Genomic DNA, 137,656 nt, shown 5'->3' with positions numbered 1-137,656 from the left:
GAGCCCACAGCTGGGGCAAGCCACCGTTCCTCGGAGGAAGGTAAGGCACGAAACCAGGGTCTTGGGCTATGGGCAGGACAGTTTCCACCTGGACAGCCCTGTCTCTACGGCACAGAGCACTTCCACGGTGCTATTTCACACCATCACCTTTGATTTATGGATGATAAAGGAAAATAAGGCACATAAGCCGGTCCTCTTGTTTCAAACCCAGGACTCCCCACCAGGCCTCAGGGCCTGTGGAAAGAAGGCGAGGGAGGCTCAGAGTCGGCAGCGGTCCTAAGACCAGGCAGGCTCCCGGGGCCTGGGGCCTGAAGAGTCCAAAGGGAGGCCCCTACTGTGTGTCTAAATATTTAAAAGTTATTAATCAGGAAAAAGAAAGGGTTTTTTCCCTCTAACCTTGACAGATAATACCTTAATAATGACAAAAATTGAAAATCATGTTTTTCATATGACTGAAAACTGGTTTTTATATGGCTGAAAGTTAGTAAAACATCAAAGATGACAGCATTTAATGATTACTAGGTCTGTCTGAGCCTTCTGTTGATGAACTGGAAAGAATAATAGAATAAAAACATAAGTTATACATTATTTATTTCATAAAATTTGTCTTTCTTTATTCCAACAAAATTACAAATTATGCTGTTATAGTAAGGATTTTTACAAAAATTTTGTTCTATGGGCAGAAATGCCAAATTAAACCATCTTTCTTGAGTTCTTAGATTTGCTTTAAATTCTATGTAGAGAAACTTCAGTTTTCTGAAACAATAGGAACTGGAATTATTAATATATTCCCTAAAGCAGTACTTAGATTCCAAAGTGAACCATAAAATTTACATATCATGTTCAAACACTGCAATGGGCTTTTATATAACTTATTATTACAGGAAACATTACATAATATTCTAATTTTCTCATACAAATTTCTATCACCTGCAGATGTCAACCGCCCTTGAAGCAGTACCTAGCCTGGTGCTCCTCAGAATGCCCCCCAGGAAATATTGTGGCTGGTCTGTGATGAGGTAGGAGGTTGGGAGGAACGTGTCCCTAGGCACACTCTTCCATTCAGTTGTACTTTTTCAAAACAAGACTTTCTTGATGAGGAAAGCAGTATGTTGATTTACATTCCTTAATTAGCATGAAAAATCCATGTGGCATTTCTTAAGTTCTTTCACATTTTTCAACACTGAGATACTATAAAGAAAACCAAAAATACCAGTATTTTGCTCATTCGTGCAAATCTCTCTTCCATTGAGATTCTGCCTTCATCTATAATGGCCAGAAAATAGTCTCCATAAACTGGACTATTTGAAAATGAATCTTCTTTATAGTCATATGAGCATTTTATTTATGTTTCCTAGTTTCCTTATAGTTCATCTGCATATCACTTTTATTGCATATTTCATATGAAGATCTGTTCTATTTATCTAAAAATTTCTCTAAAAATTAAAAGGTATTTTCAGTTCTTTAAAAAAAGACAGCCAGTTTAGATTTTTTTTAAAAATAATATTTTGCTAATATTATTGACAAGCAACAGTTTACACCAAATAATTATGAGTAGCACACATTTTAAAAATAATTTCATTTTCTGTCAAGCACCATGACTTGCTCTTTGAGGGCCTGCTGTTTCACTGAACTCTTCTAGTCATATTGTATCTTGTCCAAATTACTTCTGATTCCTTTAAGAGTATTTGCTGGCCTTCCCATCAAGTGTCTGTGAGTGGTTGTAAGGTCAGATTTGATACGTGTTTCATCAAGATGTTCTATCTTGGGACAGGTCCAGAAAATATATCTAATTGCTGAACCGTCCAAAGAATGCATTTCATTGGCGCAGTTGAAGCCACATCTCCTAGTAGAGATTGAAACCATGAGCTGTACGCAGCACAGAGAATGCTTCTTCATTTTTGATTAAAATTCTGGCGCATACACTTTTTCCTTTATGATCATATTAGTGGCATCATCAGAGGTTTACCCTGGACAATTTTTTAAATGTAATGCCTATAACTGAAAGCTGTTATTCAGTTTGTCACTTTAATCAAAACCTATACTTTTCATAAAAGGCATAAAACCAATGAAAATACTACTTAATTTTGACATTTCTTTTTCTGTGATTCAAAACTCCTACAATAAATATTAGTCATTCAATGTAGTTTTTGTCTCTAATACAATCTAATTGATCAGAGTAATATATATTTTTTAATTTTATGTTCAATTTCTTCTCTTACTTTTCACCCTCCAAATTAATCATCTCATTTTGAATTTTACATCCTAGATAATTATTTGTTTCACTTTTTAAATTTTCAGCTTGCATGTTTGCCTATGTTAGCATAAAATTTAAAGTCATTTCTACTAAACCTAGGCTTCATTATTTGTTTTTTGTATATATAATGTCATTAGTGCCTCTCCCTACTCCGAATACAACATTCTATTTGGTTAGATACTGGGCACATAATTTTATTTAAGAACATCCCATCTATCTTCCCTATTGGCGTTTACGTATTTTTATTGAAAATTGTCCCCAGTTGACTATTTAGTTAGCTCCTTTTTCCATTTCTAGTAATTGTATGAGTGTTTTTAGAGGTACAGGTAAAATCTGCTCACTTTTGTTGTTGGCAGTTCTCAAAATTTTAAGCAGGCTGTCACTTTGAAGATTTTCTGTTTCTTTTCACCTCTTTTGTCTGAGCTCCACGTTAATAATTGCTCTTTCTTTCATGATCTCTAGTTGTGTTCATTCTCAATGATCCATGGAATTAAAAATAAAATTAATCACATCAAGAGTATAAAATCTGAATGTATTTTCATCATAGCAATGTAAATTAAATCAATTGTAAAAATGAACTTTTTTAAAAAGGTATGTTAAAAGTAATTTTATTATTTCTAAAATATTAAAAAGTATCTATTAAATTGTAAAGGCCAAATACAAAATATAAGTCACGAATATCAAGACTTAAAATCAAAATTACTTAAACCTGGAATTTTCTATTTAATTTTTTTAAATTATCATTATATCTTAACTAGTTTATAAAATTAAAACCACTTGTGATTGTAGCATTCAATGTCCATCTAGTTGGAATACAATCTTTCCTGACTGACACATCCTGTGTGCTGAATAACAAGAATTGCTAACATTTATTATAAGTGCTAGCATTTATTGTGTCCTCACAGCCCTATGAAGTGGGAAAGATTATTCACATTTTTAGGGTGGGAAAACAGAGAAACTTGTCTGGTGTCCTCAGGCAGTGAGGGGCAGCGTCAGGAGCTGGCTCACCACACACTGAGTACCACCCTAGGAAAGGCCCACAGGACAGGGCCCTGGAACAGTTTGGGGCAGGTGGGTGCCCCTCAGACCCAGGGTTTTCTCTGCCTTTACACCAATGCCACAGCAGCTACTTTTGGCCCCTTCAGGCCTGAGGCCTGGGGTCCTGCAGCCCCTAGCTTGGGGCTCTGTGTGGCACAGGTTTGGGACCAGCCATCTGGCCAAGGGTCCCAGGCGCTGCAGAGCAGGGCCAAAGCTGAGTGCCTCTTGAGCCGGCGTGAGGGCGCCACCTGCAGGGCAGCAGGGGCCCTTCCCGAGCAAGCCAGCTCACATCCGAGCAGGGACTGAGCAAGAGGAGGCTTAGCCGGTTCAGGCCCACGGCGGACCTCAGGGAAGCAAGGAAGTTTGGACGAGTGCAGCCAGGAAAGACCCATGCTACTCTCCCCACCGCTTGCTCAGTTAACCCTTTTCACTGCTTCCTCTGGCAGAAGGAAAGCTCTTCCTAATGTCTAGCTTTAATCCCTCAGACTGCAAGGCAAGCCCTTTCACTGCAAAGAAACAGAATAGGGCAAGACCAAGCAGTCTTTGTAGCTGCTTCCTACAGTTTCGGAGATACAGCTCTGTGGAAATGCATCAGGAGTTCCCCTCGCATTCAAGCCAACCCCCGTCCCACCACCTACAACCTCAGTCAGGCCCATCTCCTTGCCTTAGGAAAGCTCCTCAGATTGTAAGTGTGTGTGTTTAGAATCCTGCCACCAGATTGCACATCCATACCCCTCACAACAACCCAGTGAGATCAAAATTGCTATTGCCCGTGTTCAGATGGTGAAACCGAGGCCTGGGGAGATGGCACAACTTGTCAAGAGAATCAGGGACAGGCCAGAAACAAGTAGAGATCTGATCCCAAGCCCGAAGCACTTCTCACCAAGCACTGTCTCCCCCTGGTGGCAAAGAAGTGTGGGGTAAAGGTGAACTCCTGTGTCCATTCTGTGTGTAAGTGGGGTGCGGGTGCTCATGTGAGCATCTAATCCCAGGGTCCATATGCACGTGCTTTGCACAAGTGTATGAATGACTGAAACCACTGGACCTCTATTTTACATACACGCACAGAGACGCAAAAAAAGACCTCTCACCTACCCCACATCTTAGACAAAACAACCCCCACATGGATCACAGTCTTAAATGTAAAATGCAAACCTGTAAAAACTTCTAGAAGATACAGGAGAAAAATATTTGTGACTTCGGGTTCTGCAAAGAGTTTTTAGATACCAAAAGCATAATCCGTAAAAGAAAAAATTGACATTAAGTTGGACTTCATCAAAGTTAAACACTTTTACTCTGCAAAAGACACCGAAAAGGAAAACATACTGGGAAAATGTTTATAAATCATATCTCTGACAAAAGTCTTACATTCAGAATATATAAAGGAGTCAGCGATAAGAAATAACCCAATTAAAAATAGGCAAAGGATTTCAAACAATATTCCACCAAAGAAGAAGTAAGGATGGCACATCCTTCATCTGAGGGAAATGTGAATCAGAGCCACAATGAAGGAACTCAGATACTCAGCAGTACAGTAGTCGCCCCTTACACGTGGGGGATAGGCCCCAGTACCCCCAGATGCCTGAAACTGCAGCTATAACTGGACTGTATAGAGACTGCACTATGTTTTCTCCTAAACATACAGACCTATGATAAAGTTTTATTTATAAAGTAGTCACAATAAGAGATTAACAACCATAACTAATAATAAAATAAAACATTTATAACAATATACTGTAATAAAAGTTATGTGAGCCCAGCCAGCATGGCTCGGCAGTTGAGCACCGACCTAGGATCCAGGAGATGGCTGTTCCATTCCCCTTCAGGGCGCAGGCCCGGGGCTACTGGCTCGATCCCCAGCGCAGGGCGTGCAGGAGGCAGCCGATCAGTGACTCTCTCATCATTGATGTTTCTATCTCTCTCTCCTTCTCCCTTCCTCTCTCTGAAATCAGTAAAGACATATATATTTTTTCAAAGTTATGTGAATGTGGTGTCTCCCCCTCCTCCCTCCTCTCTCTGTTTCTCTCTGATAGCCGAGTAGGCTACTAAGTGGCTGGCGGGTGGGGAGCACGTACAGTGTAGCAGGAAGGGGCAGGATTTCATCGTGTTACTTAAAACAGTGTGTAATTTAAAGCTATGGATAAGAGGAGACTGCTGTAAGAGTATAGTTAAATTATGGTGCATTTCTACCAAAGTATATTCTCCACCTTTCAAAGATTATATTTTGCTCTCCAAAATATAATTGCTCTTAGTATATGGGACAATATACTAAGTAAAAGAATTAAGATTTAAAGGTATAAACAGAATTACCTCAACTTAAAGAAGGAAAATTGTGTGTGTTAAATGGTTATATTAAAGACTGAAATACATAAAAACATAAATAAGGCTTATTTCCGGGGATGGCAGTTACAGGAGATTTCAGTTTTCTTCCTTATATTTCTCAGAATTCTCCAAAATGTTTCCCAATATATGCATATTGCTTTTATAAATTGTCTAATTAAGACAAGAGAGAAAAAAAATGGATATAGGTCTGAGCCCCTAAGCCCTCCCCCTAAACCCTCCCTGATCTTTCAGTTCTTCACACAGGAGATGCCTCCGGGCTTAAGGTCTTCCTTCCTCAGCCTTGTCCAGAGGCCCCTCTTGGGGCTCTGCTCCTGGAGCTGCTGACTTCCCTTCCTCCTGGGAACACCCCTTCCCCTGCATTGTCCTCACTCTCCCCCTCCTCCAGCTGCTCCTCTTCTGTAGATACTCCTGCTGCCCTTCCCCACCCCCCTTTCCTTCCCGATCTCCATTCTGTCCCCATGGGATTTCGCTCACTCTGTGTCACTGGCAAGGGGACCGGGACACCCACATCTCCATGCCCGGCCTAAACAGTTCCCACACGCTCCGGGCCCTTGCTCACTCACCCACCCATTCCGCAGATGTTCGTTGCGAACCTATTGCCAGGCGCTGCTCTAACAGCAACAGCAAAGGTGCCGCTTTCACAGCCCTGACATTCTAGCAGAGGGTCAGGCAATAAACACGGCAACAGATAAATGAACAAGTTAACTGCAGGACCTGTATGCTAACAAGATCCCTGGGACATTGAATGCACATTAAAACTTGAGAACCACTGCTCCACACCAGCCATTCTCAAAGCGTGGTCCCCAGCCAGGGGCCTCAGCTTCTCCGGGGAGCCTGTAAGAATGCAAGTTCTCAGCCCAGACCTACTGAAGGCGAAAGTCTGTGGGTGAGGCTCTGGGTCGGTGTTTAACAAGCCCTTCAGGGGATCCTACATGGCCCCATACAGGGCTCCTCAAGGTAGAGACTACATCTCATTTATCTTGGTAACTATTAGTTTCCTATTGCAACCCTGACAGATTACTACAATCAACGTGGCTTAAAATAACACAGATTTATTCGGTTTTTGTTCTGGAGATCAGAAGTCCAAAACCAGTGACACTGGGCCAAAATCAAGGTGTTGGTACTGATGTGTTCCTCCTGGAGGCTCTAGGGGGAAACCCACTTCCTTCCTTTTTCTGGCTTCTAGAGGCTGCTCACAACCCTTCCTCATGGCTGCATCACTCTGGCCTCTGCTCCCATCATCACACTTCTTTCTCTGACCCCTAACTCTCCTTCCTGCCTTTCTCTTACCAGAACCCTATATACGTCAGAAACCATCCCAAAAACAGTTGCTCACTCATCAGTGTGTGCCCTTGGTGATGAGGTCATGCCAGGGATGTGAAGGATAACATGGGTATGAGCTCACTCTGATACAAAGGGTTCACTCTGATAATCCAGGATAATTGTCGCATTTCCAGATCCTTAACTTAATCACACCTGCAAAATCCTGTTCACCATGTGAGGTAACATATTCACAGGATCTGAGATCAGGATGGGACATTTTCGAGCTTATATAGCATCTGTCAGAGTGGGCGCTCAGTAAGATCTCTAGAAAGAATGAATGAGTGAGAGAAGGAGGAAAAATCAGGGGCCAGATGAAGCCTGCCTTTCCCCACCCTGTGAGCCCAGGCTCACTAGTGCACTTCCGACCTGGTCCAGAGGTAATGAGACCCCACAACGCTCCTTGGCAGAGTGGTTTTTCTGTTTAAGTGGCCAGGTGCTACGTGCACGGGGAAGGTGAGGCCCCAAATTCAGGACCTACCAGCCAGGACCAAGCCCAGCATGTGGCACTCATCAAGCACTGGGGCAGGCTGACTGGTGATCCGAAGGTCAGCTATGAGGGGAATAGTGGGGTGCCAGCTGGGCAAACTTAGTGTCTGGGGTCACCAAGAGAACATGCATGCACTTTGGGTTCAAGTCCTGACTCAGCCGTTTGCCAGTTGGCTTGAATAGGCATTTAACCATCTGCGCCTCTTCCTCTTCAGTGACTTCATCGGCAGGGTGGGCCCAGTGGTGGTGGATGGGGGCGGGGATGCTACTGCTGGTGAAGGCGTGAACTGGGGAGCCGGAGCCAGTAGGCGGGTGCTGACGCTGACTCTGACTCTGGGTAGCTTGGGATTAGCCGTGGCCCCCACACTCCCAAGGCCCCTGGCCCCCAACCCTCACAGTCCTGGGCATGAATTAGGCTTTAGATCTTACATGGCCCTTTGTGTGATTTGCTCACTCCCTTTAGTCATTCATTACAGGGACCTGAGCTTGGAGAAAGGGGAGTCATAGGCGCCCATGGTCCTGGGGGCCTCCCTGGGGACCCCAAGTTGGGGCAGGAAATGCTTAGAATCTGGGTAAAAAAGCCTGGGCTCAGCATTTACCAGCTTCCCTGACCCTATAAGCTTCGGTTTCCTTCTCCATAAACAGGGATGACGCAGTCCATCCCACCTCTCCTTGGCCCTTGGTGATAAGGTCATGCCAGGGATGTGAAGGGTAACATGGGTGTGGCCTGGGAGGGTGGAGAGAACAGAGTGTTCAAGTAATAGAAAGAGGCTCTGCCTGAGGTCTAACCTGGGGTTTGATGTGAGCCTGAAAAGGGGCTCTTTTAGACTCAGGAATATCATGACAAAGGCATTAATGTTCTGTAATTAAGGACAGCAGCTTGGGGCTGAATGAAATATTTACACAGATTTCAACTATCTTCTCCTTCTCTTCAGCAGCTCCCTCACCATCTAAAATATTTAGCAGGGATTTCAGAAATATTCTCAAACCCAGCTATGGGTCAGAAAGGGACTCGATGGTGAGGAAGACCATGACCACTGCTTTTAGCAGATTCCCAGCCACGACGGCTTTCGCTGGAGGCCAGGACAGTCCACGGGACTCGCTCAGACCTATGTGTTGGAAGAAAGATATTGCACTTGGATCTTTCAAAAGCAAACTAAATAAACCATGTAGGCTGATGTGACTCAGATTGAACCCGAAGGAACTTTCTAGTATACACGTTTCAGAAACCACCCCGAAAACAATTGCACAAGAACTTTTGAGGAAGAAGAAAGCCCAGCAAGGCAGATGGAAATCTAATGCCACTTCAGCCTTTAATTCACGGAGTGACCACAGACAAGCCATTTGACCTTTTAGGACCTTACTTCTCCTAGAATAGCTAATAGATCTCTACCTCCCTGTATTCTAATGTATGAAATTGACTATAAGTTCTCCATATTTCCCGTAAGTGGATGATTTCTCAAAGGCTTGATTCTGTGAAAGCTTCAGATTAGCTGGCTAATGTGAACAGGAGTCACATTTTGAACCTTAGCTATAGAATATAATGTTATGGTGAAGACATGTTCCAGGAAAAAAATATATATATAGTTAACTTTCGGACTTTGAAATGTACCTCTGATCATTAAGAAAGGCAGTATAGCACAGCGGTTGAGAGCACAAACTTTGGAACAGTCCTGAGCAACTGTGTGACCTTGTACAAGTAAGTCACTGCCTCAACTTTCCAGTCTATGAAATGGGGATAATGATAGGTGTGGGGTTTGGTGAGCAGTGAGATATCGTGTCCTGCCTGTAGTAAGAACTTGGTAAACACTGGTTATGATTATCACTTTAAATCCTCTCGTCAAAATGAAGACTTCCTTACCGGCTGGATCTGGACTTCTACGCCGCAAGCAGATTCAGCATGTCCTAGGCTTCATCAGAGTCCGGAGCTACCGTCCAGGCCAGGCTCCCTGAGAGCAGCAGGCAGCACTTTTGCCTCCCACCTTTAACAGCTCCGGAGCTGGGTGTGGACAAAGAGCACAGCAAGGCTTCCTCCTGCCTTTCCTGAGAACACAACTTCAAAACGTCCACACCCATACTTTAAGAAAGCCTCAGGCCCAGCGCCAGCCCTCCTCTCCCTGGGATCAGCACTCTGCCCCAGCCCTATTTCTAGAAGTGTCCTTGGCCATCCAGGTTGCGGCTAAGGAGGCTCTGGATAGGATGGGTCACCCTCCACCTCAGGGGGGAGCCCCAAAGACAGAGGGGAGCAGGCCCTTGCTCTTGGCTGAGTCCCACCTGGGTTCAGATCTCAGCTGCCTGGACTAGCTGTGGACCCTCAGCACCTTTCCTACCTAGTCAGCGTCCCCATCTGACCCCACAGATATTCTTATTAATGAATAAAATAATAGCCAGGGCCAGTGAGGCTCACAGGGTGTTGTTACCTGGGAGCCGTCCCTCTGCTGCCCCCACAACGTGGGCACACTGCGCTCAGAGGGCTGAGGGGCCGGAGCATGGAGAAGAGGGCCTCGCCCACCCGGCCCTGTACAATAGCTCTGCTGCCCTGGCCTGAATGCCAGTTTGTCTGAAACACTAGCTTCTTTCAAATGCAAATACTGCTCAGAGGCATCCCGAAGGAGGGCCTGAGCTTGTTTACACCTGAGCTTAAATAGGTGCATTCAAAGAGCCTCGCCTGAATGCAAGACTAATAATAATTACTACTATATACTCACACAGACATGTATTTATTGCATACTTATTACCACAACACCAGAAATCAGAAAAAGAATCACTCACAATCCCAGACCTAGTAAATGGGAACTTTGGTTTTCTTTTTTCTCCCAGTTCCCCTTCAGCCCTGGTACATGCACATATACAACTTTCTCACAGCCGGACTCCTGCCCACCGCAATTTTGCGCTCAATACCACATCACCGGCGCTTTCCCATGTTGCAAGTCTTCACAATTAGCTTTTAAAATGGGTGGGCTGCCCCACGCCAGCGCTCCAGGGCCGGACCTTTCAGTTGCTCAGGTTCCCTCCTGTTAGGTACAATGCCGGAACTTCGTTCAAAGGGCTTTTTCATTGAGGATTATTCCCTTAGGATACATTCCTAGGTGTGGGGTTGCTGGGGTAAAGGTGGTGAATGTTTGTGTGGCTCTTGAAAGAGAGCTGAGTCCAGGCTTAGCCTAGAGCTCGCGGACAGCTGGCACCTGGGGACTGGGAGAGCTGGGGGGTCAAAGAGGGGAAGAGAGGAGTCCCTGGGCTCACTAAGGCAGTTGAGGTTTTGCAGGAGCAATCCTTACAGGCAATTAGCCCTGGAGGAGAGGCAGCAACTCCAGGCTGAGAGCAGATGCCGGAGGCTGCCCAGAGGAGCTCCCTCCTTCCCACTCCTCCAGCCAGGGCAGTGACCACAGTGGGAGAGGAAGAGCCCCAGGGAAGTGGTGAGCCATGTGCACTGCATGGCCCAGAATTCAGGCAGGAAGTGCAACTGCAGTTGCTGCTGGGGAAATCCTCCCCCATCGCTCTGCCCCGTGGTCAAGGCTGGCTCCGGGGCTCCGCACACATTCTGTGTATACAGTATATTTGCTGTGTGCGGAGTCCCCCCCAGGGCACCCCGGGGCAGGATGATGAGGACACAGAGGTGACCAAGGCTCTCTAGGCGCCCCAAGACTCAGGCAGCTGAGGGAGTGGGACTACCCTGGGGTCTCCCTGCAGGCTGCACAGCAGAATTGCCTGGGGAACTTTAAAGAGACCTGTTCCCACCTCCAGAGATTTGGATTGAACTGGTAGCTGATGCCAACATCGGCCAGGACCGAGACCCACTGGATGGGGTATATTTTCTTGTTAGAGCATTTTAGGATGCAGGGACAGCAGCCCTCTGAGGCTAGTAGGAGAAAATGGAGGTGACTGTGGGATAGCAATGATGTTGCAGGGGGAGGGGAGCTAAACCCGCTTCATAATCTCTATGCATGTCCTTTCCCTAGCCACCCACATAAACCCTCCACCCAAAAAAAAACTGTGCTTCTCTGCTAACGTAGCTTTAAGACCAGTCCCCTAGCCCTCCCCTTGCAAGCAGGGGGCTGTCCAAGCCTCTTGTATAGAGGACCACGGGCCCTCAGCTGCTGTAAAAATATTGCCTTGAGCCTGGAAAGCTGGAGTCTGAGACAGAGGCACCACAGGTCTGCTGGTCCTTCTCATTGCATCTCTGCTTCTTGCTGAGCATCTTTACTACTTAAGTCAAATGACCCTGAAGGCCCTTTGGATTCTCTGGTTCTTGACAGATACTGGCACAGGGCAGGCCTGGGGCTTCCTTCAGGGACCTAAGATGTCAGGCCCTCATGGTCTCTCTCTGGGGAGGCAGGAGCCTGAGCCTAAGGGTGACCATTTGGCCTGGCCCTGGCCAGTGTGAGTCCCAGACAAGGTAGGTCACCCTCCTCCTCTCCTAGCATCTTCCTTCTCCACACACACCCTTCAAGAGCCAGCCTTTCACATTCCACCTCCCTCAATCCTGCTCTGAGGACAGGATCCACACCCAGGGAGTGGCTGTGCCCCCCACATCAGGGGGCTTCTCCTGGAAGGCTATGCTTTCTGCCCAGCATGTAAAGCTTTGTTGCTCCCTGGCAAAGGGTTGTTGACACCTGGGCATCAGAAGAGGGGCTGGGGCCTGGGGTGGAATGAGCACATTCTCCAAAAGGGGCAAGATGCCTTTGTAGGTACCCTTGACGGAAAGATGTTAGCGGAAGGGGAGCGAAACGTGCCATTGTAATAGCCGTGGTCGGACTGTGAGACGGTGGGAGAGAAAGTCAAAGAAAGGTGAGTCCCCCAACTCAGTGACCCCACCAAGGCCCCCATATGGCTCTTGTCTACTTTCTCCTTCACAGCAGGGCCAGATGGGAGAAGATGCTGTAGGAGGCTCCCTCCAGGCAGCTGAGATGAGGTGAGAAATTGAGGGAAGAAGAAAAGGAAGAGACTGACCTCAAGGGACCACAAGTACTGCCATTAGGAGGAAAGACACTGCAGTGGGTTAAACAGTGCCCCTCTAAAAGATAAGTCCACGTTCTAACCTCCAGCCCCTGTAACTTTATTTGGAAAAAGGATCTTTGCATATGTAATTAAGTTAAAGGTATTGAGATGAGATTATCCTGAACCCTTTCCTTATACAAATAAGAAAGGACACAAAGATGCAGGGAAGGCCACATGGAGACAGAGACAGAGATTAGAGTCATGCCACCAAAGCCAGAGAACTCCCAGAGGCACCAGAAGGTGGGAGAAACAAGGACACGTTCTCATGTGGAAACTTCGAAGGGAGAGTGGCCCTGCTGATGCGAAGATTCAGGGCCTTTAGCATCCAGGACTGTGAGAGAGTAAGTTTTGTTTAAGCCAGTGCATTTGTGCTCATTTGTACGGTGGCCCTAGGAAACTACAGCAGTGACCGCTTGTCTGAGCACAGCGGCTGAAAGGAAGGCTCTAGGAGAAGTTCCAGTCAACCATGCATGCTCCCTGAGCAGCCATGTCTTCCTCTGTACAATGAGGCTAATACTTGGGCCCTGATGAGACAATGTCCAGGAAAGGGCCTTGCCAGCAGGGCAGTTCCAACAGGGTAGGTGAGGTGATGACTCTAGATCAGCCCTGGCACCTCTCCCAGCCTCAGTTTTCTCATCTACAAAGTGGAGTAGTAAACCCTGCTGATGCCATCACAGAGGAGACAAGAGGGAGAGAGCTTATATGTTAAGTTAGGGTTGGATACTAGAGGGCCAAGAATGCCTGAGGGGACTGAGTCCTGCTATTAAGTGGGGATGACAGTCCCTTTTGTACTGTTCCTGCTGTCAGACAAGGCATTTTGAACAAAGAGGACAGATAGTCTGGGCCCATCCAGGAGGAGCTGGTGAGCCCTGTAAGGAGGAGATGCCTGGTTAGGAAAGTAAATTCTGATACTGTGCACCCTGAACACATAGGTGCCAGGAGGGGCAGAGGCAGAGATGCCAGATTCCAAGTCATATGGATGAGGTGAGACTATTCTCCCAAAAAGGGTGTTTGAGTTACACTGTAAAGATGTCTGAAGAAGATGTGACATTAATGACTGTCACTCTCCTTTCTTCCTGTCTTCCATGGTTCCTCTGACCATTTGCAGACCCCCCTTTTCATGGTCCATCCACGCACTGCCATGAAGAGGGACGCAGGGCCTAACCCAACATGGGTCAGTTCCACAAATGTTTGCTGAGGCCCTGAAGGAAACGACAAAGCCCAAATGTTAAATTCACTCAGCACTCTGCAGTTTATAGAGCACTTCCAAATGCATCCTGTGGTCTCAAGATAACATTAAAAGAGAAGACCTTAGGTTACGCACTCTATAGATAAAGAAACCCAGGGTCAGAGAAGAGAAACAACTGCTCAAAGCCGTTTGAATACCAGTTGCCAGACTCCTGGTGCTCTTTCCATGTCACCTCACTGCCTTCCTGACATGTCATATGCTGTCTCATTGGGTAATTTGGGGCCTGTTGACTCTGGGGGAACACCCCATGCCCATATTTCCCCAACTGGTATAGCCTCAAAAATCCTCAAGCAACCTCCCTTCTGCTCATTCCCACCTCTGCACCTTGGCTCAGCTCCTTCTCCCAACTAGAAGGCTTCTCCCAGTCACTGGTACATATCCTATCCCTGTCCTTCCTGTGCTTCAGATTTTCTTGAGCTGCACAGAAGGCCCCAACCCACCCCCTCAGGCTCCCTCCCTTCCCAGTCTCCTGCTCTGCCCTCCCTGTGTGCTTACCCTCCACATCAGCCTCTCCTCATTCCACACCTTTCTACAAAGTGTTCCTGTCTAATGAGTCAGCTAGATGTTAAACTCCCTAAGAGCAGAGGTGGGTGTCTGTGGCACCTGCCAACCAGGTGTTCAGCCAGGACATGCTGATAGGCTCATTGGTAATCCATTGACCACCTCCCTTTAGGTTGGGAACCTCCTGATCTTCTCTCTTTAGTTTCCCAAGGGCCTGCAGTGGGCCGGAGTCTGGTGAGGCGCTGTGCGTCGGTTCACTTTGCTGGGGGTGGGAGTGGGGAGGTGTGTGCCTCCCCTGTGCATGCTGCAGCTTCTGCAGGGCGGGAACCAGGCCAACACTAGGCTTTGAACATCTCAAGTCCTCTTCTGCCTCTGAAGTTCATCACTGTCACAGGCATCAAAAGATGACATCAGAAAGCACACAACCTCTTGCCTTCCCCATTCAAAGGGCTTCGTATCTAATATCTTAGCCCCCAATACCCTTGAGAAGGCAAAGGGAGGATTATTAATGAGGAACTTGTCTGAGGCCACTCTGAATTCAGTATAAGCTGGGACCAAGATCCACTCCCCCAATGCCAGCCAGCCTTGTCAAGCTCTGCTTTGCACAGGATGACCGCCTGCCTGTTTGCATGCCCTCGGTCACTTTCCCTCCAAGAATTTATTAAGTCTGAGAGGACAAGCTAATCTAGACTGAGGTTCACACACACACACCCCTTTACAAGATATGCAGCCACAGAAAACCTTATAAAGCAAGATGACCAATAGCACAATTCAGGATCCATAAAAAAGGGCCTTAGAGATAACCAACTGCACTCACTGCAAATTGGGAAACTAAAGCCCAGAAAGGGACAGAGACTTTTCCAAGGTCAGAGCTAAACGGGGGCCTCTGGACTCCAGGTACAGTGCTCCTTCCACTGTCTGTGCTCTTAGCAAACAAGGCAAAGCAGGGAGCAGAAGGAGCTCAGAGAGCCTGAGGCAGTAAGGGGAGTTTTATCCAAGGGGTGCATTTGCCAGCCTTCCCCTGGGAGGGTGAAGGTTAGGGGTAGCAAGTAGCTGCAACCTGTTCCTTGGGCACCTGGGAGCAGCCACAAAGTCTGGGTCCCAGGGACCAAACGTTCTTTGTCCTCTGTGTCCCTTCAACTCTTATCTCTGTGTCCACTGAGTGGCAGAGGCCCAGGCCCAGCACCTTCCAGACCTGGGAAATGGAAACCTGGGAGAAAGGGTGAGGGGTGGGTGCCAAAGCAACACCACCCCACCTCCGACCGACTTCTTGGCCGCTCCGGAGAGAACCAGGTGTAACTGACACGGGGGCGGAACTGCCAGGAGCCTGTCCCACTCCAGAAGAGGGCACGTGGGGTGTGGCTGCGGATACCCAGTTTGTTTGTTTTTTCCTTCCCTGCGCCCCACCCCATGCATTCTTCTGAAGGGCATGCTCAGGGGCCTGGCCCTCAAGGAGGCCTCAGGCTCCCAACCCTCGGCCCCTGGGAGTGGGGGTGGGCTTGAAGGGCGCAGAGGGGTAAGGGGGTGGGGGGGGCCATGCGCACCCCCGGGCGCAGGGCTTTGGTCGCGCCTCAGCCCGCGGAGTGATGGGGCGACCCTTTGGAGGTCACCGAGTCCTGCGTCGGCGGCTGGCGTGTGGTTAAGCGCGAGCCCCGCGCGGGGAGGGTGCCCCCGGCCCGCGGCTCCTCCCTCGGCCTCCCGGCCCGGCGCGCCCCGCCCCGCCCCGCGCGGCAGGAGCTCGCGGGCGGGACGGGCGGGGAAGGCGCGCCGACCGGCCGAGCCAGGTGCAGCGCCCGCGTGTCTAGGGGCCGCTGCGCCAGGAGGAGCGCCCAGGTCCACGCTCCCGCTCAGCTGGACGCCGGTGACCCTCGGAACCCAGGTAACCGAGGGCGGGACTCCTTGCGGGTGCCGCCGCGGGGCCCCGCGCACGCGCCCTCCCGCTTCCCGTCCACCCGCACCCACCTCCGCGGCTGCCCGCGTCCTCCCCGGGGCCCGCCCGGCGCTCCGAGGGCGGGTCTTGGAAAGTTCGCCGGGACGGCCGTGCGCGGGGCGCGGGGAAATGCAGCCCGGCTCCCCGCCCGCCCCCCGCCCCCTGCTGCGGGGAGCCCGGCTCGGGGCGGCGGCCGCCGCGGGTGCGCGGGGTGTCCGTGAAATCTCTTGCGGTTTGCCTTCTCACTGGTCCCGTCGCTCACTCCCCCGCGCCTCTGCCGTCCTCCCCGCGCACCCAGCCCCGTGGAAACGCCTTCGGATGGGACTGCGGAGCTGGCGGTGGCTAAGGGGTGTTTACAGTCGGGCTTCCCGCCTCCTCCGCCCGTACGCGCCCGGACTGCGGGCTCCGCGGGCGGCGGGCGCGAGGTGGCTGCCCTGGCTCAGGGCGCTGCTGAAGCGGGTGCCCCGCCGAGGGGAGTCCTGGCTTCTGTCCTTTCCTGTGGCAGGCCGCAGCCCGGCTGGGCGTCCTCGGCGCCCCCAGTACTTTCGGGGCCCAGGAGAAAGGGTGGCCCGCAGCCCAGCAGGGGCGTAGACCCGGGCTCAGTAACCCGTGCTAATTTGAGCAGAACGGGCTTCCTCCAGCCTAGACTGAGGAGGGCTCAGCTCCCAGTAAGGATGGGGTGAGAGGTGCCCCGTTTCACTGGGGGAGGGCAGTGGGTCAGAGAGGGGCTAACTTGGACACATCTCTGATTTCATTTTACCCCCACAAGAAACCAGTGCCCTAAGTAGGCCTTATTCCATTGGCACATGAGAACAAAAAGTGGCTAAAAGAAGTTAAGCAATTTGCTCATGATAAGTGGTGGACCTGGACCTCAAACCACAGTCTTCTAGAGCCAGATGGTTGCTTCTCAACCTTTTTGCTGGGCCCCTGATTCAGCAGTGGTTAGTTTCTTCTCCCTCTCCCTTGAGGTTCCTCCCCTGAAAGGGGTAGACCAGGAAAGGGCACCTCCAAGAAGAAGTAAAATCTGGTCACGAAGCTCCTCCAAGAGAGCCAGCTTCTTGCTAAGCTAAGAACTGTAGCCAGAGTACCTAGAACAAAGGTGCTCAACTAGAACTGAGTGAATTAACCTGAAACAGCAGAGATCCTTTCCCTGCTGACAGTGCTCTGCCCTTGGTGAGCTGATGAAAGGGCACTCAGAAAAGTTGGACCAGAAAGGGGCCCACCACCATCACCAAAGACCTTTGGCATCCTTACCCGCTTGAGGCAGCCTGGCATTTTTTAAACGAGTGAGCACATCCACAACCCCATGTAGTTTTCCAGTTGGACAGGCTTTCGCTTTACCCTCAGTCCACTCCTTGTCAGGCCAGGGAGAAGCAGAGGGAGGTGGGTTACATGCCCAGCTTGGCCTGCCCTGGGTTGGAGGCAGAGGACCCTTGTCCCACCTGCACCCAAGTCTTATCCATCCCTCCAGAAGTCTTGTTTGGAAATGCTAATCTTCATTACCTCCTCCCTCTCTTTACCACTCCATGGGGCAACCATGGACTGAGGGAAGAGAACTTGCTTTTCTGGGTCTTCATTTCCTCATGTTTAAGATGAGGACAACAGAATCTGCATGCTTTTAGGGGACAGTGAGTGACCCAAAGGGCTCTGTAAGCTTCAGAGCAAACCATAGTCATCTCCTCATGGGTCTGCATGTCAGCCTGACCTGCCCCAGTGGCTGTAAATTCCTCTGGGAAGCCACCATGCATCTTGGAATCCTCAGAGAGCTGACCTCATCCTGAGCACACAGTAGGTTCACAGGAAGTATTTATTGATCAAAAACAGTCTCTACGGGGTGAGAAATTGCTAAAATTGGTAGGAAAGTGAGAGTTTTTAATCCCTTTTCCCCTTCCCCATGTAAGAATAGGGGATAGGCTACCATATAGGGAGAGTCCAGGAGGAGAGACAGGAGTGGTATGAGAGCCCCTGGAGGTGGAAATGGTCATTGTCTTGTTTATCCAAGGCCATGGTCGAGTGGGGTGTTGATGGAGGGCCCTAGAAGATTTTCCATGGTGGTGCCCTGAAGACTGGGCCCTGCCAGGAACCCATAACCCCCTGGACTCCTCAGCAGATCCCAATATCTGCTTTGGCCCGAGGACAGATCAGTACACCCAAAGTTGGTCAGTTCTGTTCCCTAGAGGAGGCCACTGAGAGCATAGCTGGGATTTAAGCCCCTGCACCAACATGCCCCCCACCCCTCAGCTGTCCCTGCCAACTGCTGCTGGTTCCTGGGTCCTAACAAGAGCTCTAGACCCAGAATTTTTCAGCTGGAATCAGCCTTAGAGGTTATATCCCTACACCTCTTCCCTGCTTTATTCTCCATAGTACTTATTACCACCTAACATCCTTAGGTATATATTTCACTTTTTATGTTGTTTATTGTCTGTCGTTCCTGTTAGAATATCAGCTCTATGAGGGTAGGGCTTTCTGTCTGTCTTTTTTACTGCTATCCCCGGGGATCAGAACAGTGCCTGGTGTACAGCAGGTACTCAGTTAATTTGAGTTAAATAAATGGTACGTCCAGCCTGCCCTTCCTAGTTGTGCAGATGGGAGACTGAGGCCTACAGATGAGGAGTGACCTGTTGGAGGCAGTACTGGAGCTTTTCTTGATTGGACTCCAGCTAATTCAAAGCTGGGTCTCTGTCCCCTGCACCAGGTTGCCAGGGTGCTTCAAGCCAGCTGCCTCCGGTCACCCAGAGGGGCAGCTCCTAGGCTGAACAGAGGGCCACCCACAAAGGGCTGTTTGAGAGAGCCTCGGAGGAGTGCTCTGGGTCAGACCCCCATCTGAAAAGAAACCTCCCAATACTGCCCTCCAAAGGTGGCCCGTTCCTCTGTTAGTGGTGACAATTGCGCCCTCTAAGGCACTGGAGAACCCAGGAAGACCAAAGCCTAGTCCCTGCAGCCCTGAAGAGGAGGGTGGAGCGTCAGATCACCTGGGCCAGGGATAGCATACCTGTCTGAGGTGGTGCAGCAGACCTGTGGGCCGGGAAGAGTTGAGAACATTATTCTGCTCAAGGCCCTGGGAAGGTTGGGCTTCTGAGGCCTCCCTTAGGAGCCTGATTAGGGTAGTTCCCTTGAAGGCCCCAGGAGCTTGAATTTCAGAGACACTGTGTAGAGACAAGCAGGATGGAGAAGCTCGAGTGTGGGGTGTGGAGGTGGAAATCTAAGAACTATGTCTGGTAGAAGCTGGAACTTTCTATGGGGTAGAAAATATGGGAGACAAATCCACACACACCAAGTAGCTTTAGCCTCTCTGCCCCCTCATTCTTCCAGCCGCCATTGTTTTGGCAAAGGAATGTGATCTGTCCTAAGGCAAAACTCTGGGCCATGTGGAGTTGATTGGAGGGGAAGACACTGGTGCCAAAGAGACTTCCCAGGGACGCTATTGCAGGAGCATAGATGGGAGATGGGGTCCCTGGAGGCATCTCTCCTCCTCCACTCCTGGGAAGTATAGACCCTGCCCTTCTTTGCTCGGAGGGAGGAGGGCTGCATTTTTAATAATAGTAAGAAACATTCAATAACTGTTGGCTGGGTGCCAGATCCTGTTCTAAGCACTTTATATGTATTAGTTGATCCTTAAAATTACCCCACGAGGTTGAAACTATATCATCTCCATTTTATAGATGGGGGAACTGAGCCTAACTTTGCCCAAAGTGACACTTATAGGGACAGGGGGCACCAGAATTAGCCCGGACAGTCTGGCTCTAGACCCTGCAGCCTTAGCTTCTGCACCATGCTGCCTCAATCAACCAGGTAGGCCACACAGATGGGACAGAGAGCCTGGAGGCCAGGGTTGTTGGCACATCTCTTGCAAAGGAAGCAGCTGCCATGCAAGCCCACACATGAGCTCCACGGGTACTTTGGCTTTTCCCCAAACCCTGCTATTGACCCCCAAATCCTTTTCCATTGGTATTGTGGCTTGTAAAATTAAGAGTTGCAATGCACCTGAGACTTGATTTTGGGAAGAGACTCCAGAAGTTGGGCCTTGAAGGATTTGTAGGCTTTTACCAGCTTGTTGGAAAAACTGGAGAGGAAAGGGATAGGGCAGGTGGAGGAAACAATAATAATTCCTAGCCTGAAGAAATGAATTCATAATAGTAACTCCTCCTGCATCTGGCGCCACTTTAGGGTCTCCCTCCCAGCCTTTGTCCCCCAACCACTCACTGTGGGCTCCCTTCCCCTGAGGAGGGTGAGGCCTTGACCGGAGACATAGCTCGTGCATTTCTGTCCCCTGACCTTCTCTTTATCACCACCATCACTACAAGCCTGGTGGCTGGAAAAGTACTCCTGTTGTGACATGATGTGAGTCAGTCCTTCATAAATACTGGGGTTGCACCATTATTTCTGGGGTTAGCTCTGATGCCTGGACCTGTGCCCTAGCGTCTGGCCCATGGTTGGAGACATGGTGTTGGCTCCTGGGGAAAAGAACAAGGGTGACTCGAGATGTTATGTTGAAATTACACAGATGGCAATGAGGAGCCAACAGGTATGAGAGAGACGGTCACTGTTGGCATCTAGGAAAAAAGACAGTGTCCCCCAAAGCAGTAATCTAGGGTGTACTTCCCATCCATGCCCTGTCCTCTAAGGCAGGGCTTATCCTATAGAGTTGTGCTCACTTCTGGCCTTGCCACCAGGCTGACTCACCCCAAGCATGTTCTGTGGGGACTTGAGTGGCAGATTTTGCCTAAGCCTCAAACAGGCATTTTGCCTGGACACACCATAGCTCCTTAAGACATTCTTTCTCTTTGGTTGTTTGGGAGCCCCCTGGCCAGGTTGACCTTGGTGGGGTTCATTTGGAGCCTGCCAGAAGCACAGAGCCTGGCCATCGTGGGCTTCTAGGTTCCATGGTCCCAAATTCAGCCACTCTACCAGCTTGCCACTGGTCTCTGAGTTGGTCACTGCTCTTGGGAGCTGAACGCTGGGTATGGCTGGTGTGGCCAGTATGGCTAGTAGGGAGCCCTGGATTCTAATTCTGACACTAACTCAGTTGACATTGGCCCTGTCCCTTCCTGAACCTCAGTTTTCTCATCTGTAAAAGAGACAGCTTGGCTTAGATCAGGGACTGTTGACATCGTGGACTGGATACTTCTTTACTATAGGGCTGTCCTGAGCACTGTAGGGTGTTTAGCAGCGTCCCTGCCTTTACCCACCAGATGTCAGTAGCACCACCTCTCACTGTCTTTGATACAGGCAAAATCGTCTCTATTTGAGAACCACTGGATTAGACATCTCTGAATACCCTTCCTCCCAAGGATCATTCTCAGGACCCAGGATACAGTTTTCTCTTTCCAGCCCCTGTTCTGTAAATGTGGACTGTGTATGAATCTGTGGTTAGGGCTCCAAGGGCTTATAGGGTAGGATGGAAGAAAAGGGAAGTCCCCAGCCTGCTTGGCCTCTTGCTGAGAGCCAAGGCCAAGTTCTCTTTGCTTTCCAGACCTTGGGTTACATAAGAAGGTGGGGGGCAGGGGGGACAGGCCTGTGGTCAGCCCACACACTAAGGCCAGCAGCCTTCTAGCCAGTGACTAATCATCTCCCTGTGCTCAAAGGACTTGGCTTCTCCATGGTCCCCTCTTGGGGACACAGGAAGTGAATCAGCCCATCCTCTACACAGAGGAGGGAGAGGACAGAGCATGGTGATGTTAGACGCCAGGGCCATGCATGCTTGCCCCGACCCAGGCCTGGTTTTATTTTCTTTATTCCTCCCAAATTAGCTGTTTATTATCTTTCTCCACCAAAGCCCTTTCTGACCAAGTCGCTTAATGGAAGAGCAAAGATTTATCTTCTCCAGGGGTGGCAGGGGATTGTCAATGAATCTTGGAAGTAAATCACTATTGTAGGGTCAGCAGGCTGTGAGATTTGGGGTAATATTAACCCAAAATGATTGATTTGGGTCATTCATTCTTGTAGTCCTCATTGAAGGGCTGTAGACTGCTCCAGACTGTGGGCTAGATGCTGGGGAGGGAGCGGTGAGTCAGGCATGGTCCCTGCCTGCAGAGGCCTTAGTCTGGGCGGGCGAGGTGTCAGTCCCTAACTGCCGTGTGCTCTGGGTGCGTGCAGGCCCTCGCACAGAAGGATCTCGGCCCCACCCAGGGCGTGTTGTAGGGAATTGGGAACGCACGGACTGGGTTTGGTGAGGCGGTGGTAGCACATAGAGGTTTTCAAGACAAAGAAGTGGGTTTGGATTTTGTTTCTGTCTCTTTTTTTTAATTGTGGTAAAATATACATAACATAAGATTTACTACTTTTGTCCTTTTAAAGTATACACTTCAGTATCTTTAAGTACATTCACATCGTGTGCAACCATCACCACCACCCAACTGTGCAACTCTTCTCACTTTATAAAACTAAAACTCTAAACACTAACACCCCATCCTCTCCTCCCCCAGCACCTGGCAACCACCATTCTTTCTGTCTCCGTGAATTTGACCTCTCTGGGTACCTCATGTAAATGGAATCATACAACATGTGGCCTTTTGTGTGTGGCTTCTTTCGCCTGTCATCATGCTTTAAGGTTCATCTGTGTTGCAGTGCACATCAGAATGTCCTTCCTTTTTAAGGCTGAATAATATTCCATTCTATGGACGGACCACATTTTGTTTATCCATTCACCTGTCGGTGGACACGGGTGGCTGCCACCTTCTGGCTATTGTGACTAGTGCTGCTATGAACACTGGTGTGCAGCTATCTACTTGAGTCCCTGCTTTCAGTTCTTTTGAACATATACCCAGAAGTAGAAACACTAGATCCTACAGTAATTTATGTTTAATTTTTTGAGGAACTGCCATACTTTTGAGGAAGAAGTGTTTGAACTAGATTTTAAGGATTAACAGGAGATCTCCAGGTATCTGAGCAGAGGAAGGGGAAGAGAAGAGAAAGGAGAAGGGGAGTTGAGAGGAAGGAAGGGGAGAGGAGGAGAGAAGGACCTAAAAGGTGGCACGAAGCTAGTGGCACAGTGGCGTTTGTGCTTGGGGCTGAAGCTGGGGTGTGACGGGCGACAAGGCCATGGTGAGGTAGAGTATGAAGGGCCTTGGACCAGGCTAGGGAGCTCGGCCTCCACACTGTAGACAGTGAGAAGAACTGAAGGGGTTTTTAATCAGGAAGTGATACATCCCATTTGTCACCTTAGAAGGAGGTAGCTGGCTGTGATGTCACAGGTAGACTGAGAGGGAAAGAGGCTTAAGGCAGGAACCAAGTGGGAGGCCCTGGCTGGTGTGGCTCAGTGGTTAGAGCCTGCCCACGCACTGAAGGGGCGCAGGCTCCATTCCTGGTCGAGGGCATGTACGTTGCAGGTTCAGTACCTGGCCCCTGTTGGGGTGCGTGCAAGAGGCAACCAGTCAATGTGTCTCTCTCACACTGATGTTTCTCTCCCCCTCCCCCCTCTCCCTCTCACTCCCCTTCCCTCTTCCCCTCCCTCTCCCTCCCCCTCCCTCCCTTCCTCTCTCTCTAAAAACCAATGAAAAAATATCCTCAGGTGAGGATTAACAAACAAAAGAAAAAAGAAGGGAGAAAACTGGGTAACACTGAAGCCACGTCATTGGGATGGGTGGAGGGAGCAGGTCTGAAGGGTGATTATGCCACACAAGGGTGCCCAGGTGTCTGGTTTGGGAGGCTGGGTGAATGGTGGGTGAGCTAACAGGAGGAGCAGCCGGTTTGACAAGATGACGAGGCAATAAGCTTGGGCCCAGTTGGCTTGGAGGGGCCCCTGCAGACACCTGGGTGGAGGTGAGGGTTTGAGGGGTGTCCAAAGCTGTGCAGAGCTAGGTGCTGCAGCAGAGGGGGGAAGCTGGTCAAGGGCAAAGGAAAACTGCTGTTGGACGGCATAGAGGACCCAGTGGAATTGGAGACCAGGGCCTGGGGTGGCATCTGCTCAGTCCCTGCCCTGAGCATCTCATGTACCTTTTCACTGCCAAGTTCAAGGTTCTGTGCTTGAGGCTGGTCACTGGAGGTAGAGATAGGTAAACATGAGCCAGTGACTTTAATTCATTTATTCACCCTTTAAAGCTTAGAAAATGGAACTTGGCCAATACCTTTGCACAGTTAAATATTTAATCAGGATTGCAATAGGTGATATGCAAGAGAAATAGAGCGTGCTATGAAAGTGTGTCATGGGGACGTGATTTAGTCTGGGTGGGACTTCTCACCTCTGCACTGTGAACATTTTGGGCCAGGCAGTTCTTTGCTGTGCAGCTGTCCTGTGCATTGTAGGATATTTAGTTCATCCCTGGCTTCTACCCACTAGATTCTAGTAGCCACACACATCCCAGCTATGAAACAAAAATTGTCACTAGACATTGTCAAATGTCCCCTGGGGGCAAAGTCACCCTCAATTGAGATCCATTGGTCTAGAAGGTCAGGAAAGGTTTCTTGAGGAAATGATGTTAATCTGAGTTTTAGAAGAGAGATAAGCATTTAGATAAAGCAGGTATGGCCCTGGCCAGTGTGGCTGAGTTGATTGGGCATTGTCCAGTGCACCAAAAGGTTGCAGGTTTGATTCCCGGCAGGGCACATGCCCTGGTTGTGGGCTCAGTCCATGTTTTGCTCTTGTATCAATGTTTCTCTTTCTCTCCTCTCCCTTCTTCTCTCTCTCAAAAAAAAAAAAAAAAAAAGATAAAGCAGGTATGGAGCGTGGAGGAGAGTGTTCAGGGCACACAGATATGTGCAAAGGCCCTGAGGTAGAGAAAAGCATGAGGAAGACCAGCAAGGAGGGTGGTGGAGCCAATGAAAAGGCACCCAGTAGGTGAGCAGTGGTGGAGAGGGGAGAGGGGATGATCTAGGGATGCTCAAGAAGGAGCACAGGCGAGGAGGCCTCTCAGGGGTAGAGAATGAAGCTGGCTGGAAGCTGGTGAGTTACATTTGGATTATGTTGGGTTGGAGATCTCCGGGAGACACCCAGGTGCGGCCCTGAGCTGAGAAGCAAGGTCTGGCTAGAGATTTGGATTTGGGAGTTACACGCACATAGAAGGTGAGTGAAACCCTGGGGTGGATGAGGCAGGGAGTGTGTATGGACCAAGAAGAGAAGATCAGAGAGGAGGCCTAGAAGTGAACTCTAGGAGTGCCCACACTGGGAGAGTGAGGAGAAGCCTGCAGAGACTGGAGGAGTTCCCAGAGGAGGAGCAGAGGAACCCAGATTGTGTGGTGTCCTGGAAGAGTGTCCAAGGAGGAGGGCCTTGCCCACTGTGCTGTCTCTGTTGCCAGAGCAAGTAAGATAGGACTGGGAAGCAGCCACTAGTCTTAGAGACCAGTAAACGCCATGGGGGAGGTCAGATGGAGGGAAGCTGGATGCCAGAAAGGGAAGTGGGTTAGGGAAGGTTTTGTTTTGTTATTTTAATCTTGCATGTTCTCCCGACACACCTTTTTTTTTCCTCTCTGAGAAATAAATGTAAAAGGTTCAGAATTCAAAACCTGGGACGATTTCAGTGTGAAAAGTCTTCACCCCATTTCCCTTGGCCTCCCAATCTCCCCCACCTTCGGAGGCAACTTCACCAGTTTCTTACAGATTCTTGCAGAGATACCTCATGCATGAATCAGTAAACGCATATGTAGAGTCTTTCCCCACTAGTGATAGCACACTATATGTAGTCTTCTGCCCCTGATTTGGGTCTTTTCCCAGATAGCTATCTTGAGATGCTTCCAGATCAGTCCATAGTGCCTTCATTCTTGTTTATAGATATATAATATTCCACTGTTATATGGATGTCACATAATCTAATTCATCTCCTGTTGTTCGGACATCACAAACAACCTCCCACTGCATTACCTGTGCTTTAGTTATTTTGCAGCGTAGGTAGGTGCATGTGGGATAAGGTCCTAGAACTGGAATTGATGGGTCAGGGTTATGTGAGTTTGTATTTTGAAAGATATCAGCAAATTGCTCTCCACAGAATTGCTAAAAATGTGTACTCCTACCAGCCACGTATGAGGATGCTCATTTTCCCACACCGCCCGACGTACAGTGTTATGAAACTTCCTGATATTTGCCAATCTGGAAGACAAAAATAATTTCTCAATATAGTTTTAATTTGCATTTTTCCTGCTATGAATCAGGTTGAACATGTTTTCACAGACATAAGAGCCATTCCTGTTTTGTTTTCTATGAACTATCTATGCATATGTTTTGACCATTTTCTATCAGGTTGTTGGCCTTTTTCTTATTGAATGAGAAGTGTTTATGTATTTGGGAAATTAGACTTTTGTTTAGAATATAAATTATAAGTGCCCCTTCCCACCTGCCCAGTTTATCAAGGAGTTTTTTGCTGTTGCTACTTTTTTTTTTTTTAAGAATTATTAATGCTGCCCTGATGGGTGGCTCAGTTGGTTTGAGTTTCATCCTGTACACCAAAAGGTTGTGGGTTTGATTCCCAGTCAGGGCACATACGTAGGTTGCAGGTTTGATCCCCCAGTCGGGGCAAGTATAGGAGGCAACTGATTGATGTTTGTCTCTTACATCGATTTTTTTTTTCTCTCTCCCTTCCTTTCTCTCTAAAAATCAATAAAAATATATATCCTCAGGTGAGGATTAAAAAATAAAAGGAATTATGAATGCTGATGGGGGAGGTTCACTAGAGAGGGTGCCCCTGGCACAAAGGTCCCTAAGGGAGCACTGGGGTTCATTCCGGATTGGGAAGGCCGGGGACACCTCTGCTGCTTAACAGGCAGAAGCAAGGGAGGAGGGTACTGGTGTCAGGGCCTTGATGGCCACAGGTTGAGGGAGTGAAGGCTGATAGTTGAGTTTGTCCAGGGATGGGGTTGCGTTGAGGTATCAGAGCTCAAGGGGCAGGAGAATTACTGTATTAGCAGGAGAGTGATTGGATTAATGAACCCTGGAAGCTGAGCTAGTTAAGGGGAAGTGAGGGGATGGGTGCTGTATGTTTGCTTTGAGTCTGTCTGTCTGCTTGGCACCCATTAATCACAGGGCCAAACTAACAGCCAAAATTACTTACACCTTCCCTGCGATCCAGAGTCCATACTTTGAACTACCTCCTATCTCACTCTCACACACCAAGCCATTATCTCCCCTGCCCCCAGCAGGTACCAGACAACCAGGGACAGCTCCTACACCCCCAAACCCTCTGGAATTAAACAAACCAGTCCTGAGCTGTTCAACCTGCCTGCCTTGCCTTTCCCCTAGAAACCCAAGAAAGGCTCTGGCCTAGGCCTTCCCCTAGCCCCTGCTCCTGCCTCTTAACCAAAACCTAGTGCCCCCCTTGTGGTCCTGCGTAGTATGATGTATCTCCTTCTCTTGGGAAGTATGGTCAGCTCCATAAATGAAAATCCTACGGGTACAACTGAGCCATTAGAGACTCTTGGACAGGCACAGAGTATGAGGGTCAATAAACCTTAGGTCCCAGCAAGGCTCCAGAACGATCTCAGTGTCAGTGGTTGAATAAGCAAGCTGTCGGCGCCTGCTTCCTGGAGGAGGCGGCTGGCGGTGAGGCGAGGCCTTGTGTGGGAATACAGGACCACAGAAGGGAAGGCACAGGGGAGTGGGTGAGGGGCAATGATCAGAACAGAGCCTTTGGGGCAGTAGGTAAGGGAAATCTGCCTATTCTAATAATGTTGGCCTAGATTCCAATCCTATGTGCTGCAAGTCAATAAATCCACCATAAGTCCACAAACCTGTGTATGCAGTTGGCAATGACTCATGCTACCTTGCGATTTCTCTTCTGTTGTTGCCTAGAGAGTCATTTACCTCCTTGAGAGTGGAATTTGGGGGGAAATAATCTTACATTCAGCAGGTGCTTACCTGCTTCTATGAACTCTGACCTGGGCCCCACCATGGGTCTTACAGGTTTGTGGCAGGAAAGACGCCATGTAGTGAGCCTCCAGTACAGCCCTAGGTGCAAGGGCAGCCAGCTGGGCACGATTGGCAGAGAGACTTCTTGCAAAAGGAAGAGCTCAGGCAGACAGTGGGTCTAGAAAAGGTGGCAGAGAGGAAGGGAGGGGAGAGGAGATCCAGTGAGGAGGCCCCTTGTTTCTGGTCAGGCGTCCCTGGAGGAGATTGGGCTTCAGGCCTCTGGATGACAAGAGGTTGGTGGGGGTCACCCTGGGGCAACATGTGAGCCTCTAGATGGAAAAGGAGAGGAGGGGTGGAGTCCCTGTGGGCTCTCACATATGAGGGATCTTGGCTAGCAGGGGTGCCCAGGGGGTGGAGACCCTCAAACTAGATGGGAGAGGTTGGACTTGTGACCTTGGATTTCTCTGAGGGACTGTGCTGCTTTGAAAACTCCCAGTGGGGGACTGTTGCCTCCTGAAGGATCCCTCTGTTGCCTGCGGGGCAGGAAACAAGTGTTTCCCCAGATCAGGGTCAGTAATGCTTCTTTTAGGGAGTCCTCCTTGTGAAAGTGGAGGGGGAAGCAGCCGCTGGGAAAAGGGCACCAAGAGGGGAGGGCATCCATTTCTGAAATAATTTATTTCTTGAATGTTTTTGGTACACATCCTCTCTAGAACCGGACCAATGGTTTTTTTTAATGTAAGTGATAAAAAAGGAAATTGTGTGAAGGATGAAATATTTGGCTTAATCGTGAGGCTTGGGGGAGGAGACAGGAGGAAGGGAAAGCGGCTGACTCTTCTGCCTCCTCCTTCCCCCCTCCTCCTCTGGTCGGCACAGTTCCTCCAAGTCCCACAGATGCCCAGCTAATGGAATGCTGCTTTTCAAGACTGGGGTCTTCAGGACTTAGCCTAGGCCTAGCTCGCTGTGTGATCCTGGGCAAGCCACCCAACATCTCTGGGCCTGGGTTTCACACCTGTCTTCTCTTCTGGAAGCATCAATTTTGCCTTTTAGGTGTCTTTTAGGCTCCTCCTAATGATCAAGTCTGCATGTGATCCTCAAGATTTCCTTAAGGCCTGAAAAGAGCAGAAGTGGAGTCTGAGGAAGTCAGTTCCAGTGGTCAGGCTCCGGCAGGCCGGGAGGGGAAGGGATGCAGCCTGGAGCTGGCCTCCTCCCAGCCTGCCTGGGTGTGCTGTAAACACCCCTCATTGTCTGAAAGCCTCAGATTTGACTTTCAAAGGGAAAGCATCTCTCCTGATAAAGTGGGCCTTGTTCATTAAAGACGGCTTTGTTTGGGCTCCCAGTTTTAGTTCCAGCGACCTACTGGTGGTGTGAGGACAGGCTGACTCCGGTCTCTGGGGGGCGGTAAATGATTCCTGCTCTGGGTGAGCCAAAGGGTCCCGCACACCGGGCGGCGCCCAGCCGTGCCTTCAGCATTGTTTATCGAGTGCCTGTGGGTGCTGGGCGGGTATTGCCATCTCCATTTTCTCATACTGGGATGGGGAAACTGAGGCACAGGACGCCCTTGGGCCTCTCAGGGACTGCTCAGTCAGATTTGAACCAGGTCTTTGGATTCCCTGCCCAGTGTTCTCCTCCCACAAACTGTTTACTGTGTACCCTAATACAGCTGGGTTTTCTGCCCCTCCTCTCCACGCCTCCTACTCTCATTTACCTCCCAAAGTGCCAGCTGCTACCAATTATTGTGGAAATGAATTCACTTTGCTCAGGTAGAAAGATCTGGGCCTCTGTATGAAAAATGAGAGGAAAAAAATTTCCTCTAATACTTTCAGCAAATCACCGTAACACCTCCCTTCTCCCCAAAGTACCAGTGTGTTCCTGAGGTCCTTCCTTGAAGGCCCAAAGAAATGAATCTGTAATGGTGAAACTTCTAGCCTCAGGGTGTGGAGTGGCCCTTGATTCATACTGCTGAGGTGACCACTTTTCCACCTCATCCAGGTACCAAGCCCAGTGTTACATTCCCGGGCCAAGAAAGACAGAGACCTATCTTCAAGCCATTTCCACCTCCATGGTGCGTCCTGTTTCCCAGCACTCTGTGGGACACTGCAGGGACACTTGTTTGGGAGAGGTGTGTTGAGCATGAAAATGAATTTTTCTTTCATTCTCACTTTTCATATAGAGGCCTGGTTTTCCCTTCCTGGGCAAAGTGAATCATTTTTCACAATAACCAGTGGCTGTTGGGATTTGGGGGGGCAGGACGGGATGACTGGGACAGCTTGGGCCAGAATCCCCACCCCCACCCACGCTGCCGCCCCTAGGGCCAGCCCGCCTGGGTTCCTGGTGGAGCTCTGGGCAGTGGCGCTAGGCCAGCCTTGAGCCTGAGAGGCAGCTGGCAGTGGACGTGGAGGCCCACGGGAGGTAGGCAGGGGTTACCCGTTCCACCTTCCTGAGCTCCGGCTGCATGTTCTTGGGGGCTGATTCCAAAAGATCCATTATCCCCATTCTTCATGGGTTTTGAATAATGCATTTGCCTCAGCCCTTTAAAAAAAGCCTGTGCTTAATAATGCTAGAATAATGACCTTGTGTCACATTTCAGCCACTGGGGCTCTTAATCCACTGCTGCATTCAAATGTGAAATGTGTTTCTTGTGACATTAGGTCAGCAGGAAAAATACCAATCTAGTGAGAAGGAAGGAGAATCAGTTTGCTGTCTACCTTGTAGCCTGTGGCAGGTTTGGGAAGGGGGGTGTCTTTCATCTTAACAACATCATAAGGGCAGGTGCTCTGTTGAACACCTACTGTGCCCCCAGCCCTCACACATGGACACTTCTTAATGCTTGAAACAGACCAAAGAGGTAGTCACTCTGGAGATTATAAACATGCTCACCCAAAGGCATCTTGTGAAAATTCAATGGAGTGTAAAATGCCCATTCAGGGCTTGGAATAGACAAAGTGCTCAACAAATGAGATTTCAAATCAATACCATCATCCCCATTTTACAGCAGAGGAAAGTGAGGCCTGGAGAGATTTCAAGACTCAAAGCCTGGTTGCCCCGACTCCAGGGCTCAGACTCACATGTCACCCATGGGAATAATGTATGGTAGGGAGGCTCCCTCCTGTCTGAGCTCCTTATTGGCTGTGGGGCCATTTGCCACTCACATTTGTTTCCCACCTGGGCCCTAATTCCTTCTCTGACCCCCAGTGTCCTCTAATTTGAAGGTTTGGGCACATGCTGGTCCCCTGCCTGGTCCACATGACCTACTTCCTTCTGCTGGTTTGAACCACCCTGGCTGCCCTGACCATTTCCGCATTACCTTCAGGGTGTGTTTTTTGGGTAATAATTATGTGAAATGGCTCACCCAGCAGTCTGATCAGTTAACAGTGCCCCCGCCCTGCTGGGTGAAGCTCACGGTTAATGATTGCCAAGGAAAGCTCAGGAATGTGGATCCTCTGAGGAGGGAGGTTGCTTTGAGCACCCTGGCCTGGAGGAGAGACACACCAGGGGGCACCGTGACCTGGTGGGCTCCCTGTGCCCTCCGCTTGCTGTCCTCCCATCTTATCTCTCTGAGTTCAGCACCAGAAGGCCTCTCTGCTCACTCTCTGCCAGCCAGCTTCCCTGCTCTGGGCCTTTGCTCTAAAATTTCTCTCCCTGGGGGCACTGTTCCCTCTTCTCTACCAAAGCAAGTCATCCCTGCCTTTTGGGATCCACCTCAAGCGCTGCCTCCTCCAGAAGCCTTCCCTGATTGCCCCAACATCCTTTCTCTGGGTCCCTTCTCTGAATTCCTTCAGGCTGTTCGGCAGAGTTTTGAGCACCCTCCAGCATGTCGGATGCTGTGCCTGGTCCCTGGGACCCCGTAGTGAGCAAGGTGCCAGCCTGTAGCCCAGGAGGGGGATAGATGTGCTCCAGGGGCACCTGTGCAGCCTGAGGTGAGCAGGGATGCCACAGGAGTTCCCAGTGACCTGGGGGCAGATGGGAGGTGAGGTGCACTGGGGTCTGATGAGGGGGGCCCTGGGTGGCCACTGAAGGGTGAGTGGGTATTTCCAGGCAGACAAGGAATGAGGGTCAGGGTGTCTCGAAGCAGAGGGAGTCAGAGAAGGATCCAGCTGTGAGTGTTTCGGGTTCGAGGCACCTATGAAACCCCAGGTGGAGCTGTCCAAAAGGCAGGTGGTCTCTCAAAGTCTGTCTCCTTCCTTTCAGTTTTATTACTTCCCTCGCAGTTTTATTACTAAGTGTGTCTGTCTCCTCAGAGAGAAGGGATTCTCCTTGAGGGCAGCCATAGTTTCCTGTACAGCTCAGCAAGGACCTGAGCATCGAGCACTGAGGCGACATGGAACTGAACCCAAAACTCATCTCCTTCGGTACCATCACTAGCCTCCCATCCTGCCCCTCACCCTGTACCTGCTTTCCACCTCCCTGCTGGTTCAGGTCCCTAGCTCTGTACTTCTGTGTCCTTTGGGCCCTGAGTGCCTCGTCTCCTGAGTGAAGTCCAGGCCATGTGAAGGTGAACAATCATAGACCCTCAGGGCAGCCATTCCAGAACCCGCAGTGTGTGGGAATCTCCAGCAGAGCTTGAAAACCAGGCTGCCCCCTGGGGATTCTGATGCAAAGAGCCTGAGTTGGGCTCACCTGGTTGGTTTTGAGTTTGCACAGTTGGGTTTGGGACTTATTGCTAGAGAGCTTCTCCAGGCCTCTGTCTCTACCCCTAACATGACTCACCTCCCAAGGTTCAGCACCCCAGACTCCACCTGGACGTCTCCCGGGGGGGTAGCTCAGTGCCCATGGAGTGGCCCTTCCTCAATGGGAGACAGGGCCTCTGTGGTTTGAACTGAAGCCTACCTCCCCAAGGCTCCCGGGGTTGGGTCTTGGTTCTGCCCTCAGGGACCGCATGGCCTCCTCCAGACCTGCTTCCTCAGGATATGGGAAGGTGTCTGGTGCCCCATCTTCACTGGGTCTCCCCCGTTTTCCTCCTCCTGTGGGGTCTGGGTGCTTACAGGCAGACAGCCTTATCTCAGACTTTAAGTTCCTGATCAGTTTAGAAGCTTGGGAGGGGGGTGGAGATAAGATCATGCCTACCACAGCAGCCTGACATTTCCCTGTTGGGGGAGGGGAGCCCCAACAGTCAGGGCCTGCATTCACCTTCCATCAACCTGGCAGGGACTTCACCTTTTCCCAGCCTGGGGGGAGGGACCTGCCTACTGTACCCACCCTGGAGGCCAGGGAGCCATAGCATAGGCTCCCGGGTCCTCATTCCACAGGGCTCAGCGGCAGCCCAGCCCTGGGTAGGGTCTGCGCTCACCTTGGCCTAGACTCCCAGCCGGCTCAGCACTGGCTGTGATTTACAGTCCCCTGGGCTCCTCCTCCCTCCCTGACCTGTGATGAGCCTAACTTACCAGAGCTGTAGTGGGCCTGGGGAAACAGTAAGTTTTAGAGTTCCCTGGGTGGTTCTAAGGCACATCAGAGTTAAGGACCCTGGGCTAGATGCCTAGCACCCACCTGTCCAGCTCTGGCAGTGGGCAGAAATAGTTATACTGGAGTAGAATAACCTGGGTCCTCTTTCTCTATATATCACATAGTACTACAGTAAATCTTTGTATTTTACTCTTGTATAAAAAGGTATTTAAAATTTTAAATCAGTAAAACCAAATATTTAATAATTTTTAAATACAAAAATGTATAACAGTTTAGAATATCAAGTAAATGTAAATCTGTAAAAATAGATATTATAATTCTGGTCTGTATTAGCAGATAAACAGAAACGAAGTAATCCAAACATTAAAATCTACACACTTCAAAAACACAAATTTAGCTATAAAAAATTGAAGATGAAATATTATTTGATCCCTTTTAAAGCAAAATCTTACATTCAAAGGACATTGGCAGTATCATTATGTTACAAAATTTCCTAGAAAAAGCTTTTCTTGACTCTACCCTAACTGTGGAACAGTGAGAAGATATATTTGTCAGATATCTTTGAATATTTTCCGCTGACAAGGCCTTCCCCCCCCCCCCCCCCCCGCCTGCACTGTAGCCTTTTATTTATCAGGAGCCATAGTTTTTGTTTCTAAAGCATTTCCTGTTTGTCCTTAAGTTCTTTAGTTTTTTCTTCTTCAGATGGAGATTCTTGTATCAATTTCAAAACTGCCACGTTGATATTCCGTATGTTAAAGTCTGTGAATCCAGTGATAATTATTCCTCCAACAAACTTCTGCTTTGTCTTCTGCCGTGCAATGTCTGAGAAGAACGCAATACATTTCACATTTCAGGGGTGCTTTTGACATTGTGATTGTCTCCTTTTAAAAACATATACTGTACAGAAATTGAGAGATTAGTATAATCAACTTCCATGCCTGGCCTCAACAATCATCGATTCATGGCCAATCTTTTTTTTGTTTACAATTTTTTTTAATCTTTATTGATTTCAGAGAGAGGAAGGGAGAGGGAGAGATATAGAAACATCAATGATGAGAGTCATCATTGATCGGCTGCCTCCTGCACGCCCCCAACTGGGGATTGAACCCACAACCCAGGCATGTGCCCTGACTGGGAATCACACCTCGATCTCCTGGGTCCTAGGTCGATGCTCAATCACTGAGCCACAGCCAGCCGGGCGACTCATGGCCAGTCTTTTTCACATCTACTCTTACCCACCACCCCTGCTCCCAAGCAGATTCTATTGAAGCAGGTCCCAAACCTCATATCATTTCATTTGTAATTACTTCAGTACACATCTCTAAATGAAAGGGCCCTTTAAAAAACAACCGGCCCTGGCCAGCGCTGCTCAGTGGTTAGAGCATCAGCCTGCACAGTGGAGAGGTGTGGTTCCATTCCTGGTCAAGGGCACATACCTGGGTTGCAGATCTGATCCTCCCCCACCCCCCCCACCCCCAGTCAGAGTGCATATGGGAGGCAGCCAATTGCTGTGTCTCTGTCTCTTTTCTCTCTCTCTCCCTCCCCCCTTCCACTCTCTAAAGAACAAACAAAAAACATAACCATAATACTATTCTTGCACTGTAAGAGCTGACCATTTCTCATTCTTATAAAGTAATGTGTTCAGATTTCCTCAATTGTCTCATACATTTTTTATTTATTCATTTATTTTAAATATTTTTATTGACTTTAGAGAGATAGGAAGGGAGAGGGAGAGGGAGAGAGAAGGAGAGAAACATTTATTGGTTGCCTCCTGTACGCACCCCAACCAGGAGTTGAACCCATAGGGAACAACCCAGGCATGTGCCCTGACTGGGAATCAGCCAGCGACCTGTCAGTGCACGGAACAACGCTCAGCCAACTGAGCCACACCAGCCAGGGCTCTCCTACATTTTCTATAGTTGATTTGAGATTTCAGATCTTAAAAATTCTGAACTAAAAATTTTGAACCGAGCGTGGCTCAGCGGTTGAGCGTCAACCTAGGATCCAGGAGACCACAGTTTGATTCCCAGTCAGAGCACATGCCGGGGTTTCGGGCTCGAGCCCCAGTAGGGTGTGTACAGGAGGCAGCCAATCAATGACTCTCTCTCATCACTGATGTTTCTATCTCTCTCGCTCTCCTTTCCTCTCTGAGATCAATAAAGATATATATTTTTTAAGATTTAGAAAAAAAGTTTGAACCAAGCAAAATACACCATTTTGGCGCTGAAGTGCAAGATTCATGAATAGAGCATGGCAACCAGTGGATGGAAGGTTCTAGAGAAATGAACCACAACCTGCCTCTAGGGTTCAGAGTGTGCGAGGTGGCAGAAGTCATCCAGTTATTCAGCAAACATGCGTTCATTCAGCAGTAATATGGTGCCCAGTCCTGGGCTGAGCACTTCCGACACAGCAGTGAACCAGACAGACTCTGCCAGGCTTGACCTGCAGGGAGCCAGGGCACTGGTATTTCACTGTGAAGTTTGCAGATGGGCTGATATAGACCCTTTCAAATGATACTTGAATTTAGACTTCAATGGGTAGAATTTCATCAAGAAGAGATGGTGGAGAAAGAGGTGTCTCACCCGAGTAAACAGCAAGTACAAAAGCATGGAGGCAAGGACAGACCGGTGGTGGTGTGTGCGGCATATGGCAAGGGTGGTGGGAGGCGAGGCTGGGCCTGAGCTGTGGAAAGCTTGAGGATATGCTAAGGAACAGGGTCTTCTGGCACCCAATGCTTTTGTTGTAGGAGCATAAAGTGTGGGCCATGAGTCAGGAGAACAGGGACTTGCAGGAACTCTGAGGAGCTGTTTGGATTTCCAAGCCCTTCCTGGAGCCCCATATCTACCAGGCCAGTAGTCCCATGGAAGCAGCCCTCTGTCTGCCCCCATTTCCATGTATCTCCAAGGCTATCAGATGTCTGACACTCAGAAAGTGCTCAGTATGTGTCTACTGACTGATGTCCTTCCAGGCTCCCAGTGCAGGGCACTCCTGCCCACCTCTGCCTTCGCCATCGTCAGGACAGAGGGCGTCCACTTAAGCCATTGGCTTGGGAAAGGTGGTTGTTTTTCCAAAATGAGCTATTTGGCTTTAGGACCTGGGTCCCAGTTACCCTGAATGGAGGACTACCAGGCCATTGTTGCCCCTGACAGGACAGAGAAGGGCAAATTTCTCAGGTAGGTGTGTGAAGAGATGCCACTATTTACAATGGATTTGCAAATGTTTGTGGTACAAACTTGCTGTGCTTTAGCTCACATAGCTAATTTCTTTAAGACTGCCAAGGGTTAGAGGACTGATTCATTCATTTCCTTTTAATAGTATTGTTTTGCTAAAATAATAATAGGAAGAACACACATGCTCATTTAGGCAAACAAGTGTTATAGAAAAGTTAGAAAGAAGAAAGTAAAGCAGATCCCCAGAGCTGACCACTACTGTCTAGAACCACTGTGCATACTTTGGGGAACATCCTTCCATGCACTTTTCTGGCCATAAATACAAGCTGTTAAATGTAACACAGTTATATATAGATAGTGTTACAAGGTTTACGCTGTTCCATAACCTGCTTGTTTCATTTAACACCTGTCAGGACAACATTTCCTGTCAGTAACCACAGATCTGTAACATTTTTAATAGCCTCACAGTACAATTTTGTATGGGTGTACCATCACTTAACCAGCCAGCTCTGTCTTGCCAGAAATTTGGATCGTTTCCAATTTTTCTCTACAACGTGCTAAAGAATATCATGCAGGCTTTTTCAAATGTGCACAAATCGCCTAGTGGTAAATATCTAGAATAGCTGGGAATAGCCAGAACAAAGAAAAGGTTCAGGTCACTCACTGAGTCCAAAAGCCAAGCTGGAAGGTCGCCATGGCAACCCCTCCCCGAAGCCCAGACGAGCACCCATTAGTCACAGCTCCAGCCAGGGAGGTGGGTCAGAGCCAGAGGGAAACAGTCTGTTTTCATGCAGAATTACAAACCAAGGGCAGAGGGAGCATGAGGGAGCATTAATGCAGAATTCAGATGGTTTGGGGTGCAATGGTGATAATAGCCACCATTTATTGAGTGCTTGTTTTCTGATAGATCCCATGGTTTTTAATCCTCACAAGAGCCATTGATACTTTCATTATCCTCATTTAACTGATAAGAACACTCAAGTTTAAGAGATTAGATAATCTGCCAGAGGCACACAGTAAATGTGGAGCCAGGATTTGAAATTGACTGACATCCACTCCTTAGAATTCTCCTTATCTGACCTAGGCTCACTATCCTTTCTCCCATCACCATCCCTGAACCCCCAATCCTAACTCCCCAGCCCCCTAGGGCATTCATTCCCACTGCATTCAGAGGGAATGAGTCTTCATCTGGGCTCTTCTCCAGGACCACCCTGGCCACCTGCCACTCCACACCCCTGGCCACCCCTGTGCTGAACTTCGGACAGCTCCCCAAATTGTGTACTCTTTCTACCTCCATGCCTTGGCTCCTGCTGCACCTTCAGCTTAAAATGCCCTCTCTCCTCTGTGGCTGCTGTGCTCCTGTTTATTTTTCAAGACTCAGCTCAAGTTTCATTTTGAGAAGTCTTTCCCGACTCCCTAGTGTAATGTCCCTCCTCTGTGTTCCCCCAGAAGCATCTGGTTCTAACAGCTCATCAGATGTGCTTTGTGTCAATTATTAGTGCCAACCTCCTACCTTAGAACGTGAGCTCTTAAGGGATGGAACTGTCTTACCTGTTTCTCCATCCCCGTATCCTGCCATGGCCTTGGACACATGGCGGGTGTTCAGTAGATGTGTGCTGTGAATGACTAAGTGATAGAGCTTATTGGTGTCCACTGCCATTCTGCTCCCGGCCCCAGGGCCAGCGGAGAGCACAGGGACTGCTTCAGCCCAAGCAGATGGCATGAGCACCCTGCCCCTCAGCAGCCACTCCTGTCTTCCCTGCCACTCACCTGCCTGGTTCCCCAGTATTGCCCCACACCTGCCCCAGCCTCATCCTCCTTAAGCCCGGCTCACCCCTTTCTCTCTTAATTCCTATTCTTTATCTTCCAGGGAAACCAAGGTGCTGGGTGAATCCTCTGTATCACCCCTCTGCCCCGCCCCACCTTTGTCAGCGGTGCCCCATCAGTTCCAGACCCTGACTTTTTGCCCTCTCTTGGGTCCTCCGTCTGTGCTTTGAAACTCACGTCTCTCTGCCTCCTAAATTGATCCGTAGCCTCCACTTCACGTCCAAGACGTGGTCACATATCTTTAAACTGCAAATCTGTGCAAATCAAACTCAGCTGTGTGAAAACTGCCCTGGTCTTCCTCCCTTTCTTCATGGGTGTCAGCAGCCCCTGGGAGATGGCGCACCAAGGCCCCAGCTCTCTCCCTGTGATCGGACACCTGACCCTTACCCCAGGGCCCCACCTGCGGAGCTCCCAGCTGAGTCTGGCAGGAGCGTGGGGGCTGCCCACGCCAGAACCAGAACCAGAACCAGAACCGAGAGCACTTGCCCGAGGGAAGGAGCACCATGACACCGTGTGTGAATTCGGCCCAGAGCTGTAGGTCTTCAGATTTGTCAGGTTTTTATGTGAGGTCCCTTGATTTTTTTAAATGTTTGCCTAGTTGTTGTTTTTTTCTTAATTGACTTTGTTTTTCAGAGCAGTTTTAAGTTCATAGAAAAATTGTGCAGAAGGTACAGAGAGCTCTTCCCTGCCCCTCACCCCCCTAAGTCTCTTCTATTAGTAATATCTTGCATTAATGTGGTCATTTGTTACAAATGATGAACCAATATTAATATGTTATTATTAACTAATGACCATACTTTATACTAGGGTTCACTCTCTATTGTACATCCGATGGGCTTTGATCAATGATAATGTCATGTATCCCCCATGACAGTAAATCCTGTTATTTTTAAAACACTTTAGAAGCCCAGAGTCCCTGCTTCCTACACTCTTTCATCCCACTCTGCCCCTGCTTTTCCTTGTCTCTACCATGCTCTGTGTTCTGCTCTTCTCACCTCTCTTTGCTCCTTGGTTTCCTGCCTCTGCACATGGACAGTTTCTGGTCTGTCTCATTTCTCTACCAGACGTGAGCTCTTGGAGGTGCTCAGAGAAGCCTAAGAAGTCTGGGAACCTGCATCTCCCCAGTGCCTAGGACTGGGCTGAGTGCTTTGGGGACTCACTACCTGCCGAGTAAACGTGTGGCAAGGGACAAATCTCAAGTTTCAATAGCTGCAGGGGGGAGTGGGCAGGTGTCCCAGCAAGTACAGTTTTAGAGAGGGGAGAGCTGAGGACAAGCACAGCTGTGGGTGGCAGGAGCTTCGGGTGAGTCCTTAGCAGAGGCGAGTGGAGGTCTCCAGGGCAGAGAGAAGGAGCGCCCCCGTGGAATGCCTCCACGCACCAGCTTTCCCTTCCCTCCTGCCCACATGTCAGCCTCCGCAAGAAAGTAGGTGAGCGAGCAAGCATGGGAAAACATTTGAGAAGGAAAATAAATAAAAAACTTCTCCCTGGTGGGGCTGCCCCCACCCTCATGGGAACCCTGGGCTCCCTCCTGCCACCTCCTACGCACACTCTCCCCAAATCTGCCCCCAGTTAGCCCAAAGACACATCCCTCTCACTCTGCTAAAGGAGTTCAAGGGGGTGACTTGCTGTCCTATAACAGTATTGTGTGCCTTAGAGCAAGCTGGTTCTTCTGCCAGCTGTGTCCTCTCCAAACTGACAGATCCAAACTGACAGATTTTTCTGATCTCTAAGCTCACAACAAATGTCACCTTCTCTGTAAAGCTGCAGCCCTCCCCTGCTTCCCTGCAGATCTGACCCCATCCCCACCCACATGTTTCCATACAAATTTGTTTTCATCACCCGCATAGCATCTAACCCCCGAGTCACTGGTCTGTTCAACTCCTTGTTCTGCAGGAGCTCCCCCAAGGCTCAGCTTGTGGTCACACCACTGCATCCCCAGGTCTCCACGCAATGCCTGGCACGTAGACTCAGTGTGGGTGGGTGGGTGGGTGGGTGGATGGATGGATGGATGGATGGATGGATGGATGGATGGATGGACAAATGAACCAGTGGGCTGCCTCTGAGTAGAACAGTCAGCAAGTTTTTATTGTGTCTTCTATTATATAAAAGCAGATGTAGGCCCTTCTTCAAAAAATCTAAATTGTGGTCACCAAAACAACCACACCTAAAAGAATCAGAGCATATGTAACCAAAGTAATAACAACTGCTGTTTACTGAGGTGAGGCAAGCCGGTGTACATCATTTTAATTCACCCATGCAGCTTATGAGTTAGGGATGAGACCAAGGCTGAGAAAGTTCAGCAGCATGCTCAAGGCTTCCAGCTGGTGCGTGGAGAAGCCTGGACTGGAACCCAGATCTGCCTAACCCAGAGTCGGGGATAGCCACCTTCTCACTGTGTCTGGAGGTGCTCAGGGAAAGGAGAGAGGAGGAAGGTGGAACGGGGAAGGCTCCTTCTGGGAGGGCTCGGCCTGGAAGGCAGCCAGAGAGTGGACAGTGAGAAGATATTCAAGAGTGGAGGACAGTCCTGAGGCCTGGCCAGAGTGGGGAGATTCCCAGGAGTTTCAGAGATGGGGTTGGGAGCAGCTGTTCCTCCAGCCTGGCTCACTCTGGGTGGCCCACAGTGGTAGTGGTGCTGGCAGTGTCCCCACTCAGTAGCTGGCTGACAGTGCCTGCCGGGTCCCCCTGGCCTGCCTTCCCAGGCCAGTACTGGGGACAGCTGGGTCTGCAGTGAGAGCTACTCTCACTGTCCCCATGGGTGGGGCTGGGCTGGTTACTCTGGGTGTGGACATTCCTCTTAGAGGGCCAGGCCAGTGTGGCCTGCACATTCGACTCTCTCCGGAGCACACCTGCTGAGGGCATGCCTTCCCCAGACCCGGGGCCAGTTTCCAGGGTGGGGCAATGGGTGCAGGAACGGGTTTCTGCAAAGGAACACTGTTCTCATTTACCGACTGGTAGACACGACCCAGAGAGTCCACCTGTTTCCCGCCACTCAGAGCGGGCCCAGTGACTCCTGGACTAAAAGGGGGCTAATGGTCCTGAACCTTTCTAGCTCATTGGGACAACACTGAAGGCCATGACCCTGACCCCAGTGACACAAACATGCATGTTCATGTCCACACAAGCACACATGTGCACATGCACAATTTTATCTATAATTTTATTGGCCTCAGGTTACAAACCCCCATCCTGGGAGTTGTTGCAGCTGATGGGCCACTCTCCTGAGTGTGTTGCTATTTATAGTAGTAGTAGCAGCACTACTATTAGAAGCAGTAGTAACACAACTGCTATTTATTTAGAATTTGTAGTAATAAGTATGTTTTCATCCATTTTTTTTTTTTTAACTCCTTACAGCTCTCACCAGGTAGATATTAATATCCTTATTTTACAGATGACAATGATGAGTCAGGGAGAATTACTCAGCCCAGCCAAGGTCATATCTAGGAGACTGTACAGGGGAGACCTGACCTTGGCTACCCTAGGTCCCAAGTCCCATGTGCCTCCCCCCGTCACACCTCATCAGGAGGCTTCTGAGGAGCTGGGCTTCCACTGTTAGAACATTTTCCAAGCTCAGGTGGTCAGGGTGCTTTTTACAACATGCCAAGGGCTGTTAGGAGGAGCTTCTTGGCCAGCCATTCTTCTGTCTAGATATCTGGAAGCGTTGGTCTCCCAAACTCCATAGACACATCATGGTGTGTGTGACTCTAGATGAAATTTTTAAAAGCCATAGCTCCTTGTAATCAGTACAAGTGTTCTGTAACAGTAGCACATTTTTCAAACTTTTTTGACTGTGACCTTCCGTAAGAAATACCTTTTGTTATAACCCAGTACACAAATATTGGCATGCATAACATAACAAACATATATAATTTAACATATATAATATAGCAGAGCAATACTTATCTTTATTCTAGGCAACACACTGATATTGTGTTCTATTATCTCCCATACTATTCTATTTTTAAATGCTAGTCATGACCCACTAAATCGATTTTATGATCCACGGACAGGTTGTGACCCGCAGTTTGGAAAACACTGCATTAATGGACATGATAATCACGGTTTTAATTCACAGTGAGCTATTTGAAAGTTGTTTGTAATTTTGCTGAGGTGGGCATTTGACCCTGGCTGCACCCAGGCTGGAGTTCAGGTGCAAGTCATGTATAATGGGGGCAAGCCTCCTAACTTTTGGATACCTCAGTTTTCCTGCCTGTAAAATATAAAATTAAACAAAATAACAAATAAACAAAATGTTTATCCTTTTGCTGATGGACATGTGTATTGTTTCCACCTTTTGACTATTGTGAGTAATGCTTATATCAGTGTTTTTAAAAAAGCAAATTTATGACAATGAAACATAAATACAATAAATCTTGCTATGTAGTTCCAGATGACACATAGAACGTAAAGAGCTGTAATATGAAGCAAAAGTATAAACAAACCACAAAAGCCAAAACACACTGTAAGTTCAGGGGAGGAACAGCATTGCTTTAACAGAATTAATTAAGTATTTAATGAAGGCCCTGGATGAGCTAGGCACACCTGAGTTTCCAAGCATCCTAAGGGTCGTCTCCAACAGTGGGGAACTAGGCCTCGGCAGGTAGCTTTCCCTGCAGACAGAAGTGGCTCGTTCCACAGGAGAGGCACAGGCACTGCCTTCGGGCCTTCAGACACAGCAACAGAACCCCTATGGGGGACGCTAAGGAGGCGGCAGGTTTTGGCCCAGTAATAACGGGTAGAGGAGGCGTTGACTATGTATGGTACAGTCTGAGCTCTGCTCTTTCTTTACTAAACCCAGCTTGTATTTTTCTGTTTCTTAGGCCTACCCTGAGGACTTGGTTTTCTTTAGTTCACATTAATCACAGCTGTTAAGCAGTCTTAATCCTGCATTTAAACAACCTTGTTAGTCCGAGTTGTTCTGTCTCCAACAAGTGTGATGGATTTGCCTTGCCTGGTTCTTTCGTGTCTCAGGGCACACGCGCCCTGGTCAGCCTTCTGGAAGAGCTGCTTCTCTTTGGGTGATTGGGAGCATGGCTCTTGGTCCTCTTTTGCCCAAGGGTGGCTGCAGACTTGGAATCACACCATCTGCCTGAGGGTGGCACGTGGTACAGTGGAAAGCGAGCAGTCCCGGCCCTCCCCTAGCTGTGCAACATTGCAGAAGTTACTCCACCCCTTTGACCCTCATGGGCAACGTGAGGGAACTGGGTGACCTCTGCGGCCCTTTCCAGCTCTACAATTTAATGATCGCCCATGGTATGATTTAATCGCTTCTCTCCAGCGCTCTTGGAATGACTCAGCAGTCTGAGAGTTTGGCTGTTGGTTCTGAGAAAGCCTGATTATTTTGCAAGTAAAGTATGTCCCATAAACAATCTGAAAGTCTTGATGCAGCTGGAGTTCTAATGAGACTGACTGGGTTTCTTTACGCTCCTTTTTCAGGGAAGCAGCCCCAACACCTGCTGGCCAGAGACTTCCCAGGCCATGTGCGATCTTTGAGTGAGGCCTGGTGACAGCGGCTGCCACTCACTGGCCTTCCCATCCCGGCTTCAAGATGCTGAGCTTGAAGCTCCCCAGGCTGTTCAGCATAGACCAGATGCCCCAGGTAGGTGCTCTCCTCCAATGGTTGAGTTCCAGGTGGTGACCAGGATGTGGCCTCTGCAACAGGTGACGGCTCTGTCTTCAACCAGTCTGCTCTGTACAGGCCCACTGTCTTCAAAGACTCCTCCCAGACTCCCCAGGGGATGAGAGGTACCTGTTCCTTCACTTACACCAAACCTGGCCATGGAAATGCTCTCAAAACTGTGATATAGCCCTTCCCTGTGACATCTGTATTTTATCCTGAAGTAAAGTCATTGACACTAAAGATTCCAGCTGAAGAGTTGAAGCCAGCATCATCTAGCTGGGTAGAGGTGCTTTTCTTTAGGACCCTCCCATGGGTGCTTGAATTCAGGCCAAAGGTGAAGACGTCCCAAGATGTGCTTTGCTGTCGACCCCATCACTTGTAGGAGGCCCAGGCCAGGCAGGGGTCGAAGTGGTGAGAAGTTGTTGAGTGGGCCTTAGCCCTGCCCCTGGTCTCCTGGGCCTGGGAACTCAAGGGCAGTCACCCCAGAACACCTGGGACTCATGGCAGTCTGCATTTTAAATAAGCCTTAGGTGAGGCCGGTCTTCTTGTGAGCTGTGCTCTGGCCAACTGGTGTAAGCCCTCCTTCCCTTGCAAAGAGAGCATCATTTCATGATATCCTGGTTTCGGTATCCAATTTTCTTGCTTTTTGACTGGAGGAGTGTTAGTTCAGGGTGGGGCTTTTCATCTGGAGGGTGGAACAGAGGGAGGGGAGCGCCTCTTTGCACTCGGTTGACCACCAAGCACTTAGAACACTCCGCAGCACAGTAGCATGAATGGAAGCTTAAGAGGAGATACACTGCCAGGTGCTCTCCCTAAAAGCTGGCGAGGCTAGGTGATTCCAGCAAGACGACCTCGAGGGAATCGAAGACGGTGCAGAGCTGTTTGGTGGGAAAAGATGAGGAATGCAGCGGGTAGCAGACAAATTCAAAATGAGGCTGGGCTCCCTGCTGAGCAGAGCTCCTGGCTCTAGTCTCACAGGGCTGTAAACTTACCTTCCTGGAGCCGCCTTTCAGTGGTTGATTCTGCCCACGGAGCCCTAGCGGCTGTGATTAGTGGGAATACAAGGTGACTCTTTGTTCTATTCACTCGTTAAATTTTTATTGACTGCCTGCTATGTGCAAGACGTTAGGCTGTGCAGGGCTCAGAGAGTAATCACATATAAATCCTGCCGTTGCATAAGCACTTCTGTTGGAAAGTGGACTAGAGTGTGTCCCAAGAGAGGGACAGATAGGTTCAGAGGAGGCATAGGAGGCTTCCATCAGGTTAGAGGAAGGGATGAGGGACGGCCCAATGAAGGGGGCTGCCATTAAGATGGATTTTGGAGGTGGAGAGAGCATTCCAGGTGGGAAGAATGGTGTGAGCAAAGACCTGGAGATGGGAACCTCAGGGAAGGTGTGGGGACTTGGGATGGGGATCATGGGTGCCTGGTCGAACATCTCCCTGGGTGTTTTGGTCAAGGTGGGGTTCAGAGTGAGTATGGGAAAGAAGTGGAGAGTGGTCTCAGTGGATACTTTGGGTAACCTGCTGGATTCCAAAGATGAGGACCGGAAAACCTCAGAAAGCTAAAAAGATGACTGTGTCTTCTCTGTTCAGTTTTTGTAAATGATGGAGATGACGGTGTCCTTTTTATTAAAATTGCACTAGTCAGAGGCGGAGAACCAACATCAGAACCTCCCTTGGGCTCCCACATCCACTACTGGGCTTCCCAGCATCATGCCCAAGGTTCCTGCCTCGGATGAGAAAACCAAGTGGCTTCCCCCACCTGGAGGGTAGTTTTACTGGAGAATTTGTAGGGGGGGCATTTTTTTGTATTAAAACAGGTGCAAGTATATTAAGGAGAAAAATATATAATTTGCATAAATATTTAAAATAGGAGACTTCATACAAATGTTAAGCTTACTTTTGGTGGACTCTGTGGGTCCCAAGACAGTCTGCCCAGTGACCTTGAGCAAGATACTTCATCTGCCTACCTCAGTTTCCCCATCTGTAAAATGGGATGATAATAGTAGGCGCTTCCAGGGATCCTGGTAAGGGTTAAATGAGATAACTCACGTGAAGTGCCTGGCATATGGTGAACTAATATTCTGTCATCATTATTATCGACTCTAAGCCCTCCAGGCCACTTGGATCTGCAGAGTGTGTGGGCAGGAGACTTATGAACCAGGAGGTCACGGTTCTATTCCCGACAGGGCACATGCCTAGGTTGCAGGCTCGATCCCCAGAAGGGGGCATGCAGGAGGCAGCCAATCAATGACTCTCTCATCACTGTTGAGTTGTAAAAATTCTTTATATGTTCTGGATACAAGTCCCTTATGAGATATATGACTTGCAAATATTTTCTCCCATTGTATGTTTCTCTTCATTTTATTGATGGTAGCCTTTGAAGCACAAAAATTTTAAATTTAGATATTATCTATTTTGTTGTCGTTGTTCCTTGTGCTTTTGGTGTTATATCTGAGAAACCTTTGGCTAATCCAACGTCATGAAGATTTACTCCTATATTTTCTTCTAAGAGTTTTATCTCTTTAATGATCCATTTTTAAGTTAATTATTGCATGTGGTGTGAGAAAAGAGTCCAACTTTAATTCTTTTCTTTTTTGTATGAGTATCAAGTAGTTCTGGCACCATATGTTGGAAGGACTGTTCTTCATTAAATTGCCTTGGTACCTTTGTTGAAAATCAATTGACTGTAAATGCAATGGCTTATTTCTGGACTCTGAGTTCTATTCCATTGATCTATTTGTCCATTCTTATGCCGTTAACACATTGTCTTGATTATGTAGCTTTGTAATAAGTTTTGGGAAATGTGAGACTTTCAACTTTGTTCTTTTTCAAGATTGTTTTGGCTGTTCAGGCTCCCTTGCATTTCCATTTGAATTTAAGGATCAGCTTGTCAGTTTCTGCACACACACAGGAAAAAGGCAGCTAGAATTTTGATAGGGATTGCATTGACTCTCTTGATCAATTTGGGGAGCATTATCATCCTAACAGTATTAACTCTTTAAATCCATGAACATGGGTTGTCTTTGCATTTATTTAGGTCTTCTTTAATTTCTTTCAGTGATGGTTTGTAGTTTTAAGTGTACAAGTCTTGTACCATTAAAATAATTTTTAAAATTTATTTCTAAGTGTTTTATAATTGTTGATGCTGTTGTAAATAAAATTGTTTCCTTAACTTCATTTTTAGATTGTTCACTGCTTGTATACAGAAGCAAGACTGAGTTTTGTATATTGATCTTGTATCCTGCAATCTTGCTGACCTTGCTAAACTCATTTATTAGTTCCAATAGTTTTTAGTGAATCCTTTAAGATTTCCTGTATGTAAGATCATGTCATCTACAAATAGTTTTGCTTCTTCCTTCCCATTCTAGATGCCTTTTATTTCTTTTCCTTGTCAAGTTGACTTAGCTAGAGCCTCCACTATGATATTGAATAGACGTGAGAGCAGACATCCTTTTCTTGTTCCTAATCTTAAGGGGAAAGCTTTTCATTTTCCATCAATAAGTATGTTAGCAGGTGGTTGGGCGGCTGGGTGAAAAAGGTAACGAGGGTTAAGAGGGGAAAAAACCAAAACTCAGACACACACAAAATGAAGTATATTAGCCGTGGGTTTTCATAGATGGGCTTTATTGGGTTGAACAAGTTCTATTCCTATTTTCTTGAGTGTTTTCTTATCATGAAAGGATACTTGATCTGTTAAATGCTTTTTCTGTATCTACTGACATGATTATGTGATTTTTGTTTTTCTCTCTTCTTGATTAATCTTGTCAGTTTATATTTTTTAGTATTTGAAAAGAGGCAAGTTTGGGCTTAGTGGAGCTTCTATTATGTATTTTATATCTCCAGTGTCTGTTGTTATTTTCTTTTCTTTCTGCTTTGGGTTTATTTTGTTGCTGTTCCTCCTCTAACTTCTTAAGTTAATCACTGCCTTTTTAAAAAATATATATGTTTTTATTGATTTCAGAGAGAGAAAGAGAGAGGGAGAGAGAAACATCAATGATGAGAGAGAATCATTGATCAGCTGCATCCTGCACATCCCCTACTGGGGATCGATCCTGCAAAGCGGGCATGTGCTGACTGGGAATTGAACCATGATCACCTGGTTCATGGTCCGATGCTCAACCACTGAGCCATGCTGGCTGGGTAATCACTGCCTTCTAATGTAAGCAATTAAGTATATCTATTTCCCTTTAAGTATTTTTTTAAAATATATCTTTATTGATTTCAGAGAGAGGAAAGGAGAGGGAGAGAGAGATAGAAACATCGATGCGAGAGTCATTGATCGAGCCCACAACCCGGTCATGTGCCCTGACCGGGAATCGAACCCTGATCGCCTGGATCCTAGGTCAATGCTCAACTGCTGAGCCACGCCCGGCCGGGCCCTCTAAGTATTGTTTTAACTACACCCCACATTGCTATTCTAATTAATTTCCATTTTGATTTCTTATGTGACTTAGGATTGCTTAGAAGTGTTTATTTTTTAAATTTTTAAAATATGTTTTTATTGATTTCTGAGAGAGGAAGGGATAGGGAAAGAGAGAAACATCAATGAGAGAGAAACATTGGTGGGCTGCCTCCTGCATGCCCCCTACTAGGGATCAAGCCTCAACCCAGGCATGTGCCCTAACCGGTGACCTCCTGGCACATGGATCACATTCAACCACTGAGACACACAGGCTGGGCAGAAGTGTTTCTTTTTTTAATTCCCAAATGTAAAATGGAGTTTTTATGTTATCAATTTAACTTAATTGATTGTCGTCTGAGAATGCCCTCTGTATTATTCCAATCCTTAAAATTTCTTCAGACTGGCTTTATGGCCTAACACATAATCAATTTTCATAAGTCTTCTAAGTGTACCTGAAAATACTGTATAATCTCTAATTGTTGGGGGCAGTATTCCATGTATGTCCCATAAGGTCAAATATTTTTATATTATTACTAATTTTGTTCAGCTTGATATACCATAATTGAGATGTGTTAAAATTTTCCACCATTATAGTAGATTTGTGAATTATTCCTTGTGGTTAGATAAATTTTTACTTTATATATTTTGAGCCTGTGTTTTTTAAGTATATCCAAGTTTATAATTGTTATATCTTTCTGGTGAAGTAAGTTTCTTATTATTTCATAGTGATTCTCTTTGTCCCATAATGCATTGTCTTAGAATCTGGTCGTCATATAGCCACTCCAGCTTTGTTGTTTTTGTTATTTGTCTGGCTTCTCTCTTTCCTTTCTTTGACCCTCAATCCCTCATAGTCCTTATATTTAATTGTGTTTCGTGTAAATGACACAGTTTGATTTTATCTAGTTTGACAATATTTGTTATTAACTGGACAGTTTAGTTTATTTATATTTATAACAAGTATTGACATATTTGCATTTATTTCAGTCATCTTATGTCCTTTCCATTTGTCTTATTTTCTCTGTTTAGTTATTTCATTTTTTGCTCTCTTTGGATTGAGTTTTACATTCTTGTTTTCTATTTTCCTTTTAACATTCTATTTTCTCCACTTCTTTTATAATTCTACCTAGAAATATGCTCTATATGTATTAGTTTAGTGGCTACTCCAGCTATTTTAACATGAGTAACTGTACTAGGCAGAAAGGACTAGACTATGCTGACTTTAAAAATTCCTCCAGATAAATTAAAAAATGGGCAAAGTACCTGAATAGACACTCCTCCAAAGAGGACATACAGGTGGTTAAGAAACATGAAAAAATGCTCAACATCACAGTGAAACTACAATGCAAGTTAAAATTACAATGAGATATCACCTCAACCTGCCAGAATGGCTGCCATCAATAAGTCAATAAACAGCAAATGCTGGTGAGAATGTGGGGAAAACAGAGCCCTAGTACACTGCTGGTGGGAATGCAGACTGGCGCAGCCACTATGGAAAACAGTATGGAGGTTCCTCAAAAAATTAAAAATGGAACTGCCGTTTGACCCAGTGATCCCACTTCTGGGAATATATCCTAAGAATTCCAAATCATCAATCAGAAAGAATATATGCATCACTATGTTTGTAGCAGCCTTATTTACAATAGCTAAGATCTGGAAACAGCCCAAGTGCCCATCAGTAGATGAGTGGATAAAAAAGCTGAGGGACATTTACACAACGGAATACTATGCAGCTATAAAAAAGGATAGCTTCCCCTTTTTGACAGTATGGATGGACCTGGAGATTATTACACTAAGCAAAATAAGCCAATCAGAGAAAGACAAATATCACATGATTTCATGTGGAATCTAATGAACAAAAAACCTGACCAACAAAATAGGTTCAGAGACATGGATGCATGGGACAGACTGACAGATCTCAGAGGGAAGGGGAGTGGGGGGGCATCGGGAAGAGATTAACCAAAGAACTTATGTGCATATGTGCATAGCCCTTGGACACAGACAATAGTGTGGTGAAGGCCTGGGGTGGGGCAGGAGCTGGGTGGAGGGGGACAGAGAGGGAGAAATGGGGGACTGCTGTAATACTGTCAACAATAAAAAGTAAATTTTAAAAACTCCTCTGGATAGCTGAATGACTTAACATGGCAAAGGTTTATTTCACATTCATTTTACATAACTAAGCGCTCAGTGGGGAACAGTGAGGACCCAGGCAGATGGAAGATCTGCCATCTTGTAGCTGCACACTCTGGAATATGTGGCCTCCTGGTTTGCCACAGAAGGGGAAGAAATGACAGTGTCTTAGGCTGGGCTCCCCAGAAACAGACTCTAAACCAAAGATTTGTGTGCAGGAAGTTTATCAGGGTGCGTTCTCAGGAACACCACCTGTGAGGAATTGAGGGAAGTGGGATTGGGTAGAAGGAGAAGTGGCATCAGAGCCTCAGCTGATCACACAACATGCTCTGGAATGGAGTTTGCCCTTCAGACCTGTCCCAAATGGGAAAAGGAGGCCAGGACTTTGTATCACACATCAGTGGGTGTGTGCTGCCCTTGGGCAGAGAGTATGACACGGTCAAGCCAGCAGCCTTTGGCCAAAAACAATTGCCATGGAGGGATGAGTGGCTCAGTTCTGAAGGAGGGAAGAGTTCCCTCCTGAGTGTGTTGTGATATCTGCTACAAGAAGGCCTACTGCTTTTAATGGCCCTGGCCTAAAAGTAACAATAACCAGAAATAGCCATATGGCCCCAACCAAACTACAAGAAAGTCTGAAAAATATAGGAAAATGCATGGAATATTTGTGAGCACCAACTGTCTCTACCATCCCTAACTTAACTTCTTGGATCTGAGGACTGGTGACTTTCAACAATTCTAGAACTTTATCAGTTGTGTCTTCAAATACCACAAAGAAGACCATCGTATTTTCTTCTGGAGAAATATTCTCCATGTTTCTTCCTTGCTCTTTCATATTTTCTATCCCTTAATCTCTTTGGACTGCATTCTGGATACTTAATGGGATCTTCTTTGAGTTGACTAATTTTCTCTTCAGCTAGGCCTAGTCTGCTGTTTATTCTTCAGTGACTTTTTATTTCAATTATTTTAATTTCTAAAAGCTTATTAGGTTCTTTTAAAATCAGTTTGTTTCATATTCATATATTTAAGCTTTTTCTTTAAACATATTGAGCACAATTATTTTATATTTCATCATCTGTTCTTTGAGCTTTCTTTCACCTACTGTTTTTACTGTTTCTCATTCATGGTGTTTTGTTTCCAGATGTGTGCATGCTTGTATTAAAGTAGAAATCTTTCAGAGAGAATTTTCATTTGCTTTTGTTACTTACCTGAGGGAGCTACAAAACTTTGACTTCCATTTGTAACCACTGTAATTTTTCCACTTGAGATTTCTTTCACCATGGAGGTAGTGTATGAATTTGGATTGGAAACCTATATGAAAATGAGCTGATGGTTCTGAATTCTTGGGAGAGATTTTTTTCAGAGAGACAACTTTCCTTATTGTCTCCTCTGGCTGGTGGGATTTATTTTGCATTCACTTATCTCTGGAATCCTAGCCTTCCTTATTGGTGAGGTCTTCTATGAGATTCTCTGCCTCTGAAATGGACCTTGGGTTTCATTTCTTTTTTTTATTTCTTTTTTTAATCCTCACCTGAGGATGTTTTTCTCCATTGCTTTTCAGAGGGAGTAGAAGGGAGAGAGAGACATCGATGTGAGATAGACACATCGACTCCCTGCCCCCTCCACCCATTCCGACCAGGGCCAGGGATCAAGCCTGCAACCAAGATACGTGCCCTTTGCCGGAATCAAACCTGGGACCCCTCAGTCCATGGGCCAACGCTCTAACCACTGAACCAAACTGTCCAGGGCTTGGGTTTCATCTCTTATTTACAAAGTCTGACAGCAGAATCTCTGATGTGAAAGCAGCTTACCTCACAGGGTTCCTGTTTTCCTTTTGTTTGGGAGCTTTGTGACCTTGCTTTTGTGCTGTCTTGCTGATACATTTATCCAGCATATAGTGCATACTTCATCCAGCGTCTGAATTGTTTTAGTCAGAGGGATCCTCTATGACATCTAATCAGTTATCATTTTGCCAGAACCAGAAGTTCCCCTGCCATCCTTCCAGGTCCTTTTTTCATCACTCTGGGTCCACAGGTCTCTTCCTTCTGGAAAACTCTGAAAACACTTAAACATTTTCGTAAAATGTTTGTAGCAATCCCAAGTTCCACTAGGCTGGATGCAGCGAAGCAAGCATAGATTTTGCAATGCAACAGACTGCGGGTTGCATCTTGGTTCTGCTAGTAACGGTGCCTTGGGTTTTTCCCCCTCTTCTGGGGGGCTGCAGCAAACAAGTCATAAGTTCAGCTCTGACTGGAACTGAACTGGGGCTGCAGTGCTGAGAGCACCAAATCCTAACCACTGCACCACGAGGTAATTAGGGCCTTGGAAACAGCATCTCACTTAGTTTTAGTTTCCTCATCTGTAAAGTGAGGTTGACAGACCCTGCCTTGCAGTACTCTCAGGATGATCAAATGAAACAGGGTCTGCCCCTAACATGTGCTGAATCTGAATCAGGAGAACAGATAGAGGCCACAGACCATGTGTCTAAACATATAAAAGTTACAAATGATGCCAGCAAACACATGAAGCTAGCAAATGGTTATATAAAGCGGTTCTATTTCTACCTTGACAATATCCCTTCATAATGACAAAAACAATGCGTAAAGTTCAGATTTTTATAAAGCTAAAGTCAGCAAAATATTGAAGACAGCTAAATTCAATTATTATTGCACATCTGGATGTTATAATGATGGATTAGTGATGTTTGGATGAGTAATAAAGTAAAAACACACATAATTTATAAATTATTACATGTTTATTTCATAGTTTATTTTTCTTGCTTTTGTTTCAGCAAAATTATGAGTTATATTGTTGTAATAAACATTATCACATAATTTGTGTTCTATTAGCAGTGATGCCAAATTACACCACTATTCTTGAGTCATTGAGTCTTTGTTTGTTTTTAATTAATTCCATTTGGAAGAAATTTCTGCCGAGTCTCTGCTCAGTTCTGCTACATATTCTTAAAGCCGTATTTAGAATCAGAAATGAACTATAAATTTTACATATCAAGTTTAAACATTGTAATGAAGTTGCATAATTATAATTTAAAAGAAATTTTTTAATTTCATATGGATCACCATTTTTATATAGCTGATTTTTTTCTCTCTTAATGGCATTTATTTGGCATTCCCATTGTGTGGCTAAGAATAGTTTATGGTCAAGTTTGTCATGCATTTCAACAAGATGTGCTGTGTTGGAGAAGATTCAGAGACTGTCCTACATGATCTTTGAATTGTTCCAAAGGAAGTCATCAGTTCTCCAAAGGAAGTAAGAAATTGAAACCATGTGCTGCCATTTCCAGCTCTAAGATTGCTTTTGGATTTTTGGTCACATTCTGACCTTGTGTTAGTCTTCTATTGTTACAATAAAAAATTACCACAAACTTGGTGGCTTAAAAAAGAAGATAAGTCTGTCCTACAGAACTATAAGATAAAAGTCTGGCATGGGTCTCATTAGGCTAAAATCAGGGTGATGGAGGCGTTAGGGGAGAATCTGTCTCCTCGCCTTTTCCAGCTCCGACACCACCGGCATTCCTTGGCTCCTGGCCCCTTCCTCCGTCTGCATCTCTCGACTCTTCTCCCATAGTCACATTTCCCTCTGCCTCTCTTCTTCTGCCTTCCTCTTCCACTTGTAAGAACCCTTGTGACTAACTGGGCCCACCCGAAAGACCCAGGTGATATTCCTATTTTAAGGCTAGCTGATTAGCAATTTTAATTCCATCTGAGACCCTAATTCCCCTGTGCCATGTGACCTGACATAGTCACAGGTTCTAGCGATTAGGACGTGGACGTCTCGGGGGGCCACTTTTCTGCCTACCATAGACTTTCTAATCATGTTGTACTGTTACCACAGGCTTGCCCACGGCAGATTTTTAAATCAATGTCTATAATTGAAAATCGTTTTCCTAGTTCTTATATCAAAGATTGCATTTTTACAACAAACGTAAAACCGATGGGACGCTCCATTGTTTCAACTTCCTCGCATTCATCTTCTGTGGGTCAGCACCCAGTGTGGTGCTAGTCATTCAGGGGGCTTTCGCCCAGGTACCCCCTTCCTGAGCTGAATCATATTTACTTTTTAAAGACATTTTATGTCTTTTTTCACTTCATTCATTGCATTACAAATCTCCTTCAGATCCTCCATCCTAGGTATTAATAATTTGTTTCATTGCTTTTTACCCTTCTTATATGTTTGGCCAGAAGAAATGTACCGCATTTCTCTTTTATAGGTACTGTGTTGCATGTACAACAGGCATCCTTATTGCATATTGGACAGTTACGTTTTGAAGAATGTTACACCAGTGTTCTAAATTAGCATTTACCTATAATTGCTTAATACCAACAATGGTTGCCTATTAACTCACCGTCTTTACATGTCAAGTAATTGCATATGGGTTGTGTACAGTGATGTTTCATTGAGAACCCAGGTGTTCTTTCCTGCCGGGACCAAGCATTGTCCTGCGGAGGCAGAGCTTAGTGCCCAGCCAGTGCCCGGCACACCGCAGGCGCTCACTAAACGACAGGCTAAAATCGATGCAGCAGTTCTCACCCTGCCTTCTCCCTCCCCATTCTCTCCAGCCTTCTTTCCACAGCTCTTCACTAGACTCCTTGCTGGTCTCTGTCCCCTGCCCTGGCTTTTCATGCCCATGTTGTTGGGTTCATCTTCTCCCTCTTACCTAAAAGAACCTCTTCTGCGATGAACTGGATTCTAGGCAGGGAGGTGACAGCAGGAAGCTGAGGCAGGAGCCTGGGTTGTGAAGCTTGTTAGAAATGCAGACCCTTTGCCCTGGCCAGGTAGCTCAGTTGGTTAGAGCGCTGTCCCCATACACCAAGGTTGGCTGTTCAATCTCTAGTCAGGGCACATAACATACAAGAAGCAACCAGTGAATGCATAAATAAGTGGAACAACAAATTGATGTTTCTCTCTCTCTTTCTCTCTCAAATCAATTTAAAAATATTAAAAAAAAAGCAGACTCTCACCCAATTGCAGTAAGACTCCCAGGTGATCTGCAGGCACCTGCAGAAGAAAGTTTGAGAGGCACTGGCTTAGGGACTTTGTCACCCAACCATACCACTTGTATGTTAATCCGCTCGGACTGCCATAACAAAGTATAACAAAGTACCACAGACTGGCTGGCTGGCTGGCTTAAACAGAAATTTATTTTCTCACATTCTAGAGGCCAGAAGTCTGGGGTCAAGATGCCAACATCGTTGGTTCTCCCGAAGCCACCCCTTTGGCTTGCAGATTGTCGCCTTCTTACTGTTTCTACATGTGGTCATCCCTCTAAGCACGCACACCCTTTGTGTCGCCCTGTGTGTCCAAATTCCCTCTTCCTACAAGGGACACTGGTCAGATTGGATTAGGGCACCCACCTAGCAGCCTCATTTTAACTTAATCACCACTTTAAAGACCCTATCTCCAAATACAGCTACATTCTGAAGTACTGGGGATTAGGGATTCAACATATGGGTTTTGTGGGGGACACAACTCAGCCCATAACACCACTTTAAAGAAGAAGAAATTGAGGCCCAGAGAAGTATGTGACAATCCAAAATCACCCTGTGGGCCAAGAGATGAGAGCTTCATCTCCAACAGAGCCCCTCTGAGCAGCAGCAATGATAGTGTAAGAGGCTGAAGAGATGGAGCCTGATGTTTGCATTTAAGTTTTAGCTTTGCTCCCACTATTTCTGGGATATTGGATACACGCCTTACCCTCCCCAGGCCTTATTTCCCTTTTCTGTGACATGCGGACAGTAGAAGGCTCTCCCTCCAGGTGGTGAGGGTGCCCTGAAACTTGGATGGGAAATGCAGGCTTCCACACCGATGGTGCCTGTAGCCTCCTGACCCCACTCCACCTCCTCTCATCTGCTCTCAAAACCCACATATTCGCTACCAGCCAGATGCCTGATTATTTCCCCCAGGTGATTTGCAGTTTAATAGCTAGAAAAACCAAGGGTTTAAAAATGGTCGCGGTGGAATGTCAGGCATCAGCTGGCAGGTGCACAGGTCTTTGTGGGAGCCAAGCCTGTGGCAGGCACTAAAAGGAAAACCTGCTAACATGCCCTTGCACCCGGTGCCTGGGGATTCTCGCTTCTAAATAATAGGCTGTGCACAATTTGATTTCATTTCACTCTAAATTGCCCAGCCTGCAACCAGGGATGCAAGGCGGAGTCCTACAAATCAATTCTGCTGTGCAAATAAGCTGGCGCTTGCTAACCTGGGGGTGCTTAGAAATGAGGCCCAGCTACAGAGCATTAAGGCAATGATTGCCATTTGCCTTTTGGGGTCAAACTGGGTGTGAATACAAAATTGTTTTCAAATGTTTCGTTTGTTTAGATTTATGTAGCATGCCCTCTGTTAAGATTTAAGCTATGCAAAGCTCTTTGCTGAGGCTAGAGCGGGAAGGTGGGAAGACTGAGTCCCCTTCCCGGGCTCAGAGGGGCTCAGCACTAGAGTGGGCCTGGCTGTGCAGCCTAATAAATCATGGTTCAAGATGGGGAGAGGAGTTCTGGTATGGAGGGACTCCATCTTTCATCCATACTTTATCCATCTGTACTTTTGGGGGTAGGGGCTGCTTTAAATCCTGCCCCTATGGTATGGTTCATGTTGGCTTCCCACCCATGTTGGAGATCAGGATAACAGCTTAGAGGGAAGCAGGTTCTTTCAGTCTGGGCCCAGGCCTGGCTTTGGTGGTGTAGTACCCTCCCCAGGTCTGGGCCAGGTTCTTAAGTGTGTCCAGTTGGTATATTTCCCAGCCCCTCTGTGTTCCTCTGGCTTTTGACTATGTCAGCATCCACTCTTGCCTCTGAAAATTCAGGGCCCAAAGAGAGAACAGCAGTCACACCCCGAGTCACCCTGGGCAAAATGTAGGTGGTCTCCCTGTCTGGCTCATGTCTATCCATGCCCACCTGTGGTCCACTGTGTCCAGCTGTCCTGCAGCCCTACCCTGCTTCATCCCTCTGTGCCACCATCCCCTCCCCACATGCCCAGTGCTCTGCAGGACCCTTGTCACGAGATCTCCTGCTACACAGGATCTGCTAAACTCATTCATGGGAAGGAGTAAATAGTAACAATTGCTCCTTCCCAGAGTCTTTGCATTTTAATCAGTGGCCAGTGCTTGAATTAAAAAAAAGAAAAAACTTTAAAGGAAGAAAAAAAGAAACATAAGAGGTAGAGGGAATGACCCATAGTTTCTACTGGAGGGCCTTCTGAGTGTGCGCCAAGCCCACGCCATCCTCCTCGTGTGGATCAAAGGCCAGGGGCTGTCGGCCCACTTGCCTCCTTGCCAGCAGCCCCGGTGGGGTGGGCAGCTGCAAGCCAGGATCCCTGCTGCCCATTAGAGAAGCCTGTCTGCTGCAAACCAGGACGTCAGCAGAATTGAACAGTGAATCTAAAACTGGAACAAGTCTCTCTAATTAGCTAAGACCCAAATCTAATTCAAATAGTGTTTCTTCACTGAACCATGAACCAACTTCATCATCATCCTCCCTCAGTTGACCGGTTTAACCCGGAATTGAACTGAAGTGGGAACATACTGACCATCAGCTAGCTTATGGCTCCCATTTCATAGGTGAGAACACTGAGGCCCCAGCTCAAGGTCATGCGGCACCTCAGTGGCTCATATTGACTCTTTAATAACCCCTTACTTTCTCTACTATTTCAAGTGACCTCTTGACTCAGAACCTCAAGAGATAGTATAAGTTATGTTTTATATTGTATATCTCTGAATCGGGACCCTCTCTTAGAAGTTGGTAACTCAAATGAGAAATGTGTGTCTGGGTTGGAATTCCCCCAGCCTTCCCTTCTTCCCACAGCCCTAGAAAATCAAAGGGAAAGGTTTAAAATTTATTGTGACTTGATTTGTGTTATGATTACTGATACTATCATTATTATTTGCCTCAATTATCTACTCATTTTATTTAAAATATATCTTTATTGATTTCAGAGAGATGAAGGGAGAAGGAGAGAGAGAGAGAGAAATATCAATGATGAGTCATTGATCGGCTGCCTCCTGCACACCCCCTGCTGGGGATCGAGCTCGCAACCCGGGCATGTGCCCTGACCAGGAATCAAACCGTGATCTCCTGGATCCTAGGTCGGTGCTCAACCACTGAACCATGCTCTCTACTCATTTTAAATTTACCTCCTGAAGGTTATAACATTTATCTAAATTGGTGGTTCTTAACTGGGGGAGACTTTACCCCCAGGGGACATTGGCAATATCTGGAGAGATTTTTGGTTGTCACAACTTGGGAGGGAGGCCCAGTGTGTGCCGCTGGCATCTTTTAGGGAGAGGCATGAACAGTGCTGCATAATGCCCAGGGCAGCCCCCACAACAAAGAATTTTCTGGCCGAAAATGTCAATAGTGTCCAGTTTGAGAAACTTGGATCTAAGTCAACACAAGGGGAAAAGTGTCCTACAGATCTTGCTACCTCAACAAATGAAACTTTTCACTCTTCTGTTTGCTCCCAGCCTCTCCCCCACCACGTGTGCTGATGTTTCTATAGTTCTTATAAATATGGTTGAAATACAATTTACACTCTCCTTTTTCCCCCACTTAATATTGCATCCTGACCTTTTGTCCCTCTTGCCTCATCTTCACAATGACCATTTTTAATGGGTGCAATGTAGTCCTTCCGGTGGGTTGATAGCCCATATTTTACCTGAGCAGTCCAAGGCTCTCATGGGGACTTGGTTCCTGAGAGACTTGCCAAGTGGGCTGCATGGAGTGGTGGTGGCTTGTGTGGGCCCGCTGTGGCCAGCCTTCTCCTCTGCCTTAGCCCAGGCTGATGCCATCATAGTCTTCATCATCAAAAGGCCTTTATGAAGCGCCTTGGTGAATACATCCAAGAGGGATCTTCTGCAGAGGTCTTCCCACCAGCCCAACACGCAGGGCATGTTGGCTCTGACAAACAGCACATATGTCAGCCAGCCACAAAGGCATCCAGGGACCAGGCTACAGGCCAAACCCGATTCTTAAGCAGTATTCATGACAAGAAGTGTGTCTAAGAATGGAAGGCAAGCTGGATTCTCGAAGGGAGCCAGGGCCTTGAGTTCTCTCCTCCGGCTGGCTCTAGGCTTCTTGAAGGACATGGTATTTCAGAAACTAGGGGGGTGGGGGGCACGTTGGCAGGGGTCAGGTGTGCCGGGCTCAAGTGTTCAAGTGCACAGCCTGGGAGAGGACCGGATGCTAGCGGAGACGTTTCTCCTGAGACCTGCCCTCCCCTGCCTCCCTCTCCTCACCTCAGTGCCTTTTTCTCCCGGCAGGTATTCCATGAGCAGGGCATCCTCTTCGGCTACCGTCACCCACAGAGCTCCGCCACGGCCTGTGTCCTCAGCCTTTTCCAAATGACCAACGAGACCCTCAACATCTGGACTCACTTGCTGCCCTTCTGGTACCTTCCAGCCATCTCATTCGGGAGTCCTGGGAACCAGGGCTTCTTTAAAACACAACTGGGGTGGGGAGGGCTGAGATGCTATGCTGGGATTTTGGGGACTCCCCAGGGTGTGTGGGTGTGGAGCAGAGGCGAGCTTTTGGTCATGGATTGTGGTAGGCTTCATGGGGCTCCTGGTGGCTCCGTGGTCTTCTGTGGTCCTGGACCTGATTTCATCTTCTCCTCTTCAGTCTTGGAGGCTTTCTGGGTCTCCCGGGAGACCTGGTTAACATGTCATGAGCTTGAGCAAGTCACTTACCCTCTCTGAGCCTCACATTTTTCCATCTGCGAAGCAGGAAGGTAGTCCACACCTTCGTTGGGTCTCTGTGAGGATTATGGGAAAAGACACTGGAAAAGGCATTGGGCACAGAGCTGTGGGTGCCCTGTAATTGTTCTGGAACCACAGCAACTGTACACAGTTAAGAGCTCTGGGACATGCATGTGTGCAAAAAAGGGAGTTGCCAGGAAGGTGAAGAGGGGAAGGACCTTGCTGAGAAGGGGACAGTCCAAAGAGCAGCTTCACACACCTCACGTCTGTGCATGAGGGGAAAGTGGAGATGGGGTCAGAAGCCAAGTCATAGTCTATCCGAGCTGGAAGAACCTGAGGTCGTGCCGGGCACTGTCCCACTCATGCTACCATTGGCAAAGATGTGGCCCAGAGAAGGGGGCAGCTTGTTTACACTACAGTCAGGGCACAGGCTGGTCTCTGGGCTCCCCCCAGATCATGTCGAGAAGCCAGGAGAAGAGGAGGGACCCAGAGTGTGTGCAGGTGGAGATGGGCCCGAGGAAGGCAATGTGCCCCATCAAAGTCAGAGACTGACCTGGTGCCAAAGGCAGGGGAAGGTGCCAGAAACCTTCCCAGGAAAGGAGAGAGCAGTTAGGCTTGTGGTGGACTAGGGCTGTCTGTAAAGAAGCCTATGGCCCACTAGCTGGTCAGGGTGGCAGCGAGATCCTGCCCACGGAGGCTGTTTGTCATTTTAAATTTAAGTAAACATCACTAAAAAGTCTAAATGCTAACAAACAATAACTTGCAGAAGGGAACAGAGTCGGTGTCTCCCTAGCCCCTCTTCCCCCTGGAGCTGCCAGGTGAACCTGTTTGTTGTGCATCCCTCCAAAGCGCTTCTAGGATGGGAGCATCTGTGACATGTGTACACCCAGAGCCCAGTTCTTCCCTCCACCGCTCTCCCCAGCTCTGCTTCCCTAGGAGCTCTGACCATAGCCTCTCAGGCTCTGAAACAGCTGCAAGGTGTCTGTTTATGGATGAACCACAGGTGATTTAGGCTGTTTTGAAGTTTGCGCCGCTACAAAGAGTGCTGGCCGACCATCCTTATTTGTGGGGCCTGAGCCCTGTGCACAGATCCTGTGGGACGACTTCTTAGCTGTTGGACAGCTGAGCCATGCTACGCTGCCAGGCCAAGCTGAGCAACATGGAGTGGCAGGAGGGCTTGGGAGAACCGGAGTAAGATGCCCTAAGGAAGGGGAACTAGGGAATGATCCTGAGATGATCAAAGGGTATGTTTTAAGAAACAGCAAATAGCTTAAGCTTTATCAGCTTGGACAGGAGGAAAAAGATGATCACGCGTATGGCCAGATTTATTGATGCTCCTGGGGAGCTCTGTAGTCTCCTTCCCTGGGAGTAGTTTGTGGAAGTAGGCAGCTCTGGAGGCAGGACCCCGTCTCGTGGGTTATAGGTCAGGAAGATCTGATGCAGACGTGTGCAACACTGCTGTGTAGAGATGGAGCCCAGAGACCCAGGCCCTGTTGAGGCTCAGCCTGGGCCTCCACCACTCAGAAAAGTTATTGTAATGTTAGTGGAGGAATAGTGTGGAAGAGACGGGAGAAAAACATTCTGTTATCCTCTAAACTTTCAGGGCTCCACCTGGGGGATGGCTTCTGATTGAGGAACCTTCCTGTAAGGGGGACAGGGACAAACTGTAGGGATGGTGACCAGGTTAAATGTGGGTCCTATGAGAAATGGTTGAATGCACTGGGGTTATTTAGTGTGAAGTTCAAAGAGGTGGGGAGAGGTTATGAAGACTGCCTTAAGATATTTGATGGGCTTGTTGTCTGTGGTCCAGTCGGGGAGCACTAGGGCTGATCAAATGGAGATAGATTCCAGAGAGACAGATGGCAGCTCAGTGAAGAACTTTCCAACACTCAGAGCTGCCTTGGTAGGTGGTGAGCTCCCCGTCCCAGAAGCATGCAAATTGAGGCTGGAGAATCACTTGAGCAAAATGCTGTAAGAGGGCTCTGTCACCACCAGCAGGGAGAGGGGACTGGATAAAGGCCCTCTTCTTACCCCTCCTGCTCATTTTCAACCAAAAAAGGACCCCACAGACTCTCCCTTGCTCATGGCATTTCATCAAAGCGAGAACATGTAGGGATTGGCCATGCCAGGGGAACAGAAGGCAGGAGATAATCAGATGGGGTAAATAAGAGGAGCACCCAGCCATGGGGACTGATGGGCCATGCTGTGTTCCAGGTTCTTCATGTGGAGGTTTGTGACTGAACTGTATGTGATAGACACCCAGAATGACAGCTACTCCTGGCCTCTGCTTGTGTACATGAGCACCAGCTGCGTGTACCCCCTTGCATCCAGCTGTGCGCACACCTTCAGCTCCATGTCCAAGAACGCCCGGCACATCTGCTACTTCCTGGACTACGGCGCTGTCAATCTCTTCAGCCTGGGTACGTGAGGCCTTGCGCTCGACTTCCCTCCGCTAGGACTGAGCCACCTGCCCCTTCCCCTGGGAGCTGGGGTCACCAAAAGGCTTCGATGGGCTTGCGGAAGAGTCGTGGGAATGCAGTGCCCTGTCTAGGCTCCCGATGAGTGTTTCATAAGCAGCTTGTCCAACGGTGTGCTGGCAATACTTAACAACTGGTTCTCTGGGGATGAAAGCCCTGGTCAGTGGCGTTGCTGATTTGTGGTATAAATACTCCTGCGTGTCAGACTTCAAGCCGCCACCATGACATCACTGAGCACAGGTGGGGACAGATACACAGTAGCACACCCCTACGTAGTAATTCCTCTATACTGACACAGTAGATGGATTAATTGAATAGTTATTACTTTTATTAATATGATTCATTTAATTATAACTTATGTCATTTAATTTTTAATAATAGCTGTGTCTAACAATTGGCTCACAAGTTCTCTGAAACTGTCTGCTCCCACAGGCCAGGTGAGCCAACCACACACGAGTGCTGGTCTCTGTCGTATCTGACAGGGAAGTGGGGTGGTCACAAACCTCATTTGTCCAGAGGCTTAGAGAAGCTAGGGATTTTCTCAAAGTGCCACAGGGACAGAGTGACAAACCGGGAGCTCCGGCCTTCTTGTGTTTTTCTTTATGATGTCCTCTCCTGTTGTCTCCTGTCTTCTCCCCGACCATGGGCACCCATCTCTCCCCTCACATCCCAGTTCTAGCCTCTTCTCCCTCCTGATCCTGCTCTAGGCGTGAAAGCAGAGGCATCATCTTCCTTCCCCAAGAGGGGGTCCACGAGGAGCCTGCCTCTATCCCATTTCCTTGTTTCTCTTTCTTCACAAGCTACACATACACACACACACACACACACAGAGATACACACACACACACAGATACACATATAATACACAGATACACATGCATAGATACATATATAATACACAGATACATACCGACAGATACACATATAATACACAGATACACACACAGATACACACAGATACATATACACACACAGATACACATATAATACACAGATACACATATACAGACACATAATACATATACACACATGTACATATGCAAAGTGGGGCAAAAGTAGGTTTACAGTTGTATGTGAAACAGTTTATTTTTGTATTATTATTTATTAATTATTATATTATTTTCCATGCAAACAACTGTAAACCTACTTTTGTCCTACCCTGTAAATACATACACACATACACACATATACACATATAGACATACACATACATACATATACACACACACACACCTATACATATATAAATATACCCACATATGCACATACACAGTCTTTACTGCCTCGCCTCCCACTGAGTGCTCTGCTGTCCAGCCCTGCCATTCACTAAAACTGTGGTTGCCGAGCCCCAGCCTCCTCCTGACTTGGGATTCATGCAGCCCTGTGGGCTCTCTCTCCAGCCTTTGATGCAGGGGCCCCCAGTGCTCCTCAGACCCCCTCTTCCTGTGGCTCCTCGTGCATCACTCCCTCCCCTTTCTCCTCCTTTGCTGGTCCCCCTTCCTCTGCTCTCCTCCATAGGTGGGTGAGCTCAGCATCAGTCCCTGGGCCTCTGCTCAGACATGGCCCAGTTCCCTGGGTGACCTCCCCTGTGCCCACCATCCCCTGACACCTCTGGTGAGGTGCTTCCAACCCCCATCTCTAGTTTAAACTGCTTACCTGAGGTCCCCCCGCAATCAGCCCTTCGACCTAGACTATCCACCTTCTCCCCACCTCAGCTCCCCCTCCCTCTCTCTCCGGCCCATCCCACTTCCACCATCCTCTCTAATTAGTCAGCACATTCAGTTGAGTCTCTCCTTCATATTTTTCAAATCGGCTCTGTCTCCCTGGGTTAGCTCAGACCCTCATGTCCCCCTGCACTGTTTCAGCAGTCTCCTCTCTGCCCCCCAAACCCCATTTCCACCCACTGTCCGGGGAGGTTTTTACAACACCTTCTGGCCATGGCACCCCTCCCACTTAAAACCTTCCAGGGTTCCCAGTTTCCTGGGATGAAGTCCAAAATCCTTAGCCCGGGAGCTCCCCAGCCCTTGATCGCCTGCCCAGACTCACTATGACAAGAGCAAGCATATTGGAGCAATCAGTACAAGGCAGACTCGGAGCTGCGCGCCTGGCACACATCACCAAGGGGCGGCAGGCATAGCGCGGTGCCTGGTGGCCCGACGGCCACCACGCCCTGATAGTTACATGATCCTGGGCAAGGTTCTTAACCTCTTCAACCTCAGTTTCTCATCCACAAAGTTGACATAATATCTCCCTCATAGGAGTGTTATGAAGATTAAATGCATTTGGAAGTGAAGCACCTAGTAAGCATGGGAGGGTAGCCATTACCATGGTGATCTAGTTACCCTGACAGCAGTGCCCCGAGGTGGGGACCATCAGTATACCTACGCTCCAGGTGAGAATAATGAGGCACCGTGAAGGTCAGTGACCCAGCCACACAGCTTGTCAGTGGCAGAGCCAGGGCCCCAGGAGCCTGAGGGGCCTGCAGGCTGTGGCTTCCTCCAAGCCCCCAGGCTGGGACTGACTTCTGTGCAGCTCTGTCCCCAGCCTTGTCAGTGGTTCCTCCATCTCTGCTCCTCACTGGGAACAGCACCCTGAGGACAGACGTGTGCCTTTCACATTTCGCTTTCCAGCCTATAGCCAGTGCCTGGCGTGGGTGCTCGGTAGACAGGGAAGGAAGGTCTAGTGGTTGAGAGAGCCTGTGGGTTCCACTGGGACACCAGCTCCATGTCTGCAGCCACCGCTCCTCCCACTCTCCTCCAACCCTTCAGAAACCCTCAGTCCCTGGGAGGTGGCTTCTATCCAGCTTCCCTGACTTCTAGCTGTTCCTCCCTCTAGGCATCCTGTGCACTTTCACTAGATTTTGGTCACCTTAATCCCCCACTCAGAAACCTTCCAGTTGCACCTGACACTGATACAAAATAATATTGAATGTAAACTGTAATAAAAATTTTTTTTAAAGAAAAACTTTTCAGCCCAGCCGGGCGTGGCTCAGTGGTTGAGCGTCGACCTAGGATCCAGGCGATCAGGGTTCGATTCCCGGTCAGGGCACATGCCCGGGTTGCGGGCTGCGGCCGATCAATGGTTCTCTCATCATTGATGTTTCTATCTCTCTCTCTCCCTCTCCCTTCCTCTCTCTGAAATCAATAAAGATATATTTAAAAAAAAAAAAAAGAAAAACTTTTCAGTTGCTCCCAATAGCCTAAAAGATAAAGTTTGCTTTCCTTAGTCTGGCATCTAAAGCCAACTCCTGCTCTGCTCCCCAGGAAGCCCTCCCTGCCCTTAGGCCCTTGTTAGAATCCCCCACCTTCTAAGGAGGCTTCCCAGATCAGCCCCTTTGCTGGATGCCCACCCATCCTGAACGCCCACCTCACACTGCAACCCTCCTGGAGGCTCTGATCAGTTCCACTTCCCACTGCAGTTTCTGGCAGGGTCTGAGGCTCCTCGTTTTTGTGCCACCCACAGAGCTTGGCACCTGGGCCCTAGACAACATGCACAGAGTGAATGCATCCTCGTCCAGATGGGAACCTCCACATAGTATCAGGCTGAGAGCGGAGATTGTCCCCCTGGAGGCAGTGCCCAGTGAAACCTCACAAGTGGCCTGCTGGAGGGGGGAACATGGGACCCGGAGGTGGCAATGCTCCGCTCTTTGTGCCTGTGTAACCCTGGGAACACCACTTGGCCTCACTAGACTCCATCTGTCAAATGGATCAGAGACAGAGCCCTGTTTCAGCCTTGAGCTAGAATTCCAAGGTCTCTGTCTTTGGAATAACAGGTGACCTTGGGCCTAATCCCTCAGGCCCTGGGCTGAACTGCCTGTGGCTGCCCATCCCAGAAGGGACTTCAGCAGGTGAGGGCGCTGGAGAGGCCGTCTGGTCTAGGTCCCCGGACAGTGATCTCCCCGGCTCTTAAAGCTGCAGCAGACAGGTTTCATGAAGTTCCTTAGTTAACCCGTCTCTCACAAACTCCAAAACCTGAAACAGAACAAAACTCCAAGGCTGGCCAGCCTCTTATACCCAGCCTCCCAGCTGGCCAGGCCTGCCGCCAGCTGATGAGATTTGCAGCACCTCGGCAAGGCTCCCTTTCCCCACACCTTGATCTCTCTGCAAGGAGCACTTCGTGCCATCAGGCAGACGACACGTGCACACTCAGAGTAAAGCTGAGCACACTGCAGTGTCAGTGTGGACCTACCACAGCCTGTAGTTAAAAGTAGGGGCTGTCGCTGAACTGCCTGCACTCAAAGCTTGGTTTTGCTGCTTTCTAGCTGTGTGCCCCTGGATGGGTTAACTAAGCTGCTGTATGCCTGTTTTGTCATCAGTAAAATGAAGATAAGTGCAGGATGGTTGTAAAGATTATGTGAGTCAATATATGTAAAGCCCGTGGAGCAATGTAAATTCTCAGGATAGGATCTGGGTAGGCGGAGAGGAGAGGGCAGGGCATTCGGGCAGGGGGGATGGCACAGGACTGCTCGTGGTCGCTGGGGCTGATGAGGCTCGGCCACACGCTAGGGTTGGTCTTCCCAGTGAGTCCCGGCAGTGCCAAGTAGTGGCTTCTTACCCTAGGCTGGTTTTTCTTCCCCAGGCTCAGCCATCGCCTACTCTGCGTATTCGTTCCCTGACAATCTGGTGTGCACCACCTTCCCTGACTACTACGTGACCCTGGCTGTGCTGAACACCATCATCAGCACTGGCCTGTCCTGCTACTCCAGGTACCTGGCCACTCTATCCCAGATGGGACAGGGAGGGAGGAGGGCTCGAGTGCATCTCCAGCCTGGGACTGTGGACGTCCTGTGGCTAGGCAGGACCCGTGTCACGGGCATACGGCCATCTGTGCAGTGGCTCGGGGCCCCGTGATCAAGAGGGCTCCACACTTGGTTTAATGCTCTGCTATTGCTGTCCTGAAAGTCACTTTGCACTGAGCCCTGCAAATTATATAGCTGGTCTTGTTGCTGGACAATCACTTATCCTCCTTGACCCTCAGTTTTCCCATCTGTAAAATGAGTCGAACATCTACCTTATGAGATGGATGCAAGGACTACAAGTAATGTGCATATGTACCCAGAACACACAGCACAAGCCTGGCCCAGAGGAGTGCCCCACAAACAACAGGAAGTCTGCTCCTCGGGATTAAGTGGGCCTGCCTCTAGATAGTGTGATAAGTGACATGATATTCATCTGTCAGACACATCCTGGGGGAAACCCCATGGCCACGAGTCACACCCAGCTCACTCTCTAATTCCCTTGATTTTTTTACCCTTTTCACTAAAGAAAGCTTATTGGAATGAGAGCTAGAGGCATTGTTTTGAGGGTAACTACTCTAGTTTATTTAGTTCTTTGTAAAAGTGACTGCCCCAAAGCTGCAGTTCCCTAAATTACTTAGGAAACCTCTTAAATGGTGGTGTCTGGGCAACAACCCTTCTAGATGGTGCCAGGGTGCGGGGTGCTTCCTGGGCTGAGTGCCTTCAGTGGTGCCAAGGTTGGCTGATGGGTCACACCTACCATTAGTCCCCCAAGTGCGATTCCAGGGAGCCAGTTTGAGTCTCCCTATTAAACTGCAGGCCTCAAAGAATTACTGTTACCTGCAGCACAGGAGAAAACGGGGAGGGAGAGGCATGCCTCGGTAACTTCACAGTGATTTTGTCTCCAGCTTTCTTTGGGTGATGCTTACATTTTGTGGGACCAAGAGGTGGGCAGGTTTCACAAACTTGACAAACTGGTCTTCTTTAAGAATGGAAAGGTAGGTTCTTAAACAGCATCAGGAATACTTGCCCCAACTTGCCCTCCACTTACCTGTCCTAGGACAGGTTGGAGCATGCTTTCTGTGGGCGTTAAGTCTCATTTTTAGGCGCAGTCTCCACACTGGGATACTTTGTCCAGTGGAAAGGCCTGGGCCTAGGATGAGGGATGGGGTAAACTCTCTCTTCCCTCTTCCTGAAAATCACAGAGCTCCCCTAAAACTGAGGAGATAGGGTCTGCCCACAGTAAGAAATAGAATCAGATGTCATGGGGTAATTAATTCCCTTCTTCTCCCCCCATTCCTCAATGACACTGGAGATTAAAAGCTCTTTCTAAGGTGCAGCCCCCTTGCCAGGCCAGAGCTGGGAGGGCTGCAGAAATGATGGAGAGGGGAGGTCACGCCCCTGCCTTGGGTGAGACGTGGAGTAACACACATAGAGAAGTAACAAGGATGATAAAACTTCTCAAGAGAGGTGAAGCATGCCCAGGAGGCAGTGTGCTTGGGTGCGAGGGCTCATTGATGGGACCGGTCCAGGGACCCGCACACACCTGGGTCTGGTCCTTGGACAAGTCCCTGCCCTGTCTGGTTAGCTCCTGCAGGGCCATGTGGCTCTGGTGTTTGGAACTAGGATCAGAGGGCGGCAAGCACTGTGGGCTGAGGGGATGGGAAGGCTTTGTGGGTGTGGGGGGAAGGTCCCAGAGTTCATGATCCAGGACTGCCTTCCCATGAACTCCCAATGCAAATTCTTAGCACATTGGCTGGAGTTGGTTGGGTTTTTTTGGGGGTTTTTTAAAGCTTCCTGAATTACCTATAAGCCACCAGGGTAGACTGTTTCCTTCTAGCCAGGAGTCTCCCCTGAATGTTCAGATACAATGAATGGGCCGTTGCATGTGATAAGCCTGGTACCTTTGGACAAACTTGTTTGGCTGGGCAGGTTGGCCAGGAATCTCTTGAATGCCCGTGTTTGGGAACTTTTCCCTTATCAATGAAATGGATCATTTCTGTTTATTTATGGGGCACACCTGTGGCTTTCCATCCATACATCTATCCATCCATCCATCCATCCATCCATCCATCCATCTATCCATCCATCTACCCACCCACCCACCCATCCATTCTCCCATCTGTCCGTCCATCCATCCAACCAACCAACCAACCACTCAATATGCCTTAAATGCCTGCCCTGCTCCAGGCATCAGGTTAAGATCTGGGAACACCAGGAGGGGTGAGGCACCGTCCTTGTCCTCAGGGCACCCAGTACATCAGGAGAGGCAAACTGAAGATCCCCTGAAAGTCCAGATGGAGTGATCATTTCCTCTAAAGGCCAGGGGAAATGAGTGTAGCATGACAGAATATAATATAAACATATCATGATAATACAAAATGACACCTGCATGGATACCCACCCAGGGATCTGTGAGGTGGCATTAGGCCTGAGGACTGAGGAAGGTTAAACACTTTAGCCCGAGAGGAGAGAAGGACCTTTGGCCGGAGCAAACAGCCTGGACAAGGTGGGGCCGGAGAGGATGGGACTGCACTGGGGAGGCAGCAGGTTGCTTCAGGGTCACCAGAGCCATATGGCTGGAAGGGAGAGAGCACCTAGAGCAGGCCCCAAAGGTGGCTGGGGATCTGAAGCGCCCCATGTGTCCTACTGGGGACTGGCCCTGTGCCCCTGAAGGGCAGTCAGATTCCTAGGAAGACAGTTCCTTGGACTCCATGCCCTGAGGGGCTTCCGAGTATGTTAACAAGCACTGGAGAGGGGCTGTGCTGAACAGGAGGGGAGGAAGGGGACACGCCACATTCTCGGAGCCAGAAGTGAAGTGGGGTGTCCCATTGTGAGGGCCCTTAGTTTTCCTCCTCACATGTCCTCTTCCACGTTGGTGGCTTCCCTGATCTTACAAGGCTCTCCTCTCTGTTTTCATTCTGTCTTCATCATTTTCAGTGTCTGAGGAGTGAAAATGATGACATGGGCAGGAGTGACTCCAGCCTGGTTCACTTTAGGAGCAGGCGGAGAGGAAGGCGAGGACCATCACCCGGATTTCGTAGACTTGCTGTGTAGCCGGTCACTGCCCCCTCTGGGCTTCAGTGTCCACACCTTAAGCAAGGGCATCTGAGAAGGTGTCCTCTGGGTTCCTTCAGGTTTGGGCATTCTGCATTGCCAGTTTCTTTTCCGAGACTTCTCCTCCGCCTCTCCCTCCCGCTCCTTTCGTCCGTGGCATGGCCAGGAGCAGCCAGGAAGCATCAGGAGGAGATCATGAACCTCATTAATAGCTTTTCCCTTATTCACATGCTTCCAGAATATTGTGGTTTAAATGGCAGTCCTTTCGTTACAGTACACGTCCATAAAGTAAATCCCACACAGAGAACCATAGACTCCCGTGCCTGGTTATTAGGTCCTTATTACCATGGAATTTAGTTCAGATGAACATGTTGAGGGAAACTGCTTTTTTTCCCCTATAGTATTTGAGTAATGAGGGAATACATGACCTCTCTGTGGTTCTCGGAGCCAGGTGGGGTGATGGAGACCCGGCCTGCTCATGCCTGCAACCACCCAAAGCCCAGAAGGCATCACTCCCTTAGGAGCGTGAGTTACACAGTGTTTGCTGTGCGTCACAAGTCACCGTAGGGACCTTTTCATTTATCCATCCAAAGCATCCAACCTTTGGGGGTTTTTTGTTTGTGTTTTTTTTTAACAAATACTTGCTCAGTGAAATGCTCTGTAGTCAGTGCTGTAAGGGACAGAAAAGGATTGTCATCCCTGGTGGAAAGTGAGTTGTGGCAGGAGAGCAGTGTGGAGGCCCTAGAAGGGGGTTTGGAGATCAGAGCTGGAGGCCGGAGCCTCAGCAGACAGTGGCTCAGATACATTGGAGGCCAGAGGCCTTGGCCAGATGACAAAGCGCTGCTATGGCTAAGGCCAGCACACGGAAATGTCCACGTCCCTGCAGCGTCAGCCAGACAACAGCAAAACAGCCATAACCACACACACACACACACACACACGCACCCCTCGGCATTAGAATGATGTTTCCAAAGCCCACTAGTTTCAAGCACTAATTCTAGAATTCGCTGGCAAATCCTTCCAGCTTTGTTGCAACAAGATTGATCAGGTTTTAAAACAGATTTGTATTGCATCGACCCTCTCTTGATGGAGGCTTCTCCTGAAATCTGGTGTTTCCTGCCAACGTGGTTCTAGGCAGAAGAGGCCTGGCTCCCTGTAAATTGGCCCCTTGAGCCTGGGGTGCAGGGACTGCTCTACCAGGGTGGGGTTTGAGGCCTGGGGTGCTTTGCAGGATTCTGTGGCTCTGGCCTTCCCTCTCAAAACCTCTGACTGTGGCGACATCCTGTGGCTTGTCCTGGAATTGCACCTTGGTGGTGGGAGGCCCCCCCCTCTGTGGCTGTTGGCCTTTCTGCCTTTTACTCTCTGTTGCTGTCTCTCTTCTGTTCTGCTTTTTCTCCCTTTTTTCCCTGTAGACTCAGCTTTGCTGTCGGAGAGGCTGATTCGTTTGCCCCTGGGAAAGCACTTGATCAGGCTGGGCGAAATGTTGTCTCAAGTCACAGGAAATCCGTGCTTTGGGGGATGGCCCTCGCCAGCCAGAGCCAGCTTTCTTCCTGTGTAAGTGGCCACAGAAGGAGCGAGCTTTCGCAGGGAGCGTCCTTTAACCCAGAAATGACAGGTGGTGGCAGCGTGTGGGGAAGGAGGGAGCAGGCTTGCTGTGGTCGGCTGGATGTGCCAGGGGAGACTGAGGAGGCTGTGGAGACCCGCCCTGGGTCTTGGGGCCGCCCTGGTGTGTTCAGTTTGCCCCCTGGGGAGAGGGGCCTAGGTAAGGACAAGCAAAGGCTGGCTAGTGGTCTGAGGCCTTCTCAGCCTGCTGGAGGGTGGGGTGTGAAATGGGAGCCAGGCAGCCCTGGGTTTAAATCCTAGTTTTGCCTCTTATTAGTCATCTGACTTTAGGCAAATCACCCAGCACCCATCTGTTCCCTCCTGTTCCTCTTTTCTGGTACAACAAGATGGGGTGGGGGAGAGAATGAGTCCCATGACACACCTTGTTATAAAAGCTGCCATTTAGTGAGTGTTATTCCTTGCTGTGAGTTAGGAGCTCCTTGTGGGTATCATTTCATCAGATCTTTGCAGCAAGCCCGTAAGGGGGACAGGTGTGATCTCTGTGTTACACACGAGGATTCCGAGGTGCACAAAGGTTATGGGACCTGCAGCTCACACAGTCATGGAGGGCAGAGGCAGGATTCTAGCCCGGGCTGTCCAGGTCAGACTCTGCCTGCGAGATCACAGCACTGTGCTGCCTCACCGGTCCAGGGTTAATGGTTTACTCCGACGCTGGGGTTCTTGTTGGGGGGGATGATGAATTGAGTTCCCTTATGTCTCTTCCTCTTTCTCCTTGAGCTTCTGTTTCTTCTACACCCCATGCCTGCTGCATGCTTCTCTGATTTATGGGCAGGGTCAGTAAAGAAGGAGAGACGTGCCAGTGGGCTTGAGTTAAGTTGGGCTTGTCTCTGGAGGCTGTGGGGCTTCTCGGGTCCCATAGGGCTGCTTCTTACTCCAGAACAGGGATCCCCATGCTCAGCAGCCCTGTCTGTTCTGCCCAGGATCTCAGCTGTGCTTCTGAACTGGGTGTTGGGGAGCCAGACCTGCGCAGACCCAGCTCTAGCCCTTAAGAAGGTTGCTGACCCCCAGGAGGCAGATGTGGGAGTCTCTGCCACATCCCATGCCCAAGGATATAAGCAGCAGTAGGGTTTATGTCAGGTGCCTACACCGTCTCATAGGGGACATGGACAACCTGACTGGGGGGAGCAGCATACCATGTTTGGGGGAGAAGGTACAGGCTTGTGGGCTGGGATAGGGGTGTCTGGGAAGCGAAGGTGAGGCATGGTGGTGAGACACAGACCCTATCCTCTTGGGAGAACATGATGAGGGGCAGAACCATGGGGAAAGCTGAGAGGGCCCGAGTGCATCCATTGTCCTCAGAGCCACCCCTGAGCCTCAGTGCACTCGCTGTGCACCACCTGTGCAGCCCCGTGGGCACCGAGGAAGGACTACGCCCCCCACAACACCCCGCAGTGCTGAAGCGGGTGCCTGCCCCTCCACCTCCCCCAGGCGCGGCACCATTCCTCCACCTGAGCCCCAGTTCAGGGCTGTGTTTAGTGTGGACATTCGCCTTGCCCCTCCCATGTCCTCTGCCACCTGTGCTGTCCCGATCCCCACACCCTCAGCTGCTGCCCCCTCCCCAGGATAGACCCAGGCCAGCTGAGGCCCTGTCGCGTTCCATCTCGGAGGACCTGCCTGTCTGTGACCATCAGCACAACCCGTGTTAATGTTGACTTCCCTGGTCTTTGGATTGGAGGCAGGTGGGGATGGCGGTAAGGAGAGAAGGAGAGACCACATTTACTCAGTTTCTCCAGGCCTGTAGTATCCCTGGGTGTGACATTAAGTTTTGTAGAAGTCCCTCAGAGCAATTAAACACCTAATTGAACCAAGGCTTCCGCACGGTAGTCACCCCAGTGGCTCTGACTAGTTGGGCATCTCAGCCTCCTCAGTTCTGCTGACCCCAGGGGCAGTGCCATGGCGGCCATCCCCCACGCGTCTCCCTATCCTGGTGGTCACTGCTCTTCTAAAAGGCTCTTTGGCAGTTAGGTAACTTGGTGCTTGCAGGGCTTCTGCCAAGCACTCCTCCTGGCTTCATCTGGATGCCATTGCTTCTCACGATGCCAGGAGATAGATTTCCGAGATCTTTTCACTTCTGAGGTTGAGCCACTCCCATGGGGGGCGAAGGGGAAGGCTGGTGGAGAAGGTGCTGGAAGAGGTTGTGCAAAATGCTTGCCCTGGGTTATTTTTAATTTGCATGTGTGTGTAATTTACTGACACTCCTTTCTTCCCTGATTTAGGTTTCTGGAACTCCAGAAGCCCAGGCTCTGTAAGATGCTCCGTGTCCTCGCATTTGCCTATCCCTACACCTGGGACTCCCTCCCCATCTTCTACAGGGTAAGGGCCCTGTCCTGTCTCCTCTGCCTATTGGCAACAGTAGGAAGTCAGTTGTTTCCTGAGCTCCTGGAGGTCAGAGCACCATGCTGATCACCATGGGACACACAGGAGTGGAGACCCAGTGCTTCCTTACTGGCACTTGCAGAGTAGTCAAGAGACAGCATGGCACAGAGGCCTTGAGGAACCATAGGACGTGTGCCAGCCTCCGGTGCTGACTGTGGGCTCAGGAGTAATCACAGAGGGCTGGGCAGAGGAAGCAGCCTGGGGTTTAGTAGAGTGACCAGGAAAAGCAGGCTCTAACGGCAGATCTCTAATATTTACTCACTGGGAGCCTTTGGGCAAGTTATCTATCATCTCTGTGCCTTGATTTCTTATCTGTAAAATGGGCATGATAATAACACCTCCTTTCATCAGGCTGTGGGAGGACTACATGAGACCATGGCAAGAGTCCAAAAAAAGCATTATTATAGCCCAGCCAGGCGTGGCTCAGCAGTTCAGTGTCGACCTAGGATCCAGGCGATCGGGTTTCAATTCCCAGTCAGGGCACACGCCCGGGTTGCGGGCTCGATCCCCAGTCGGGGGCGTGCAGGAGGCAGCTGATCAATGACTCTCTCATCATTGATGTTTCTCTCTCTCCCTCTCCTTTCCTCTCTCTGAAATCAATAAAGATATATTTTTTAAAAAGCATTATTATATATTATCATTAATATATTATTAGTAGTGATGGAAAAAGTATGAATGAAGGTCTGAAAGGAGAGAGAGGAATTAGATGAAGAACACAAGATAAGAGGGTGTAAGAGGGAAGACAGGAAGGAAGGAAGTCCGTGCACTCCCAAAATGGGTGGGCCTCAGTTCAAACCCAGTCCCATTGCTCACTGGCTGTGTGACCTTAGACAGTGCATGTAACCTCTCTGAGCCTCACTTTCCTCATCCGTAAATGGGACTAACATCCCCTCCGTCACCGGGGGGGTAGAGGGAATTAATCAAAACAACAGATCTGCTGGGCTCCATGATGCCTGGCACTTGGTCAGCACCCTGTGAGTGGTGTTCCCCTCCCAGAGGCAGACTGTGGGTCTGTGCCTGCCACCGAGATGGCGAGATGGCTGGGCCAAGGAGTGAAGGGGAGGGGCAGAGCTGGCTCCCCCAGCTGGAGCATTGACCACGTGCTCTGTGCTTGGTCTGTGTAGGCCTGGGGGAGATCCAGAGATGGGGGTACAGCCCATTTTCCCACTCCTTCCTTGAGGACACAGACCACACACAGCAAACTGGAGCAGAGAGATCGAGCTGGTCCCACGTGCCACCAAACCATCCACAGCACAGGTTCTGTGTTATTACGAGCACGGTGGACTCCTGGCACACAGCTGCTATGGGCAGAGGGGAGGGAGGTCTAATCCTAAATGGCGATGTTGTTGGCAAGTGCACGGATTCTGGAATCAGCCTGCCTGGATCCGGATCCTGACTTCACTTCTAATTAGTGGTTTGCAAGTCACTCTCGGGCCCAGCTTCCTCAGCTGCGAAATGAGGAAATAGAGTCTGCCTTACGGCAGTTGTTGAGATGCCCATGAACATGACACAAGTAAAAGGCCTGGCCTTGTGCCCTCTGAAGGTGGTGGCTGCTGTCATTATTTATAACAATAACAAAAACTGTACTTAACTCTGAAACAGTATCATGGCCGTAATTAATGCTTTTTGATGACTCTGAAGGCCTTCGAGGGATTGCTAAGCCTTGAAGCCTTAATGAGGAGCATTAGTTCAGAGGATGTGCTGGTCAGAAATGGGTTCAAGTGTGAACTCTACTCACACATTACCTTCGGGCAAAAAGAGTGGGAATGTATCTAATAGGGTTTTTCTCTTCCTCTCCTCTTCTCTTTTGTTTTCCTTTCCTTCCTTCCTTCCTTCCTTTTTTTTGTGTAATTAAATAACTCAAAAGGCTCTCATGAGCATTTGAGGGAAGAAAATACAATTGCGTTGGGTCTCAATTGACCCATCTCAGAATAGGAATTCTGTTCACACAGTCCCTGAGAGTGCCCTTTCCAAGCCACAGTGCAGAGGTGGGGGCCTTGGCCCACGGAGTCCGCGCATGTGTGCCAAGGTGTCTGCAGGTGATGACAGGGAAGGGGGCCTCCTCTCAAGACCTCATGTTTCTTTTAAATACCTGCAGCTGTTCCTGTTCCCAGGGGAGAGTTCACAGAACGAAGCCACCTTGTACCACCAGAAGCATGTGGCCATGACGCTCCTGGCCTCTTTCTTCTACTCTGCACACCTGCCGGAGCGCCTGGCCCCTGGATGCTTCGACTACATCGGTGAGTGTGCGGTGACTGCTGCCCTCGCCCTCCAGCCCGGGGAAGACCCCACCCCTGACACCTGTGATGTAGCTGGAGCGGGGAGGCAAGGGCAGGAAAGAAGCAGTTCTTCAGGAAGTTCTCCAGGTGCTGCCAAAGTTAATGAAATTGTGAGTTAGCAGGGGCCAGGATGTACGTAACCAGTGAATGGCCAGAAAGGATGGGAGAGCCAGTGGGTCTAAAATTCCAAAGCATTCCTTTAGGGTATGGGGCCAGGGTGGTCCTAATACTACCCAGAACACAAAATCCCATTACTGTATTAAATGACCATTGAGGGCATCCCTGGAGAGAAAAAGGACAGGATGCACATGGCTCTGAGGGTACCAGATGCTGTGCAGGGCTGGGCTGAGGAGGGGAACGTGTCTACCTTTGACTTGTTTAGGTGGGTGCAATGGGGCCAGGAGTCAGGGTAAAGGAATGGTTCTCAGGTATGGCTCCCAGACCAGCAGTCTCAGCATCACCCGGGAACACGCAGATTGTCGGGCCCTACCCCAGACATCCCAAACCAGAAACGGGGGGGTGGGGCCCAGCACTCATTCAGAGGCTATGTGATTGTCTAGGTGAGCCTGAGCTCACTAAAGTCAGAGAAGTGATGTGGTGGCAAGGAGGTGTCAGAGCCACAGGGTGCACACCTGCTGGTCGAGTTCCTTCCCTCTCCAGGGAAGTGGGCAGGCACTGCAGAATGTGACCCCTACCCTGACTCTGGGATGGGCTGAGGAGGCCCTGGGGTCACTTCTGGTGAGGCTGATGTGTGTTGGGAGGAAAGCTCCTTAGATAAACTATTATGGGAACCCAAGGTGTCATCCTTGTCTCCATGTGGTGAGCAGGAACCTTGCTTCTATCCAAGCCCATTTTGTCTGTAATTTTCCATCTCCCCCCCCTAAGACACATGACCAGATTTGCTTCGTTCCTTCTGATTAGAGTTTCCTCTGCTTATTCTGTCCTGCTGGAGGGATCACAATAAGCAAAATGCTTTGAAGACAGATTTCAAAAAAAGAGAGAGACAAAAGGGCTGGGGATACCTGCCTACAGGAACCCACTGACCACAGTCACCTCCCAGCCCCAGCTGGAGGAAGTAGAGGTGATTGTGTATGAAGTCTGGGGGCTGCAGGAGAAATAGGCCTGGGCCTTATTTTGCCAACTCCCTGGTTTCTTAAGACACTTTTTCTTCATCTCTATGGGCCTAGGGGTCTAGAGTAGAAAGACACCCCTACGGGGAGAAATTTGCCAGACAGCAGTTAATGAGAGATCATTAAACCACTGAGTCTGCTGGGTGTGAGGCTCCCTCCCCACCGGCCCGAGTAGGAGGTTAGTGTTGGCCCACAGGAAGTTCCTCCCTGTTCCTGTCGGGGGGATTGCTGAAACCACACTTCCTGCTGCAGCCACATTTCACGTATGTCCAGGGCTTCCTTCTTTTTATGTCCTGTCCTAGTGGAGACAGGTGTGAGCTTCCGTTGGTGAGCACAGCTGGTCACCTCTCCCTGCTTGGCCCTGTGTCCTTGGAGAGCACGGCTCTCTGCTGGACCAGAAGGCACTTTCCTGCACCACCCACAGATTTGGGGAATCGTTCACCGCCCATTAGTGTAGTGTAAGTGAGAGGCACCATCATCCTGGGGATGCTCCTGCCATAGGAACTCATCAGCCACCCAGTGGAGAAGCCCAAACGTTCCTACACTCTCATTCCCGACTCTGCTTCTGCCCAGTTGTGCGGGTGGCCAGGCTGTCCCTTCCTGGGGCACATTTATTGAATACTTATTCTGGGATAAGTCCTGGGGTATGGCACTGAACTTTTTTTTTTTAATGGACGAGAAGTCCTTATTTAATGCCTGTGTTGTATGAGTCTACTGGGGTTGCCATAACAAAGACCCACAGACCGGGTAGCTTAAACAACACGAGTTCATTTTCTCACAGTTCTGGAGGTTAGAAGTGTGAGACCCTGGCGTCAGCAGGGTTGGTTTCTCCTGAGTCCTCTGTGCATGGCCTGGAGACCACGTCTTCTCCTTGTCTCATCACATGGTCTTCCCTCTGTGTACCTGCATGTCCAAGTCCTAATCTCCTCTTTTTATAGAAGGACACCAGTTACAGTGGTCCCCACCCTAGTTACGTCATTTTAACTTCATTGTCTCTGAAAGACCCCGTCTCCAATATGGTCCCATTCCGAGGTACTGGGGGTTAAGACTTCAGCATATGAATTTGGAAAAAGGAGAACATACAGCCCATGACACATGTGGCCTTCTCACCTTACTCCTGGTTTTTGAAGGTTGTCCCCAGCCCTGGGCAGTGGACTCCCATTTCTCACAGCCAACAAATGTGCATGTCCCTGCCCACTCCTGGCACCCTCTACTGAGCCCCCCCCTCTGGATGCATTCCAGTGAGCTGGGGTCGGCCGGCCATGGGGAGGAAGGGCCCCTGGTCAGTCTGGGATGACCCAGCAGCAGGCAGTGGGCCACCTCGTAAGTGGCCAGCGGAGACTCAGGCTGGCTTCTCCTTTGGCCCTGAGGTCGGAATCAGCTCATTAGCCCTGGCTCTTCAGAGGTGACCTTTGGCAGAACATGATGCCTAATATTTTCATGTGAAAAAGGGGATCGGTGAATTTGGTTTGCTCTGATGGCCTTTTTCTTTTTCTCACGTTACATTATAAAAATAAATTTACTGAATGAAGCATATTTTACATACCACGTAATTCCCTAATTTCAAATGTACACTTTAATGATACTTTTAGTAAATTTACCAAGTTGTACAACCATCACCATAAATGAGGTGTAGAACATTTTTATCACTCCAACATCCCTCATGCCCATGTACTGTTCATCCCCACTCCCACCCTCTGCCCGGAGCAACCTCTAAATCTACATTTTGTCTCTATAGATTTGCCTTTTCTGGACAAGTGATATGAATGGAACCATGCAATATGTGTCTCTTGTGTCTGGCTTCTTTCACTCAGCGTGTCATTCCTTTTTTATTGGTGGCCTTTTGTATACTTGCCGTAGGTCACAGTCACCAGCTGTTCCACGTGTGTGTGATCCTGGCTACGCACCTGCAGATGGAAGCCATACTTCTGGACAAGACTCTGAGGAAGGAATGGCTCCTGGCCAACACCAGAGCCCTGACTTTCCCTCAGATAACCGGAGCCATACTTCTGTGCCTCATCTTCAGCCTCAGCAACATAATTTATTTCTCAGCTGCTCTGTATCGGATGCCCGAGCCAGAATTACACAAAAAAGAAACATGATTCAGGCCCTAAGCTATTTGTGCCAGATGTCAACATTAAACTACAACATCCTAACCACCGTAAGCCAGTGGCGTGACTGGTTTACAGTGACCTGTAACAAAATATTCATAATGTTTGGTGTCTTGGCATTTTTGAGTGGGCTCATATTAAGGTATTTAACTGGGGAAATTTCTCTGGCTGTGCACCGATTCTGTATGTGTGGTTTTAAAAGGGGAGCATGGGTTCAAGTAAGTCCTCATTTAGGTGAATTATTAATATTTAATTAAGTTAAATTTATTTAAAGTGAGTTTTGCAATTCTATTTAAAACAGTTGGGTTAAGCATACTACCCCTGTAGCATTACTCTTTAAAAATGGAACATGCTTCATTTGATGAGTTTCATGTAGCAAAACCTCTCCCAAGAGCTCCCACAGGGAGAGGAGAACAAGCCAGGAAGGTCAGGGGTGGGGGGACCTTAGAAAGAGGCACTTGGGCCTGGGGGACCCTGGGCACTGGAAAGGCATTCCAGAATAGAGACCTGGTTTGAGGAGGGGGGTCTTCTTTCTTTTCCCACCTAGTGAAGGGAATGAACGGAAAGAGAGTCTTTTTTTTTCCTCAAGTCCATTCTGCTTCAAAGTGCAAATTCCCGTGTCAATGGGTTTGGGTTTTGGATTATGGATTTGGATTTTCTTAGAAGTCCACAGCCTATGGCTGGGTGTCACATGTTCTGTTTCGCTGTCTTCTTGTTGCCATAATACTTTGATTCTGCAAAGTATTATGCAGTGCAGTTAAAATGTGTTACACTGTGGGCGTTGGTCAAGTTAATCCCTGTTGGTCATGTTCATTTGTCACCTTTTAAATCAGTGACAGCGCTGTATTTAGGGATGGCATGCATTTGATGTTGCTTCAGCATTTCAAATATGCTGCAGATTTAGCATTCATGTGCGGAAGATGCTAAAGACCTTGCCAAAGGGTTGATCCACTGTTGTGATTTTTCAAGTTTTCTTGAGAATCTGAAACACTTGGTGAGCTTGTGACAAATGCAGATTCCCAGGGAAGCCTGGAGATTCTGCTTTACTAGTGTAAAAATGTAGGTTTCTGAGAAGGGATCTGCACCGGAGCAAGTCCCCATGTGATTCTAATGCGGAAGGGCCACGGGCCAAACTTGAGGAAATGCTGGTGTCAGGAATTCCAAAAGGCACTCCGCTTATCAACTTTGTTTTCATTGATGTAATTTTCAGCAACTTACCACCTAAGGATGTGTTGTTCCCCGCTTTCTACTCTGCATGGTCCTAAAATGCTGAGCATTTTCTCGTCTGTTGTATTACTAATTAAAGTTCAGTATTTCATGGTATTTTCAGAGCAGACAGAAATGCTGACACAATGCAGTTGTGAACAGAAGCCCATCAACCCCTGATCTGCACTTGCTAATGACTTAAGGGGCTGCCTACAGTGCAGGATCCTCTTTGCTGACTCAGGAACACCCTCATATCGTAGAATACTGCCTTTGTGGTTTACTGGCCCAGGTTGAATGGCCTTGTAAATAGCTCATCCTCTGATCCTCTGAGGACAAGTAACAATTTATATTGGATGAGAGTGGTCAAGAAATATGATTTCATTAGTTTTATTATCTGTTTACTTCCCCTGGTGAAATGAGACTGATAAAATTATATGGGCTGGTAAATTTTTGGTACATTAATTACAAACTACATGAAAACATTTTTGTGGGTTTTTTTGCAACAATCTGAAGTCATTAGTGAAATTTTGTTCCAACAGGGTAAGTGGGCTTCCATTTCATCTCACTATAACTTCAATTTTATAATGAAAAGAAAGGTACAACATTTAAATACCCTGTTTTAGTAATGCCAAAGGCATGAAGGCTTTCAAGTTCTGTGTATAACAATAAAATCATGCTTCATTTAGCTTAGAAATAGTAGGAAAATATTGGGTGATTAATTTGAAGGGCTTTTAGCTGATTTCATCTTTGGTTATGTTACTTTTGTCATGTTTAATGATGAAAATGAAATGTTAAATCAACAAAATAAGATCAAGTGTTTCATAATGTTTTTCCAAGTTTGACAAATTTAGTCCCATTGTATATTTTTGGACAGTATTACAAGTTAAAATTTTATACCAATTTGCAGTACACTGATTTGGAAACTTCTCATGTGTGGTGAGAATGCGTTCAAATATGTGAATCATCACTAAGTATTAAGTCTGATGTGGGTATAGGTTTGCCTAAGTCATTCCAGAAAGCCAGAAAGGTTGGCAGTGGATCAGTTGAAGAACCTCATTGGGAAGATGCTTTTAAATGTCATTCTCAAAATTTTTGAAATGTCCCAATACACTTTAGAGATGTGCCATCCTCCCATGGGTGTCAGCTGCTCACCCTGGCACTGTTTCAACCGCTTCCCCCTCCCCCTGCTTGAGAAACATAACTCTAAAACTTACCAGACTTAGAGCTGTGATAAAACTTGAACATGTTTGAATGAGACCATTTAGTCAACCACATCTTCCTGTATTCATTGTAGAGTTTTTTTTTCCATTGCTCAATTTTTAGAGAGTTACAATCCATCTCCTTTGTTAAAGAAATGAGTTTGTCATTGTTGATTAGAATTAGAAGTGGGAAGTTTAGAAACTTTTGAGTACACAGTGATTTAAATATTTGGTCTGCTGCAATCTTTTTCAAAGTGCTTTTTGTGGAACCCTGCTCATAGGAGAGGCTCTGAGGAAGGCGGGTGGATAGAATGGTATTGTCAGGTACCCTGGAGAAACACTTCATTTGGATCTACCGTGTCTCCAATTTGTTTTGGCCATGATACCCTCCTTATATGAAACACCTACTAACACTTATAACACCATTTTATGACATATTCACTGAATGCCAGCCTCTGATTTTCTAGTCAACGATCCATTATGGATGAAAAAGACAAAGACCCATTTCCAAACTCAGAGATGTTCTTCCAGTGTGTGGTTTTCTTAAATTGTGTGGGAGAAATAAATAAAGTTTATTTATTATAATACAGTTGTCCTGTTTCCCACTTGGTTTGGTTGTATTTTACCTACCACACTGCAAATGTTCATTCATCAAGAGAAATAGATTCCTGTACATGTGTGTATTGCTAAATCATTTGACGATTCAGTGCCTGGTATATATAGAACAAACAATGTCCTAGAAACGGGATAAAGAAGTGAACGAATCCCATACTGTCCCTGCCTCATGGAGATGATGTTCTGATCGGTCAGGCAGACAAGGTGAATTCAGATAATGGTAAGCGCAATAAAGAAAATAAGCCTCGAGAAGGAATAGGGAGGGGTGGGGTAAAGCTGGTGAGAGTGGATGGCCGCTCTGATAAGCTGACATTTGAGAAGAAACTTGGGCAGAAAGGTGCCAGCTGTGCTAGTGGGGGGGGTGTTTCGGGTCTAGGTAGCGAGAACTGCCAAGGCCGGTAGGCACTTGTCCTGCTGGAAGGATGGAAATCTGGCCACTGACCCCTGAAAGGTGTAACCCCAGAAGATGCCTGGATGCCTTGACTTGGAAGAACTCTGGAATTCCTCCCGAATGTTCGTCCTGGGAGATTGCAAAGGGGGTTTCCTGTGCCCCCTTGGTACTCGAATGAACACTTCAATTCTGCCGCCAGTGTGCTTCAGACAGCGTCACGCCTGCTCTCTTCATCTCAGCAACAGGTTTCCAAAGCTGGCTTTTGTGTCCTCCAACACACAGAACAAAGGACCTCAAAGAGAGTGTAATCCAACCTTTCAAAAATGTATTTAATGATGTAAAATGCACGCTCACAAGCCCAAATGAACAGGTGAAGAATACCCAGGGGGGTGGGGAAGAGAGTGTTGGAGTTTTTAATTTTTATCAAAAGCCCCAGGTGATTTTTAATATACAGGAGTTTAAGAAGCACTGATACAATCCAATCATTCCTTTTCTTTTTTACATAATTTCAGACTTAGAGAAACGTTGCCAAATAGAACAAAGAATCCCTAGGTGCTTTTTAGCCTTCCCCCTTTTGATATTTATATAACTCTAATGGAGAAAATTTGCTCCCATTATCCACAGTGCATGTAGTTATTTGCTCAGTCCTAAAATGTACACAGTGTCCTTTCAAAATTACTAACCTATGTCGGAAAAAAGGCTACTGATTAGAATTCAATATATGTTTTAAGATCTTTCCGTCTTCAGCCTGAGGGCGTATAGTAAACAGTCTTCATTATTTGGGTTACAGTCCCCTCTCCCTCTCTGTGTGTTATTCATTCGAAATGTGGTTCAGATCATTTGTCTCTTTTCGTATCAATTTTACAGCCTCCCCCCAAGCTTTTTGATTTTATTAATTTGTTTTCTGAGTATATAAAACATTGACTTCCAATCATCCGTTTTATAAATGGCCCGGGAATGTGAGATGATGTTTCCAGGGCCGCTGAGTTAACAGCAGGGTGGGGAGAGAACTGTCTCCGTTGGGTATTGGGTGTGTCCCAGCTCCCACAGTGGTCCTGTCTCCATTTTACCACCTTCCCTCAAACACTCGGGGCTTCTACAGGTTTTTGTCATTGGTGTTCCTACAGCTGGACTTGCTTAGCTGGGTGCTTGAGTTCATTATGGTTTCAAATCCGTATAGTGTCAGTTACTCTTCAGTGATATGCATAAGACCTTCCCAGCCCAGTTTGGCAGCTTCTTATAAAGTTAGACTTACAAAACTAGTAATCCCACCCAAGAGAAATGAAAATACATGTCTACATAAAGACCTTTATACAAATAATTATACCAGTTTCGTTCATAATTGCCGACAAGTGGAAACAACCTGAACATCCATCAAACTAATGCACGAATGAAGAAGTTGCCACACGTTCTTACAGTGGAATACTACTCAGCAATGAAAAGGGAACACACTACTGGTACATGCAATGCATGGAAAAACCTCAAAAGCGTCATGCCAAGTTAAAGAGAAACCTTCTGGAAAAGAAAATTCAAAGGAAGTTAGGAAAGTGGTTGCCAAGGGCTTGGGGGTAGGGGACAATGACTGACTACAAGGGAATTTTTGTGTGAATGGAATATACATTTGATTGTGGCGGTGGTTACAGGACGGTGTATGTTTGTCAAATATGTAGACAGTACAACTAAAAAGGATGAATTTTACTATACGTAAATTATACCTCAGTAGCCTTGCCGGTTTTGCTCAGTGGTTAAAGCATCAGCCCACAGACTGAAGAGTCCCAAGTTCAATTCCTGCCAAGGTCATGTACCTTGGTTGCAGGCTTGATCCCCGGCTCTAGCTGGGGCAAGTGCAGGAGGCAACCAATCGATGTGTCTCTCTCACATCGATGTTTCTCTCTCTCCCTCCCTCTTTCTCCCTTTCTCCCTTCCACTTTCTCTGAAAAGAAATGGAAAAAATATCCTTGGGTGAAGATTAAAAAAAAAATTATACCTCAAAAAATCTTAACTTAAAAAAACAACAACAGCCTCCCTGGTCTACTCTCCTCTTCTACCCTCACCTCTCATCTGGATCTCTAATTCTAGGAGGAAATGCAAATCTTTTTACTGGTTATGGAAGCCCTTTGTGGGGAAAGATTAGGATGTGTTAGGTATGAGGTGCCTGTGGGACACCCAGAGAAATTATATAATTGGCATTTTAAAGAAAACTAATAAGCCAGAGAGCTTAATACAGATAGAAATGAGGGAGGAAGAAAAAACTGGCCTGAGGGTGGTGCAGTTTAACTAGATCCTTGACTGGTGTTCTCTAAAGAGAGGGATTCCTTCATTCCTTCTCAGCCTCTATGGAGTACGTCCATTGTTGGGCACTGGGGGTGCAACAGTGCCATCTAGTGAGACTGTCGGGATAAGATGGAGAAGAGACTAATAAACAGTGAATATAAACTGGAATGTGAGCACCTAAGCAAATCAGCCGGTGCAGTGACTGGGGACTGGGGACACAGAGCAGGGCCCAGCATCCAGAGCAGGGTAGGTGGCAAGAGATCTGCTGAGAACTGAGGATTAACGAGACCTTGTCAGAGGAAGGGAGAAAGGAAAGCTTGAAAGCAAGAGGAGATGGTGTGTGAGCCCAGTGTATGCAGGGCACTGAAGGTCAGTGTGGTGCAGAGGTTAATGATAGGTGATGAGCTTGAAAAGGAAGAGCCTTGGGGTCTTGTTGAGGGTCTCCAGCAATGGGAAGCTACTGCAGTGTTACGAGCATAGGAGTAACATGCTCAGATCTGTAATTTATAGGTGAGCTGGCTGCAAAATAGACCCTGGGTTGGAGAGTAGCAGCAGGGAAGCCTGTTAGGATAATGTTGCAGTCACCCAGATGAGAGATGGTAGTGGCCAAGGGGATGAAGAGAAGTGGAGAGGTTTGAAGGCTATAGGAAGGACTGTCAATATCTGGTAATTGAATGTTGGAATAGAAGGGGTGGCAAAAGTCAAAGACGATACCTTGGACTCTGGTTTGGGTGGGTGGGTAGACAGTGATGCCACCCACTGAGAGGCAGCAGGTTCAGGGGAAAAGATTAGGATGTGTTAGGTGTGAGGTGCCTGTGGGACTCCTAAATGGAGAGTTAAGACAGTTGGATATATGAATCTGGAGCTCAGAAGAGCAAATGTGAATGTTATGTGAAGCCATGGGCATGGTTGGGAGTGCCGAGGGAGAGGGCCCAGGTAGTAACCAAGTAAAAACCCTAAGTCACAACCTTTAAAGGAGAAGAGAACTCACAAATGAGGCCAAGAAAAATGGGCTAGAGAGCTAGGAGAAAAAACAAAGGCATAGTAAGAAATGAAAGAGAAATATTTTTTTAGTGCTAATAAGAGGTCAAGCAAGATAAAGGTGGGAAAGGGTCAATTAGATTTAGCATCAAGGAGGTGGTAATTTTGGTGAGAGTTCCAATGGAGAGACTGAAGCCAAAGCCAGACTGCATAGTAACTAAGAGGTAAGTCAGCAGCCAAGCCCAATTCCTAAATGATACAGATCCCAACCTCTCATTTGACAACAAATAAAATTCTAATGGTTCAAAGACTTAAACATAAAAAACAATGCAATAAAAGCACTAGAAAATATATTTTTTTAAAATTATCTCAGTGGAGAAGACTTCCTAGTATGAAGCAAAACATAAGACAATAAAGAAAAGTGATAAATTTGGCTATCTTAAATATTTTTCTAAGCTGTCACAAAACAACATAAAAATCAAATTATGAGTTCATAACTATAAAAATGAACTCATGTTTCAGATGAGGACCAATTTCTTTAATATATGAAGAGCCTTTACAATTCAATAAGAAAAATAAACAACTCAGGAGAACAAGGAGGCAAAGGAGATGAGCACAGTTTGTAGAGAAGGAAACATAAATGGCTCTTGAATATATAAACAGACACCCAACATCATTCATCATAAGGGAAAAGAAAATTTAAACTACATCGTGATTTTTTTCACCTATTAGATCAACTTTGAGAATTGTAGAGAAACAGGCACTCTCATACATGGCTGATGGGGTTCTACATTCGAACAGTCTTCATGAAGGACAATTTGGCAATATCTGCGAAACATTATGCATGCATATACTCTTTTTTAAAAAAAATATATCTTTATTGATTTCAGTGAGAGGAAAGGAGAGGGAGAGAGAGAGATAGAAACATCAATGATGAGTCATTGATCAGCCTGCAACGGGGACATGTGCCCTGACCTGGACTCGAAGCCTGATCACCTGGATCCTCGGTCAACGCTCAACCGCTGAGCCACGCCTGGCTGGGCTGCATATACTCTTACGCAACAATTATGCTTCTAGGAATTTATCCTCCATATTTACTTGCATTCTGTAAAATTACAAATTCCAAGTTTATGCACTATAACTATGTAATGGCAAAGATAGGAACCATCTTTGTGTCAAAAAATGTGGGCCAAGGATATTACATTATGTTTATCCTTACTGGTGTCTGGTGCTGTAGGAAGTTGAGGAGATGGGACTAAAGTTCCATGAGAGCCCAGATGTAGATGTAGATTTGATAGTCATCAGTTTGGGGGCAGAGGTTAGAAATGAGATAGAATCAGTTCATCATAGAAAAGAGTGGTTCTGGACTTCAAGAACCAAATTCTATTCATTTCTCTATAGATATATAGATGGATAGATGATGATAGATGATAGATAGATAGGTAGATGATTGATAGATAGATAGATAGATAGATAGATAGATAGATAGATAGATAGATAGATAGATAGATAGATAGATAGATAGATAGAGAAAGGGTGATACGAGAACCAGAGAGGGAGTCTGAGACTGCGCTGGGCACTCCCGGGCCGGAACTACAGCGCCGCCTTCTGACTCTATCCTGGGTGTGCTCTTCCACTGGACTTCTTGCGCTGCAGGAAAATAAACCCTCAGCTTCTCATCGGAAACGGAGGGAGTTGATTTCAGATGTGAAGTCCCGGCTCCAGCGCCGCGGCGCACACGCCCGGACTCCCCGCACCCCGGCGGCGTCAGTCGCCCAGGAGACCAGCGCCACTTCCGGCAGAGCAGTCACTTCCTCCGGGGCCGCCCCTTCTCCGTGGGCGGGCGCTGATTGGCCCGTTTGAAATGCGCCGGGCGCCAGCTCACCTGGGCTCGCAGTCGCGCGGCCCCGCTCCACTGAGCGCAGCGCCTCTGCCGCCGCGTCTTGGTTCCCGCAGCGCTTCTCTGCGACCCCGCTGTCCTCGCCGGGTCTCCGTGTCGAGCCCGGCGTCCCGCGTGCGCGTCTGGGCAGCGCGGAGCTTGCCGCCATGAAGCCAGCGTGAGTACGGGGCAGCGGGCCCGGGGCCGGGCCCCGGTGATGGGGCGGGGGTCTCTTCACGCCGGGGGCCCTGCAGTCTACACCGAGCTTGGCTCACCCCAGGCCGCGGCCCCCAAAGTGGGAGTCCCCACGTGAACCTCTGCGGGGGAGCGGCGGCATGGAGACCCGGACTCGGCGCCCGCCCCCAGGGCCTGGCTCCCGCGGCCGGGAGAGGTCGGCCCCGAGTCGGGGGAGAGGGGAGGTTCGTGCGGCCGCGCCGGTTCCCGTTGGCTGGGTTGCCGGCACCTGGCTCCGGGCCGCCTCCACCAACCCTTTCCTTTCCCTGCCGGCGGCCGCGCCCGCCGCGGCACTTTGCCGAGTTCGTGCGGGGCGGGGTCGCGGGGCCGAGTGCTGAGCCCTGGGGCCGGCGTTGGTTAGGTGGTCTCCGGCCCGGCGAGCCCTGGCGGTCGTGAGCGCTGCGTGCTTTCCCATCCCCCGCCGCGGCCTGGAGGCCGAGACCTTGCAGCTGTGGAGGCCGGTGACTTTCGCCCTATTCTTGGGCCGCAGACGTACCCGCCCACATTCCTCGCTAAATCGGGGACATTTTCGGCCTTGCAGAGTTCCTTGGCCGCTACTGGGTAAAGAAATAATTGTGCAAGAAAGAGGGTCGACTTTATCATTATTATCATCACGTAGGTAATAGTTCGCAAAGCAACTTTGTTTTCTTAAGAGGCCAAAGTCAGAATCTTTTATCTTTTTTTAAAAAGTGTAACTTTAAGTAAACTTACCATAATATCTTGCACTTAAAACACTAACTTGCTTCTATTTAATATGAGAAAATGTTGAAAAATATTTTAATCTATAGCCCAAGCCAATAATTTTATTTCATTTTAGTGGTAAATGTTTAGCCTATAGGTAAATTGGGGGGCATCCTAGAGAAGTGGTGAAATAAATCAAAATAACTTTTTCTATTGTCTCTACTGATAAAAAAAAATTTCAACTGAGTAAATTTTTAAAATCTTACTGACTTTACTCAACAATTCATGAATTGGGCAGCATCCTTTTAGCAACTAGGAAGATCTGAGGAGCTGTACAAAATGGAAGATTTTTATAGGCAGAAAGGGGCAGGAAGAAGCAAAAAGCAGATTGTTTCAGGCAAGGGCATCTTCCTTTGAGGGACCATAGGGATCTGTGAGGGGGTTTCATACTGACTGGCTGAGATTACATTCCTGGGAGAGATTAAAACAGCAATTAGGTTAGGTATTAAGTCTTGGTTTGGTGATGTAAGCTTAGCACAGGTGGCTCCATTTGGGGCCTGTTGTCTGATTTACACTACTTAAGAGAGCAAGAAATTGCAGTCTGGGGACCACATTTTGTTTGGAGACAAAGGATGATAGGTTTTAAGAATTCAGTGACCTTGAAAGTTATAGACATAAATCTTGATGAAAATGCATTCCTCTATCTGTTTTTATAATTTATTGAAGTTAATCACTTGTCAGTCTACCTTGGGCAATCAATGGCTGTTGGTGCAGTGTGTGTGCTTGTACACATATATAAATGTCTTTCAAGGTAAGTGTCAGTTGTCTGTAGATTTTTTCAAACTTGTAGTGCCTCTAAAATTGTTGCTCAAGAAAATATTCAAACTATTTTAAATACGAAGTAGGTACATTTAGTACCAAAAATGTAACTTCTCCTAAACCGAATTTTAATTATTTTGGATTATGCATACCACAAACACTCCTGCTAATGCAATTTATTCTTATTAATGTTATTTATTTAGGGTGTAGTGTTTTGGAACTGCTAAGGAATAATTTATAAACCTTGGAATTCTGCCTGTGTATGAATTATAGGTGAGATTTTTGAATGTTAGTGTTGAACTGAATTGTTTTTTAATCTATGACCAGGAGGACTAAGACGCCCAGGAAACCTGTAGGGAAGAAAGGATCCCAAACGAGTATTAAAGACCCAGTTGGGGTAAGGTTTCCCTGTGAATTTGTGTGTGTGTGTTGTTTCTTCATTCCTTTTATGTCTTAGTGTATGCTTGGAATGGATGGAGATGTGGAAGTGGAGTCAAAGGACATTTAGTTAAAAGGACTGTACTAAATTGCTTAAGGCTGGTTCCAGCTTTCTAATTTTGTTTCTATGGTAGGATTCATTAGTCCAGTAAAATGAAATTTTTGGTTGTCAACTACATCCTATAACTAGTTATAATTTGAAGAGTTAGGTAATGAAAAATATTCAACTATCCCAGAGAATTCTTCATACTTTGTGAGATGGGAGAAAACTTTCTGCTTAGGTGAGCATCCTCTCCCATCTTTAGGACGGTTATATTCCAACTGATGGCACACTTCATGAGGAAAGAAAGCTCCAAACCCCATGTTTTATGGGACCAAGTTTAAGACTGGTATAGAACCGTTTAATTCAGTCTAAGGACTATTCATAATTACATGTACTTCACTAGTTTCAGGCTTGGGAACTTGCTTTTAAAAGCAGATGGCAAACACAAGAAGGTTGGTCGCTTTGCTCTGGGATGTTTTAAATCTCCCGTTCACTGGTATTGGAGTGTATCTCTTGGCCTTAGGGAACCAGATACTTTGCACATATGGCTGAACTTTTTTTTTAATTCTCACCTAAGGACATTTTTCCCATTGCTTTTTCAGAGAGTGGTCAGGGACTATAAGGGAGAGAGAGAGAGAGAGACATTGATATGAGAAAGATACATTGAGTGGTTGCCTCCTGATTGTGCCCCAACTGGGGCCGAGCCAGCAATCGAGGTACGTGCCCTTAGTTGGAATCGAACCTGGGACTCTTCAGTCCATGGGCCGACGCTCTAACCACTGAGCCAAACCAGCTAGGGCCAGCTGAACATTTTTTCCTCAACACTGTTGCTGATTAAGGAAACAACATTTCAGGTATTGCATCTACTACTTATTTATACATCAAGTGTTAAGTTGGCAAGTTTTAATTGACATCCAATTCCAAAGAATTCTTATTGTGTGATATGTTATTGACTTTTTTGGAGAAAGTTTTAAATTAGTAGTATAGCTATTAAATTTGTGCCAATACAATAGTGAAGAGGAGCTGTGGGTTTGATGCTTTTGTTATCAAAATAATTTTATGTGCATTTAAGAACTCTTCTGTCTAATATCTGTTTGCATTTGACAATCTTGGGTAGCAGGTTTTCGTTTTCATAGCTCTAAGTTTATGATACTGATCTCTTAAATTAAGACACCAAAATGTTTGTTGAATGGATGAATAGGAAGTTTAAATGAAAAGTCAGGTAAAAAGTCAACTTTTGTTCTTTAAGCACTTCCTTGCATTTTCAGGTATATTGTAGGGTGCGCCCCCTGAGCTTTCCTGATCAAGAGTGTTGCATAGAAGTGGTCAATAATACAACCGTTCAGCTTCATACACCTGAGGGGTACAGACTTAACCGAAATGGAGACTATAAGGAGGTACTTCCTATTGAAATCAGGCTGTTTTTACTTGATATATTCTTTCCTGAATGGCTTTTCCATTTTTTTAATTTAACAAAATTCATGTGTTTTCACTTTTTTGACTTATCTACTTCACTGTAACCACCATACCTGAAGTTTTTAATTCCTGGAATATAGACACACCTTTGGTATACTGGAGTTAGAGGATTGCTTTTTAGAAGATAATTTCTTTTACAGGGTATTTATTGCTTCCTAGAGTGTATTTTAGGGATAGTTTAATGTGGAATGATATATGATCATGCTAGGAAATTTTTTATATACACACACACAAAATTTCACGTGGGGAGATTGAAATAACATTTAATAGACATTGTATACCTATAGCTACCTCTTATGAAGTGTTTTTTTCTTTAGTAAAATGTTGAGCAAAATGAGTTCAATTCAGTTTAACAAATAAGTGCTAAGCTGGAGGGTGGGAGGAGATTTTTTTACAATAAAAATAAGTGAGATACAGCTCTTGCCTTTATGGAGTTTACAGCTTAATTGGGGGCACAGATAGTAAACAGGTAACCCTCAAACAGATAAGACAGAAAGGTAGGTGTGCTAAAAGAGATGACAGAACGCAGAAGAAAGAATCAACTCAGGCAGTGGTGTCTACTTTCAAGTTGCCATTCACTCTTTTGTGCACATTACTCCAGTGAAATTGTTCATCAGAAGCCCATCTATACTATGTTTTTATTGATTTCAGAGAGAGGAAGGGAGAGGGAGAGGGAGAGAGATAGAAACATCAATGATGAGAGTCATTGATCAGCTGCTTCCTGCACGCCCCCACTGGGGATCGATCCCACAACCCGGGCATGTAACATAACCAGGAATCGAAGCATGATTTCCTGGATCATGGGTCAACGCTCAGCCACTGAGCCATCCCAGCTGGGCAGGAACAACTTTTTAAAATGAATTGTGACTAATACATTTATGCAGCTTTGCCACTTGGAACTAACCATGACAGACAGCAAAGAACCTGTTTATCTGTTTAGTGAGATAAACCCAGTAATCACATCTTGGGATGTGGTAGCCATGCTAATGGCTACGAAAGTTTCTAAACATTGCCTCTTGATTTCTGCAATTACCTTCTCCTAGACTGGAAATAAACAGTTCTCAGAGTTAGCACTGGTTTGCTGACCTTACTCTGAGTAGCATTGACAAGATTGCTGAAGCCTAACTGGACTGTCTGCTTCTACTCCGAGTCTTTTCTAATCCATTTTCCACAGAGCAGCCAGAATGATCTTTTAAAGCACGTCAGACCACACCATTTTTATGTTTAAAACCTTCCAAGGAATAAAGTTTTTAAATAGGCAAAATCCTGTTTAATCTGCCTCCTATCAATCTGGCCACCTCATCTCTTAGTACTTCTCCAACCCTGGATTCCTTAGATAAACCAGAATTCTGCCTCGTGGCTATTCCATTGGCCTGGACCTTTCCTTTGGCTCTTACCCTGTTTCAGCTTAAATATTACCTTCTCACAGAGTATGTCTAGACTACCCCATCAGAAGTAGCACCCCCTCCCTTGTCACCTGATCTGCACTCTATGTAATACCTTGATAGCACTTACCACAGTGTATCGATTTATCTACTTATTTATTGTCTCTTTCCCTCGTATAATATAAGCTTCAAGGGATATACTGCACCTTCTCTGTCCTGTTTGCCAAACAGTACATATAGATTAAACATGAATGTATGGTCCAGGGAGGCTTCATGTAGGACTAGGCCTTTGAGGTTATAAAATAGTTGAAAATTAACTTACTGAATTTTACTTATTAGAGTTAATTTCAAGTGTGTGTAAATAGTACAAAAGGTTTGGTGGAGATTAAAAGTTCTTGTGACAGAAGGCAACATTGAATAATGTAAAGAGTGTTGGACTGGAAACAGCTTTGATACTGACTAGCTCCATGAGCTCGGGGCAGGTTCTTCCTTTGTGGTCTCGTTTTTCTTCACCTGCAAAGAAGGAGTGTATTCATGAGGACTTGGAGGTCATCTGAGTAACCTGTCAGCATTATCCTGTCCTTTATGTCTCCTTTCAGTTCTAAGATTGTTCTTTGTATGAGTTCTAGAGCTGTTTCATAGGAGTGGAATAAAAACTTCCTCAAAGGTGAGAGTTAACCTAGCTGAAGTAGGTGTGTGATCTTTAACAAGTTATAAAATGAGCATAAGAATTAATAGCACCTACATCAGAGGTTGATTCATTACCATGCTAAGGTAGTGCTTGAGACAATTGTCAGTGCTAAGTATCAGTTACTGTTATATTTGAGTACTAATCTATACATGTCTCTTTTGGGGGGACAAAATTGCTAAGTTTGAAAACATAAGGGTCATGATATTGATATCTGAGCAGGTTCAATTTAAGGTAAAAGTCATAAAATAGAAAAAAGGGAGCCATTTGACAAAGGCTATAATCAATAAATTCTAATAAATCTCATGCACCAAATAACACAGCACTGATGTTCATGAAGCAAAAACTGCAATAAATTCAGGAAACCTGCAGAAACAACTGCAATATCTACAAACTAATAAGACTAGAAAATAATGAAAAAAGATATAATAAAACTCCAGCCCCTGGACAATTAGGACATTTTCATTTACACAATTTATGCCCCAATCTCCAATCTAATTTTCTAAGTAGAAGTTTGGTAATATTTTTGGCAATATGGTTATACTTAATCATATTTTAAACAAGATTTGATAATTGAAGTATTGCTTTCATAAGGTCACAATTTATTTAAAATTTATATAAGAACTCAAATGAATTTATATTTACTGTTCACTGCTGGGTTTTTTTAGAAAGTACATCAAAATACTTAGCTTTATGCTGTTATGCCATTTATGAGAAAAAATAGAAAGCGGTAAGATGAGGTAATATGTGAGGATTTTCCCAAGTTTGTGACTGAATCATACCTTTTGATCTTTTTGGTCATTTAATGAAAACAAATTCAGCCTTAGGTCATGACTTTTTAAAATTTCTTTGTTGATTTTTAGAAGAGAGAGGAAGTGAGAGGGGGAGAGAGAGAGTTACATCAATGTGAGAATGAAACCGATCCACTGCCTCCTGCTTGCCCCCACCAGGGATCGAGCCCGAAACCCAAGCACATGCCCTGATCAGGAATCGAACTGGCAACCTTATGGTACACAGGACACCACCCAGCCAATTGAGCCACACCGGCCAGGGCATGACTTTTTTAAGGATTCCAAGTGTAAAGACCATTCATACTTTTTCTTTGTACACCTAGATCTTAAATGTTCATAAAGAAACATCTGAATAACTTTAAACATGTGTTTCTAGTTCAGATACAGGGGAATTCACTTATGCCCTTTTATTTTTTCCTTTTCCACAGATTCAGTACTCATTTAAACAAGTATTTGGCACTCATACCACCCAGAAGGAGCTCTTTGATGTTGTGGCTAATCCCTTGGTAGATGACCTCATTCATGGCAAAAATGGTATGATTCTTGGAGTTTTGTTGGGTTTTCCTTTTTCTCCCCCTCTGATAAAAACTTTTTTGATATATTGGGTTTATGTTTAGCCTTGAATTCAGATTTGCTAGGGTGGTGGTAAACCTGTTTTGAGCTGATTAATTTTTTGTTTTTTGTGTTTTTTAATACAATGAATAAATACTAGAAGTGGAGGACTTTTAAGATATAACCCAGTGTGACTGCTCTGTTGTAGGTCTCCTTTTTACATATGGTGTGACGGGAAGTGGGAAAACTCATACCATGACTGGTTCTCCAGGGGAAGGAGGGCTGCTTCCTCGCTGTTTGGACATGATCTTTAACAGTATAGGGTCATTTCAAGCTAAAAGATATGTAAGTATAATTTTTTATGTTGTAACTATTTCACCTGACATAGGGACGAAGATACCTGTGAATACAGTAGTATTATGGGAAAACTTACTGGATACGTTTAGAAACCTTAAACATTTAAATAAATGTTTCTCAGTTCTCAAATATGTTTCTTACAATTTAAGCCAAATTCTCAAAATCACGGTCTGATTTTTATCCCCACTTCAGGTTTTTAAATCTAATGATAGGAATAGCATGGACATACAGTGTGAAGTTGATGCCTTATTAGAACGGCAGAAAAGAGAGGCTATACCCAATCCAAAGACCCCTTCTAGCAAGTAAGTAATTGCATTTGTATGCAACACTGGCCTAAAGGGAACCCTATCTGATTGTTTTCTAAGGCATAGGGAATGGTGAACATGAAGTGGAGAAGATTCTCTGATAGTTGACATTAGTGAGATCAAAGATGAAGAATGTTCTTAAGTAACTATTTGCTCAGATTTTTTTTTGTTTATGAGCACACTGCCTTTGAGTCACTACTTAGAGAAGGTGCCACTTTGGATGAGAGGGTATAAAAGCCTGTGCTGTGTATCTGGGAGGACATGGGAGTATTGTTGGCTGACTGAGTGAACAAAGTTCTCTGTGCATTTCTGCTTGTAAGGCAGGTCATTTGTGCTATATCTTTTAGTTTCCTCTTGGAATCATTTACTTTTGATATTAATTCACAATGTAGAAGATCAGTCTTATTGGCTTTTTTCTTCGCCTTTTTCAGACGACAAGTAGATCCAGAGTTTGCAGATATGATAAATGTACAAGAGTTTTGCAAAGCAGAAGAGGTTGATGAAGATAGTGTCTACGGCGTATTTGTCTCTTATATTGAAATATATAATAATTACATATATGATCTACTGGAAGAGGTGCCGTTTGATCCCATAAAGCCTAAGTAAGTAGTGAAGAGACACCCCCCGCCCCCCCTTAGGTGCTTAATCTTGGGGAAGTCACTTCACCTAGTGAGCCTTAGTTTCCTCAGCTATAAGTAGGGATAAGGTTTATTTTTGTTTTCCAAATGAAATGTAACTTGTGTATCATGCAATTGGTGCTCAATGAGTTGTTTTATTATTAACCAGATATGCAGGTGTATTAGGGACCCAGTGGGTTAAGTATCTAAGGAGGACACCTGACATTATTTTTGAAAACTCTTGGCCCTGAGCTGTATTTTAAGAAGGACCTTAATTGGATAAAGAAGTGTCCCTATTGATGTGCCTTGAGGCTACCTTTCAAAAACCTGACACTTAGTGTTGGGAGTTTGTAGCCATTTTCACCATCTGTCTTGGTGATCTCTACAGAATGGAGCCTAAAGCTGTTGTCTGTGCAACTAATACAGACCTTCCCTCAGTGATTAATATGAAGTGACGTCTGTATTGTCATTCTACCAGAGTTATGAGACTACTCCTATCCTTGAGTCTTGCCCTATGGAGAATGAAGACCAATTACAACCTGGCATCACGAACAATAAATCTGCATTTGCACAAGAGCTAACTCTGGAATCCTGTGTCTAATATTAATGTCTTGTTCCTGAGTTGATGGTTTTGTTCTTAAGCTAAATGCTTATCTTTAGTGCCCTCTTCATTGGGGCCTCTGAGGACATAAATGGTATGAAGACCTGTGTCATAAATTTAACTTTTGTGTGTATGTCTAATCAGACATTATTGGAGAAAGAGGGGATTTAGAAAACCATTAGACTGAGAACAGGTGTCAATATGTCCACTTTTATTTACATTAAACTGTATAGACTAATTACTTTCCCATTTGTTTCAAAGTGTCAGTTCTGCATACCCATTTCCCTAAACTTTTGTGATGTTATTCATTGCTACCAATCAGTTTCATGCCTGCACATGTGCCAAGTTTTTGTTTGTCCTAAATTAGATTATTTTCAAAGGAGCATATTATCTTGGTTTTATTTAGTTACACAAAAGAACTGACAAATATAACTTGTATGCTTTGTAACCTTTCTGGTAACTCCTTGAATGAACTCACAAGGTGCTTATTTGGCACTGAGTTCAGATTTAATTTGTTAGGGTGGTGTATAACTGCTTTTCTGAACTGATTAATGTTTAGTGTTTTTTAATACAATGAAGAAATATTACAATGGAGGATTTTTAAGATACAACTCACTGTGACTGTCACATACTGTGGACTGATCATGTTACTCTGAGATGGCTGCTGTAGAAACAGTAACTTGTAACTTATACCTTATTCCTTTGGTAGGTGGAACAGTTGCAGCATGCCCATGAGGAACACACACTTTGTGTATGTGATTGTGTTGACTCTTTTCTTAAGGAGAAGGGTGCTGATATACTAGTTTGGCATCTGTGGCATGTTTGCACGTAGGTGGTTTTTCATTGGCACTAGGCTGTCTGCTACCTATGAGCCCCTCCTTGCTTCCTGAAAAATCTGCCATTTAGTGGGTGATGGTCCCACCATTCACAAGACGAACATTAAACAGGCAGCGCCCTTTCCCATCCTTATCTTACCGTACAGACTCAAACTTACCAGCCACCTTGGAAGGATTGCCACTCCTGGTATATAGCAAACTCTCTCTGAACTTTTTTACTGACCCTGAGGTCAGAACCAGCTCTATCTTTTGTTCTTATAAATTTAGGAAATGCTAGATTTTAATGCTTAACTTTTGTTTCATGTGCTTTGTTACAACAAATTAGAGCAAAACTTTTAAAACAAAATAGGTTCTTATAATTAATCTTGACTATATATCCTTAAGTTATTTGTTTAATATTTGTGTGGGTTCTTGCTTAGTCTTATTTCCATTATAACAATGGATGTCATGTGCTTGGCATTTTAGTCCTAGTCTTAAATTGAGATAACTCAATTTATTAATAACTCATAATTTAGGAAGCTTATATATTTTTTCTTTCCCATAGACTTCTGCAATCTAAACTGCTTCGTGAAGATAAGAATCATAATATGTATGTGGCAGGATGTACAGAAGTAGAAGTGAAATCTACTGAAGAGGCTTTTGAAGTTTTCTGGAAAGGTTAGAATTAAAGTTAAGAAACTATAAAATGATAAATGTATTTGACCAACTGTACTTTTTAGTTTAGTAGAGAGCATGTATAGCCCCGGCCTGTGTGGCTCAGTTGGTTGAGCATCATCCTGTGCACCAAAAGGCCTCTGGTTCAATTCCCAGTCAGGGCCCTTATCCAGGTTGCTGGTTCGATCCCCGGTAGGGGGTGTGCAGGAGGCAGCCTATCAATGTTTCTCTCCTTCTCCCTTGCTCTCTCTCTCTAAAATCAAGAGGGGGAAAAAAGAAAGCATGTATAAGGAAATGGCTGAGTTCAGGTTTGAGCAATGATTTTTTTTTTTCTGTCATTATAGGCCAGAAAAAGAGACGTATTGCTAACACACATTTGAATCGTGAGTCCAGCCGTTCCCATAGTGTGTTCAACATTAAATTAGTTCAAGCTCCACTGGATGCAGATGGAGACAATGTCTTACATGTAAGTTGTAGTGTATGAAATTTTTCTTTTTCTAACTGAATCCTTAATTTTTGGAATTAGAATTAAATTAGGGAGGTTTGGTTGCAATAAAGATTGCTTTAGAACAAAGGTTTTTCAACTGGTGTGCCACAGAAAAAATTTTTAGCGTATTAAAATATAATTTAAAACTATTTTGTACCAGTACAATATGTTAATTTTACAAATGTAAAATTTTATCAGCTGTTAAAGCATCCTACTTCAGCTTTATTGCACAATATCTGTAAGAAAATACTACTTTGCCCTAGCCGGTTTGGCTCAGCGGTTGAATGTTGGCCTGCGGACTGAGGGGTCACAGGTTTGATTCCGGCCAAGGACATATACCTCGGTTGCAGGCTCGATCCCCGGCCCTGATCAGGGTGTGTGCAGGAGGTAACCAATCTATGTGTCTCCCTCACATCGATATTTCTCACTCTTCCTTTCACTCTCTAAAAAGTCAGTGGAAAGAATGTCCTCGGGTGAGAATTAACAAAAAGAAAATATTAATTTTAAAATTAGAAAACATAAAAATGCTTTCAATATAGAAGAGACAGTCTGATTTTAAGGACAATGCTCTATAAGAATGTCTACCCAGAAAATAAACTCTCATAGGATACCAAGCTGGACAGATGCTTCGGCAGATCTAGTACAAAACACTATGTAAAACCTACCCAAGGTACTTAATCCAAACTGTATCATCATTCTTCATTAGAAATCTAGGTGCCACTTAAGGTGGTTTCTTATACTTAAAAAAGTTGAGCCCTTGCCAGGTAGCTCAGCTGGTTAGAGCATGGTCCCTGTATACCAAGGTTGTGGGTCAGAGCACATACAAGAATCAACCAATGAACATATAAATATGTGGAACAGCAAATTGATGTTTCTCTCTCTCTCTCTCTCTCTCTCTCTCCCTCCCTCCCTCTCCCTCCCTCTTCCTCCATCCATCTCTTTCTCTAAAAATCAATACTTTTTTTTTTTAAAGTTGAGCCATTTTTTATTGTGAGCATTCTGAATATCACTTACATATTAAAAACAATACTTCCAACTTAACAACCATTTTTAAGTTTTTTCCATCCATGTAGATCATCCCTGGCAGCTGTTTTTAATGACTATTAAATGATCATCTTAATTTATGCTGGTAAAAAAACATCAAGTTAAATACACATTTAAAACCTAGTTATTTACAAAAATCTGTTTATAAATTTGTGTCATAAAAATTAGTGTTGCGCCATCAAGGTGGCCTTTGATTGTTTTATATTAGTTAGTCCTCCCTGCAAGAATTTTTAAAACATGCAACACCTGACTGTTTAGTCAGACACACCTACCTCTTTTTCCTTAGATTGTCAAAAAAAGAATAATAACAGCCAACACAACAACAGCCATCCGATGTGGAACAATCAAAATCGTGCCTTTTGCCTGGCAGTGTGGCTCAGTGGTTGAGTGTTGCCCTATGAACCAGGATCATGGTTCAGTTCCTGGTCATGGCACGTGCCTGGGTTGCAGGCTCGATCCCCAGTAGGGAACATGCAGGAAGCACCCAATCAATGAGTCTGTCTCATCGATGTTTCTCTCCCTCTCCTTTCCTCTTTCTGAAATCAATAAAAACTTTTTTTTTATATATATATATTTTTTGTCAGATAGACAAAAAGTGTATTTTTTGGTGTGCTGCAAAATTTTAGTAATTAGTTTATGTATGCCATGAGGTGAAAAAGGTTGAAAATCACTCCTCTAGAATTAATAATATGTGTAGGTGCCCGTCCAGTATGGCTCAGCAGTTGAGCATTGACCTATGATCCAGGAGACTGAGGTTCGATTCCTGGTCAGGGCACATGCCTGGGTTGTGGGCTCAATTCCCAGTCAGGAGCATGCATGCAGGAGACAGCCAGTCAGTGTCTCATCATTGATGTTCCTCTCTCTGTCTCTCCCTCTCCTGTCCTCTCTCTGAAATCAATAAAGATAGATTTTTCTAAAATTTTTAAAAATATAGATATAGATATATAGTAGATATAGATATGGGCAGGTGATGGCTTTAATTATTCCATTTGATGTGTACTTTTGGGAAACTGGCTATTAAATCTTAGAACCTGGACTTTTGCTGTGAAAAAGGTTTACGAATCTTTATAAATCTCTTTAAATAGAGGAGATAAAATAAGAAGAATGTGTGATTCATTGTTTTATTTCTGAAGACTCATTTTGTATATGGAAATTCAGTTAATGGTTTTAAAATGTCAGCGATTAACTTTCCAGGTTAGGGTTAGTTCAGGAGATGGCCAATTCTAAATTGTTCTTCTCTTGGCTGTTAGGCCAGGAGGGTCCCTCATCTGTTGATCGCAGTTTATTGCTGGACCTGTCACATTACAAGGCTTATATCAACTGGTAACTGTATTTGAGCCCAAATATAAGTTATTTAATAACTTTAAGCTATTAAAGTATAATTCTATTCAAACTGCATTATGAAATTGTGGTATCACAAAGGTTTCCAGATGGCAGGAGGAGATGGTACAGCATGGTACTGAAGACCACTAGGATTCAAATTCTGATTCCTATTAATTTACTGCCTAACTGACCTAACTGTAATAAACTCCTCATATTGTTGGGTGGATTAAAGGAGGTAGTCCAGGTAAAGTTCTTAGTCCCGTGTTTGGCTTTTAGTCAACACTTGATAAATGTTAGCTAGGAAATGCTTATAAATCAAGCTTCCATGTACACTTGATTTCCTTTGAATCACATCTAACATAATATCAGTTATGTACCTCTTGACTTTCATTTCTTATAAAAATTACTGGCATATTATGAAATTGTTAGATTATGAAATTATTAAATATCTGATTATAGAAAATTTTAAGATAGTCCTATTCTAAACTATTTAGCATATATATTGAGCTCCTGCTGAGTGCTAGGCACTGTGCAAGGTGCTGGAGATAAAGTCATTAAAAGGCAGAGTCCCTGCACTCATGGCGCTTACAGCATAATGTAGAATATCATACAATGGGAAAGTAATCATTAATGTCATGAGTATATTTATCATATTAGCAGACTTCCCCATCCAAACTTGTATCCCTTGTCCCTACTAGTACATTTTGTATTGTGCAAATATTATATTCATAATACAATAACTTGTTAATTTGAATATGTTTAAAGAACATTGTAAACCCACTTATAGTTCATATCATGTTATTGGCATTATGATCTTCCCTCTAGGAAAAAGAACAAATCACTATAAGCCAGTTGTCCTTGGTGGATCTTGCTGGAAGTGAAAGAACTAACCGGACAAAAGCAGAAGGGAACAGATTACGTGAAGCTGGTGAGTAAAGCATAGTACTTATCTATTGCTAGAACTTGTAAAAATTTGCAATGCCAGTTTATCATCTGCTTATTGATAGGAGGTTTAAGCATAATTGTCTTCAATTTCATAATTTAGAGGCTAATTTTAGTGGTTAGTGTTGTTTCTTTAGTTGTGCTGGTTTGGTATCAATCTATTATAATTCACTGATTTCTTTAATAAGAGCATGAAAAAGTGACTAAAATAAATACAAGTTATATTCATATTGAAAGTGTCTGTTATACCTGTTGATGGTATGGTCAGTACTGGGTCCTTAAAATGAAGTTATTTAACAGTTACTTCAGCATTCATATTGGTAAAAATTGGCTTCTGAAGGTGGGAAAAACCTTGGAACACAAAGCCAATTGAAAGGAAATCTAAAAACAAACAAAAAAAGTCCATTAAAATTGTCATTTGACCTTAAAAAAAAAAGGAAATCTGTGAGTCTTTTTTTTTTTTTTTTTTTAAATCTTTCATTTTGTGTAACCATTCAAGTTATGTTTTATGTTAATAATATTTATGGAATACCTACTGTGTGCCAGGAATTAATACAGATATAAAGGATCGAGCCCTGCCCTGGAGAGCCCAGCCTAGTACAAGAGATAGAATATAGGTAGAATATAATGGAAGTGAACACAAGTTACTGTGGGAGTACAGAATAGAGCTGCATCATCCAATCTGAGGTGGGGGAGGGGGATTGGAGGAAGACTTCATGGAGTTGAGACTTAAGATGAGGAGTGAGCTCTCTGAGGAAGGATAGGATTAAAGGCATCATCCCTGACAGAGGGGGCAGCCACTTGTAAACAGACCGGTCCTGAGAGAACATGCTGGGTCAAGGCAGCTGAAGTGGAGGGTGTGGGATATAAACCATGACAAAGAGGTAGCAGAGCAGGACAAGGTCATGAAGACCCCTTGTCTGTCATATTAAAAATCTGAATTTATCCTGAGGGAATAATGGTGGCTACAATTAAGGGACTATTGTGTTTCATAGTACCTACTGTGCATGGGCTTGCTTTCTTGATTCTGACTTTTCAAGATGTATCATAGCCATTTTTCAGTTGAGGAGGTTGGAAGAAGTGATTTTCCCAAGGTTAGAGCCTGGGTTCAAACCCAGGGTGGTTGGACTCTCAAAACTTGTGTCTTTCTACCATTATGCAGCCTCCCCATAAAGTCAATGAAGGATTAGTCTTTTAAAAAGATCATTTTCCCAGTAAAGAGAATTAATTTACAAGAGGCAAGTCTAGAGATGAAAAGCAGTTGGGAGCCTTTTACTGTAATTCAGATGAGCAATCATGTGACCTGGAGGCAAAAGTCAAAACCGAGAGCTAGTTAGGAAGTAGGTCCACCTGCAGGTGGAGAGTAAAGAAGAGGAAGACCTTGGTTGAGGAGAAGCAGTTTGAGGTGCAGATATGGGCAGTTCATGAATTTTGTTTGGGTTATGTCCAAATTTTTCAAGGGAAGCACCTAGTAATTGGATGCAGAGGTTCATGGATTTGGAAGGAGAGAGATTTGACTTGAGATTTATAGGTTTAGGTTTTGCCAATAGAGAAATGATGGAAGCAATGGGGGAGATAAGACTATTTATGGGGAACAGATAGGAGGACAGAGCTTTGAACAACAAGCCCTTGATGATTAATTTAAAGAGCCTATGGAGAGAAGATGACTTAAGGGATTATGAAATACTAAAAAAAATACACACATTATATATATATGTGTATACAGTAGTCCCCACCATATCTGTGGTTTTGTTTTCCATGGTTTCAGTTACCCATGGTCAACTACAGTCCTAAAATATTAAATGGAAAATTCTAGAAATAATTTATAACTTTTAATTTTGCACCGTTCTGAGTAGCATTATGCACTGTCCCACCTGGTACCTATCCACAGTATATACGCTGTCCACCTCAGTTATAAGATCAATTGTCCTGGTATCACAGTGCTTGTGTTCAAGAAACTCTTACTTTACTTAACAATGCCACATTCACATAACCTTTATTATAGTATATTTTTATTAGTAGTAGTTGTTAATCTCCTACTATGCCTAATTTATAAATTAAACTTTATCATAGGTATGTATGTGTAGGAAAAAACATAGTATATATAGGGTTTGGTACTATCCATGGTATCAGGTGTCCACTGGGGGTCTTGGAATATATCTCTTGTGGATAAGGGGGGGCTACTGTATAAGAAGATCAGGAATCTGGAGTCCAGATCACAAGAGGAAGGATTAACTTTGATGGGGAAAAGATGTAGTTGGATTGGGAAAAAAGTAGAAACCTGAGGGGTGGTTGTTGTTGTTTTGTTTTTTGAAAGCTGAGGGTTCTGATGCTTACGGGAAGAAACAGAATGGACTATCATTGTTAATATGGATGCGGAACAAAGTTAGGGAGTAAGAACTATAAGAAAAGAAGATTGTGATTGGGGCATATGACAGCCTCAGGTTTCCAGAGGTGGTGCAGTTCTGAGTGAAATAGTTCAGGGTTTGGGCATGGTTGTTTGACTGCATTGGTAAGGAGATAAAGATTTATTGGAGTTGAGATCGGTGTCCTCTGACAGCATCTAAGAGTGATTCTCATAAATACCGAAGTGACCCAGGAGCTGGCATGTAGGAGGAACATTTGAAGGCAGCAGCGAGGAATTAGGAAAATGTTGCTGGCCTCCTCTATTCACCATCCTTATAAAATGTTAGACTTTAAAAAAAACAAGCAACTTTTACTCAAAAAGACTCCAGGGCTGCAGGGGAAACACTACCCTTATGGGAAAATAAAGGTAAGGTTACAGCGCGTTATGCCATGGGTACAGGGAAGCTGTGGACACTTCCCAGAATAATATTTCTGAATATATGACATGAAATACATAGGATTATAAAGGAAACCAATTAGATTGAAATACATTTTTTAAAGTTGTTTTTTGTTTTTGTTTTTTAAACATATCTTTATTGATTTCAGAGAGGGGAAAGGAGCGGGAGAGAGAGAGATAGAAACATCAATGATGAGAGAGTCATTGATCGGCTGCCTAGTCCACAACCCGGGCATGTGCCCCGACCGGGAATCGAACCCTGATCTCCTGATCCTAGGTCGATGCTCAACCGCTGAGCCACGCCCGGCCGGGCTAAAGTATTCTTAAAACATTTGTCATACAGTAATTTTTGTGCTGCATTATTAGGGGTTTTGTTTTTTAATCCTCACCCAAGGATATTTTTTCCATTGCTTTTCAGAGATAGTGGAAGGGAGGGACATCCATGTAAGAGAGACATCAATTGGTTGCCTCCCTACTGGGGCCAGGGATCGAGCCTGCAACCAAGGCGGGTGCCTGTCTGGAATTGGGCTGATGCTCTAACCACTGAGCCAAACTGGGTAGGGCTATGTGCCGCATTATTAATGCCTTAAAAAAAAAACCCACCAGCTGGTCTAATAACTACATAATTTCAAAGTAGTAATGAACATATAAATACCTTGAGATTAGCAATAAACTGTAAGTGCTATAAAAACAAAGATGTAATTTATTTCCCACCCAAGTATGCAGACTCCCTGAAGTGTGTGCATGGACAATATGGACACCTGACCATTAGGGAAAGAGATGAATGGATCATTCTGTGAGAGGTCGAGGATTTAGGGAAATCTGTTAACGAATATGGGTTCCTAAGAGCACAGTGGAAGAACAAAGGATGCTGGGAGTTGTGGTCAAGGAAGATAAATCTTGGATCATGGAATTTTATGGGGGTACAGATGAGCCATGTGTTTTGAGAGGTGGCTAAGGATGAAAGCATGGTTGAGTTAGTCAACCTTAGAGTTCCAAAATGAACAAATTCTTAATTACTCTTGGGGTCTATGTAGGTGAGAACTCCTGTGCTATTGGAGGCTTGATTAATCTGTCAGACTTGTCTTGGTTCAGAAATCCAAATACAAGTGGTCAAAAGTAACAAGTATGCCACCTAAGAAATACCTGTTACTTTAGATGTAGAGGGGTAAGAGTTAGCTGGATCCTAAGACACTTGACTTTTAGAAACAGGAGCCCGTCTGGGTGCAGGAGAGATTTCAGTGTTGATGGAGCCAACTGTAGCCTGAAATGGCCATGCTTTAGAGATAATATTTTATGTGAAGATATTAAACACCTTCATCTAATATACTTTCACAGAATTTAAGATTTGGAAGAAACTTAATGGGTCATGAAGTGTAATGTTGCATTCACTGGAGAGTCCTTTTGATAGAATCCCTGAAGGATGGTATTTAACCTCTCCTGAAACACTGCTATTGAAATACTCTGGAAATACTGCCAGACCATGCGAGGACAGCTCCTTAAATTGAGCCACTAAAATCTGTTATTTCCATCTAATAGTTTTATGCAGTAGGGATTTTATAGGCAAACAGACTACACTCTACCTACCCTTGTTTTCAGATGTCTTCTGTGTATATTTTTCTGTTAGGTAATATTAACCAGTCACTAATGACACTAAGAACATGCATGGAAGTCCTGAGAGAGAACCAGATGTGTGGAACTAACAAGGTGAGCAACAGCCTTTCATGTGTATAGTTTTATTCGTGGGCCTTTTTCACCTTACGTCTTTATTTGGATTTGAATGTATTTATAGATGGTTCCATATCGAGATTCAAAGTTAACCCATCTGTTCAAGAACTACTTTGACGGGGAAGGAAAAGTACGCATGATCGTGTGTGTGAATCCAAAGGCTGAAGATTATGAAGAAAGCTTGGTAATTTTAATTATCCTACACAGTCTCAGAATTTCTGTAAGAAAACAGCTATCTGGGTGTGAAGAATGACATTTGAACATTTTAAAAATTGATGCAGAACCATCAGTTACAGAAATGAGCTGAAGGCCAGTTGAATAATGTTTCATAGTAATTTCTGAGGAAGGACTTGTTATATGTTTATTTGTTTTTAAAAAATGCACACACACGCACAAAAACCTCCATTTGTTTTGTGTCTTAGCAAGTCATGAGATTTGCAGAAATGACCCAAGAAGTTGAAGTAGCAAGACCAGTAGACAAGGCAATATGTGGTTTAACACCTGGACGGCGATACAGGAACCACGTTCGGGCAGGTCCAGTTGGAGATGGTATGATTTGGAATCAGATCACTTGCCCACTGATTAGTCTCTTTGTCTCCCTCTTTTTAATCTATTTCACATAAGAGAACTCTCTACTTCCCTTCTCCCTTCCCTTAACCAAGTGCAAAAAGAAATCTGAACCGATGTGTAACAGATTTCTTTTGTTACATGAGATAACTTTTTTTTTTAACAGCTAAAATTATGATTATGACAACTCAAGAAAATATAGTTAATTGTACTGTGGCTCTAATCACTCATTTAAATAAGGTCCTTCTCTCCTGTGTAACTTTTTATAATTTTTGTAATTCAATACAGAACTGCTGGTTACAGAAGTGGTTTTACAGAGTTTTCCACCTTTGCCACCCTGCGAAATTTTGGATATCAATGATGAGCAGACTCTCCCCAGGCTTATTGAAGCATTAGAGAAACGCCACCAGCTCCGACAAATGATGATTGAGGAGTTTAACAAACAATGTAAGGCTAAAAACCATTTGCAATCATTTTAACTCCAGAAATTTGCAGTGAATCTGAATTCTGTGGTGGGGTGGATCTTTAACATACCTTTGGGCAAATTATTTAATCCTCTGTTTCTTAGTTCCCCTGTCCGCAAAATGGGGATTGTAATTGTTCCTACTTCAGAGGGTGCTGTGAGATAATGTATGAAATCATGTGGAAGAGTGAACTGCCTGGCACATAGTTAGTGCTCAGTAAATATGTCTACTATGTTTAGCATCGTCATCAATTCATTTTAATCTTCACAAGAAAAGGTATGAGAGAAGTGGTATTTAAATTCCCATTTTGAAATGAGGAAATGTGCTCAGAAAAATAACTTGCCCAAGTCACATATCTAGTAAGCGGTATACTAGGGATTCAATTTGGATCTGACTGTTCCTAAAATGAATCTACTGTTATTTCTGGTTTTGCATTTGTTGTTCTAAAGCCAGTTACTTAACCCGTAAGGATTGGAAAGGGGATGTCACAGTGCAAAACGAAATACTTTATAGTATTGCCTAGTAAAAGTTGATTGCATTGGTTAGTTTGGAATTGAAGTAAACAGAACCTGCATGCTTTTGTTTCAGCTTTTACTTTTAAAGCTATGTTGCAAGAATTCGACAAGGGTCTTTTAAATAAAGAAAACTCCATTCAAGGAAAACTAAATGAAAAAGAAAAGGTGATCTCAGGACAAAAATTGGAAATAGAACGACTGGAGAAAAAAACCAAAACGTTAGAATATAAGGTTGGTTTTGCCAGTATTGTAATGGCTACTTACTGCTGTTCTCTGACGGAGCCCGTATGCTCTCCAGGCCTGTAAACACTGCATACTGAGATTTATCACTTTGTTACTTACTAACCTTCATCCTACCCTCCAAAAAAAGGGAATCTGAGTAAAAAGCGTAAAAGGGATGTTAAACTCTTTAATTTTATGAGTTATATGTTAGCAGTTAAAGAAAATGTTCTCTGGCCCAAACAAGTGAGCTTTCTACAGGGCTTTCTAGAGTTCAGCTTTGACTATAGCTTGGTATTTTAACTTATTACTAGATAGCGTATGTTTGTTCCCTCATTTACAGAGGATCATTTAGAGGGGAACACTCATTCTAGAGAGAAGTTAGTCTTAACCAATAGTGTTCTCTATTCCAAAATAGCCTTAAAAATAAAATTTTAGGCTCTAGCTGGATGGCTCAGTTGGTTGGAGCATCGTCCTGTACACCAAAAGGTGGCGGGTTCGATTCTGGTCAGGGTACATACCTAGGTTGTGGGTTCAATCCCCACTCGGGGCATACAGAGGCTTCCCCTCCCTCCATCTCTTTTTAAAATTCAATGAAAACATATTCTTGGGTGAGGATTAAAAATAATAATAAATAAATAAAACTTTAGGCCTGGCGCTCTCCCTCTGGAGTACGCCCACTCCTTTCCCATTCCTCTTCTTTTTTCTCCCAGGTGTGTTACCTTTACCCTTTCCTAAGTTCCAAGGGCCCCTTCTTTTGCCTCTGTAACTTGTTTTTCTGAGCCCATTTCTTCCACCGCTCACTTTTATAGACCTCTGACTTTCTAAATAAACGTTATCTTACCGTTTGAGTCTTGGCTCTGAATTCTTTCTTAGCCAGAACTCAAGTACTGAGGTTGCTGAACCAAGGTCTGGTCTGAGTCCACCAGTATGACACCTGGTACCGTTCTCACTGCCAACACAACAATCAGCTGTCCAGAGACCTGGGGCCTGAGGCAATGATGGGTGTAGAAAAAACAATATCTTTCTCCAGCATTGACCAACCTCCACTAGCACATGTCCAATGACTGAAGACTTACAGCCAGACCAAGCAGCAGTACAGTGTTTGGGAGCTCAGACTGCTAGGATGACTTGGCCAATAAAGAAGGAAAAAAAAATTTAGGCCTGAATTTTAGGGGAAAGTAATTTTTACATTAAGTCATGTATAACTTAGTGTCTCGGTAAGGAATCTGTTTAAAAAGCTCATTTCTAGGAATGAAGGTAGGAAATCAGATGAAATTTTAGAGGAAAATGCTTTCTCCATAGTTTTTCTTTCCACAAGTATGCTTGCATAAACAAATTATAAAAGATTGTTTTAGAGCTACATGAAATATTTCCATACCAATTTTTGAACATAATGCTCTACCTTCCAGATTGAAATTTTAGAGAAAACAACCACTATCTATGAAGAAGATAAGCGCAGTCTACAACAGGAACTTGAAACCCAGAATCAGAAACTTCAGCAACAGTTTTCTGACAAACGCAGACTAGAAGCCAGGTTGCAAGGCATGGTGACGGAAACAACAATGAAGTGGGAAAAAGAATGTGTGAGTGTCATTCCTGTAGTGCTTATCGCAGAGGGGGTGATTTATTTCAAATTGTAGTGTTTTGAATGACTGTACCTGGGTTAGGGTTTTGGTGGTGATGGCAATAGTTGCCTATTCAGTTCATTCCTTTCTCTGCCCTTGAAATTCGTGAGCATTATGAAGTATACTTATCAGGAAGAATTGGAAAATTATAATTTTCTGGAATAGTGTTTTGGTAATCTGGTGTATTTGTTTGGTGTAATTTATTAGGATGTATATTGTCATTGATAATTTATAGGAGCGTCGAGTGGCAGCTAAACAACTGGAGATGCAAAACAAACTCTGGGTGAAAGATGAAAAACTGAAACAACTGAAAGCTATTGTTACTGAACCCAAAACTGAAAAGCCAGAGAGACCCTCTCGGGAGCGGGATCGAGAAAAAGCTACTCAAAGATCTGTTTCTCCATCACCAGTACCTGTAAGTTACCTATAGTTGTGTAGTAATTTATGGCTAGAGAAAATTTGTTCAGATTAGGTAACTATTTCTATGAGAAATCAATTTTTTGTTTTATATTACTTATATTTCTCAAATTTCTATTTAATTGTTTCAATTTAATATAAACACAAATTTAGTATAAAAATGGAATAATTTAGTACAAATAATAATGTTTTCTTCATGTGTTAAATTATGTAAAAGTAATGAATTGTGTTAGTTTTTCAGTCTTGCTCATTAATTTCTTTTCAATTTTTTTAGCTTTCTGGTAACTATATTGCTCAGATTTCCAACGGCCAGCAACTCATGAGCCAGCCACAGCTACATAGGCGCTCTAACTCTTGCAGCAGCATTTCTGTAGCTTCCTGTATTTCGGAATGGGAGCAGAAAATTCCTTCGTACAACACACCTCTCAATGTCACATCCATTGCAAGGCGTAGGCAGCAGGAGCCAGGACAAAGTAAAACTTGTATCGTGTCAGACAGAAGGCGAGGGATGTACTGGACTGAAGGCAGGGAGTTGGTTCCTACATGCAGGAGTGAGATAGACGTAGAAGAGGACCAATGCTGCAGGGTTAGTGCCAGTGTTCTTGCTAAGCGTTACAGCAATCGGTTTTAATCTCGTGTTTGTAACCTGGTTCAGAGTCCGACAGAAAGGTGGGTGAGCTCCAGTATAAACAAGGTTAATTTTTATGTTAATTTGAAAGATCAAATCACCCCAAAATTGAGGCCTAGCTCTTCACTCGTGTGGCTCAGTTGGTTGAGCATCATCCCACGAACCAGGAGGTGGCCAATTTGATTCCCAGTCAGGGCACACGCCCGGGTTTCGGGCTCAATCCCCAGTAGGAGGTGTGTAGGAGGCAGCCTCTCTCTCCCTCTCTCCCTTTCTCCCTCTCTCCCTCCCTCTCTCCCTCCCCCTCCCTCCCCGTCTCTCCCTCTCTCTCCCTCTCCCTCTCTCCCTCTCTGCCTCTTTCCCTCTCTCTCTCTTTAGCATGTGCCAGAATAACCTGTGCTTTTTAGTTGCATAAGCTAATAAGCATGTGAATATGAGTCTCTTACTGCACATTTTCCAATTTTTTTCTCTTGGTTTCTTCCCAAATTAGATTTTTTGCTGCTTTTTAACTTTTACTTTTTTTTTAACTTTTACTTTTAAAACTGTTTTCCCAACTTTTATTTTGAAATTTTTCAAACCCAAAGAAAAGCTGAAAGAATGGTACAGTATTGTCTTTTTCCCCTTACCTAGATGTACCAATTGTTACTTTATATAGATATGTAAACATATTTTTCCTTGAATCTTTGAAAGTAGACTCCATGGTATTTCATCCCTAAGAGTAAGGACATCGTCCTATATAACCATAATTGTTAGCACACCAAAGAAGGTTAACATTGGCCCTAGCCAGTTTGGCTCAGTGGTTAACATTAACTCTGAATAAATATCTCTGATATATAGTTCATGTTTACATTTTCCCAGATGTCCCAGTAATGGCTCCCCCCCCCCCCCCCAATCCATGATCCTATCAAGGTGAATGCATTGCATGTAGTTGTTATGTCTCTTTAATCTCTTTTAATATAAAATAGTCCCTCACTCTCTTGATTTTCGTGACATTGACTATTTTGAAAAGTCCGGGCCAGTTGGTTTGTAACTGCTAAAGGTTTGCATGCCCAATTAATTGCTTTCAATTTCAAGACCTTTATTTGAATTTATAAGGGCTCTGCCTCATTCAGGAGTGTTTAAATAAATTCACATTTATATTTTCTTCTTAAGAATTAAGGTAAAGTTTCCTGCTAAATCTGAATAAATGAACCAAGTTACTATTGTGAACTTATATGTAGTAAAATTTTAATATATAGCTCTTTTAAAAATTTTCTTCTAAACTAGTTAATCTCATAGTAACTATTTGCTTTAGATGTTCTTGTATAATTTAGGGTGCAGAAAACTTAGTCTCTTAAAGTTCTGTACTTTGCAGATACTGCTTTAAACCTTTTTAGGGAGCAAATTATGGTGACTGGTCTTTCTGATCAACTCTAGCAAATCCCCTTTATTTCTTGAAAGCTTACATACAAAACTATTCAAGATTTCCTTATGCCTGGTCAACATTGATTTAATACCTAATTCGGCTAGGAGATATTTAATGGGATTTACTAGAGATCCTTGAACTTCTCACTTGAAATCAAAATCTCTTAAGAAGTGCAGCAGAAAACTTTAGGCTAGTATCTATGCATCTAGGTTTGTTGGTCAAAAATTATGTCCAGTGGGTTGAAATTATACTTCAGTGAGAAAGAAATTTTAAGTATCATTTATTTCATAAATGGTGCTAGACTGAAAGGTCTGTCATCTTTCTGAAGCTTGTTTCAGAATGTATTTATTGCTAAGTGTGCTCAACATTAATTGAGCCATTTTAAGAATGGAAAGTTTCCTGCTTGCTGTGAGGCTTGGGCATGGTTAGGGGCAAACTCTATTGCCCATGTTTTATACTGTCATGATGTGTCACTGATGCTTCATTTGTTTCTTTTAATTATATAGGGAAAATGCTTTAGTTCTCCAGATACGCATTTTGAGATTGGGATCTTCGTACTTGACCAGCTTTGAAGGATTTGGCCTGTGGCACACTGTTTCAATTGCTTTCAGTTTTACAAACAACATGTTGGCAAATTACCAAAGATAACTCATTGCTTCAAACTATGAACTATATCTTATATGTGAAGTGTTTTCTCAGGTTGAATATGCTAAATTTAGCTTTTCCAAACTTACATGACATTTGACTGGAAGCAACTAGTTTTTTATTGTATGATAGACTGATTTGACACGCTATACTATTTATCTGGTTCTTGGAACCATTTATGAAATGTTTGGGAGAAAAAATAGTTGCTATATTTAGCCATTGTTGTATTTGACTTTTTAATGAAGTTCTGTTTGGAGATTTTTAAAATTTCAGAAAGTACTCAGAAGTACTTTATTTATATTCTTTTAGTCATTTTATATACAGGGTTTTTAATTATACTTTATATTCTTTAGCATTTTGTACTATACAGCCCTATCAGCTTTTATTTTTTTGTCTTTGTATTAGGAGTGTTTTCTCTTTTGTTTAGAGGCCTATGAGATGTTTAGACTTTTATTGATCTTACTGAAGCTTTTAACATAGTTGTGGGTCTAATAGATTACCTCACAATAGCAAGCACAAATGTTGGTTTTTGATCAGGAATACAAAATGATTTGTCTTAAATACCACCTACACAGGAAAGACTAGCAGCATTACCAGCATTTTTCCTTCCATTCTTTGTTGAAAGGGAAGCTCCCTGGTAGAATATATAATATACAAGCTGGTGTTAAAAGGTTTGTTGGTTTTATGTTTAAATTCAAAGAGGACATTTAAATCATTTGAATAACATATTTAGCTTTTGAAAAGGTTCGTGTATTTGTTTTGATATTGTCAGCAACTAATGTAGCCAAACCTGCTGCACTTCTAATAATACCCTTAAATTAATTCTGGGTTATGCTTGTTTCTTGATTCCTTTCAACTTGATCAGAACGCACCACCACTTCGTCTCCGACACAGACGATCACGCTCTGCAGGAGACAGATGGGTAGATCATAAGCCTGCCTCTAACGTGCAAACTGAAACAGTCATGCAGCCACATGTCCCACATGCCATCACAGTGTCTGTTGCAAATGAAAAGGCACTAGCTAAGTGTGAGAAGTACATGCTGACCCACCAGGAACTAGCCTCCGATGGGGAGATTGAAACTAAACTAATTAAGGTAAAAACAAATTTATACAAGAGAAAAATATATATACAAAAAGTCAACAAAAAAACATTTACTCTTCTATTCCCTTGATGAGATACAGGCAGTGTCCACTGGAACATAAATGGGTGTCTGATATAACCTCTTTGTTACAAAACTAAAGTAACTGCTTAGGGTGTGAACCGTTAAACTGGGACTAAATTTGCTTTCTATTGAGTGAAGCTTAGATTCTCGGGTTTGTTAGAGGAACTCCAGGTTTATTATATACTTTTCGTTAATGTATATTTAGTTTTAACCACTACTTAAAAAAATAAACCTAAACAAAGAACTACCTTTGCTGTGAGTTCAAAATAAAAAGCCCACATTAAAATTTGACCTATCAAAATTACTTAATATTGAGCTACCCAAAGCCCTTTCCTTTCTGTCTGTAGAATTGCCCCTAATCATAGAGTCAATAATCAAGGAAGTAAACGACAAGACTGGAAAAAAATGTTTTTAATTTCAGATTCAGTTTAGAGAATGGTTCTTATTGTATCCATAGTTTCAAATAAGACTACTGTTATTTGACTATGAGGGGGGTGACACCCAGAGAGGGAAGTATAATACCTTAGAACATTTAGAAATTTCTGGCAGATTTCTTGATCCTAAGCATAGTTCTTGTAAGTTGAACGAAAAGGAATGATTTTCTGCAATTAGGAATGTTATAATTATATTGCATTGGACTTTTGTTCAGTGAGATATATACTCAAATTTCTGAAGTATTTTAATAGTACAGTCCCAGCAGTCCCAAGCACCATCTGGTTTTGTGGATTGGAGTTTCCATAAAACAGTGGACTTAAGTTTAATTTGAAATATATATGTGAGTTTATCATTCTGATGTATCAAAGTGTAATGGTGACCTTTTCTCTTGGCTCTAGGGTGATGTTTATAAAACAAGGGGTGGTGGACAATCTGTTCAGTTTACTGATATTGAGACTTTGAAACAAGAATCACCGACTGGGTAAGTGATCATCAAATATATATCTTTAGAGGGTTGTGTTTCCTTAGCTGCTCATTCTCAAGGAACAGAATAGCCTGTAAAAGAATAGCCCGTTTTTGTTCCTTGAAGAAGTGTAGTGATAATTCCCTACTTCTAATATGTTTTCTGTCATTAGATGCAAAAATAATTGTTGCATTGTGTTTCCCCTTTTTCCATAGTCGAAAACGAAGATCTTCAACAATAGCACCTGCCCAACCAGATGGCGCAGAGTCTGAATGGACGGATGTAGAAACAAGGGTAGGGGTAAAAATTAAATACTTGTCTGCTTAATAAAAATTAGAGGTGTCATATTTTAAGCCCCACAGCTGTAGCTTTTCATGTTCTTTGAAGTAGCTGAAGTCTGATCTCACATTGCCAGTGCAGCCTGTAGGCCTGTCCTAGCAAACCTGTGAACATATTTGTTTCTTTTGGTCTGGTCTTACTGGAGCTCTTTGGCTCAAAGCCCCTGTTTCCAGTGTAGAGGAATAGGTCCCAAGAATCACAGAGCATCACCCTAGAACAGCAGTTTTCAACCGGTATGCCGCAAGAATTTTTTAAAAATGCAGTACCTATTTAGTCAGGAGTACTGAATTCTTTTTCCCTTAGATTGTCAGATAAAAAATGACAACAGTCAACACAATAGCCATTCAGTGTGAATGTCCTGTCTTGAGCCATAAATATGTTATATAATAGTGTTGTATCTTACTGGTCATGTCACATAATAAGGTTGCGTCTGTTTAATTCTTGGTACCAGAAATCCTTATATACATGTCTAGGTACCTGATTTTTTAAAAAGTCACTTTGGAGCAAAAAGGGTAGGTAATTACTGTTGTTATATATTTTCTTGTACATCAATCAAAATTAAACCTATTTTTTTGTCAGATTGGCAAAAATATTTTTTGGTGTGCAGCAGAATATTAGTAATTAGTTTGTGTGCCATGAGATGAAAAAGGTTGAAAATCACTGCCCTAGAATAACAAGAATTCACATCAGATTGCTGAGAATCTCTCAGAAGCAGAACTTTGCTGTGGAACTGCTATTCCTAATGAGAGGCTCATATGGAAAGAACATGGGAAGGTAGGGGCCAGGAGGCCAAGCTCTGGCCACTGACTTTCTCAAGACCGCCTTTTCCTTATCTAAAATAAGGAAATTTATCTGTATGATCTCTAAAGACCATTCCAGATCACAGTCTTTGTGGCCTATGTCAAATGAACTGCAAGTATTTGTATTTTAACAGGTGCCTGTGCTGAACTAGAAAGCAAGGTGGATTTCACCTTGGTGGAACCTTTCTAAACAGAATTGTGTTTTATAGACTGCTAAGAGGAACTGATCTTTTCCTCTTCTGTAATTTTTCTATCAGTGCTCTGTGGCTCTAGAGATGAGAGCAGGGTCTCAGCTGGGACCTGGATATCAGCATCATGCACAACCCAAGTGAGTACTGGGTAATTGGGGCCTTTCTCTGGATATTTTCCCTCCTCTAGTACTTCCACCACCACCCATTCTTCCTACTATCCACTTTCTTTAAGAGTACATAAGTGGTTTTTGTTTACCCCTTGGAATATCTGGGCTCTACTAGAGACTGCAATAGGCAGCAACAGTGCTGAGAACCTTGGAAGACCTGATAAGAGCAATTATAGCTGCAAGAATAGGAGGTGATGGAAGATTGGCTCACTCTTGTTCATATTTTGCCAGTGCTCAGAGTTTTCAGAGGCTGACCTGAATCACCTATAAGGAGGGGAGGCTAAAAGGCTTTAGTCAGGGATGGCAGCTTGTCCTGTAACTCATTCTTTCCTAACTTGCCTCTTGGTCTTGTTACAGTAATTAAGTGTTCACTAAAGTAAAACAGTGGTGGAATTTATGGTTGGGAAAGGAATCACACTTTAAGTCCATGTGGCCATTTTTAACACATGTATTCCTTAGGCAATCTGTAAAATCATTGCAACAGGATAAAGATGAGAAGTCCTGTTTTTAAATTTAATACTAGCTAAGCATACTTTGTAACAGTTATTTGCCTTCCCAGAAGGGCTTGAACTTTTCCCATGATAAAACCAGAAATTGTCTTAAAGCTCTCCTAGAGATTAAATTGCTCTGAATGTGTAATTGATTGCAAAATTCTACACTAAATACTGATTTCTGTGTTTTAGGCGCAAGAAGCCATGAACTGACGGTCTCAATAGGGAAAGAAAATTTTCATTGTGTTGGTGATTTCTCCAAAACCATGCCAGGAGAAGTCTTTTGGAGTCATCTTGTAGAAGGTCCAGCTTTGTTGACTCACAGACCTCAGATACATCATACACTGGCCTAGATCACAGATTTCCCTATGGTTCCAAAGACATCTAGGATTCAACAAACTTTTATTTTATATGCCTTGCCATATTTAATACCAATAGCAAAGAAAGACCCTCTTTTCTCATTGCCATATGAACTTTTTAATAATGCTATTTTTTGTATATTTCTTGTATACTTATAAACTAATTCATGCAAGTGTTTGTCTTGGGTGATTAAGGAAGAAGATATATAGATCACACTTTCTTTTTTATCGTGACTTTTCCAGCTCTTGCCTGAATATTTCTTAAGGTTTTATACACAAAATAAATGCTGCTACTGATGAGCTGCAAAAATGCACTTTAGACATATTGGACAATTCAAACTTTCAAAATAAAGATGTCAGTGACTGGCCCTGGCCAGTGTGGCTCAGTTGGTTGGAGTGTCGTCCTGTGCACCAAAAGGTGGTGGGTTTGACTGCCAGTCGGGGCACATACCCAGATTTCAGGTTTGATCTTCAATTGGTGTGCGTGGGAGGCAACCAATCGATGTGTCTCTCACATTGATGTTTCTCTCTGTCTCTCTCCCCCTTTTACTCTCCCTGAAAAGCAACGGAAAAAATATCCTTGAGGGTTAAAAAATGTCAGTGACCAATACTAAAATCATTTTAGGAAGTTATTTTGAATTTTGTATGTACATACTCACTTTCTGATACTTAGATATACCAAAGGCGTTGAAATAAAAAGCACTAAGAAATACAAAGTTGTGTGATAGTCATAACACATATTCCCAGGAACTAGCATTGTGCCTGGCATTTAGCTGGTATTCATTTGTGGGATGAATCAAAAAAATGGAATGAATCAAAACACTAGACGTTTCTCTCACATTGGGGCTACCTTTTTTAGCACACAAAGAAATGGCTTTGAAAGGGGTGTTTTCCCTGCCAAGAACGAGGAATCTCACCCCAGTTCACATTCATAACCTGGTATTCCATGGCCCATAGACAATCCTTAATTTGACCTGGAATCTTCCCTTTCATTTCCTTAATTCAGTTGACTTACCAGGGTTTTAAGAGCAACATTCATAAAATTCCAGGTATGAAAAGTTTTAACTCTTGATATTATATGTAACTTAAACCCATATATAAGTCAAGAGTGACATTTTCATCATGGTACCCTGAGTCCTTCCTTTTTTCTCTCCTTTTACTCAATCATAACTGAATGTAAGTGTCTGTACATTACACTAGAACATCCAAGAGATTTATACCTACATATGCTTCACAAAGTAGGTGGGTAGGACCCCATTCAGGGCACATACAAGAATCAACCAATGAATGCATAAATAAGTGGAACAACAAATCAATGTTTCTCTCGCTCACTCTTGCTCTCTCAAAAACTCAAAAAATGTTAAAGTGCTGAAAGAAAATAACTTAAAACCTAGAATAATTTACCCAGAAAGTTTATTCAAAATTGAAGGAGAGGAAAAAAGTTCCCCCGGCAAGCAAAAATTAAAGGAGTTGATCACCCTTAAACCAGCTTTACAAGAAACGTTAAAGGGGCCTGGCTGGCGTGGCTCAGTGGTAGAGCGTCTACCTATGAACCAAGAGGTCAAGGTCTGATTCTCGGTCAGGGCACATGCCCAGGTTGTGGGCTCGATCCCCAGTAGGAAGCGTGCAGGAGGCAGCCGATCAATGACTCTCATCATTGATGTTTCAACTCCCTCTCCCTTCCTCTCTGAAATCAATAAAGATACATATATATATATGTGTATATATATATATATGTGTGTGTGTGTGTGTATATATATATATACACATATATATATAAATCCCTTTTTAAAAAATGTTAAAGGGTATTCTTAAGCAGAAAAGAAAACCAGAGATAAGAAAATATGAGACAGGAAAAATACAAATACAGCAAATCAGACATTTAAAAAGCTACTACAAAGATCAAAGGATAAAAGTATCAAACTACAACAAGTAGTTAGGAAATACGCAACAACAAAAATCTAAAACGTGTCACCAATAACATAAAGCATGGAAGGGGAGTAAAAATGTAGTCCTTGTAGACTATATTCAAACTTAAATACCTATCAGCTTAAGTAAGACTGCTGTAGAAATAGAATGATATACATAAACCCCATGGTAACCACAAACTAAAAATACCTACAGAAGATACACAAACATTTAAGAGAAAGGAACCTAAACAAAACACAAAAGAAAACCAGCAAACCACAAGGGAAGAAATCAAGAGAAGAAACAGAAGAATTACAAAAACACTAAACAATTTTTCAAAATGTCAAGTTTCCCGGCCGGCATGGCTAAGCAGTTGAGCATCGACCTGTGATCCAGGAGATCGTGGTTTGATTCCGGGTCAGGGCACATGTCCAGGTTTCAGGCATGCAATGGGGGGTGTGCAGGAGGCAGCTGATAGATGATTCTCATCATTGATGTTTCCCTCTCCCTTTCTCACTCTGAAATCAATAAAGGCATAAAAAAAAATTAAAAGGACAACTACCATATGATCCAGCAACTCCACTTTGAATATTTATCGAAATCAAAAGCAGTAATTTGAAAATACATCTGGACACACACATTGGTATGGGGAAGGTGCGGGGTGGATGGGATCAATGGGGGACATCTGTAATACTTTCAACAATAAAGATAAATTTAAAAAATTATATCTGTACCCCCATGTTCACTGCAGCAATATTTACAATAGCCAAAGTTTTGAAACAACCTAAGTGTCTACCATAAGTGAATGGATCAAGAAAATGTGGTCTAGCCCAGCCAGGCGTGGCTCAGCGGTTAAGCGTTGACCTAGGATCCAGGCGATCAGGGTTCGATTCCCGGTCAGGGCTGCAGCCAATCAATGACTCTCTCATCATTGATGTTTCTGTCTCTCTCTCCCTCTCCTTTCCTCTCTCTGAAATCAATAAAGATATATTTAAAAAAAAAAAAAGAAAAAGTGTGGTCTATATACAATGGAATATTATTCAGCTATAAAAAAGAATAAATCTTGCCATCTGAAACAACATGGGTGGACCTTGAAGGCATTATGCTAAGTGAAATAAGCCAGATAGAGAAAGAGGAATACTGTAAATAACATAGGATCTCACGTGTGGGATCTAAAAGAAAAAAAAGCTCATAAATACAGAGAACAGATTGGCAGGGTTACAGGGGCTGGGGGCATGTGAGGTCGGAGGTAGGAAGGGGGTGCAGGGTGGAGAAGGGGTGTGGGGTAGGGGTGGTGAAACAGGTGGTGTCAAAAGGTGTGAACTGTCACTTATAAATCCTGGGCATGTAATATATAGCACGGTGACTATAGTTAACAATACTGCATTGCATATTTAAAAGTTGCAAAGAGAATAGATCTTAAATCCTCATCAAAAGAAAAAAAATTGCTTCTTTTCAGCTGGAACCACCATCTTCCAGTAATTGGCCAAAATGACGAACACAAAAGGAAAGAGGAGAGGCACCCACTGTATGTTCCCTAGGCCTTTTAGAAAAGGAGTTTGGCCACACACATGTGAATCTGTAAGAATAGTGATACTATAGACATCAAGGCAATGGGCACTGTTCCAAAAGGACTACCCCGCAAATGTTGCCATGGAAAAACTGGAAAAGTCTACAGTGTCATCCAGCATGCAGTGGGCATTGTTGTGAACAAACAAGGGGAAGAATCTTTCCCCCCACTTTTTATTAAATTTATTGGAGTGACACTGGTTAACAAAATTACACAGGTTTCAGGTGCACAATTCTACAGCACATTCTCTGTATACTGTACTTGGTTTTGACCACCCCAAGTCAAGTCTCCGTCTATCACCACTTATCCCCCCATACCCTCCACCACCACCCCTCCCGAAATCACCACACTGTTGTCCGTGTAAGGGCAAGATTCTTCCCAAGAGAATTAACATACTGTTGAGCTTATTATGCACTCTAAGAGTTGAGATAGCTGTATGAAACGTGTGAAGGAAAATCAGAAAAACGAAGCCAAAGAGAAAGGTACCTGGGTTTCAACGGAAGCATCAGCCTGCTCCACTCAAAGAAGCACACTTGTGAGACCCAATGGAAAGGAGCCTGAGCTGCTGGAACCCATTCCCTATGAATTCATGGCATGATAAGTGTAAAAAAACAAAACACCTCTGTACTGATTTTTTTTTAAGACAAAAAAAATAACTATGGTGACGATGTTGACTGAATTTATTGTGATTTCACAATATATACAAATGTCAAATCGTTATGCTGTACACACTGAACTAATATAATGTTATACGTCAAGTCTACCACAATAAAAAAATTTTTTAGTACTCTCAATATGAACCCAACAGCGGTTTTATTAGCTTCAAGGCACAAAAAGTGCAATACAGCACTTAGCCAGGCAGCAGTTGCAGCAAGAGGTCTTGCAACATCTCTAGAGCCATTTCAAGGCATTTCCACCCAATCACCAGGTGCCTTGTTATAAAAATTGAAGTTGAAGTGGAAAGTTCCCCTACATTCCCAATATATATTTTATGCTTTGGGGTGGGGGCGGGGAAGGAAGACAAAATTTACTCATAATCCCCAAACCCATCCCTCTCACCACGCACAAGCAGGAGGCACTTAAATTAGATTCCAGATTCCAAATCCAGGCCCCACCGCAGGCTGGGATCCTGGGCTAGTTCCGGGGTCTACCCCTAGTTTTGCCATCTGTAAAATGGAGATAACAGTACTGCCCTCTTACGCTGTGTGAAGATTAAATGAAACCTTGAAGCATGTGGCTCAGTGCTTGGGACATCTGCTCTCGTAACGCTGCAAGTTTCTCATTTCCTCCTATAGTCACTTATTTTACCTGAGAAGCTGTGCTAAGCACCGGGGACTAAAGACTGTGGAGTAGCTCCTGCCTCCACGTGGTGGTAATGCGGCCGTGGGGTGGCTGGCACGTCATTAAATGGTTGTCTAAATAGTGTCAAAGAAGCTACAGTGCATAGAGTAATGTCCACTTACCTAGGTAACTTTTCCCTAAAATTATTACTCTGTTCACGAGCTCCGACCTTCCCCCAAACCAACACAGTTCATGAGCACTGACAGGTTCCTAGCGGCTTTTTGAACTAGAGTCACGCGTTGTGCGCAGGCGCCTCCAATGGGTCCTCGCTGGCTGCTCTCGCCCCGCCTCTTCCGCCAGTCGCGGGCGCGGATTGGTCCACATGGCCTGTATAAGACCCGCGCGCAGGCGGGTCTTCCCCTTTCCCCCAGCTGCCGGTAAGGTGCTCGGTTCTTCCGAGGAAGCTAAGGCTGCGTTGGGGTGAGGCCCTCACTTCATCCGGCGACTAGCACCGCTCCCGGCAGCGCCCGCCCACTACTCGCCCACACCATGGCCTCGGTCTCAGAGCTCGCCTGTATCTACTCGGCCCTCATCCTGCACGACGATGAGGTGACGGTGACGGTGAGTGCGGCCCTGTCCGGCGGCAGGGACGGCCCGCAGGCGGCTGGTTTCCCCGCCCTGCCAGGCACCCGGGTCAGGCCCTTCCGGCCGTAGTCGGGGCCGTCGACACCCACAGGGTGGCTTTGAGCCGGGCGCCCATCAAGGGGGCCCACGCGGGAGTTGGTCAGGGGCCTCGGCCACGTGCAGGCTCCGGGAGGGACTGGATTACACTTGCGGTTGCGCGCTCTGGCTTGGGGAACCTTTATTTAATTTCGAGAAGCATGTGCGGCGTGTGGGCATCCTAACCCGCACCTGGTTATGTTCCACGACACTATCGTTTTGGTGTGATTTCCTTGAATTCTTTCGGTCCACTTAATGGGCCCTGTGGGCCAGGCTGCGTGTTGTGGAGAGCACGTGAGCTCTGCTCCACCTCCCAGCTTTTACTCGTAACTTAAAATAGCACGACTTGGGCACGTCCCAGGCCGTGAAATGGCAGCGATGAACTCGCCACCTTGCAAGGTGCCTGGCACACAGGAGCAGATGGCATTTCTTTTCTCGTGGCAGCCGAAAAGGTTGTAAGAAATGGTCGTCGTAAATAAACATGAATAAAATACAGAGGAATTATTGAAACTGGTTAAACATAGTTTTGTGCACACGTTTTGGACGATTTTCTTTCATTTTGCGGTATTTTGGAGACATTTGAGAAAGCTGTGGTTTGGTGTCTGACAGATTGTCATTTTATCTGTTTTAGGAGGATAAGATCAATGCCCTCATTAAAGCAGCTGGTGTAAATGTTGAACCTTTCTGGCCAGGCTTGTTTGCAAAGGTAAGATGATGGTGGCAAAGTGAATTTGGGAAAACCTACAGATGACTAAGTAAGGTGTTCATGCCAACATCCAAAAGTACCATAAGGACCAACTCTTAAGTGATGTTTCCTGACATTTCTATTTCTAAAAGCTAATTAAGCTTTCTTGTCTTTGTGTCTCCTTTCTTGATCTCGGATTGGTTTCTCTTTTCTTCTGTTCTGAAACCATGCTAAAAGAAATAACCAAGTCATTCCTTCTTTTAAAGAGTCACCCAGGGAATAACTCCCATGATATTTCAAGCAAATCCTTCTAGTATGATAGTATGCTTTAATGGAAGTTGGGTGTGGCCACCTTTTATTGACTACTTACTGTGTGTTGAGATATAAAAGACAGGATTCCTACCCAAGGAACTTGGCACTGGCCACCTCCTATTGTACAGGTGACCGCGAATCTCTGGCAAGTGAAACTCATAGATGCTAACTATTCACCTTGTGTCCTGCAAAGAGCATTGAAAGATTGAAAACATTGTAACTAAACATCTTTAATAGATTTCCTAGAATTACTTAGTCTGAGAAATTGAATTCACTATTTAAAAGGAGACATGGAATTGGAAAGAATCTTGGCTTAAGAAAGCTTGAAGTTTTTTTTAACAAATTAAGCCAGCATTGTGGAGCCAATTTTCTCATCTATAAAAGGAATTCAGCTAGTTGTACCTTACTGCTTAAATACAGCAATGCAAGTATGAGATTTAAAGCTTGAGGAGGTTTTTTTGTGATTGCTTATTTTTAGTATAGCTGTGTGGGTAAAGTTTTAGGGAATCTGAGTAGCAAACGCCAGCAAAAAAGAAGGAAGAGAAATATATGTATATATAGTGGTGGGGATGGATCACTGTAAGTCCAAAAGAATGGTACCTTTTTTTTTTTTTTCCCCCCTGGGTGGGTGGGTACTATAACAAAAGAACAAAACTGAGCATTTATGTGTATATGCGCTTATGTTGCAGGCTCTGGCCAATGTCAACATTGGGAGCCTCATCTGCAATGTAGGGGCTGGGGGACCTGCCCCAGCAGCTACTGCTGCACCAGCAGGAGGTCCTGCTCCCTCCACCGCTGCTGCCCCAGGTAAGAAACTTTTTTTTGTATTGGAGGGAGGAGTGGAAAGTAAAAATTATTATAGGCAAAATTGTCCTTAATTTACTAAGTGGATGATGTATAGAAATCCTAAAACCAGAAACATAGTTTGATGTCTGGGGTATTTTGACCATGTAAATTGAAGGGCCTGGAGCTCTTTGGAGTTTAAAGTTGTGTAATTTACTTTTTTTTTTTTTTTTTTAAGCTGAGGAGAAGAAAGTGGAAGCAAAGAAAGAAGAATCTGAGGAGTCTGATGATGACATGGGCTTTGGTCTTTTTGACTAAACCTTTTGTAACACATTCAATAAAAGGCTAATCTCTGTTGCTGTTGGTCTTGCTGATTGTCTGGGGATGTGCTATGTAGAGATGATCTCACTTCTGTAATGCTGGCTTTCAACCTTTCCAGCTATGACACAAGCTGGACACTGTACTAAGAAGGCATCTAATATTGCAGCATTGAGAACTGCATTTGGGGAGGTAGGAGAAAGGATTAGGGCAGATACCTGTCTAGATTACCTGTTTAGTTTGATGATTACAGAGTTTGTCCCCTGTATGATGAATAAGAGACCATGAGGCCAGAGGGAGTGGGGTGTTCCAGAACTCAGATGTAGAAAGTTCTTTTGCTAATTCCCAAGCACAATCCTGGCAGTTAACAAATGAAGTAGCTTTGCTTATAAGGGGCGGCGGTTGTGACAACATAAAACATTACTGTGTATTCAGAGCACCTATAATGTGTAAGTTGATGACAAGCAGGACTTTCTAGTCCCACTCCTTAATGTATAGGACCATTTGTGTAGCCTACATCCACTTGGGCAAATGGTTCTAAATTATCAGCAGTGAAAAACTACTGATAGGAATTCTTACTAATAGGTTACTTTTAAAACAAGTCCCAGTAAATTGCCTGTAGCACCTTTTTTATAAAGCTCCAAAATAAGATGCATTAGGGCCTGGCCACGTGGCTCCGCAGTTTAGCATAGACCTGTGATCCAGGAGGTCATGGTTCAGTTCTAGGTTAGGGCACATGCCAGGGTTGTGGGCTCAATCCGTAGGTGGGGGGGAGGGCAGAAGGCAGCCGATATCACCGATGTTTCTATCCCTCTCTGAAATCTAGTGTAAAGATATTTTTTTGAAAATGCATTAGGCATACATATCTGATAATATGAAAAAGTTTTGGTAAACAATTTAGGACCTTGAGTTAAGGGGAGGGTACAATGAGGAAAAGTGCATAGGTGTTACTCAAATTTTGGAGTTTCCACATTAGAAAAGCTGTTGTGAGGCACTGAGGAAGGTTTGTCAAAGATGACTGATCCACATACCCACAGTTAAGCGCCTACTTTTCTTTCCCTTCCTCGCCCACTGGCAATCAAGTGTGTGGTTATTCTGCACAGCAATCCCATGGTGAGACCCCATGTCAGGTAGGTAAGTGGAAGCTCAAGGTTAATATGCCTGAGGTTACAAACTAGTAAGTGGTGGAAGGGCCAAAAAGTTCTGCCTTCAAAGCTTGTTCTCAGCCTCCCCATCCATCAGTTGCCTCAGTATAATTGTATCTACCTCAGAGTTCTGGAGAGTCCTGAGATAACAGGAATTCCTCGCACTTGGCACTCAAGTATCAGAAGACGGGAATACTGACACTTCACTTATAGCTAAGGAAATAGTTTGGACGGGTTAAAGAGGAAATTAAGATAAAGGAAAGCCCAGCATCTAGAACAACTGACAGTTAATTGGCAGATTGGGATATTATAAACCCTGGCTGGGGTAGATCAGTCACGATGCACCAGATTACAGGTTTGATCCCGAGTCAGAGCACGTACAAGAAGCGACCAATGAATGGATAAATAAGTGGAACAACAAATCGGTGTTTCAAAACTGATAAATTTTAAAAATTGGGATATCAATATCAAATACAGTTATCCAAACTAAAATTGCAAATGTTCACTATAGCAAGACTCAAGTGGCCTAATGGGGGGCTGGCTTTTTAAAACAAAACTAATTAGTAAAAATCAAAAAGAGCTAAAACCCTTTCAAAAGAATGATCTGATAATCAAATTAGAAGAGACACATATACAAGTGCTAATCTTTTATTCATTTCATATTGAATAAAACTGTCCAATTCCACCCATCTTTTAGTTCTCTAAGCCTTGATTTGCTCTTTGCAAACTGTAAATAAGATCTACTTCATCTTAGGGAATGAACAGAGTTAAGGGAACATGTGTGTCAATGCTGGCATGTGATGTTATTTCCTTTCTGCATAAGGTACAAGGAATACAGCTAGCACCCCTTGTTCCCAGAAACCCCAGGTCCAGAAGGCCTAAGTCTTGTGTCCCTCAGAACCACCCCTGCCAACCTTCACAATCAGGTAGCAGCTTTAGATTCATAACTGGTTTCACACTTCTGACTGTTTACCAAGCACACTTGCTACTGTTTAAACAGTTCCATTGTTCTTAAAATTATCCTGTGGCCACTGAAAACTTACTGAGGTCCATGCTGGCTGGCTGACTCACCCCTTTAATAATCCTGCATCAGCAGGAAGCCAGGATTAGGTGTAAAGGCTCTAATCCCTCTCACATTCTGGAGAATTTTAGGAAAAGACTTTAAAAATCCTGTCACTGAATATATTGCACAATGGGATAAAAAAAAAAACACCTGAAGCTCCTGTCAACTATTTTACTTTTTTCTTCTTCTCAATTAGAAATGATAGGGAGAAGACCACATGTGAAATTTTATTTTATTTCAAATTATGAGAAAGTTTATTTAGAAAGTTACGGAGATAGTAGAAGTGGGTCAGCTGGGCTGCGTAAACTCAGGAAACAAGTTACAGGGGCAAAAGAAGGGCCCTTGGAGTTCAGGAGAAAGGCGAAGGTGACCCACCTAGGGGGAAGAGAGGGAAGGGAAAGGCATGGGAGTGCTCCCAAGAGGGAGAGTGTGCCCACATGTGAAGTTTTAAAACCACCTTTTGGAAAAGATACACACAAATTAAAATGATGGAATTCAAAATAATTATACAAGGCAACTTGGTATATTGCTACAAATTCAAATAAAATGTGTCAAATCCTTGCTCCCCCATAATTTGAAAGAGCATATACAGTAAAATTCTGAAGGAACAGTGTGAGCCAGATGATTATTGATTTGGCTAGGTAGCACTTTATAGTTTAGAAATAACTTTCACATGTTCTCCCATTCTGAACTTTACCATGTCAGTAGGACATAAGTAGCCCTATTTATAAACAGGTATACCTCAAAGATGCTGCCTAGGGGGAGAAAGGAGGGAAGGGACATTCAGTCCAGCCCACTGCAATAAAGTGATCTGTAATATTTTTGCTGGTGGAGTGTCTTGCCTTCAATCTTTGTTGTTGTTCTTTTGCCTTCAATTTGTAAAAAATAACATCCGTGAAGCCCAATAAAGCAAGGTGCAATAAAACACGGCATGACTGTATCAAGAAACTTGTTTAGAGAGTTCAGTTGCCAGGTTCACACAGCTAATGCAGGGCAGAGCTGGGCCCACTACCTCAGTTGTCTCAATCCAGCAATTCTTCTACCATGTCACGGTGTCCCTTCCACACAAGTACTTTTGTAAGGTACAGTGACCAGCCATTGATTTTTTAAAAAATGTTTTTTATTGATTGATTTGAGAGAGAGAGAGAAACATCAATTTGTTGTTCCACTTACTTATGCATTCTTTGGTTGATTCTTGTATGTGCCCTGGCTGGGGACCGAACCCGCAACCTTGGTGTTTCAGGACGAGGCTCTAACCAACTGAACGACCGAACTAGGGGCCGGCCATTGATTTTTTTTCTCTGTCACTTTACAAGCCACTTCTCCCTCATCTCCTTATCTTTGCAAACTAGCCTGAATTAAGCTTGAGGTAGACATGGGCTGCTTTCAGGAGAGCACTAATATTTTTAGTTCTGAAACAGGCAGGAGATGTCCCTCAAAGTCAGGTCAGTTACCAACTAACATACATCATGGATCCTGGATTGTTCAAGTCAGATTCAAGTCAGTCTTCTGGAACACTCATATCAGGACACAGGGTCAGGGGCCGTCACATATTTTCACAGGATTGAAATAGTTATGGGCTTCCAAAGAACCACCACCACCATCCCTGCCCTGCCCCAAGTTCTATTCAATTTAACTTGCTGAAGCTTTCAAACCTCTTATATACTTTGAGGGTTATTATGATGCCCAATTAAAATAAGCAATGTTCATCTTTCACCTTCCAGATCTTTGCACTGCTATCCTCCCTCTTTCTGGGCCATTGACTACCTACCCCAGTTAAATTCTACTTCCAGCCTTAAGAAGTCCACCGTAAGCTATATTAAATCTCTGCTCTAAATTCTCTAAGTTCCCTGTACCACTTTTTTTTTTTTTTTTTTAAATATGTCTTTATTGATTTCAGAGAGGGGACGGGAGAGGGAGAGACAGAAACATCAATGATGAGTCATTGGTCCGATGCCTCCTGCTGGGGATGGAGGCTGCAACACGGGCAAGTGCCCTGGCCGGGAATCAAACTGTGATCTCCCTGCTCATGGGTGGGAGCTCAACCATTAAGCTACGCTGGCTGGGCTGTACCACTTCTTAAAAGCAGATGTGTAGCCCTGGCCAGTGTGGCTCAGTTGGTTGGAGTGTCATCTGAACACTGAAACGTCGAATGTTTGATTCCCGGTCAGGACACATGCCTAGGTTGCGGGTTTGATTCCTGGTCTGGGCATATACAGGAGGCAACCGATCATGTTTCTCTCTCTCTTCTCCTCTCTCTAAAAATCAATGAACATATCCTTGGGTGAGGATTAAAAAAAAAAAAAGGTAAATGTGTTTGTCATAGTTCGTTCAATTGTCTTCCTCCCTCTCCACACGGTAAGTTCGGGGATCAGGGCTGTCTGTTAACCTCACCTGAATCTCCAATACTTATCACAATGCCTGGCTCATTGTTCCATATATACTTATCAGAATCTAACCTCTCCTTTAACCCTGAGGAAACAAGACTCAGACAGGAAGGGGAACTTGCTTAGCAGCGATGACTAGCAGAGCCAGAACTGGAAAACAAGTCCTGAGCCCAGAAAATGCTCTTTCCACTGTAGTATGCCACACAAACGTATGGCCCTCACAAGCCTCATTCATTCATTCATTCATTCATTCATTCATTCATTCATTCATTCATTCATTTAATTCACATTTTGTACGCGCCTTTCAGCTTGCCAGGTACAGATGTTGGTGTTCAGGTTCTGAGATGGGAACCCAGGGGCCCAGATGAGGAAGGAAGCCCGAGACCCTGGTACCAAGCCTGGCCTATTACAGCCTGTAATCCTAAACCCGGAGGACCCGGCTCCCCAGACCCAAAGCAAGGCATCAGGGAATTCCCCCCAGTGATGCCTATGCCAGGCCCTATTGGGCGAATTCTCAGCAGGTGGGGCGGGAACACCAAGGCGTGGCATCCCTGAGCTGGAAGCTCCCTTCGGGACACGGAGACCTGTCGCCTCCGGGTCACGTCATCGCTTAGGATGATGCTGGAGAACTCGGAGAGCCAGGCCGTGCGGCCGGAGGAAGCGTTCTCAGCTCTCCTTTGCCCTTCCTTCACGAAGAACCAAGCTTCTCGGCTGACACAGACGCGTGAGTCTTGCGCCCAAATTCAAATTCTTCTAGCCCGCCCCTTGCCAATCAACGTCACGCTGGCAGGAAGAGGCGGGGCTAGAAGCCGAGCGTGGCCGAACTTCTCAATTGCACTGAGGCCTATTGATCACTAGGGGCGCTCGAAAGAGCCTGGGGCCTTCTGCGCATGCCCATTAGCATCAGTCCCGTTAGTAATAACTTTGCAAGGCTAGTTTAGTGCCTACCTCGCGGCCTCGGGCGCTGGTTAGTGTATTAAGGCAACTAATCTGTTGTGAAACCTCTGTGTCGGGAGGTTCCAGCACTTTCGTTAAACAGCAGGAATGGGACGGGACATATTTGTAAATTAGGAATAATGATCCGTTCCTGCCATAGGGCTGTTTTTTTCTGAGGGGATAGGAAATGACAATGGATTTTGGCTTTTGGACATTACGAGTTATGAGCACGTCAGTTAGTTGTCTTATCTTTTGCTTTGGGGAAAAGACTGTTCCCAGCACCTTCATTTCCAGAAAGCGTTTTTGTCCAGAGAAAGAAGTGAAAAGATTTGCTCTACTTTTGGCTGCTTGTCTTCTAGCTGAGTTACCTCGGACTCTTAACCAAAGCAAAAACAAACAAACAAACAAAAAGAAACAAAAAAACCCCCAGAATGAAACAACTAAACAGCTTCCTGGGCTCCTCCCCAGGCCACTGCACCAGGATCTCCGGGAGGCGGCTGGAAATCTGCAATTTAACAAGTTCTGAAGTCTGATGATTAGGGTTGGGAACTCCTGTGTTAGAGCAAACCCAGCCCCTCTCCCAGTGCCCAACAAGTAGAAGGTGCATACTAAACACTAAATGACTGAATTAATAACTGTCTTCAAATATTGACCTGTTGTGAAACTTCTATGTCAGGAGATTTCAGCACTTTCATTATCCAACAGGATGGGACACACTTGTAAATTAGGAATAATGACCCCAGTCCTGCCATAGGGCTCTTTGAGGGGTAGGGAGCAATGATGAACAATTAATGCTATTGTTAATTTTTCAAAAATTGGAGGGGCTTTAATATGGAAAAGAAACTCAACCGATTCCAAGAAGCTCTGGAGGGAAGAACTCTGGCCAATTTTGAGATAGTTTTAGCTCAAAATAAGAAAAATAGGGAAAAGGTTTAGAGGGCATTAGGCTGAGGCTGGAATGCAGAAGACAATATCTGCTTCAGAAGAGTGTGGACTCTAGAGACCTCTTCCAGCTGTGAGATCCCACAGATCTCATGGCACGCAGGGCTAAGTACTCTGTGTTAGACTACCTGGGTTTATTCAAATCCCACACTGCCACTATAGGGCTATGCGGCCTTAAACGAGGCACTCCAGTAGGCGAGCTGCCTGTTTCTCTCTTTTTTTTAAACACCTATTCTCCAGCAGGAAAATCCTCTTAAAATATATATATCTTTATTGATTTCAGAGAGGAAAGGAGAGGGAGAGAGAGAGAGAAACATCAATGATGAGAAAGTCATTGATCGGCTGCCTCCAGCACGCCCCCCACTGGGGATAGGGCCTGCAACCCGGGCATGTGGCCTGACCTGGAATTGAACCACAATCTCCTGGATTATAGGTTGATGCTCAACCGCTGAGCCACGCCCGGCCGGGCACTCCCTGTTTCTTTATATGCATGGTGGGGATAATGACAATATCTCACAGAGTTCCTGTAAGATTAAATGAAATGGCACATGTAAAACAGCACAATTTGTGTCCAGAAAATGTTAGCATTTCTTTGGTACCTCTCATAGGATGGATTGACATTTAAAATATTAAAAAGTGAATCTGATAAATAATTCCTACTATGGGAGCCGCTGTTTCATTTTTACACCGTTTAAATTATGAAAACAGCTGAATATTGGATTTTCAAGATTAACAGAATTAGTAGATTGGTAGAATTGCATACAAGTTGAATGGCTTTGCTTACAAAGGGAATTTTTGAGTTTGCTCTTCAATTGCTTGCTCAATGCTGCCCATCAGTGGCTAATGATAGGAATGGCTAAATTTGCCTCTTCATGCCAGTGTCCCCAGGCCAGGGTGTGGGAGTCAGGCAGGCAAGGTTGGCACCTGTTTGCCCACGGGTGACAAAGTCAGCCCGTACCTTGGAAAGGAAAGGCAGGTTTGTATATCCACCAGTGACCCAGCTAAGAGGAAACCAAGTGCACTTTACTATGGCCTTGCCTCCTGTGTAGTTTACTTAGCAAGTTTGACTTTTCCTTTTAATATGCTCAAGTTCATTTCTTGTCCAGAAACTAAGAAGACAGTTACTCAGCTGCAAAGCTATCTGGTGTGCCCTTGGCATTCCTCCAAGGTTTTGGGAAGAAACAGCCACATAAAAACCACTTCTGCTTTTGCCATAAAACTTGTGGAGGCTACTGTGTCCTTACTGTCCTGTAAATAAGGTCACATGTGAAAAATTCTTTTAAAATTTAGGGCCAGCACAAAGTGTGTATCCTCTGAGGAATTGGCAGCCATACCTCCTTATAATAAAAGCGTTCTGTGACTTAAGGCACTCGCTTCTCTGCCTCAGCTGCTGAGAAACAGTGCCAGGCTTGATCCCCCATCTCAGCAATTAAATTGATCCAAATGGATAATATATTTGCTTCCTCCCTTTCTAGTCTCTCCAGCTCTGGGTCTTCCTTATTCCTGAAGAAGCCCTGGGGGCAGCCTGCAAGGCACAATTGATGTCCACTTCCACTAAGTCTGTTTGTCCTATTGGTGGGGCATTAGTCTTGCTGCCCCTCCTTGAGGGCAGGCAGTCGATCTCCCAGGACGAGCAGGTTAGATTTACAAGGGACTCACAGTGCACCTGACCTTCTCCTCTTTTACATTTGTGGAAGAGGAAGTTCAGAGTGGTAAGGTGATGTGGCTGTACTATTTTGGAATCAAACCCAGAGCTTGCTACCATATCAGTTTACAACCCCCCCCCCAGCTTGTCCCGGGAAGGAGTTATACTTCTAGAGGCCTCCTTGGCTTGGACAGTCAGCCTTCCTGCTGGTCTATCACATAGACAGGGAAAGCAGAGCCCAGGGCCTGGCTTCTGGGCACTGTCCCTAGGACTCTCTCAGGCTTAAGTTACACCTCTGCTACAGCTGCAGGTCCAGAGCTGCACCCTGAGTCAGCAGCAGGACCCAAGTCTCAGAATGGCACAGGAATCCTTGCAGGCTGTTGTGGCAACACCCCAGAGAATGTGACCTCGGGCTAGCAGTGATCCGTTGGCCAGTTCTACTCCAGTGGTCCCTGGACCAGTGCTGGCTCACGGACTATTGTTACCTGCCTATATGAAGACAAGTACAGAAAATACTTACTGAGAACTTGAGTATTTAGAAATTTTTATAGCAATTTGACATTGTCACATCATTCAAGCAGCGGTTCAGGTTTTTTTTAACTAATTCATTTTTATTGCATTTTACAAAAAATTAACATCAAGTTAAAAAACCCACCATGCCTTGATCCTTCTTCATGGATGCCTTAGGGAGCACTGTTCCCAACCCCCTCTTCCAGCCTGCGCTGGGCTTGGGATGCTCCCCAAGGGCTGTGGGCATGTGAAGTTCTCCTTTGGGGCAGGAGGGGGCGACAGAGACATAGGTAATCTGTCCTTCCTCAAGCAAGGCCAGCTCGCTCGTTCTCCAAGCAGCCTCCATTTGACCCTCCGGGATGCTGGGACACGGGAGAAAGGCAGGCTTCTTCCTGTTTTGCCTTGGCAGAGAGCAACTTTACCAGGGAAAACGTCCAGGAGGGCTGTCCACGTAGAGATGGCAGGAAAGTGAGGCTCCCAGCCAAAGGGGTTTTTCCCAAGGAAGTAGTTTTGTGGCTTGGGCTATACAGCACAAAGCTCTCAGTCAGGCTCTGTTTGAATCCTGGCTCCTCCTCTTAGTTGCTGCAAGTGAGACCTTGGGATCTCTTCGAAAGCCCAGTTTCCTTAAGTGTAAAGGGGCCATATTAATGCTACCTATCCCACAGGGCTCTTGGAGTTAAGTGCATATTAAGGCAGATGGAATGTAATTAGATCATTGTCCAAATATTAATAACTTTAGTTAAGTTTAATTCACGCATGAAGCGTATAAGGTTTATCATTTAACCTATCTACCATCACACTTTCTTAAATTATCAAAAAAAAGTATGTTACCATGTGCTGTTATGCAATCTTCCTAAAAAAGAAAAAAGAAAAAAAGAAAAATTCCTGTTTCTCCTCCCCTTGGTTCATTTATTTTAAGTTTTGCCTCATTTTAACTTGAAGCCTAACTTTATCACAAACCATTTGGTACATAAAAGTTCCCTCATATTATTTAAACCTCAAATGGAGTGCAGGGAGCAAGGCCAGTACTACACTGTTAACACATGAGATAACAAACTTATAAAGGGTAAATGCCTAGATCCAGGCCACAGTAGTCTTTCAGATTCTAAATCCTTTCAAATTCAAATTCTAAGATTTTATCATCTAGGCCTCTTAACGTTAAGAACGGGTGGTGGGTGAGAAGCTACTAATACATGGATATATTTAAATAGGAAAAGTTACCACATTCTAAAAAGTTAAAAATGTGGCAAGGCACAGAGCTCTTGATAATACTGTAATTATTTCTGGAAACGAGGACTGGACGTGACGAGATGTGTAAAGATTGGGCTCAAACACTTAAAAGCTGGGCTTCAGAGCAAACCCGCGCTGGTGAAAGCAGCGCACTCACTGACTGGCAGATTCCACAGGAAACAGTTGTCTCGCACGTGTCTTTCAGGAAACGCACAGAGCACGAGGAATAAAGGAAGCTGAGGAAGGGCTGGGGGAAGGTAAAAACAGCAGACAGGGCTTTCCCGAGGTAAGGGAGCGCGCAGGCAGGGCCGGTACGGAAGGAACTCCGGGAGCATCCGGCGGCCAGCGAGGTCTGAGAAGAGACCAAGCAGCAGCCGGGGGGGCGTCCGTCAGGGGAGCGGGCTACCCGCGGGCCCCACCCTGTGCGGCTCCCTAGTGTTTTTGCTCCACCAGTTCGAGGGGTGTGGGGGGTGGGAAAGAAGAAAGCAGAGAAGGGAGGAGACGCTATAGTAGCGACAGGTGGGCGGCGGTCGGAGTCCGAGATTCGCGGGTCTGGGAGGACGGCCGCACCTGCGAGCCCTCCAGGCCGCCGTAGCCCCGCCCCTTGTGCGCGCGGCGCCCGCGACGCTTGGCGCGCGGGCCGCTCTCCTTACAGAGGTCGCTCTGGTCCGAACGGGCGGCCGGTGTTGCGCGTGCGTAGTCGGGAGGGGAAGTGAGGCGGTTTCTTCGGCGCCTTTTCCGGCGGCGGCGGCGGCAGAGCTGGGAGGAGGAGGTGGCGGCCGGAGGGAGCCCGCGCTCTGGGCGGCGGCTAGAGGTAACCTCCCGGGTTGAGCTGGAAAGGCGGGCCACCTCGGCCCCCGTTCCCCTCTGGAACTCCGGCAGTAACTCTCGTCTCCTTCTCTGTGTCTCCGCAGGCAGCGCACCGAGTTCCCGCGAGGATCAATGACCTGACGAGCCGCCGGAGTCTCGTTGCCTCTTGGGTGGCCTGGGTCGGTAGGGAGCCCGGTGCTCGCGGACCGGCGGGAGGACCGAAGGGTCGTAGTCTCCCGCGGAGTTGGGAGGAGGAGGCGGAGGAGCGGGAACCGCAGCGGCGCTCGCGCGGCGCCTGCGGGGGGAAGGGCAGTTCCGGGCCGGGCCGCGCCTCAGCAGGGCGGCGGCTCTCCGGTCGCAGACTCAGGGCCCCGGCAGCAGCGGCGACTGGAGGAATCAAGTTGTGCGGTCGGTGATGCCCGAGTGAGCGGCGGGCCCTGGCCTCTGCCCCGAGGAGGCAACTCCCACGCAGGCCGCACGGGCGCCCTCGCGGCTGGGAGGCTTCGTTTCGGTTTCGCGGCGGCGGCGGCGTTGTTGGCTGAGGGGACCCGGGACACCTGAATGCCCCCGGCCCCGGCTCCTCCGACGCGATGGGGAAGGTGCTATCCAAGATCTTCGGGAACAAGGAAATGCGGATCCTCATGTTGGGCCTGGACGCGGCCGGCAAGACAACAATCCTGTACAAGTTGAAGCTGGGCCAGTCGGTGACCACCATCCCCACCGTGGGTTTCAACGTGGAGACGGTGACTTACAAAAACGTCAAGTTCAACGTGTGGGATGTGGGCGGCCAGGACAAGATCCGGCCGCTCTGGCGGCATTACTACACCGGGACCCAGGGTCTGATCTTCGTTGTGGACTGCGCCGACCGCGACCGCATCGACGAGGCCCGCCAGGAGCTGCACCGCATTATCAATGACCGGGAGATGAGGGACGCCATAATCCTCATCTTCGCCAACAAGCAGGACCTGCCTGATGCCATGAAACCCCACGAGATCCAGGAGAAACTGGGCCTGACCCGGATTCGGGACAGGAACTGGTATGTGCAGCCCTCCTGTGCCACCACAGGGGACGGACTCTATGAGGGGCTCACATGGTTAACCTCTAACTACAAATCCTAATGAGCATTCTCCACCCATCCCCCCGGAAGGAGAGAAATCAAAAACCCATTCATAGGATTATCGCCACCATCACCTCTTTCAAATTGCCACTTTCTCTTGAATTTGAACTCTGGA

The 137,656-nt window shown here is 45.5% G+C and overlaps 4 protein-coding genes across 5 annotated transcripts in view; all 4 read left to right on the top strand.

Annotated features, from left to right (window-relative positions):
- The first annotated feature begins 16,012 nt into the window (after positions 1-16,012).
- PAQR5 (progestin and adipoQ receptor family member 5) lies at positions 16,013-80,674 on the top strand. The gene is made up of 8 exons (XM_087820638.1): positions 16,013-16,074; positions 43,729-43,891; positions 59,713-59,840; positions 62,362-62,567; positions 67,203-67,329; positions 74,256-74,352; positions 76,514-76,655; positions 79,685-80,674. Exons 2-8 carry the CDS (start codon positions 43,841-43,843, stop codon positions 79,924-79,926), a joined length of 993 nt encoding a protein of 330 aa, XP_087676764.1. The 5' UTR covers positions 16,013-16,074; positions 43,729-43,840; the 3' UTR covers positions 79,927-80,674.
- A 7,862-nt stretch (positions 80,675-88,536) lies between these two features.
- Positions 88,537-118,565, top strand: KIF23 (kinesin family member 23). Of its 2 annotated transcripts, XM_016198082.2 has the most exons (23): positions 88,537-88,658; positions 90,542-90,611; positions 91,964-92,092; positions 95,464-95,569; positions 95,796-95,932; positions 96,137-96,246; positions 96,681-96,851; positions 98,848-98,960; positions 99,302-99,423; positions 102,637-102,739; positions 107,184-107,263; positions 107,349-107,468; positions 107,707-107,833; positions 108,140-108,298; positions 108,904-109,061; positions 110,462-110,635; positions 110,913-111,092; positions 111,369-111,680; positions 114,635-114,865; positions 115,768-115,850; positions 116,048-116,126; positions 117,229-117,299; positions 118,013-118,565. In XM_016198082.2, the coding sequence occupies exons 1-23, from the start codon at positions 88,648-88,650 to the stop codon at positions 118,026-118,028; spliced, it is 2,862 nt and encodes a 953-aa protein (XP_016053568.2). In that variant the 5' UTR covers positions 88,537-88,647; the 3' UTR covers positions 118,029-118,565. The 2 variants fall into 2 exon arrangements, with proteins under 2 accessions (XP_016053568.2, XP_016053569.2); XM_016198083.2 differs by lacking the exon at positions 111,369-111,680.
- Positions 118,566-123,338: 4,773 nt separating this feature from the next.
- On the top strand, positions 123,339-125,795 carry RPLP1 (ribosomal protein lateral stalk subunit P1). Its single transcript, XM_016198258.2, has 4 exons — positions 123,339-123,559; positions 124,290-124,364; positions 125,345-125,462; positions 125,677-125,795. The coding sequence occupies exons 1-4, from the start codon at positions 123,488-123,490 to the stop codon at positions 125,754-125,756; spliced, it is 345 nt and encodes a 114-aa protein (XP_016053744.1). The 5' UTR covers positions 123,339-123,487; the 3' UTR covers positions 125,757-125,795.
- A 10,970-nt stretch (positions 125,796-136,765) lies between these two features.
- ARF6 (ARF GTPase 6) overlaps positions 136,766-137,656 on the top strand; it is a 3,502-nt gene continuing 2,611 nt past the window's right edge. The window contains exon 1 of the mRNA XM_016198085.2: positions 136,766-137,656. This exon is cut by the window's right edge and continues 2,611 nt beyond it. Within this exon, the coding sequence (XP_016053571.1) occupies positions 137,015-137,542 (528 nt within the window). The 5' untranslated portion in view covers positions 136,766-137,014 and the 3' untranslated portion in view covers positions 137,543-137,656.

Source organism: Miniopterus natalensis, chromosome 1 (genome assembly GCF_054644295.1).
Source record: "Miniopterus natalensis isolate mMinNat1 chromosome 1, mMinNat1.hap1, whole genome shotgun sequence".
NCBI classification, from domain to species: domain Eukaryota; kingdom Metazoa; phylum Chordata; class Mammalia; order Chiroptera; family Miniopteridae; genus Miniopterus; species Miniopterus natalensis.
Note: the sequence above shows the minus strand (reverse complement) of the source record. Positions and strands in the feature narration are given on the sequence as shown.

Bases quoted from the DNA above. Each gene is read 5' to 3' on its own strand.
- PAQR5 (XM_087820638.1), top strand. From the start codon at position 43,841: ATGCTGAGCTTGAAGCTCCCCAGGCTGTTCAGCATAGACCAGATGCCC. The intron at 59,841-62,361 runs GTACCTTCCAGC...GCTGTGTTCCAG, and splicing joins ACTCACTTGCTGCCCTTCTG to GTTCTTCATGTGGAGGTTTG. The intron at 74,353-76,513 runs GTAAGGGCCCTG...AAATACCTGCAG, and splicing joins CCCTCCCCATCTTCTACAGG to CTGTTCCTGTTCCCAGGGGA.
- KIF23 (XM_016198082.2), top strand. The intron at 92,093-95,463 runs GTACTTCCTATT...CCTTTTCCACAG, and splicing joins GAAATGGAGACTATAAGGAG to ATTCAGTACTCATTTAAACA. The intron at 96,247-96,680 runs GTAAGTAATTGC...CGCCTTTTTCAG, and splicing joins CCAAAGACCCCTTCTAGCAA to ACGACAAGTAGATCCAGAGT.
- RPLP1 (XM_016198258.2), top strand. From the start codon at position 123,488: ATGGCCTCGGTCTCAGAGCTCGCCTGTATCTACTCGGCCCTCATCCTG. The intron at 123,560-124,289 runs GTGAGTGCGGCC...TATCTGTTTTAG, and splicing joins ACGATGAGGTGACGGTGACG to GAGGATAAGATCAATGCCCT. The intron at 124,365-125,344 runs GTAAGATGATGG...CTTATGTTGCAG, and splicing joins GGCCAGGCTTGTTTGCAAAG to GCTCTGGCCAATGTCAACAT.